Source organism: Rhododendron vialii, chromosome 12a (assembly GCF_030253575.1).
Source record: "Rhododendron vialii isolate Sample 1 chromosome 12a, ASM3025357v1".
NCBI lineage: Eukaryota > Viridiplantae > Streptophyta > Magnoliopsida > Ericales > Ericaceae > Rhododendron > Rhododendron vialii.
Window position 1 is genome coordinate 16,323,105 of NC_080568.1, and position 144,179 is coordinate 16,467,283.

The window sequence follows — 144,179 nt, forward strand, 5'->3', positions numbered from 1 at the left end:
GATCTTTTTTATTTTTTTGGTCTCATTTATTTTTTAACTCAAGTAATGCGTGTATTTTTATTTTTTAATTAATCTTTAATTTGAATAGTAGTTACAAAGATTAATAATTAGGATATGACGGCATCACAACGAAAAACACACATTTCAACTAAGTTGACATTCATGAATACCGACAATCATATGCCCACTAGGACCTAAATGAACCAAACAAGTTGGCAAGGAACCAACCGTAGTAGTTTGAATAAAGAATTATTTTTGTTGTGAATATTTGACAACAATACCATAAAATCCTAAGTCTTCCCCCGACTGCACTACATATCTGTCAGATAGATATGAAATTTCCCTCCACTATTTTCGGCCTAAAACAAGGAAACTACAATCTACACAAAGTTTTCAAGACTAATTTTAGGGAATTGATTTTGACATTCCAGTTTTAGCTACTTACATTTTATTACTTTCTATCTTGATTGGTTATGTAAGAAAACAAAACATTTCGGTCGGTTTTTGCCACTTTTTTAGCACCTAACCAAAGTCAACGGTTTGTGATTCAGCAATTTTGGAGCCCAAATCAAATACAGATTTGAAGTAATAGAGTAAGGGACAGAGAGACAAACCTAATATATGGAGTATCTTCTATCGTTCCAGCCTAACTAAAAACTTCAATGGTTCCGAATCTTGTTTTTGATAATAGTCTCATACCATCAAGTTCTTAAAAAATTTGAGATGCTCCAGGCTCAGTGGTTCGCCGGAGAGACAAATGGGTAGGTAAAGTATGGAGTTGCATTATCCAGATCTCCTGTTGGATATGGAACTAGCTCTTTTTTTCTCGCCTAGCTAGCTCTGTTAGACAGGGAAGTCGGGAATTGACATTAATGTCTGACCGGCTGGTGTTGATCGGCCGGGAGGCACTCCGATGGCTCCACTTACCACTGATGTGGCTCCACCTCTGGCACGTGTCACCATCGGGCCCGACGGCTGACACCATTCCCTACCCGTGAATTGTGACACCATGGACCAAGCGACCCACCCGCTTGTCCATTAGGGGCGTTGGCTATTGGGCTGCCAGGGCTTCACCAACATTGGGCCTATTGCCTATATACGAACGAGTAAATTCTGGGCCGGTCCTAATATTGGATTCCATAGCCCACCAAGTCCTATAGAGTAAAAGTGCAATACTCACTAAGTCTTGTGGATGTGATTTTATTTCTTTACCCCAGTTTTAAATAGCAACAAATGAAGACAACCAATCGTTTAGGGCAGCCCCCCCCTCTCTCTCTCTCTCTCTCTCCCCCCCCCCCCTAATTTGCCCCGCCACCGCCGGTTACTCCTCTGTCGGTCTCAGCCACTCCTCAGTCGGTCTTAGCTCCACCGCCAGCTACTCCTCTTCCGGCTGTTCCACCCTGGCCGCCTCCATAGACGTCGATGCCTCTGCCGCCACCTCCGTCCGCCGCCTCCATGGACGTTGACGTCTCCGCCGCCTCCGTCTAGAACTGCAATTGCCATTCTTATCGCGGTTCACAAATGAATGCCACATCTCATCATTTTAGGGTTTCAAATCTCCCAACCCATCCCTCCACCACCGCCTTCTTTCGATCAGGATCACTCCGTCCGGAGGCGGCGCGACGCCATCCTTCCACCTGCGTGTGACTGTCGGCCACTTGACGGCGACCGCCTTCTCCGTCTTCACCTTTTCACCTTTTCAGCTAACAGTGTTAATTGTAAATTTAACACTTTTAATTATAAATTTAGACAGAATTTAATACTGTTAATCGTGACGGTAATTAATATTATTAATTGTAAATTTTGATAGAATTTAACACTGTTAATTGTGGCAGTAATTAACACTGTTAATTGTAAATTTGGATAGAATTTAACACTGTTAATTATAAATTTAGACAGAATTTAACACTGTTAATCATGGCGGTGGTGGTGGTAGCGGTAGCGTGACGGTGGTGGTGGAGTGGTGGTATAGGAGGTTATATAGGCCAACTGTTAATTAACACTGTTAATTGTGGTGTAAATTTTTGTAAAAATTAACACTGTTAATTATGATGGTGGTGGTGGTGATTGTGGCGGCGGCGTGGTGGTGGTAGTGGTATAGGAGGTTGTATAGGTCGATTGTTAATTTAAACAAAAATTAACACTGTTAATTGTGGTGGCGGCAGCGGTAGCGACGTGGTGATAGTGGTGGTGATGTGGTGGTAGTGGTGGCATGGTGGTGGTGGTGGCGGCAACATGGTGGTGGTGGTGGCGGCAACATGGTGGCGGCGGTGGCAGTGGCGGCGGTGGGGTGGAGTGGTGGTGGTGGTGGCTGGATTGTCTCTCTCCAATCGCTTTTTTCTTACAAGGGGTATTTTTGTCAACAAAATAATGAAGAAGACTTACTGAGCTATAGGCTCTTTGTGTAGGACATAGTAGTCTATTCTTCACCAAGACAAGGCTGGTCAGAAAGTTCCCCTATACGAACTGGGAAAAATGACGGCCCAATACGTGTTTTGATAATTAATACCCGCCGAAGACATTTCTTAGCATGTCCAATGTCCTTGGCGGGTATTAATTATCAAAATACGTCATTGGCCGTTAATTTCCCTACGAACTGGGGGCATGACCCACCATTCGGCACACTACATATGCGCGTGTGCGCGGAAGGAGAGAGAGAGGGTTTTTTTTTTGTTTTTTTTGTGCGTGTGTGTTTATCGACCTTTTTTTATTTGGTTAGATGGACCACTATGATTCAAGACGGTGCATCCTAAAACTCCATCAATAGCTCGGCTAGGTCACATTCGGTTCCTACTGCTACGAAACCAAAACCAAAATCGAATCGATTGTAAATTTTTCTTGACGATTTAAAATAGAAACCAAATTGAACTGAACACAACCGTGACACTTAAAAAAACAACCGAACTTGTCAAAAATGACGGGTTCGGTCGCTCGTTTAAACCCATCTTCAACCCTTCTATTTGAAGATAAACGTGATTCAATTGTATATCGATCGAAATCCGATGAACATGATTTTTGAAATGGTTGAAGTACTTGTCGAGCTCTATGATATGAACGATTCCGATCATCGAGCGAGATCGAAAAGGGCACTGAAAATGCAAAACTGCAATAAAGCCGTCTCCATTTGTGTAATCACGTTTGCCCTTCTTCGAATCTAACATGTACCCAACCTAGTCTCAAACTCTCTCAGCTTTAGGCTCCTTACCTTATTAGGGCTCGATTAGATGCCGTATGTGTTTTGGGTGTATTATTTATAAATGGGTGATAAGATAGTAAGGGGTATTAGTTAAGAAGGGAGTGCCCACATTGATATGGTATTTATAGAGGGTGTATTACAAAGTAGACGGTTTGGATGATGTATTAGAGAAGGGGGATAAAATAATACTTGGTTCAGATAGAGGATAAATTGGGGTGTATAAAGAATGGTGTATGATGTAAAAAGCTATCAAATGACTCTTTTGCCTTTGCACAGTATTACAATAGATAATTCATTAGATTAAATATATTATTACAAAATTCAATAAAATTAAGTACTTTATCACAATTAAGCAATAATAATTTAGTTTACTAAAAATTTAATTATTTTAATAATTTAAAAAATAAATACATTTTGTGTTTTTAAATTGTTTTATTATCTATTTTATTTATTGAATATTTAGTTTTGTACACAACAAAATAGGAGTAAAAAAAGACAAATAAAAAAGGGTCAGATTTTAGTTTTGTACAAAAAAAAAAATACAAATTAAAATAGGACCAAACCTACCCACCCACCCCCGCCTCTCTCTCTCTCTCTCTCTCTGACTACAAAACCCACCCACTTTTCCCATGGATGACCGGCAAATTTCGAACGAGTAGATCCACACCGATGACGGGCAAATTTCGAACAGCAACGGTACTCTCTCTCTCTTTCTACTGTAAATGATAACTCTGGCCATAATTTTTTTCCTCTCTCCCTTTTTCCATTTTTTCCGTTCTGCGCATGTACGTAGAGGAGATGAAGAGGGGGGGGATTAGGGAGAGCAGAAATGGCAAGATTTCACCTATATTGCCCCGGATTAATTATGGCTACCTCCGGAAGTAGCCATAAATTAGTACCCTGTGGCCTGTGTTAACGAAGAAGGGGAGAAACGAATACATGAGCCCTTAATCTTGCCAAACGGTGGAGTAAGAAACCAATACATCCGGATTGCGAAATAGACTCGATGGATACAGCATCCAATTGGGCCCTTAGTGTACACAACCCAGCCTCCAATGATTAATACTCATATTTTCTTTTTGCTGACTCCATTTAAGTTGAATTTAATTTATTTATTTTTGTTGAACAGTGGATGCTCTATGCGTGGAAGATCGTATTGGTAGGCCCGAACAATGTCCTCCAGAGTTGGGACCCAACAGTGAAATCTCCATGCACCTGGTTTCACATCACTTGCAACAGTTTTAACAAATAACAGTGTTGTCAGAGTGTAAGTCTGTGCGTGCGCGCGTATGTATATATATATATGTATGAAAGGTCAGTATGGTAGTACCGTAAGGATCCCTTACTGAATAATTTTTGTGTACATACACAAAACTTCAAGTAAAGCGTGTAAGGCGTCCTTATCGAATTAAGTTAAGAATGTCAATTTCCTGACCAAATTGCGATGATCCGAACCGCTCAACATGTTCAGAACATGATTTTAAGCACATCCGCTAGAATTCAGCAAAAAAAAAAAGACCGGAAAGAGCTTGATCCGAGCAGTTTTTGTTTATATTTTATCGAACGGTTTAAATAAAAACTACTCAAATCAAGCACTTTCCGGTCATTTTTTTTGCTGAATTCTAGCGGATAATCTAAATTTGATCGAGCAGCTCGGATAATCTAAATTTGATCGAAAAATTGAAGAAAATGGAACGTTCGTATTTTATTTAAAATAAGGATGCTCTTACCTGAAGAAGTCTCTCTCTATATATTACTAATATATATCCTTAATTTCCTCTTATCTCAAAGCATTGACTTCTTCTAGTAATATTAAAGTCCCTACCTACCTCTCACATTTTTAGAACATGATGATCATTACTAATCTCTTTTTTATTTTTTCCATTGAAGGGACCTCGGAGATCTAGACAGTCTTCAATACTTGTAAGCTATCGATTTCTCTCAGTTCTGCTTTAGAGCATCCACATTTGTCTCGCTACTTGCCTGTCAACGATATAATAAAGAGCCAAATCGACAGAAATCACATGCATCAGCCTCACTACCGCGCTCTCTCTTTATTTTGTAATTGAAGTAGCTTTGCTACGGTGCATCTTCATTTCCCACGAGGCACTATTCATTCCTTTACTTAGGCCCCGTTCCGGAATTGAAAGCAAGTACTTATTTTTTAAGAAGGCAATTTCAAGCTCAAAAATAATGTGTTTATACAAATAATTTTTCTAGTAATATGGATCTTGTTTGATAGATCTTATCGAGATCTATTATACGGTGCAAAAAAAAATTAAAAAATAATTTTTTATTTACATTATTTTTGAGTTTAAAAATATGAAATAAGTACTTATTTTTTAAGAAGGTGTTTTGGAATGGAGCCTTATTATTTTACTATTTACTAATTTACACGTCCTTTGTTATTCTGTTATTCTTTTTTTTTATCGGCTGTTCTGTTATTCTTTTTTAGTAAATGGATGTCCGGGTTAGCTTATGCGCAACTCAAAAAAAATTCAGTTATTCCATTTTTTTATAATCGGATGTCCGGGTCAGCTTGCACGCACCTCGATTAATTCCAAGGTTCTGAAAGTAATAACCGGACATAACCCCAGTGGCCCCGTGAGTGTTGAACATGCGACCTCATTGGTCAAGCACTTATTACTTTCTCATATCCACTCTGCCAACTCCATGGTATTGTAAAAAAATTAAGTGTTTTAATTTTCAATTTGTTTGAACCGATGCAAAGATCTTATTTTTTTGATCATTTTATCTTAAAGGGTCATAATTTATTTTTGTCTCTAGGGCTCTCCTAATCAAGTATTTGCTCTAGAGAGTCCCAAATAAAAAGTAGATACTTAATTATGAGAGCCTTAGAGACTAAAATTAATTATGATCATTTAGAATAATATGATCAAAAAATAAGATTTTCGGCATCGGTTTAAACGGATTAAAAATTGGCTCTAGGGCTCTCATGTACCAGCCCTATGATAGCCATAAAACCAAATGAGGAGCAAATACGTACTTAATTATGAGAGAAATATGAGAATAAATAAAGAAAATACAAAAGTATGAATATTTAATTGAGTAGAGAGTAAGAGTAAATAGTTTAATGCAATAGACATTTTAAAAGTGAGTAGCTAAAGTAATAAAATGGACTTTTAAGGTGTAATTTGGTCCAAAATTTAAAGAGGCTGATGCGGATGCTCTTAGCCTTGAGGTCATCCAAAATCATTAGGTTGACTCATATCTCTTCTTATTCAAAAAGGATACGGATGCTCCCCAGGGACTGATTTAGGGACTGGGCATAATTTTCTCATTTGTGGGTCTTCTTTTCGGGCTCATTTTAATGATTGAAACCGTTTGCAATTTAGCTATTGTCGATACTATCAACAATGACACATTAATATTATGTTTGTCGGATACCTATTACTATTAATATTATGTTTGTCGGATACCCATTACTATTAGTACAAAACACATTAATCTTGAAAAAGAATTTGTGTTCTCGCCGAATCAAATCCATTTGCATCAAGATAAGTCTATAGCAATCATAGATATCCGATTAGAATCAATCTTGGCATGATTTTTGGTCTCAAGGAACTGATCTAAAGTAAGAATGAATTCTACTATCAAGATGGTCCTCCGAAGGGCCCATAAATGAGCAAAACTGGGTATACGCTGTGACCCTTACTGATTACTAGAGCTAGAAAAAGAAACCTCTCCCTAATTTCTTTTGACATATTTAATTTGTACTTTTAACAATATTGTGAATGATTATATATATCGAATGCATATATCAATTGCAGGGAAGTATATGGGAATAACCTAAGTGGATCGATTCCAAGGGAGTTGGGTAAACTATTCCACTTGATCAGCTTGGACCTCTATAATAATCAGCTTTCCGGCCATATCCCACCAACTCTTGGCAAGTTGAAATCCTTGAAATTCATGTATGCAGATCTTCCCCCTCTAGATCTCTCTGATCATCTTAATTTGAGTCATAATGGGCAAACATTTTTGTGCAGTAAATTTTGAAAAGAATTTTCTTTCTATCTGACTGGTTACATCCAGGAGATTGAACAGTAACAAGTTAACTGGCAAAATACCAATCCAGGTCATTCAACTCATTCAGTGGGGCAACTTACAGATTATGTGAGTTATTCCTCAATTTTGTTCTTTCCATTAGGGAATCTCGTACCACAAATTTGATTCAACCTATGCCTATCAATGGGTTGGATCCAATCTGGATCCGTCTAAATCAGACAACTCCAATTCGAAAACTAATCGGATCATATTTGGATATATCCGATCCAATCCGGTAATAACTGTAATTCGAAATTTTTTTTCCCGAAGAAAACAAAACATAACCCCCCGTGTATGTGTTGTTGAGATGTGTATCTGTGTGTTCTTTTTTTCAATTCTATTTGTGGTTTGTTTTTGTGATCAAAAACCAAATAATAAAAGGAAGCCAGCTTTTTGACTGAATCTCGAGAACAAGCTAAGATCCAGGCAATTATACATACACAAAAGCTTGCAACACTAAAGCCTCCAGTTTCTACGACGATGTCAGAGGAAAGGCTTGGCATTCACATACTTGCTAGAATTCGGGATTTAGCTGCTGTTATAGAATGCCGTGGGGGATGCTTGCTCAATGATTTTTTGCATGTATTTCTGTTATTGCATGTATTTTTTTCCTGTCTAAATTCAGTATAAGTAAAGGAAATTTGGATCGGGTTCGGATTTTTGCCTCGAAATATCGAATATACGATTTTTGGGATTTGAATTGGATCCAATCCGGTTCAATATATTGATAGACCTAATTTGACCCATGGAACTAGTACTCTTATAAATCTTTACCATATAACAGTGTTATGCCGATTTGTCCAAATTATGGTGCATTAACATGAGAAAGGATTTTTTGAACTAGCTCTTGTTTAGAATGTATCTAGTATAAGCAAAAGTCTAAACCACAATGATGTGTCAAGTTGTCGACTGATGAGTAAGGAAAAATCTGTCAAGGTCAGCACTTATACGATATACGGACCTGGGAGCTAGCGGCCAATTTCGCCCACAATTTCCAAGGAGACATAGCCCATGACAAGGTCAGGGGATGCTGGCTCCGCCTATAAGACGAAGCTGGCGTGAGGTCCAAGGACCAGCTTTGGCACTTGGTTAGAACGGGATAAATAGTATTCTTTGGATATTATTTATCCTAACCAAAGATGCCCGGATGGGATAAACTACAATTGAAACCCTATAGGATAAGGAATGCTATAAAATGAGATAAGCACTAGCCATCCCAGATGTACATGGACTCCTAGCTAAGGCAGGACTCCTCCTCACCCCAAGCGGGTGATCCGGAATACAGTCCTATAAGGACTCTACCTCCCAAACAAGATGCCTATAAATATGACGGTAGAACTCCGATAAAAGGTACGCAATCCTAAACAGAGAACAAAAATACTCTGAAGTATACTACTGACTTAGGCATCGGAGGGTGGTTGGCAAGCCACCACACCGGTGACATAAGCTCTCACGTTGTCTTTGCAGGAATAGGTCGGGGCCAGATCCAAAGCTGATTCATCAGCTGGCGCCATCTGTGGGAAACGACTTCTTCCTTACGGTGAATAGTTTTGTATGGTGGACACCCGATCAAGCAGAACAACAATGGCTTCAGACCCCCCACAAATGGGTGTCAACGACGCCACGAAGGCCGCAGATGCAGCCAAGACGGCTAAGGCTGCCGAAATAGCCAAGGCTACGAAGGCTGCTAAGGCCGCTGCCGCCAAAGCCGCTAAGACGACAGAGGCGGCCAGAGCTGCTGCAATGAACAAACCAGGAGGCGACCATATGACCCCAGAAGCATTCGTCCAAATGCAAGAGCAAATTAAAACGCTAACCCAAGGGCTACAAGCAGCGATGCAGGAGAACGCAGATCTGCGAAAGCAAATCTCAGAGCCAAGCATCTCAAACCAACGACACAGCGAAAGACCAGAAGAAGATGACAGGGATGATGCCGAATCCAGTGAAAAGGAAAGCCAGAACCGAAGGAAGCACGACAAACCACCTCTAGAAAAGCAACCCCACGAACAGGAAGCGTTGCTCAAGATGCAGGACCAGATCGATGGGTTGATGAAACACATCAAAGCACAAACTCCTGCCACGGTAGAGGAGATTGTGCAGAATACGGATTCACCTTTCACATCTGAGGTCATGGGGCTGCCACTCCCCAGGAAGTTCAAAATGCCTCAGCTAGAGACATTCAATGGTTCCACGGACCCATTGGATCATCTAGAAACATACAAATCCCTAATGCACCTACAAATAGTACCAGATGAGGTAATGTGTCGTGCATTATTCCCTGTCACCCTCAAAGGAAGTGCTTGGGCATGGTTTAACAAACTCCCCCCAGGAAGCATACGTAGTTTCAAAGAGCTTAGCACTAGCTTTGTGAGCTACTTTATTGCTGGCCAACGCTACAACAAACCACCAATGCACCTCTTGATAGTGAAACAGGGAAGGTGGGAGTCGCTAAGGGAGTATACTACCAGGTTTAACAAAGAGGTGGTTCAGATAGAGGAAGTTGACGACAGCGTGAGCATAACTGCGTATATAGCTGGACTGTATTCAAGACAGTTTTTATACCTTCTATCTCAAGAACCACCCAAGACCCTGGCAGAACTTATGCTTAGGGCACAGAAACACATGAATGCAGAGGAAGCCATCTACGCAAGGCGTTCCAGCGACAGTTTTGATCCCCATGCAGGGCCATCACAGGTTGGCGAATTTCCCCCATCTGATAGGAAAAGAAGAGAATCCACCCGCAAAACGGGAGGGGAACCAAAAAATAAGAAGGTGGACTCCAGATCCTCCCCAAAACGAGGAGGAGGACCGCCCCAAGGCAAATACAAGCAATTTACACCACTCATAGCCACGGCAGAACAAATCCTCAGCAACTTACAAAATAATCCGGACCTCAAATGGCCCGAAAAGCTAAGGACTGATCCTAACAAGAGAGCTAAAGAACAATATTGCAGGTTCCACAGAGACCATGGTCACAACATGGATGACTGCATTGACTTAAAACAGCAGATCGAGGAACTGATCCAAAGAGGCAGACTTCAACATTTCGTAACGAAGAAGTATCAAAAGATACCCATGAGGGATGATACAAGCAAGGAAAGAAAAGATGCCACGGCTCCCCGATCAGGCCTTATTAGAGAGATCAAAGTCATCCATGGAGGACTTGCCGGAGGTGGAGAGTCTAGCAATGCCAGGAAAGCTCACCTCAGGAAATTGAGAACAGAGGAATATTTGGAGGTCAACACTGTTAGCCGTCCAAGCAAGATCCAAAAGAAAGAAGAAATACCCATCCTTTTTTCAGAAGAAGACATTAAGGGAACTCAAGTTCCTCATGATGACCGCCTGGTTATAACCATCGTCGTGGCCAACTACCTCACAGGAAGAGTATTAATAGACAGTGGAAGCTCGACCGACATTCTCTACCTCCATGCATATGATCAACTAAACGTTGGATGAGAAAGACTAAGGCCTTTGATATCACCACTGGTTGGATTTGCAGGTACGCCCGTTTATCTAGTTGGTCAAATAGCCTTACCAGTCACAATGGGGGACGAAGGAAGTCAGATTACGCGAATGATAGATTTCATAGTAGTCGATTGCCCTTCAGCATATAACGCGATACTGGGAAGGACGACCCTAAATAAAATTGGGGCAATAATCTCCACGTATCATCTGATGATGCAATTCCCAACGCCGGAAGGAATTGATTGCATCAAGGGAGATCAGAAGGCAGCACGAGAAAGTTACGTCACCTCACTTAAGGGAGCAAACATCATGATGAGCATAGAAAGCCTCGACACGCGGGACGAAGAAAAACTCCAGCATGGAGAACCTGTGGAAGAGCTCCTAGAAGAACTTCTGGAGCCAGGTCTACAAGGGAGGACTGTGAGGATTGGATCGGGGTTGAGCACAGAGGCAAAGGCAGAACTGTTACAATTCCTAAGGGATAACAAAGACGTCTTTGCATGGGCCCACGAGGATAGCCCAGGAATTGACCCAAGGGTCATATCTCACAAATTGAATGTGGATCCCACAATGTGACCTGTTAGGCAAAAGAAAAGGACTTTTGCTCCAGATAGGAACGAAGCTGCAGCCAAGGAGGTAGATAAGTTGGTACAAGCAGGATCCATCCGCTAAGTTCTCTACCCTGATTGGTTAGCCAACGTGGTTATGGTGAAGAAAGCCAGCGGCAAATGGAGAATGTGTGTGGACTTCACCGACCTCAATAAAGCATGTCCAAAAGACAGCTTTCCAATGCCACGAATTGATTCCTTGGTCGACTCCATAGCTAGGCATGAGCTCCTGAGCTTCATGGATGCATTCTCAGGATATATCCAAATCCAAATGCATGAAGGCGACCAAGAGAAAACCTCATTCATAACTGACAGGGGATTATATTGCTACAAAGTAATGCCCTTCGGTCTTAAGAATGCTGGGGCAACACACCAAAGGCTGGTCAACAAAATGTTCAAGCAGCAAATAGGATGCAATGTAGAAGTATATGTGAATGACATGCTAGTCAAGAGTGCCAAGGCACGAGATCATGTGATTGACTTGAAAGAAATCTTCCAAGTCCTGAGGAAATACCAAATGAGGCTTAACTCAACGAAATGTGCCTTCGTGATCTCCTCAGGGAAATTCTTAGGCTTCATGGTTTCTCAAAGAGGCATTGAAGCAAACCCTGAAAAATCCAGGCTATCCTCACCATGCGCTCACCCCAGAACATAAAGGAAGTCCAGAAACTGACTTGACGTGTCGCAGCACTGAGCAGGTTCATCTCACGAGCAACTGATAAATGTCAAACGTTCTTCAAGGTTTTGAAAAAGGCCTTTGAATGGACTGCCACGGAGGAAGCAGCTTTCAACCAACTGAAGGGATATTTAACGTCCCCACCATTGCTGAGTAGAACCCAAGATGGAGAGGACCTATATTTATACCTTGCTGTCTCCCCTCACGTCGTCAGTGCAGTTTTGCTACGAGAAGAGTAGGGGACACAACTCCCAATATATTATACCAGTAGGGTGTTACGAGGAACAGAGCTGAGATATCCCAGGGCAGAGAAGATAGCCTTTGCTATGGTAATAGCAGCCAGAAGGCTACGACCATACTTCCAAGCTCACTCAATCAAAGTATTAACAGACCAACCACTTCGAAGGATCCTCCATTATCCAGAGACATCAGGACGATTAATTCAGTGGTCAATAGAGCTTGGCGAGTTTGATATAGAATACAAGCCCCGGATTGCTATCAAGGCACAAGTGCTCGCCAACTTCCTCGCAGAATACACGTATCTAGAACCGAAAGAACTCCCCAAGGAAGAAGTAAAACCTTGGGTCTTTCAGGTTGATGGATCAACAACTAAAGAAGCAAGTGGAGCTGGTCTAATCCTAACGTCCCCAAAAGGACAACGCCTGAGCTACGCGCTTAGGTTTGAGTTTCAAGCAACCAACAATGAAGCCGAATATGAAGCTTTCGTTGTAGGTTTGGAGCTGGCTAAGGCCGTAGATGCTAACCACGTGTTGGCCAAAAGTGATTCACAATTGGTCGTGGGATAAGTCCTAGGAGAATACGTTGTAAAGGAGGAGGTGATGCAAAAGTATTTAGATAAAGTGAAGTCCCAAATTGCAAGGTTTCAAAGCTTTAATATCGTCAGAATCCCAAGGGAGGAAAATACTGAAGCCGACTATCTATCAAAATTGGCCACGGCCAAAGAAGATGCCATTCCACGGAACGCACCAATACGATATTTGGAGATGCCAAGCATCTTTGCCCCAGGCATACGAGTCCAAGCTATCGACTACAGCAACTCCCGGATGAGTCGCATCGTTGAATACATAAGGAATGGGGCGCTACCAAACGATAAAATCCAGGCTAGGCAGCTTAGGATCAGAGCTGTGAAGTACTTGATGATGGGCGACGTATTATACAGAAGGAGCTTTTCACTTCCATGCCTTAGATGTCTTAACCACGACAGAATCTACACGAGCCATGGAGGAGGTCCACCAAGGGGGCCGCATGTTAGCGTACAAGCTCCTCAGGATGGGATACTACTGGCCCAGCATGCAAAAGGACTGCAAAGCAATGGTCCAAAGGTGTGAGAAGTGTCAACGGTTTGCCAACATCATGCACGGATCGCCCACAGTTTTAACCCCAATGAGGGGACCCTGGCCGTTTGCCCAATGGGGAATAGACCTGATCGGCCCACTTCCTATGGCAACAGGCCAAGTCCAGTATGCCATTATAGCTATATAGATTACTTCACAAAGTGGGTCGAGGCCAAGGCATTGGCCACAATCACAACGGAAGTAACAATCGACTTCTTATGGAAATTCATCATTAGTCATTTTGGTCTACCATGAGTGATAGTCAAAGATCGAGGAAAGCAATTTGAGAATGCTCAATTTAAAGATTATTGTGTTTCCAAGGGAATACATGTACACTATGCATCCAAGGCTCATCCAAAAGCCAACGGACAAGTAGAGGTCACGAACCGAACTATCAAGAAGGGAATCAAGAAAAGGCTGCGAGAGGCCAATGAAGTTTGGCCAGACGAGCTTTATAATGTGCTATGGGCATATCGTACAACGTAACATTCTCGTGTTGCCTTCTGATCTCCTTTGATGCAACCAATTCCTTCCGGCGTTGGGAATTTCATCATCAGATGATACGTGGAGATTATTGCCCCAATTTTATTTAGGGTTGTCCTCCCCAGTATCGCGTTATATGCCGAAGGGCAATCGATTACTATGAAATCTATCATTCGCGTAATCTGACTTCCTTCGTCCCCCATTGTGACTGGTAGGGCTATTTGATCAGCTGGATAGACGGGCGTACCTGCAAATCCAACCAGTGGTGATATCAAAGGCCTTAGTCTTTCTCGTCCAACTTTTAATTGATCATATGCATGGAGGTAGAGAATATAAGCCGAGCTTCCACTGTCTATTAATACTCTTCTTGTGAGGTAGTTGGCCACGACGATGGTTATAACTAGGGGGTCATCATGAGGAACTTGAGTTCCCTTGATGTCTTCTTATGAGAAAATGATGGGTATTTCCTCTTTCTTTGGGATTTTGCTTGGGCGGCTAACAGTGTTGACCTCCAAATATTCATCCGTTCTCAATTTCCTGAGGTGAGCTTTCCTGGCATTGCCAGATTCTCCACCTCCGGCAAGCCCTCCATGGATGACTTTGATCTTTCCAATAGGACCTGATCGGGGAGCCGTGGCATCTTTTCTTTCCTTGCTTGTATCATCCCTCATGGATATCTTCTGATACTTCTTCGTTACGAAACGTTGAAGTCTGCCTCTTTGGATCAATTCCTCGAATTGCTGTTTTAAGTCAATGCAGTCATCCGTGTAGTGACCATGGTCTGTGTGGAACCTGCAGTATTTGTCTTTAGCTCTCCTATTAGGTCAGTCCTTAGCTTTCTGGGCCATTTAAGGTCCGGATCATTTTGTAAGTTGCTGAGGATTTGTTTTGCCGTGGCTATGAGTGGTGTAAACTGCTTGTATTTGCCTTGGGGCGGTCCTCCTCGTTTTGGGGAGGATCTGGAGTCCATCTTCTTATTTTTTGGTTCCCCTCCCGTCTTGTAGGTGGATTCTCTTCTTTTCCTATCGGATGGGGGAAATTCGCCAACCTGTGATGGCCCTGCATGGGGATCAAAATTGTCACGGGAATGCCTTGCGTAGACGGCTTCCTCTGCATTTATGTGTTTCTATGCCCTAAGCATAAGTTCTGCGAGGGTCTTGGGTGGTTCTTGAGATAGAAGGTATAAAAACTGTCTTGAATACAGTCCAGCTATATACGCAGTTATGCTCACGCTGTCATTAGCTTTTGTAGGGAGGTATTCCCAAACAGATAAAATAATAACCAAGAACGTGATATGAGAGATCACGGGTTAAACATGATAAAACAAACCACCATGAGCGGTGGTCGGCGATACGGAGAAATGGCATGAGAGGTCATTGGCGTAAACTGACTGTTCGGCAGAAAGAAGACATACCGTTATATTGGTCCAAATAGTTAAATAAGGACCAAGTTACACATGAAGTAGCTGGTCCAGGCAGTCTGTTCGGCTACGAGATAGCCGAACAAGGAAAGAGCTCCAATCAAAGAGTGAGAGCAGAGGGAATACTCTAGAAGAATCCAGAGTAGTCATGTGCCATAAAGGAATGAGATCCCGAAGAAATAGGATCTAGAAAAGGTACCCAATGAGAATGGGATGTTCGGCCAGTAATGGAAAAGAATCCTAAAAGGGCTCTTTTCTAATAAATTGATAAGGGAAACGAGAATCCTTGATATCCTGGGTTTCCTATACGAGATGGGAAACCTAGTGCAACACGGATACTTGGGCAACAAGCATCCATGAATCTATAAATATGAGGTAAACCTAGAGAAAAAGGTATGCAATTTTTAGCATTCATACGACTCTCCTACTGATAATTAAGGTTTATTGATTAGTACGCGACACTAACTTTAGCATCGGAGGGCCTTTGCCACGAGAGGCAAAGGTGCACTCATCCCTTGTCTGTTTTACAGATTAGGGATTCGACGATGAATTAGGGTTCCGGTAAAAAGGCACGAATTAGCCGTTGCAATCCAAGGAGATCCGAAGCATCAATTGTTTTCATCCCCCTACAGCCTCCTCTATCTGAACCACCTATTTGTTAAACCTGGTAGTATACTCCTTTAACGACTCCCACCTTCCTCGCTTTACTGTCAAGAGGTGCGTTGTTGGTTTGCCGTAGCGTTGGTCAGCAATAAAGTAGCTCATAAAGCTAGTGCTAAGCTCTTTGAAACTATGTATGCTTCCTGGGGGGAGTTTGTTAAACCATGCCCAAGCACTTCCTTTTAGTGTAACAGGGAATGCATGACACATTACCTCATCTGGTACTGCTTGTAGGTGCATTAGGGATTTGTATGTTTCTAGATGATCCAATGGGTCTGTGGAACCATTGAATGTCTCCAGCTGAGGCATTTTGAACTTCCTGGGGAGTGGCAGCCCCATGACCTCAGATCGATGTGAAGGGTGAATCCGTATTCTGCACCAACTCTTCTACCGTGGCAGGAGTTTGTGCTTTGATGTGTTTCATTAACCCATCGATCTGGTCCTGCATCTTGAGCAACGCTTCCTGTTCGTGGGGTTGCTTCTCTAGGAGTGGTTTGCCGTGCTTCCTTCGGTTCTGGCTTTCCTTTTCGCTGGATTAGGCATCCTCCCTGTCATCCTCTTCTGGTCTTTCGCTGTGTCGTTGGTTTAAGATGTTTGCTCTGAGATTTGCTTTCGCAGATCTGCGTTCTTCTGCATCACTGCTTGTAGCCCTTGGGTTAGCATTTTTAATTTGCTCTTGCATTTGAGCGAATGCTTCTGGGGTCATTTGGTCGCCTCCTGGTTTGCTCATTGCAGCAGCTTTGGCTGCCTCTGCCGTCTTAGCGGCTTTGGCGGCGGCCTTGGCAGCCTTTGTAGCCTTGGCGATTTCGACGGCCTAGGCTGCATCTGCGGCCTTCGTGGCGTCGTCGACACCCATTTGTAGGGGGTCTGAAGCCATCGTTGTTCTGCTTGATCGGGTGTCTACCATACAAAACTATTCACTGTAAGGAAGAAGTCGTTTCCCACAGACGGCGCCAGCTGATGAATCAGCTTTGAATCTGGCCCCGACCTGTTCTTGCAAAGACAACGTGAGAGCTTGTGTCACCGGTGTGGTGGCTTGCCAACCACCCTCCGATGGCTAAGTTAGTAGTATACCTCAGAGTATTTTTGGTTCTCTGTTTAGGATTGCGTCCCTTTTATTGGAGTTCTACTGTCATATTTATAGGCATCTTGTTTGGGAGGTTCAGTCCTCGTAGGACTATATTCTGGGTCACCCACTTGGGGTGAGGAGGAGTTCTGCCTTAGCTAGGAGTCCATATACATCTAGGATGGTTAATGCTTATCTCGTCTATAGCATCCCTTATCCTGTAGGATTTTAGTTGTAGTTTATCCCGTTCGGGCATCTTTTGTTAGGATAAGTAATATCCAGAAAATATTACTTATGCCGTTCTAACTACAAGGCGGCCAAAGCTGGTCCTTGGACCTCATGCTAGCTCCGTCCTATAGGCGGAGCCGGTATCCCCTAACCTCGTCATAGGCTATCTCTCCTTGGGAATTATAGGCGAAGCTGGCCGCTATCTCCTAGGTTCGTATATCGTGTGGTGCTGACCTTGTCAGGTTTTTCCCTACTCATCACTCTCTTTGTTTTTTTTTTGTTTTTTTTCCTACTTCCTTGCATTGTACAAGTGGTGAAATGATGAGGAGGAAGTGAACTTTCCAATTGATATTCTCTTTCTATTCCCATTTGGTTGAAGTGGGGAGGTGGTGTTGAATTTGTTTTACATTTTTTTCCTCTTGATAAGTTGCTTGTCTAAAATAGTGTTTGATCTTTTCTCGTGTTTCGGCTAATTAAGGAAAGAGGACTACTACCGGTATATTACTGAGTTCAAGTTTGACCAGGAAAATAAAGAAGCAACTGAATAGTCATTGAAAGTCTACGAGGCATGTTTAAATTGTCTTTGGTTCACTGATCTTTCTATTGAATGTTCATATTGTTGGTTCTTTATTAGGCTGCCTTTGCTAATACAAATCTCCCTTCAACACACCCAATTCGTCTCTGCCTTGCTCTCAACTTTTTCGTCTTTCTACTATGAAATAATGAATTCTCTAGAAAGGTAATTCTTATTATATCTTCTGCACCTGGTGTCATTGCTTCAAGATTTTTATTTTTTCTGCAGTAACATCCTCATCCCATTCTTTTATTTGATGTTTTCTTATTGGTTGAATTTTTAGAGCATGCCATTTGGCTAAATGAGCTTTTGATGAAGCAATTGTGGAGTTGGATATGTTGAGTGAGGATTCGTATAAAGACAACACCCTGATTATACAGCTTTTGAGAGAGAATCTCACACTTTGGACCTCCGATTTGCCTGAAGATGGAGGTATGCTTTGGCTGGAAACAAAGTAGATTATCAATCTTTTCGAATGAGGGATTTCGAGCCATTGGATTTGGCTTTGGCCTCTGATATCATTAGCTTAGATCCAAAATCCATTTCTTGGACAAGTATGTACGACACAAAATGCTTGTTTTTATACATTTCACGGAAAATACTTAGATTACATATTTTAAAGTTCTAGCCATAGTTTCATCAACAAACTCCGATCAACAAATTTGTGAAAGATAAGACAGAATGTGATGTGCATATGAATGACTAATCACGAAAAATGTTATTCATAATGCTCTGAATACAAGCTTGGGGCTAGAATTTGGATTTCTTTTCTAGTGTTTTCAACCTTACACAGGCACGGAAAAGTTACTGTGAAGAACAAAAATACAATCTCAATTGCAAATAAATTGTGCAGGGGACGAGGACAACATTAAAGCTGAAGAACCAAAAGCAGCAGAGCCAGAGGTTAATGTCTCACTTGATTTTGTTACTATCGTCTTACACTTTAACGAAGTACCACATATCTAGCTTATATTGACATTGAAAGTCTAAATTTTTTAACTTTGTGCAGCATTGATGAGGTACCCAAGAGCAATAAAATGCAAGAATATGCAAAAGTCCACTTTTTCCTGCAATGGAATTCTTTGCCAAGTCTATTTTTGGAGGCCATTTATAGATAGAATATGATGAGAATTTTGTCGATCTTCCTATTTTTTGTTCCTAATCTGTTTTTCTATGTTGAACATTTGCTACCAATTCTATTGCTTCATGTTCTCCTGTAGAATTCTTATCACCATTCACCAATACATGGAGTATTTCCAATTCTGCTCTTGTATTTCTCTCTCTCTCTTTTTTTCTTTGGGTCATGCAACTGGCTCTTGGTTGAATGTTCTTTTTTCCTCTTCTCTATCTTGTCACACACTTTATAGCACTTCTTAGGATTTTGGTTTATAGCACAATAAATGAACGTCGAATTTACCAACTTTTACACAAATTTTCATGCGATCAATGAGATCGGTCGAGTGGTCTAAGTTGGAGATGGGATTACAAGTGCCACTTTATGTAAGCCCGGGCATCTAGAGAGAAGAGCCTTCCCCTACATGAGTGAGCAGGAATAATGATGAAGTCGGTGCTGCCCCATGCCAACATTTGACCGACCTGCCTATTCATGCATCGGTGGAGGGTATTTGAGTATGAAACTAGCACGCACGCTTGATCTTGGGATTCCTTGCAGTTGTATGAATTAGTTTCGTCCAATTTTAACATAATGTACCCACTTGAACAAACCTTAAGATATAGATCAAACTGATCCATAACAATAAGAGGGGATCCGTCCTCATGATCGGATAATTGTCGTGCCATGTCCTGCAACATGTGCTGATGCCATTTCTTGCCTTCAACATCGTGTAGACGAATATTTAATTCAGTTTTTTTAAAGGTGAAGAAAATTTCATTAATTTGATTCAAAAGGATTGACAGGAATCTAATAAAGATTCAGAAAAAAGATGACTAAAAAGATAGTTGAATTCAGTATTGATAACTAAAAAAAATTCTATGTATCAACTTGAGGAGATTGTCATGGTCTACATGATGTGTTTTGAATGCCTCATCCCAAGAAAATAAGACGAAAAGGGCTGGATTGTCGCGGTCTACTTTTATGTTTACTGCTACTGCTGGAAGGGTGCCCACTAGTTGGTGTTCAAATGTAATATGTGATGTTATCAATCATAACATTCTTTGCTGCTGTTTCGAGTGTTCTTCTGTTCTCTGTCGCACTTTTCTGGTGTTGTTTATATAGTGCGAATTGGGTGAAGATACTGTCATCTCATTCCTCTTTTCCTGCTGCTATAATTACTATGCTTTAAACTCTGTTCAATAATCCTATTTTCACGATGGTGATGTTGAGCTTATGTCGAATGATGCACTAAGGTGGAAATCTGGTGCTGTTGCTGAATGATGTTGTTGCTACACTGTTTTTTTTTTTTTGTCTCTCACATGCTTTGGGTGGTCTATTTTCAATGGGGTGATTTCATAATTATCAATTGGAGCTGTTTTGATATTCTAAGAAGCTGCTGGAATCTGTCCTTAAAGTGATAGACTGGACTTCTATTGCCTATTTATGCTGGATTTCTCTTCTTCTATTGGAATCTGAAGCTATGGGATGATTGTCTCTGCTTTTGATCAATTGGAATGCTTGGGAGTTTAAGGATTGTAACCTGTTGTTTGGGCCCTTTCAATCTTTCGTTTGATTGTAATTTTTCTTTATTCTCTTTTTCTTTCTATTTTCTCTTGGCCTCATACTTTACCTCAACCCTTGTGGTTTGTATTTGGCTTCTTTCTCGATGTACCCTTTGTCGAGTTTCTAATAAAATTTTGTTGCCAATAAAAGAAGAAGAAGGTGGTGTTGCATTGTACTTGGAAATGAACAGCCCCTAAGGTCCATTTTAAACACGAATGAAAGAACTAAGCAAATTCTCTCTCTCTCTCTCTCTCTCAAAGATCACTTTGATGCTCAATGCATGTATCTTCTGTAGGGGTTCGATTTGACGGGACCTTGACCTGAATTAGTATTCCTCCTCCGTTGCTCCGTTCCCCTGGCTCTGAACCTGCAACAAGTCACTAGGGCTGGAATAGCCCAGTGACCCTCCGACGATCAAGTTAGATCTCAGAGGAGGATATAGATCTAGGGTTAGGGATAGATGGCATACCTCTTTAGGTTAGAGTCCCTTTGTATTTATAGACCTAGGTTTGCTTGGCCTCCAAGCTAGTGCGTGAAGGATACGCTCAGGTAACCGCCTCGGATGACATCACAAATGACGCACCGGATAAGGCGGTTACGAAGCACATGGCCAAACTTGGCCTAGACGATCCTATCTGCCACGTATCGCTCCTGGTCCCCTTTTGTTATGTCACGCTCCTTCAAGAGACCCTAACGGAATGCTTGCTTCGGTAATAAACCGAAGCATTAACAGGAGACTTGATACCGAGCTCGAGGAAATAGAAGGATATACGCTGTGGCCCGCCTGTACAGTCCTATAGACCGTACCAATATGAGACTTCGATTAACGGTGGTCTGGCCAGGTTAACGAGGCCATAACCGAAGCCTCCACAATAGCCCCTCAAGCCCCTGGAGCCTTGCACCCGCGCTTCAGGGTCTTGACCTCATCACATGAAATATCAGGCCTTGATCTCCTTTTTTAGAGAACTACCGGGGAGTACGCTTGCCTCGGTACATTCCGTTCAACCTGTGCCAGCGACAAAAGCCACGTGTCAGCAGTTGCCGAGGTCTCAAAATAGAAAGGCTGTCTCGGCACGTGCCGTGTCAGTTGATTGGTACGAAACGTCGCTTCGGTGACACGTGTCATTATGCCTATGGTCTGAATATCCGGCGCCTGTCCTCGGTGCAGAGTCCCCTGATACTGGCCGTCCGATGATAACACGCGTCAAAGATCTGACGGCTCGTTGCATAACGCCTCATTTCCCGCGCAGCCCTCTATCTCTCCCATTATAAATAGAAATACAGAGGTGAGACGATTACTTTTCCTCCGCTTCTGAAGACGAACCGTCGCCGCCATCTGTTTCCAGCTTTCAATCGTGATTTCAAGCAGTTTAGCCACAGATTTCGTCACGAGATTGTGGTATGTTGATCCTTTCGACTGAAACTTCACATTTTGATCATTTTTTAGAAGTTTGTCACCATTTTAATCGTGCATTACCAACGGACTACTTCCTGACGCCTCTGGTTTGCGGCGGTGCAGGGAATCTCCGGCAATGTTCTTGCTTCGCCCGAAGTCCATATTCTTCCCAAGCCTTAAATTCTTCCCGAGGCCTATATTCAACCCGAGACTATAGGAATAGCTCCAAACCTTCTAAGGCCCTAACCGAGGAAGAAGGTCTTGGTGAGAGGCGAAGAGAACAGGCTCCGAGGAGAGATGACCATTTTTATCGATGATTTTCCTTGAGCACATAGCTAACGGGTTTTTACACATTCTTTTCCTTGCTAGGTAGGAGCGAATGGTCATCGAACTCTCCTCGGACAGTTCCAGTAGCTCGATTTCTTCCGCCAGTTTCGAGGACTTCTTTGAAGAGATCCGCTCCCGAGCCTTAAACCGAACTTCGATTGACCTTTTTAAACCCTTCGATCCTTCGAGAATCCCGCAGAGGATAACCACCTTCGACCTGAGTATGACAGAGGCCCCCAGCACTTCGGGCCATGGGCCAGGGCCATTCGCCGACGCCCCAGAAGAGGTTCGGGGACGGAGGAGGCCAATGAGGCCCTGTCCATACCGGAACCAGTATTTTGATGGCACTCCGGCCGCCTACGCGGAGTTCAAATGGGTATATAGCCTTCCTCCCGACGTTGAGGTTCGCCTTCTACCGAACATCGACCCCAGAGATCTCCCACACCGAGAAGGAGCGCTAATTTTTCCTTTGATGGTGATAACCGAGGGGGGAATTAGATTTCCCCTCCACCAGTTCGTCCGGCGAGTCCTCCGGACCCTCAACCTTATCTCCTCCCAGCTTACAGTAAATTCGTACCGAATCATAACCAACATCATAGAGCTTAGGAGGTAGTACAATTTGACCTTTGGGTTGGAAGAGCTTTTTGGGGTCTACCTATTAGGAGTCAACCGTGAGCATGAGAGGTACTACCTGTCCTGCCGAACAGGGTACGATACGTTCTTAATCGATCATTTACCCGACTCAGAGGAGTGGGCGAGTGTATACGTCTCGGTGACCGGGAACTTCATGTTCGGTCCCGGGAGAGAGTGGACACAACCACCACGGTTCGGTTCGAAAACGGATCCCCTGGTCGGTAAAATTTTATCTTTGACACATTTTTCATATATCTTGCAGTATTTTGCATGTATTGACTGGTGCTTCATTCATGCAGCTGAGGGCGTCGTGCAGGGGCTTCGGAAGAGAGCCGTTCGGGTGCAAATCACAGCTGCCTTCGCAATCCCAATAACAAGCCGCTATGCTCCTGATTTGCTCGGTTACGTTGCCTCTTATACCGACTTTTTGAAGAAGAAGCCGAGGCAACAAGGTGTTCCAAGGGCAGGCCGGGGACGAGGCCGAGGAGGGAGAGCCGAAAGAGGTGAAGGAAGAGCGGGAAGAGGGGAAAGGAGGGTAGGCGGAGAGCCCGAAGCTGAGGGAAGCACGGCTGCACCTCGTGGAGTCATTCGCGAGGAGATTGACCGAGAGACGCCAGAGAGAACAGGTTTGAGCACTGAAATGTCGGGCCGAGGGACTCGCGAGGTATTGGACTTAAGACGCCGAAGGCCGAGGGGGCGAGGCCACGGTTCCGCTGCCGGCATGCCCGGCGCTGGGACTTTGAGGGAGTCTTCCGCTTCCCCCCATGAGCCCCAGGAGAAAAGACCGCGGTTCGAGGACCGAGGGAATGGCCGAGGAGAAGGCCAGGAAACCATTGAGATCACCGAGGAGGAAGAGCAGGCCGGAGGGCCAGGGAATGCTGGGGAGGTGGGTGGCGAATGGGTCAACCCCAGGGAGCTTCCCTGGGCTCCGGAGTTTTGCCACTTTGCTGGTCGGCAGATACATCATGTCGACAGCGTTAAGAACCTCGGGGTTGCGTTCGGGATGCTGAGGGGAAGCGTACTCCCAAGGGACGCCCGGGCTGTCAGTGGTTTAACCGAAGATATAACCGCCGAGATAGCGCAGGCCCTCTTCACTGTAAGTTGCTATCATCTTAACCTCTTATACCTTGCTCCTTTCAATCTATTTATTTGAACTTGGTGAACACCTCGGTTTTTGTTCACAGGCTAGTTCTCGAGCACTGGTGGTAAATGATCGGCGCCAGGCGCAGGAGAAGAAGATTGAGGAGTTGAAAAAAGCCCTCGGGCAAAAGGAGGAGGACCTGAAGGTTGCTCGGGAGGCTTGTGACCTTTACCTTGCGAATTTCCAAAAATGTGACAAGGAGAGGTTACTTGCCGAAGCTCGGGCTGACAAAGCCGAAGAGGATGCCACTACTCTGTGTGCCACCCGAGCTTGCGAGGTTGAAGCCGCACGGAACAAAGGTTATGATGAGGGCTGGGACGCGGCCGGGGTGGAGTACAAAAAGCAGGTTCGGGAGATCAAGACTGAGCTATACAGGGATCGCTTTTTGGATGGGGTGCGCTTCGGCCATGAAACTCTGTTAAGCAAGCTCGATCTCCCCGCAGACTCGGAGTTTCGAGCAGTGCCCCAGGTGCCTCCCGAAGAGCTCATTTTGCCCGAGGAGGATGATGAGGTCGTGGAAAATGCTGAGCTCCAAACGCCCGAGGACAGGACCGGACCCGAGGCCACGGCTCCAACCGAAGGGTGACGGGGGGGGCATGGCCTTCACCATCCTCTATGCTTTCATATGTTGTTGCTTTGTTTTTTTTTTTTGTTTGGAAGAACAAAGAAATCTGTAGCTTCGTTTTCCTTTGTTTTCTGTTGTCGACAGCTCAAGACACTTGGAGTCTTGTCGTTCTGACGTTGTAATAGTTGAGAAGGATCGGCGCTGAACAGTTAGCCTAAGCCTGGTCCTTGGTAGGATTTTGACTTTCACTTTGCTTATGAATGGATGTTTTCTTTTCCTGAATGTTTGAAATGTTTGTATGATTGATTTGCTGCTTGGGTGATAATGCCCCTGCTTCGGTGAGATTTGAAGAGTTGTAAAACAAATTTAACCGAAACATTAACCGAAGCATTTTGCCAAGTAAACAAATTTAACCGAAACATTAGCCATATTCAGGGGAAGTGACTTGATCCGAAGCCCCTGCTTCAGGAGCTTGTGGTGCTACTTGGGGACGTAGGCCGAAGTCGCGAAGGGATATGGCCTCGGCCACAGGTCGGGACGCAGCGAGTCCGAGCAGTGAAAGACTTTTGGTGGGTCGGTATAAGGGGCTCGGTAGTAAGCCGAGTATCCTTAAAGCGAGTGACCAGAAGTCCAAACGACCGAAGAGGCCGGGGCGACTTAGTGGGAATTTTATCCGAAGGAATGACCTACGGTAGAACAATATCCCTGAAGTCGGTGTAAAACGGTCCGGGCAAGAACGGACCGAGTGTAAGAAATTGAAACAGCAAAGGGTACACGTAGTGCTTAAGAAGGGGAAAATTCTCATTTAACCGTGGAGTGCTGTCATTACATAAGCAAGTTGCCCCTGCTACTTAAAAGAAAACGCAACATAAAAGAGATGAACTGGACTTTGGTAACTGAGTACTATCCATAGAACTTCTTCAGGTTGTTTGCATTCCATGATTTAACAATGGGGGAACCATCCAGCTTCTCCAATTTGTAGTTTCCTGAGCCGAGGTGTTTGAGAACTCGGTAGGGGCCCTCCCAGTTGGGCATTAGCTTTCGCTTTTTGGACTTTTCCACCACTTTTTTCCAGACGAGATCGTTAGGTTTGAACGACCTAAGGCGAATGCTTCGGTTGTAGCCTTTTGCAACCTCCTGTTGGTAGGATGCGAGCTTGATCCTTGCGTTGTCACGTTCCTCTTTGGCTAAGTCGAGGTCCGAAGCAATGCTGTTGTTGTTGACCGACTCATCAAAGTTTTCTGTACGCATTGTTGGGAGTCCGACTTGGAGAAGGATGACCGCCTCCATTCCGAATGCCAAGGAGAAAGGAGTGCGACCAGTGGATCGCCGGGGCGTAGTACGGTAGCCCCAGAGTACCCTGGGTAGCTCTTCGGCCCACTTCCCTCGGCGTGACTCGAGTCGTCGCTTAAGTCCAGATGAAATTGCCTTGTTTGCAGCCTCGGCCTGTCCGTTACCCTGGGGGTAAGCTGGAGTGGATGTGTCCCATCTGATGCCGTACTCATCTAATAGGGCTCGGTATTTCTGTCCAATAAACTGCCTTCCGTTGTCTGTAATAATGGCGAAAGGAACACCGAAGCGTGAAATGATATTTCGCCAAATGAAACGAATGATGTCTGTTTCTTCAATAGTTACCAAAGGTTCGGCCTCGACCCATTTTGAGAAATAGTCTGTGGCTGTTAGGAGGAACTTAAATCCTCCTGGGGCAACGGGGAGCTTACCGACGATATCCATGCCCCATTGGGAGAAGGGCCAAGGGCTTGTGAGGGGACTAAGATCTCGAGCTGGCTGGTGGATGATCGGGGTGAACATTTGACAGTTCTTGCAGCGTTTGACAAACTCTTGAGAATCCTTCTTCATTGTCGGCCACCAATATCCTTGGGAAATGGCTCGGTGAGCGAGGGACCGATCGCCGGAATGGCAACCGTTGTCGCCGGAGTGGAGCTCTTCAATGATGCCCTGTACTTGGTGTGGGTGTGCAACCAGTAGATATGGACCGGTAAATGATCTTCGGTAGAGCTTCCCATTTGGATTGAGCCAGAAGAGAGCGGCCTTATTTCGGAGTCGGTGAGCTTCTTTTTTGTCGGTGGGAAGGGAGTCATCTCGCTGGTAAAGGACGATTTTATCCATCCAGCTCGGGCCAAGGTCTATGTTGAGTACCTCCATATCTAGCACTTTAAGTTCGAAACTGGGCTTGTCAATGGAATTGAAGGAGATGGAACGGTGTCCTGTAGACGAGCATGCCGAAGCGAGTCCTGTAAGGGCATCGGCGTGGGCGTTTTGTTCCCTGGAGATATGCTCGACTCTAATTGCTTTGAAATGTTTAATGAGCTGGACTGCGGCGCTGAGGTAGGTACGCATGCGGTCATCCCGAGCTTCATATTCCTCGGAGAATTGGTTAACCACCAATTGGGAATCGCTGTAAACCACGAGTTCTTCGATGCCAATGGCTTCGGCAGTCTTGAGTCCCGAGATTAGAGCTTCATATTCGGCCTCGTTGTTAGAGGCTGGGAAGTTGATTGGATAGTGAGCTTTCGTGCAAGACACCGGAGGGTGAGAGAAGAACGATGCCTGCACCTGCGCCTTGGCTGTTGGAGGCGCCATCGACGTACATTTTCCAAACATCTCCGTGAAAAAGCTGCCATGTTGTGCTAGGGTTGGCCTGGAGCAGTGCCACGGTGCTAGGGGTGGGAGCCGAAGCGAGTGTAGTGGGCGGTGTAAGCTCGGCGATGAAGTCGGCCAGCACCTGAGCTTTTATTGTTGTCCGAGGCTGAAAGTGGATTTCAAAATTGGCAAGCTCAACGGCCCACTGTGAGATTTGGTTGGAGAGATTTGCCTTCCGGAGGAGGGACTTGAGAGGATATTCGGTAAGGACGATGATGCAGTGTGACTGGAAGTAAGGAGCGAGCTTCCTGAAAGCTGAGATGAGGGCAAGAACGAGCTTTTCTAGCGGTAGATAACGTGTCTCGGCGGGAGTCATTGTTTTACTGGAGTAATAGATTGGCTGGTGTTCTCGATCCTCCTGGCGGACGAGGACCGAGCTTACAGCGTGTGGAGAGACAGCTAGGTAGAGGAAGAAGTCTTCCTGGTCCCGAGGGGTGACGAGGAGTGGAGCCCTAGAAATATACTCCTTTAGTCGTTGGAGGGCTCGGTCGCAGTCTTCTGTCCAATTGAAGCTCCGTTGGCTGCCTTTTAAAAGTGCGAAGAACGGCTGGCATTTATCCGAAGAACGGCTTATAAACCGATTCAGGGCTGCGGCCATACCGGTCAAACGCTGAACATCACGCTTGTTGTGGGGAGCTGAGAGTTGATTAATAGCATGAATCTGGGAAGGATCGGCCTCAATACCGCGTCGGGAGACGAGGTGGCCAAGAAATTTGCCGGAGCTGACACCGAAGACGCACTTCTCGGCATTGAGGCGGAGCTTGTGGTTCTTTAGTATCTCAAAGACTTCGGCGAGGTGAGTTAGATGATCGACGGCGTGCAAACTTTTGACCACCATGTCGTCGATGTAAGCCAGTATACTGTCGCCTAGCAACCGTTCGAACATCTTTGTTATCATTCGCTGAAAAATGGCCCCGGCATTTTTTAAACCGAAGGGCATAACAAGGTACCCGAAGATGCCATGGGGGGTGATGAAGGCCGTGTTCTCGACGTCGCCTTCGCTCATGGCAAACTGGTGGTAGCCTCGATAGGCATCCAATAAGCTAAGTCGCTCGTGTCCGGAGGTGGTGTCGACGAGCTGGTTGATACGAGGGAGAGGAAAGAAGTCCGTTGGGCAGGCGTCGTTGAGGTTTGAGTAATTGACGCATACTCGCCATTCGCCATTCTTTTTCTTGACTACGACGGTGTTGGCCAGCCACTTGGGATACTGGACTTCTCTGATTGCCCTTGCGTTTAGGAGTCGGTTGACCTCTTCAATAACGGCCTCGGAATGAACAGGAGAAGATCGTCGTGCCTTCTGTATGATCGGGCGTTTGGCTCGGTCTATGTTGAGCTCGTGGCAAATGAAGGAGGGATCGACCCCGGGCATCTCATATGGGGTCCAAGCGAACACTTCGATGTTCTTGTGAAGAAAAGCTACCGTGTCATTCCGATCAGTATCACTAAGTGAGGAACTGACAAGGAAGAAATGGGAACCGTCTTCGGTTATTGGGATGGTGGCCACGTCTTCTATGGTTTTGTCGTCGGGGGATCTACCGACGTCCTCCAAAACTGGGGCCTCGGGGACTTCAATGAGATTAACCCGGGAGGTCTGTTTATTACTTCGGACGGCGTTGATGTAGCATTTCTTGGCCGCAGCTTGATCTTCGTACAAGTTTTCCTGGTGCCCGTGAGTGCCAATGAAACGGACCACTTAGTGATAGGTGGAGGCAATCGCTTTAAGCCTATGCAACCAGGTGCGTCCGACAATTGCGTTGTAAGGGCCAGGGACGTCAACTACCACAAATTCCATTTCAAGAGTCACCGAACCGGCGCGGACAGGAAGAGTGATCATATCGATGGGCCAGACAGGAGCTCCGTTGAAGCCGATAAGAGGAACTTCGGAGGGACGGAGGTCGGTATCGGGAATCTTCAGATCCTTGAACAGAGAGTAGTACATGACTTCGGCCGAGCTGCCCTGGTCTACGAGGACGCGACGGACGTTGAAAGTTTCGATGCGTAGCGTGACCACGAGGGCGTCGTTGTGGGGAAGCTGGATGCGGTCGAGATCCTTCTCGGTAAATGTTATCGTCCATTTGGAACCGTCATCGGTTCTGGGGCGTTTTGGTTCGGGACTGACTAACATGACCTGCTTGGAGGAGGAGGCTTCGTTCAACTCGGCCCGGATGATGTGAGCGGCCTCAGGGTTTAGGGGACCGTGTATGACGTGGATCGTCTGGACTTCTTCCTCGGTGTTTGTTTCGGTCCATTGTGCCCGAGCCGTCGTCTTCTCGTGATCGATGAAGTTGCCGAGGTGGCCACCCGCAACAAGCTGTTCCAAGTAGGCCTTGAAGGGCTTGCATGCCGTGGTGAAGTGACCCTGCTCGTTGTGGTAACTGCATTGGACGATGGGATTCTTGATTTTTCCATTTTCGGTTCCTAGCTTTTGATTTGGGAAGGAGAAAAAAGGCTGATCCTTCACTTGATCAATGATCCTGTAGATAGGAATGGTGAAAACGGTTTTCTCGGCGTTGAAATCACTTGGCCTCGGTCCTCTTCTTTGCGACTGCTTGATGGTATTGACCTGTTTCTTTGGTGTTGGGACAGGTGCGGGGACCGGTGTGGATACCGAGGTGTTTAACGTCTTTGAACTCGTAGGCTTCCCGATGCCTCTCTCCGCCTTGGACTCGATGAGCTGACACCAACCCTCAATACGAATCATAAGGTCTTTCATAGAGTTTGGCTTATGTCGAACGAGGTCGTCATAGACTTGCTCGTCCTGGGAGGTGAGGCCGAGCTTGAATCCTCGGGCAGAGATGACGCCGTCGCAACCCTCTATCTCATTGAATAGTTCCCAGTAACGGCCGGCGTGCTGCCGAAGCATTTCGTCGTTCCTCTTGCGGAGGGCTAAGAGGGAATCGATCTCCTTCTCGTGCTTGTTGCTAGTTACGAATTGGGCCATGATAGGTGCGTAAATGTTCACATAAGCGCCCCTTAATTTATCCTCGCTAAGTCCATTTATATTATTACTCGGTGTTTAATGTTTGATTTTTGTGTTTTAGGTACTCGGAGGTTTTAACATTCTAATGGACCTTATGAATACTCCTACTGTGCACATAAATCCTGGAAGTGAATTGGATGCAGAAGAATACATATGAATCATTTGTACAGATTCATGTTTGGTGGGCCCAAATACTTCCTATTTTGATTTATAATTGGACCAAGTAAAATAAGGCTTGAGCCATTCTCTGCATTGGGCATGGCCCACCATATTTGGAGAAAATATTCTTGCTAGAGCTTGGGAGCCCACTGAGGAGGGAATTAAAAAGGGTCGGCTACATGGGTTATAAAAGGAGAGGCATAGAACAGAACAGAAGGCTGCGCAGATCTTTGCCGCACGATATCAGAGAATGGAAAGCCGAGACCGAGAGCTGTGCAGAACTGTTTCTTCGTCAATCAATCACGGTGGAAAACAGAAGCAATATCACGATGAGCTCCACCCCGATGTCCGGCTAAACTCTTTTCTAGGGTGTAGATGAAGCTCGAACTCTGAGTAACACTTTCTATGTCTTTATTTAAGTTTTATTATTCGGATCATGGTTGTATGAAAAAAGATTTATTTATAAGATTAATTCTTTCCATCAAATCTCGTGTATGAATTCCTAGGTTTTATGCACGTTCGTACAACGGTTTTAATTGTTTTGTGATAACTGATTAGATGGATTATACTATGTAAGACGAGTCGTGTCGATGAGACGATCCGTACTTGATTAGAGACGGTTCGTGCTAATAAGACGATTCGTGCTAGGCGGAGATAGTCCATACTGATTGGTGATTCATAAATTATCTTTAGAAGATATCGCTAGGGCTTGCAATCCTACGGTATCCGAATTGATTCGAATAGTTAACCTGTAATCGGAACATATTTATGTTACGAGGGGGAAGAGTGGATTCGAAACCCTAGAGCTTTTTCCCATCAACTCTTTTCTACACTTTAATTACTGTTTAATAATTTTAGGAAACTATCAATCAATCATATTTTTCTCGGATTAAGATAGAAATTAATTGGAAAAACTGTAACTCAGCCTTATAATCCCTGTGGAGCGATACTCGGAATATTTACCACTGTTCATTTGAGTAGTAGTAATTGTTTCGTTTTATTAATTATTTTTGATACGGAAAGGACACGATCAAATTTTGGCGCCGTTGCCGGGGATTACAAACACGGTTGCGTTGTTTTAGTTAATTTTTATTTTAATTCCTAGTTTAGTTATTTTTTTTATTTTATTATTATTCCTCATATTTGTTTAATTGCATTCTCTCTTTGTTAGTATTTTGTTGTGTCAAGCACAGGAATCGAGAAGTTGTAGCGCACAGGAACAAGAAGTAAGCTGCAACATTGCAGCTTGACAATAAATTCAATTGGCTTTTCCAAGCGCTGTGAGTTTTCTTATTGTTCTTGGTTTTAGTGTTTTGTTTGTTTTATTTATTTGTTTGTTTTTTATTTTTATTTGAGTTAGGGGCATTTTGCGTTATATGTTTGGTCGTCGATCATTGGACCCATTACTTGATAATTTTGACCCAGAGATCGAACGGACATTTAGAGCTAATCGAGCAGCCTCTCGTAACCCTTGGTCTTCACTCATTCCAATTGTTACAATGTTAGAAAGAATAGAGGCTGAGGTTCCACCTGCGATAGGGGAGTACTTTCTCCCATCCGCTTACACCTCACCATCATGCATAACATTGCCTACCACTGCCTCAACATAATTTGAAATCAAGTCCAGTTTGTTACAAACACTCCCATCATTCTATGGACTTGATAATGAGGACCCATATCGGCATTTAAGGGACTTTGAAGAGATTTGCTCCATTGTTAAAATTCAGCACTTCATTGATAATGCCCTTAGGTTGAAGTTATTCCCGTTCTCACTTAAAGATAAAGCCAACTACTGGCTTAATACTTTAACACCGAATAGCATCAACTCTTGGGATCAAATGAAAAATGAGTTTTTGAAAAAGTACTTTTCCATAGGCAAAACAAAAGAAATTCGCCAAGAACTCACTAGTTTCTATCAAAAAGAAGGCGAACAATTTCACCAAGCATGGGAGAGACTTAATGATATCATTAGGAGTTGTCCACACCACCAAGTTCCTAAATGGCAGTTAGTCCAATGTTTCTACGATGGACTATGCGAACAACACCGATATATGGTGGATGCCTCATGTGGAGGCACATTTATGCTTAAGAATGAGAATCAGGGGTGGGACTTGTTTGGGCAGTTAGCAGAGAATTCTCGACACCGAGCCTCATCATCCCGCACAAATAGGACAAATTCTACCTCTTTAAAACAGAGTGGCCTTCATGAGGTGGGCCGCTCTGATGATCTTTCCTATAAGGTAGATGCATTGACCCATAAGATTAACTCTCTCTTATCTTTGAGTCATGGTCCTTCACATTCTTCACCTCTTGCTGCTGTTGCGGAGGTCTGTCAGTTGTGCTCCAGTCCATGCCATCAAATAAATGAGTGCCACATGGCATCTCAATTTCCAGAATTTCTTCAAGAGCACGTGAACGCGGCCCAGGGGTTTGGTAGGCCAGCAAATGACCCCTATTCTCATACTTACAACCCCAGCTGGAAGAATCATCCAAACTTTGGATGGCGACAGCCAGACCAAGGGCAACCATTTGCCCAACCTATGAGGCCTTCATTTCCTAATACTTCCAACACACAGGCCTATTGTCCACCACATGCACCACACCAGTACCAACAACCTCCTGCTCCTCCTACGTCCTCTCAAAGGACACCAGCTTTTGAGGAGCAAATGTTGAAGGCCATGGCTGAAATGAGAGCCGATTGCCAACAAATGAAAGCTGACTCCCAATTGCTTTACTCCCATTCTCAATCCATTGCCAAGATGGAAACCCAAGTGGGTCAGCTAGCTAATGCTCTTAACCATCGGGATGAGGGTAGATTACCAAGTCAGCCAGTGGCCAACCCACGAGGGATGCACCATATTGACAATTCGCAAGGTCACGAACAAGCGAAATTAGTTGTCACCCTCAGAAATGGGAGAGACGTAGAGACTCGACCGGAGGAGGTCAAAGTGAAGGAGAAAGTGTCTCCACCTGTCGCTGAGAGGTCTAAGGTTGATAAGAGGTCTAAGGAGAAGGAGATCGATCCAGTGTCCACAATTGTTCCAGGGTTATCTGAGACCCCATCTTATATTCCTAAGGCACCTTTCCCGACTTGCCTTAATGCACAAAAAGGGGGCAAAACAAGAAGATATGATGGAGGTGTTCAAACAAGTCAAAATCAACCTCCCTCTCTTAGAGGCAATTAGTCAAGTTCCAGCTTATGCTAAATTTTTGAAAGACCTTTGTACCCAAAAGCGTAAGTCTAAGACACATGAGCCTAAGGAGGTGCGTCTCACTGAGCAGGTGAGCTCCATTCTTACACGTAACACACCCATTAAGCAAAAGGATCCTGGTGTTCCTATTATTTCATGTGTTATTGGAGATCATGTCATTGATAAAGCACTCCTCGATTTAGGGGCCAGTGTCAATTTGCTCCCATACTCGGTATATGAACAACTTGGGCTGGGAGAGTTGAAACCCACGTCGATTACGTTGCAATTAGCTGATAGATCCATTAAGGTGCCGTGTGGTGTGATCGAGGATGTCCTTGTCAAGGTAGATAAGTTTTACTTTGCTGTCGATTTTATAGTTCTTGACATGGAACCAGTCCATAATCCCAACAAACAGATTCCTCTCATCCTTGGTCGACCTTTCTTGGCTACAGCCAATGCATCTATTCACTGTAGGACTGGGGTGATGGATGTATCATTTGGAAATATGAGGGTGCAATTGAATGTTTTCGATGCCAATCTCTATCCTTGTAAAGAGAAAGACTGCTTCGCAGTCAGTGAGAGTGATTATATGGTTGATAAGGTGCCTCCAGACATTCGAGTTAAGGGTCCCATAGAAATGCCTCTTTTGCATGTAGCCTTGGATAGTGGTAACATTGAAATGAGTCATGGTTCTCTTAATTCGAAGAACCCCATAGATGAACCTCCATGGAGTGACCCATACATTGAGCCTTGGCCCATACTTCGTAGTCCTTCTGCTTCCCCTCTTATAGAGGGTGCACCGAGACAGGAGTGGAAACCACCACCATATACATGCTTGGGCCCGGATAATATTTTTTCTGGTGATTGATATTTAAAGGCTCTCATTTTGTCTGGCTGAAGACATTAAATTTAGCGCTTCTTGGGAGGCAACCCAAGTGTCATTCATTGTTTAGTGTCGTCTTTGAATTTTATTTATTTATCTTTTTCTAGATTTGTTAGTTTTTCTTTTTGAGTAATTTTTTTTTCCTTTTTATTTGTATTTGTGTGTGTGTGTGTGTGTGTGTGTTTCTTGGAGAATAACATTTTGCAGGTTGTTCAATTCAAGTTGGGGGGTTTCCCTCTCACTATAGTTTCCCTGTTTAGTTCCTCCTATTCGAGGTGATATCTTTCCTCTCTTTTCTGTTTTTGTCCTTTCTTTTCATTTTCATGTATTCAATGCGGACATTGAATAGTTCAAGTTGGGGAGAGGGATCACTTTATTCTTTTTGCATAGTCAGAGCTTAAAAAAATTTGAAAAGTAAAAAAATATAGTGAGATCTTTCTTGCATGGGACTTGGAATTTGCGAGGTATTTATTAGTTGCTTGAATTGAGGCATGTTGGCATTGTTTGGGTATTTTGTGGACTGTTAGTTTTTTATGCTAACTTGTTAATGCATGTAATTATGGCACTGGCACCTTTGCAATTAACATCTATTTGGGCTTAGTTTGCTTGTGAGTGTCGTTTGAGCGTTCTCAATGGCTAGATTAGTGGAGACTTTTGCCCAAGTGAGCTTTCGAGCCTTATCTTTTATTGGAGTGGTGTCACGTAACTTCTTAGTATGTCAACAGAAAGAATATACTTGTTGAAGGTCTCATTATTCTTGATTGCTAAGCATTGGAATTTATGGAAAATATCTCTTGGGTTTTGGCTTGCCACATGGATGTTATACACCTGGGAGAGGATTATAGGCATTTTCTTGATATTTGGGCCGGTTCATTCCTTTATTTTCATATTTATCCCTTGCAAGCCACTTTGAGCCTTTTATACTTAGCCTTTTTTTGGTTAGCTCCACCTTCCATATCGTGTTTGGAGAAAGGCAAGAATGTAAAGGTAAATTTTTTGGGTTGTTTGTGAATTTTTGTGCTTGAATTGGTGGTGTCCCTTAAAAAAAGAAGAAGAAATACTACAAAAGAGAAGCAGAAAGGGGCACCAATATATTTGAAAAGAGAGAAGAAAATGGGCGCACATTATTAAATTAGTCTTAAGTTGTTTGCCTATTCTCGGACACTTGATATTTTACCCTAACCTTGAAATATTTTTTCTTACCTAACATTACTACCGAAATTAAAGTCCTATTTGATCCTTGGGGTAATGGGAAGTGGATTGATGGATGTGAGAGTGAGTTCCAATGCTTGGTGTTCTGTCCATGAGACCGTGTGTCCACCATATTAAATGTTCTTTTCGTGTCATAGTATGCGAAGTGTTTTGCTTTCAATTATATAACTTCCAAACCGCACACTTGAGAGTTCATAATGCATCTTGTTTCGAGCGATTTTATTTGTGAGTGCATGACACTGTGAGAATTGAAGTCGAAGCTCGGTCCAGAGAGAACTTTGAGTGGCATGTCATTGGTGACTAAGTCCAAGTGTTCACACACGCTAATTTGGGGCCATGGTTTATATGCATGTCTTCATAGCATTTTGAACTGATGTTGCCTAATATACTTGTGCAATGACTTTGTGCCTTGGCTTGAGAGACTGATGAGTTACTTGCAGGTTGTGAGTCTCGTGTAAGGGGGATTCATGGTGTTTTGTGGGTGATCACTACTGAAAACCCTCACGAGACTTCACTCGTCCTACTGGGGCCGCCTGGGGGTTTAAAAGAACTATCAGTTTTAATTTATTTTCTTTAGTTATATTTTGTTTTCTTTGCTCGAGACTAGCAAAGTGTAAGTTGGGGGGTGTGATAGGCGCGTAAATGTTCACATAAGCGCCCCTTAATTTATCCTCGCTAAGTCCATTTATATTATTACTCGGTGCTTAATGTTTGATTTTTGTGTTTTAGGTACTCGGAGGTTTTAACATTCTAATGGACCTTATGAATACTCCTACTGTGCACATAAATCCTGGAAGTGAATTGGATGCAGAAGAATACATATGAATCATTTGTACAGATTCATGTTTGGTGGGCCCAAATACTTCCTATTTTGATTTATAATTGGACCAAGTAAAATAAGGCTTGAGCCATTCTCTGCATTGGGCATGGCCCACCATATTTGGAGAAAATATTCTTGCTAGAGCTTGAGAGCCCACTGAGGAGGGAATTAAAAAGGGTCGGCTACATGGGTTATAAAAGGAGAGGCATAGAACAGAACAGAAGGCTGCGCAGATCTTTGCCGCACGATATCAGAGAACGGAAAGCCGAGACCGAGAACTGTGCAGAACTGTTTCTTTGTCAATCAATCACGGTGGAAAACAGAAGCAATATCACGATGAGTTCCACCCCGATGTCCGGCTAAACTCTTTTCTAGGGTGTAGATGAAGCTCGAACTCTAAGTAACACTTTCTATGTCTTGATTTAAGTTTTATTATTCGGATCATGGTTGTATGAACAAAGATTTATTTATAAGATTAATTCTTTCCATCAAATCTCGTGTATGAATTCCTAGGTTTTATACACGTTCGTACAACGGTTTTAATTGTTTTGTGATAACTGATTAGATGGATTATACTATGTAAGACGAGTCGTGTTGATGAGACGATCTGTACTTGATTAGAGACGGTTCGTGCTAATAAGACGATTCGTGCTAGGCGGAGATAGTCCATACTGATTGGTGATTCATAAATTATCTTTAGAAGATATCGCTAGGGCTTGCAATCCTACGGTATCCGAATTGATTCGAATAGTTAACCTGTAATCGGAACATATTTATGTTACGAGGGGGAAGAGTGGATTCGAAACCCTAGAGCTTTTTCCCATCAACTCTTTTCTACACTTTAATTACTGTTTAATAATTTTAGAAAACTATCAATCAATCATATTTTTCTCGGATTAAGATAGAAATTAATTGGAAAAACTGTAACTCAGCCTTATAATCCCTGTGGAGCGATACTCGGAATATTTACCACTGTTCATTTGAGTAATAGTAATTGTTTCGTTTTATTAATTATTTTTGATACGGAAACGACACGATCAGGCCATGAAGGCATCACAGAGGGAATCGAACGAGGAAATTGACCGAGCCGGGAGTTGATTAAACCAAGTGAGGCCCAGGTTGCTGAGGCTTGCAGGAAACACTTTGCACAAGAAGGCATCGTCCGAGGGTTCGTTCTGAAGAAACAAAGACATGACAAGCTTGTACTGAACCAAATGAGTGTACACTTCGGTCTTGCCGTCGTATTTGGCAAATTTAGGTTGGGTGAATCCCTTGGGGGGGGGGGGGGGGGGGGGGTTAACTGAATCGATCTCTCTGTAAAGGGGGAGGTCGTGAGTCGTTTAAGTCGTGCGTCGCGATGAGGTCGGATCGAACGGTCGAGACCGTCTGGACGCTAGGTCGCTGTACGCTTTTTGGGGACAAGTTTGTCCAATAGTTCATATTCCTTTCTCTTTGGATCAATACTAACCAATTTCCTGGGAAAGCGCTCTTGGCGGTAGCTGTCCCGAGCGGAAGGCTCGAGGCGCTCAGTGATCGGGCTCCTGCTGCGTGCGCCGCTGAGGTTCGTGACGATGGGGCTTCTGGCTTCGGGGCCCCTCAGGCGCTCGCGGTATCCCCTGGTCTGGATCTCCACAAGGCCGTCATCTCCCCTGGCTGCCCTTGTGAGGCTAGGGGTAGATTCCCGGCCTGTCTTGCCCACTTGGACCGAGTGAGTTGAGGAGGCAGAGACGTTCCCTGCACCGAGCCTCTCGAAGGCCGATGGCCTCCTTCGAAGTTGCACGGGGGAGCGGGAGCGGTCCCTATGCGATGTGTCTTTTGGGGCTCGAGTGTCTGCTGCTCTTGGTGACTCGAGACGATCCTTGACTGAGGGGCGGGGTCTATGTTCTAGCAGGTGACCGACTTCGTGACTGCGAGGGGGGGTGTGACGGTCCTTCCTTCCGCCGCGACTCCCAGAGGAATGAGACGGGGAGACTTGGAGGAGGTGTTTGATCTCCGCCAACTCATCTCGGACTTGTCTGTCGCGCTCCATCACCGTCTTGAGATCGTCGATTTTCCGCTCAAGATGGCGGATGTAGGAGTGGAGCTCGGAGGATGGGCCTGCGTCTGGAACTGACGGTCCGGCGCCGATTCCGACGGATACATGGGTCTTTCCTAGGGCGGTTGCTCCGCCGGAAGCCAGGCTATGGTCCACGAGGGAACCGAGCCTGTGGGCGGTACCACCGTGATGCGCATCGTCGATCTCAACCATGTTTGATTCAGGAACGCTGAACGGAGCAGAAAGGGGAAAGTGGATGTTGAAAGAGTGGCTAGGTCCCCAGTAGAGTCGCCAATTGTAGGGGTTCGATTTGACGGGACCTCGACCTGAATTCGTATTCCTCCTCCGTTGCTCCGTTCCCCTGGCTCTGAACCTGCAACAAGTCACTAGGGCTGGAATAGCCCAGTGACCCTCCGACGATCAAGTTAGATCTCAGAGGAGGATATAGATCTAGGGTTAGGGATAGATGGCATACCTCTTTAGGTTAGAGTCCCTTTGTATTTATAGACCTAGGTTTGCTTGGTCTCCAAGCTAGCTCGTGAAGGATACGCTCAGGTAACCGCCTCGGATGACATCACAAATGACGCACCGGATAAGGCGGTTACGAAGCACATGGCCAAACTTGGCCTAGACGATCCTATCTGCCACGTATCGCTCCTGGTCTCCTCTTGTTATGTCATGCTCCTTCAAAAGACCCTAACGGAATGCTTGCTTTGGTAATAAACTGAAGCATTAATAGGAGACTTGATACCGAGCCCGAGGAAATAGAAGAATATACGCCGTGGCCCGCCTGTATAGTCCTATAGACCGTACCAATATGAGACTTCGGTTAACGGTGGTCTGGCCAGGTTTACGAGGCCATAACCGAAGCCTCCACATCTTCATTTCATAGATAGGTATGATCTTCATTTCATAGATAGGTATGATCTTCATTTCATACGTACGTTGGTATATATACGTAAACACATACGAACACATACTGAGAGCCCTTGCATTTTCCAATGTTCAAGGCAAGCAACTTCTGTATCTGAAACACACCATTCAACTCCCTAATCGTTGTATTGAAATGGTAAATCATGTACCAAATGCATTTCCTCTGATCCTCGTCATGCCCTTGCTCCTCAACGTCGTATAGTCATACACTGCGAAATCATCAAAAGAGACGGTAACTCACACTCCTCTGCCCATTTGAATTAGTTCTTCAACTTTTTTTTTAGTTGGAAATATTTGAGGAGGCCATGTAGCTTTCTTTAGTGTTTCATTTTCAGCATCAAAAAGTTTAGGAACACAACTTGCCGACATGACTTTGAACAAACTTGTATTGGGAGTTGCCTGATATATGTGTGGATCCACGTGCATCGAACGACTCTTGATGTAGTTTTGTCTAGAATTATGTTCCTAGCATTGCTCTTTTGGTTGAGTACAAACCACAGTTTGTTCTCTTATAGCATATTTACTTGAAATTTTTACCCAAATTTGCATACAAATTGAAAAAAAAAAAAAACTTTCTTTCGTGTGTACTTAAATGCATCCACAGTGAAATAAGTAAAAGTAAATAATCAAAACATGTCATGTTAAATAAAGCTTAAAAAGCAGTTCTTACAAGTAAATATTGATCCTTCTGAAGCGGCGATGTGGGCGACTCTGGGCGACTGCTGCTCTCTCATACGCTAACAGGCTTCCACCATGGTCGATGGTACTATTTCTATTGCTGATGGGTTGAGTTTCAAAGCCCTAGACTCCAATGAAATTAGGAGGAAACAACAGACCGCTGTTCGTTCAAAATCTCCCCAGTTACCAAATTCCCAAAACCCTAACAGCTCGATTCACCTTGGAATGGAGGGCTCGAGTTCTCAGATCCTCTCAACTCCATCAAAAAACCCTTCGAGTTCTCTTCAATCGGAGGCTGAAGCTCTCAATCTCAACACAATCAAGACCCAAAGCCCTTCACGGAAGCTACAGCAGGCTTTCTTCGAGGAAGGCTTGATATTGGAAGTCGAGGAGTGTGCGGCTCGTGTTCATAGTCACACCTACCAGTTCACTCGCCAGTCAACTGAGGTATGCAATACTAACCCCAAAATTCTGTACAATGCACGAGGGAATCCCTATGAGGAAGGGGATCCAAATATGGGGTATAGTCCTAGGTCTCTCCAACCCAGATATTCCCAATCTCATGTTAATGTAGTTAGTGACCCGAGTTCAACTCACCCAGTAGAGAGTGTTTCTGTTTGGGCTAACCCTGACAAAGGCTTTACCACATCTCCACCTAAGGAGCCTCTCGGGAAAACACATACTCAAATTCTTCCTAAGCAGACCAATTTGAAACCAAGTGGAGGTCAAAATCAACAGAAACCTAAGCCTAAAAACTGGGCATCACTACTACAGTCACAGAGTCCGTCAATGGACATGAAGCTTGACTATTTCCCAGACCTCCAGCGAGGAAAGGAAGCACAGGTAGAGATTGTCATTGAATTGACTGAAGTAGGAAAATGGAATAGATACCTAATTGGTCACTTCCTTAATGGGAAAATGGCTTACCCTCTCATTGTATCCACTGCCAGGAACCAATGGAAGGATCTGTTCTTGGCTGTTAAACCGGATGTATCAGGGTTCTACCTATTTGAGTTTAAGGATGAGCAAGCAAAAATGCAAATTCTTCAAGGTGGCCCTTACTTCTTTTCTCAAAAGTATCTTGTGCTTAAAGACTAGCATAGGATGATGAAGCTTGCTCAAGAGCAACCTACAAAAATACCAGCTTGGGTTAAGCTTCATGAGTTACTTTTCGAACTTTGGAATCAAGAGTGCTTAAGTAGGGTGGCTAGCACAATTGGGAGACCCTTGCATGTAGATCAAGCTACAGCTAAAACTGCAAGGCAGCCAGGTCTTCTTAACACGTAATCAACAAAAGCAAGAATATGCATTGAGATCAGTGCTAAGCAAGAACTACCTGATGAGGTCATAGTCACTGTGGAAGGAGAATCTGTGGCAGTAAATATAGAGTACCAAGTTCTACCTCCAATGTGAAGTAGCTGCAAAGTCTTTGGTCACTCAACAGTTAAATGTGTGAATTCAGCTTCCATTCCTTCACCTCCCCAGCAAAGGCAAGAGTGGGTTCAAGTGAAGAACGGAAAGCAAAAAGCTGTCCAAGATATCTCTAGGTCTGATCCTTGCGTATTCAGCCCAACCATCTCTGGAGCTCTTCCCAGTGTGCCAGTTGACACCACTAATCTCATTGAGCAGGAACAATGTGATTCTGAAGATGAGCTATTGGAGGTTTTAGAGATGGCAGTGAGCTCCATTACAGTTGTTGATGCACTGAAGGCAAAATCAACACTGGCGGATAGCAAAACACAACAAGTCAGTGGTTCAGATCCAGTCATTCCTCCTAAAGCTATGAAGTGGGCAAGCAATACCTTACCTGAGACTAAGCCACCTGATTTATCAAATGCAAAGTCCAAGGAGAAAGCTCATGATGTTAAGCAGCCCCTCTCCAAATCAGCTCAAAAGAAAATGAGGAAGCAAATAAAGGAACAAGCTCTTTGTTCCTTTACCGGTGGAGGACAGTAACTCCCTTGTATCCTTTTTGTTAAGGCAGTATTCAAATACTTCCATTTCCTGCCATTTAATTACCTAGTCTGCTTGAGCTTATTTTATGTCTATGCAACCTATTAAGTTGGGATTTTAGAACATCAGAGGTCTTAATGACCCTATCAAACAAAAAGAGGCAAAATGTTTTGTGAATCACAATAAACTCTCCCTTATAGGTTTGCTAGAACATAAAATAAAAGAGGACTCAGCCTCTAGAATAATAAATTATGTGTGTCCTCACTGGAATTTTGTGAACAATTACCCTCAAGTTCCCTATGGTAGAATCTTTCTGTGTTGGGATGCTTCTGTTGTTCAGGTTCAGGTCTTGGATCAATCTGACCAATTCATCCACCTTGAGGTGCATCAGAATTATGGAGGGGCCCCTTTTTTGGCAACTTTTGTTTATGGGGCTAGTAATTATTTAGCTAGACAAGCACTTTGGTCTAGTTTGCATAATCTTCAACCATTCTCTCCATGGTTTGTACTTGGGGATTTTAATGCTATTAGATATCCTAATGAGAAGTTTGGGGGCAACACTTCCTGGCCCCCCCATATGAATGAGTTCAACCATTGTCTGTATACCTTGGAACTTGATGACCTTAGGTATACGGGGTGTTTTTTCACCTGGGCCAATAAACAGGATCCCTCTCATTTTGTCACTACCAAGCTAGACAGGATTTTAGTTAATGAGCAGTGGATGACAACTTTTAGCTGTTCCTCTGCTCATTTTCTCACTCCTGGGGTTTCTGACCACTCCCCGGCCATGGTGAACATCAATCCTAGTCCTCAGAAATTTAAAAAACCTTTTAAGTTTTTTGATTTCTTAGGTGACCATCCTCAATTTTTGAATGTGGTGCAGAAGGTTTGGCAGGGTGTGGTCATTGGAAATCCCATGTTTTGTGTTTGTGAGAAGCTCAGGTTGTTGCAACCTGAGTTTAAGCAACTCAATGATAGAGAATTTAGTGATATCTCTAAGAGGGTGATTGATACTAGGCAACTTCTGGAGTCCCTTCAGAAGAGCTAGGTATCCATCCTTCAGATCCCTCTATTATAACTTAAGAGAGGGTAGTTCATAAAGATCTCCTCACCTTGTTAGGAGCAGAGGAAAGCCTGGCTAAGTAAAAGTCTAGAATTTAGTGGTTCAAATTAGGGGATCAATGCACTTCTTACTTCTTTAAATCTGTGAATAATATTCGTAATAGAAGTAAGATCTCCAGCTTGGTCTTGGAGGATGGGTCTCTCACCCACGACAGTAAGGATATAAAATCTAGCTTTGTAAAGTTCTACACTGATCTGCTAGGTACTGCTCACCCTTCCTCTTATCATGGGCTCTCTAGGATTCAACAAGTCGTTAGATTGTGACTAGCTGATAGTCAAATGATGACCATGATTGCTGATGTCACAGACTTTGAAATTAGAGACACCTTCTGGTCTCTCAATCCTTCCAAAGCTCCTGGTCCTGATGGCTATAATGCTGGTTTTTTTAGGAAAGCTTGGCCTATCATTGGTCATGAAGTCTCTATAGCTGTGAAATCATTCTTTAGGTCTGGTCAATTACTCAGGAAAGCTAATTCTACTATTGTTGCCCTTGTTCCTAAAGTCCCTAACCCCTTTAGGGTAGGTGACTATAGGCCTATCTCTTGTTGTAATACAGTCGACAAGTGTATCTCTAGGATTCTTGCTAGGAGAATACAGGTAGCCCTCCCTAATTTAATTGATCCTGTGCAATCAGGATTTGTTAAAGGGAGAAGAATTGCTGACAATATTTTTTTGACCCAGGAACTTATGAGAGGTTATCACAAATCATCTTCCTCTCCTAGGTGTGCCATGAAAGTGGATATCATGAAAGCCTATGATAATGTGAGATGGGAATTCCTTTGGGATGTCCTAGCTACCTTGAATTTCCATCCTACAATGATTAAATGGCTTCAGGCTTGCGTCTCCACTGCTAATTACTCGCTTAGTATTAATGGTAAAGTCACTTGGTACATCCTTGGGAAAAGAGGGCTAAGACAGGGGGACCCTCTATCCTCCTATCTATTCGTCATTGTGATGGAGGTGCTCACGTGGTTTCTGAAGGAAAAGTCCCTCTTACCTGATTTTCGTTTCCATTGGAGATGTGGTAATACCAAAATTATCAATCTCTGCTTTGCTGATGATTTGATGATCTTTTGCAAAGGGGACCTAACCTCAGTCAAGCACATTCATGATGCTCTCACAGAGTTCCAGGAGTTATTAGGATTTTCTCCTAGCCCGGGGAAGAGTAGCATCTATTTCTCTGGAGTCAATAACAGCTCTAGACTAGCCATTCTGAATGTCTTAGAGTTCAAAGAAGGCACATTACCTGTTAGGTACCTTGGTGTACCCCTCATATCCACTAAGCTCAGAGCCTCTGATTGCCAAGTGGATAGCATCATCACAAAAACCAAATGCTGGACTAACAGGGATTTAACTTATGCTGGTAGGGTCCAGTTGATCAAGAATGTCTTATTTTCCATGCAAACATATTGGTCCTCCCTGTTTATCATCTCTAAAAAGGTGGTTAAAGAGGTGGAGGATATCCTTAGGGCATTTCTTTGGTCAGGCCCAGATCTTAAGAGAACTGGTGCTAAGGTCTCATGGGAACATCTATGCTCTCCTAAACAGGAGGGGGGCCTTGGATTTAAGTCCATGCAAGTATGGAATAAGGCAGCCATTGCCAAGCATATTTGGTTTCTGATTTCTGGTGGGGAACAGTCCATGTGGTGCCGATGGGTTAAATCCTATTTAATAAAGAGGAGGAATTTTTGGACTTTGAAAATTCCAGGCGATTGCTCTTGGGTATGGAGGAAACTCTTGAATATTAGGCCTTTAGTGTAGCCCTTTGTTCTTAGTATTCTTGGTAGTGGCCATTCCACATCTCTGTGGTATGATAATTGGCATCCTCTTGGCCCTTTGATAGTCAAGGTCGGCCCCAGATTTGCAATTAACTCTGGCATCCCTAGAGATGCTTCAGTGTCCCATATCATCCACAATTCAAATTGGGCTTTTCCCATTACCTGATCTGTGGAGCTCAATGAGATCAGAAGAACATTGCCTCCTCTAATTCCATCCAGATTGAGTGAGCCTGACCGTATTAGATGGACCCTCAATGCTAATGGCCGGTTCACAATTGCCTCCCTTTGGAACAAATTGAGAACTCCATTTCCAAAGGTTGTGTGGTGTAAATTGGTGTGGTTTTCAGCCAACATCCCAAAATGTAGCTTTATCACTTGGCTAGCTATTCAGAATAGGTTATCCACTGCAGATAGGCTGACACTTTTTGGCCTTAATCACTCTCAACAGCGCAGCTTCTGCTCTGGGAGTGAAAACCATGACCATCTTTTCTTCAATTGTTCCTTCTCTCAATAGGTGTGGGACACTATCCTTTCCAAACTTCATGTTTCCTGGCCCTCTCGAGCTTGGGCTGATTGGGTCAGTTTTCTCTCAACATAAAAGGCAAGTCGATTAAAACAGTCATTACCAAATTGGTATTTACTGCCACTGTTTATCATGTGTGGATCGAGAGGAATATGAGGAAATTTCAAGGTCAATCTTGTTCTAGTGAGGTAGTTGTTCTCAAAATCTATTCCATGGTGAGAGCACGACTTCTATCCTTATCCAATCTGCAATCGTTTCAAGCAGATGGGATTGTGAATGAGTGGAACATTAATGGTTAATTATTCTGTTGGTGACTGGTTTTGGTAATTATCTCATGCATATCATTTGTTTGCTCTTTGTAAAGTTAGGCAAGATGCAACAGGATTCTTGGCTGCTAGTACCTCTATGTACAAGGAAGGAGGGCTGGACCCATGATGGCGGGTCTGACCTTTTGACTGCTATTACTTCTATTACTCCTTGATTAACTATCTTGGTACATTATAACTTTTGAGAGATCTCCTATATTGTGTGTTATCCTGGTGAGCTGAGTGCTAGATCCCCAACATTCCTTGTGAGAGGAGGTAATAATTAGTGGGGGAATTATGTGAGGATTAGAGGAGGGAGGATGTGGATACCCAACTTTTGGTATTCAGAAGAGAGTAGGAGAAGTGAGATTCCAAGGAAGTAGAAGTGTGAGCACCATACATACGAAGGGTTTCATTCACTGAATATTACAAATTGTGAGCACTATACACACTTTTCTAGTCAGTAGGCTCTTTAACTTGCTTCAGTTCTTAACCATTTGGGATGATACAAACCCAGGTTCTTCACTGTTGGTGGTCCATTTCGTTGCTGTCCAAAGACAGCTGTTACTTTGTAGCACAATCTAGTCTTGACTGCCTCGTATCTCCAAATCTTCATTCTTTTATTAGTTCAGTTGGTAGTCCACTCTGTTAACCAGATTTTGCTACTGCATCTGTTCGTTCAATTGCTGCAATTGCTGTCCAGCTTGCTGTATCTGCTGCTATGCTTACTCATAACAGATTGTGTTGCTTCATAGTCAGCAGGTTGTGCTGCTTGATAACCCTTGCAAATTGATTGTTTTGGACCTACCCTGGGGGGGTTGTCCCTAGGGATGTTTAAGCCTTTCTAGGGGGCATGTCCCTAGCCTTCTTTGGGTTTTTCGTATAATTGCAATTGTGTAGAGCTTTGTATAGTGTTGCAGTTGTGTAGTTGTGTCGGAGGTTGCTTTTGTTGTAGCTATATGGTTGTCTACTAATGGTGGACTTCCAGAGCTGCTGCCATTTGGGAGAAGCTCATAACACAAATGGCTACTGCTCAATTTTGATTACCGTCCAAATCTGCTACTGTCCAGATTTGCTCCTGTAGGTGCTGTTCAATTCCGAGTACTTGGTTCTGTTTAGCTTGCTTGCTCTGTACCTATCCATTATGAGCAAGTCCTGCTATTGCTTGTTAATGGGTACAGCCTCAATTTGAGAAGTGATCTGCTAGGTTGCTTGGTTGGGACATTTCTTTTGTTGGTATCATTAAGGTGTTGTTTTCCTTCCCTCTTACTAGATGGATTGGAAACAACGCATATCTTTTAGCCTTGTAGCCTTTTGGCATAAGTAATTTTCTTTACTCTTGTTTTGTTTTTCCTTTCTTTCCTCCTGGGGTATGCCCCTGTAGGCTGTATAATTGGTTAGCATCTTTTTCAATTTCAAGCTATTTTGCCCAGAAAAAAAAAATGTCACATCAGATTTTGATTATCTATTTAGAAGTTGCTAAAGTTAGCAATGTTAAGTTTCACATTGGTTATTTTTTGCTCATAATCAAAACCAATGGAACCATTGCTTCCTTTCCTGAGTTTTCTCCAAACTTCCCCCTTCATTTCATGTATATCTTTTAAAAAAGTAGTTTTTGAAAAAGTGGTTTATGTTAACAGTTTTTATAAAAAAATATTTGGTCTTGGAAAAAAACAGTTTATTAAACAGTTTTTGGAAGAAGAAAAAAGTTTAAGTTAAATACAGTTGAATAAAAAAATAGTTTATGGAAAAAAATTGTGTAAAAAAAAAAACAGTTTTGTTTAAATACAATTTTTTTTAAAAAAAAAGGAAGAAACAATTTTTAAAAAAAAAAAGGTTCATAAAAAGACAGTTTTTTTTTGGGAAATGATATTGGCACTTCAAAAATTGATGCAAGCACTTCAAAATTAGTTAACTTCAAAGCCACTTTCCTTTGTTTTTTAGAGTGCATGCATCAATTTTTAGAGTGCTAATATCATTTCCCTTTTTTTTTTTTTGAAAAAGTTTTTGAAAAAAATAGTATTTTAAAATTATTTTTTGAAAACATTGTTCAGAAAGGAAGAAGATTGTTGTGTAATGATAGGTGTACTTAATTGAGAAAATGTGGGGATCACTAAATTTGGTTATTGGCAAAAGGTTGCTAGTTTTGATTATTCAAAGGCTAAAATTTGATGAGTTGCTAAGAGGTTTGCTAAGTTTAGTTATTCTAATATGAGCGCTTTTTTGGTTTTGCTTATTCCACTATGGATGCTCTAATAGCATAGGTTTGAGGAGAAAGTTCATTAATGGTGTAGTTGTATATTTGTGTGAACTCAAGTTCTAACCATAACTTGGAGTAAAAGCATTCATTAATGCATGATTGTAAATTTGGTATGAACTTAGTATAAAGTTTGAGTGATCGAAAGCGTTTATCATCAATGGAATAGTTGTATATTTGGGAGAGAGGAAATAGTCCAGGACATGAAAGAGGTTTAGGTGGTTTTTACCAAGATTTAAGGTTTTGGTCAGAAAAGGGTATTGGCGCAGCCAGAGATGCTCGCTATTGACTATGACTGAGTCCACCTTTCGGGGTAAAACTAATTTTGACCATTTTTTTTTTAAGGTCTGGTCTTTTGTTGTAATATGTTAGTGCAACTTAAGGACTAGTCAAAGATTTGTTCTACATTTTGATATATTTATTTGTATTCTATAGCAGCATAATTGGTTTGATGGAAGCTCGTAATTGGTTATTTTGATTCAATTTGTTCTAATTCTTTGTACCGAATATTTTCAATATTTTCTGTGATTATCTACGACTTACCGTACAATATAACACCATATTTGCACCGATACTCAGTGGCGGACCCAGGATTTATCTCATATAGGGGCACATTATACTAAATAACCTTAAGCAAAAATTGAAATTAAGCACAAAGGTACAAACTATAGAAAATTGAATTGTAAATTTCATTCATTGGGTAAAAACCAAGTAATGAAGTCCTAATTTTTCCAAACGATCAAGATATATATTACGAACCTTAAAAGAAAAGAATAAAAAGTCCTAAATTATGTAGCTCAAAATTAAAAGTCATTTCAATAAAATGTTACTTTTGCCGTGTAGCCCCAAATTTAATTGATAATTGGTGAGAAAAACGGTCAGGTGACGGGCGACGACCACAGAGATGAGCGACCGACAATGACAAAGTAAAAAAAAGCATTGAGCGAGTTCTCCCCATCGAGTTTTCTGTGTGGATTTCTCGTTCTCCCACTCATTTTTTGCCAAAAAAAAAAAACCACTCATTTATACATAAAAAATAAACTATAAATTAAAAAAAGGGGTTGGGTGGGACACGTGACCCCATGTGCCCCTTACTCGGTCCGCCGCTGCCCATACCCACTTACACTTAAATTCCATAACAAGGGATAGTTCCTCAAGCATGTTCAGCTTACATTTTCTCTGTTCAGCTTACAATATAACACCATATATGCACCCACACTCACTTACACTTAAATGCCTGATGCATTTGGTTTGAGTCTTTTTCCATTCTCTCTCAATCTATTTTCATTTTCAAAAAAAAAAAAAATGTTGGTGATAAGAAAATAAAGAAGAAGAAATAAAATGTACGTTTATTGAATGTCATCCAATACAAGCATTAGTACTAAGGCCTTGTTCTTACCAGTGGCGTAGCCAGGAATTAACGATAGTGGAGGCACTTTTTAAACACACTTAAAAAAAAAAAATCATAATTAGCAACACCAAAATAATAAAAGAATGCTTGTGCTAAAAATAATTTTAAAAAAAAAGTTAACACATTTACTTAGGAGTGAAGTAATTTCGTAAACTATCAAAACAAATCAATTGTTTGAATTGTCTCAACGGACCAAGTCTAATAGCAGTTAGATACACAATAACTAAAATGTTAATATTCAGCAATCTTGATCCAATCAGAAAAAATGTGCTTTTCTTTTCAAATTTTATGCTTAAACCTATAATTTCGTCACGCGTTGTGAGTTCTATCGACAAAGACAAGATTACTTTCAAAATTGTGAATAATTAATGAAGCATAATCCATATAACCCATGGTTTAGCCACTTACAAATTTGGACATTATGTATTGAGGAGTTTCAAATGGTGAGTTGTGACTCTCTTTTTATTCATTAAACATCTCACTTCGCAAGTGTAGTGGAATTGTTGTAATATTGAAAACAAAAAGTTGAGAATGAAATATATACAAAATGTATTAAAGTGATTAAACAAAGAACAATTTAAGAAGCCAATTACAGGAAAAAATACAAAATCTGGAAAGAGAAAAAAAAAAAAGTATCCGGTGGGGGCGCGTGCCCCCTGCTTGTCCTCAAGTGGCTCCGCCACTGGTTCTTACTATATTTTGGTTTTGGTATTAATTTTTTTTTAATTTTACTCTTATTAGGTTCGCGGTAAGTTTTTCTATAGGTCATTTGTCTCGAGGAGGGGAGTTTAAAAAAAAATTTCACTAAAGATAAAAAATACCAAACAAATGTCTTTCTTATTGTTGACCTATATGATTTTTTTCTACTTCGATTTACGTTTTTTTTACTTTTCTAATTTATTCCCTCAAGACAAATGATTAATCACAAAAGTTACGACAATAGACTAAATAAAAAATTATTAAAATTAAATAATATCGAAAAAATACTAGAGCAAAAAATTAGAGAATATGCCTTTTTTTTTTTTAAATTTTTTACAATATTATAATATTTTGTCAAAGGGGTAAAATTGACAAAAAAATCAATGTAATTATGATGTTCCCATAAATTTTGAAAAAATCAATATAGGCGTAACAAATTGGGACAGAAAGAGTATTTTGCAAAGGCTAGACCAAAATTTGTTTTAAATAATGTGGTCTCCTCCTACCTGAGACAAACCAATAATTTACAAAGCATTAACACAAAACCATCAAATATGCCACAAACCAATAATAATTCACAAAATATTGACACAACCATTAAAAGAAAACAACTGTCGCATTTCAAAAAAAACAACCATTGTCGCCTTGTTAATGACGTAATCCAGCTAGTTGCACCGCCTTTAAAAAAACAGGCATCAGCCATCCAATCTCAGACCGCAGATTAATCCAAGCCGTCTATCGTCACTGTCTTAAACCTATAAATCGTGCCTCACGCATTTCGCTTCATTCCTCTTTCTCTCTCTCTCCAAACTGACTATGGCTCCTCCGGCCCAAACCCCCCTCCCCCCTCCCCCCTCCCCCCTCCAAACCCCAATAACCCCAGGCCAAACAATGCCACTCTATCAAAAACCCTAGACACCATCATTCCATGCTCAACCACATTCACCAATGGACAAGACCCTAAAACGATCTTAGATCCTCTTCCAGAAGATGGTAGGGTTTTGGTTATACGCAACTTTAATCGAAGAACAGACGTCAGGTCTCCTTCTCCAAATGACGCAGTGGTCTCATGAAGAAAGCCATCGAATTCTCTGTCCTCTGCGACGTCGATATCGGCCTCTTCATCTTCTCCGGCCGTGGCCGCTTGACGGCCCTTGTGCTGTTCCTGACTGACGGGACCTGGGTTCGAGCCATGGTACCCTCTCTCTCACTTTCTGTGTCAACATCTTGGATCATCTTCCAAAAGATGTTAGGGTTTTGGTTATATGCAACTTTTCTGGCCTTTCCTGAGTTGAAGCGAATCGAAGATATGTCAGGTCTCCTTCTCTAAATGACACAACGGTCTCATGAAGAAAGCCAGCGAACTCTCTGTCCTCTGTGACTTTGATATCGGCCTCTTCATCTTCTCAGGCCGCAGCTGCCTCCGCGAGTTCTGCAACAGTGATAGGTACCGATGATTTATTCCATCCAAATCCCACCAAATTCCCACCTTTTTTTCCACACGTTTTTCATCTCATGAAGAAAGAGATATTTCTTTCTCTTCTCTCCCTTTGTAGGTCTGAAAAGCGAGAAGTTTCTGTTGCGGGGCACCATCGCTTCACAACCCCAATAATCTCTAATATTATACTCCTAAAACTTTGCTCGCTGGGCAAGAAGCGTACCTGTATAATTGACGGCAGTTGTTCAAGTTGTTAGTGCAGTCATTATGGCGATAAGGAAAGCCGTTCTGGTCAGGCTTGCAACTTATATCTTCCATGTGACAAAACAAAAGTCAATAGTATGATTATCTTTTGGTTATTTGTCTCAAGATTTTTGTGAAGGAGAAGGTCCATAAAGGAAAAAAGGCTAACCGTGAGGTAAACCAATTTTTTCTGTTACAATCACTGTGATGTCTCCTTGTGTGCATGTTGGGCATTGTTACAACTTTTGTCTTCTAGGCAAGGGAATCACAGAAGAAAGCCTTTTCTCGAATATTGTTGCCTTTGTTTCCTCACTCATTTCAATATAGCTTTTTATGTGTACTTGAAGTAGATTTGATGAATATTTTCTCTCTTTAAATGAAAAATTACTACTTATGTTCAAATAGAATGATTGATAGTTTCCTCTTTACAAGTGTTACGATTCATAGATTGAGGGAGATAAATAGTGCTTATAGTGTCCTATCACAACCTTCTGGCTTTCTAAATGATTTTTCTCAATATATCTTCATGAAATTGTTGTAATTTTGTCCTTATTTGTTGGTTAACATGGTTTTTCATGCTTTTTCTTTTCTTTTCTTTTTTTAATGCAATTTGAGGAATCAAAAGAACAGGCTAGGTGAAAGATAAACATGTTGTGTCATTTTTAGGTCCTGACGAATGCTAAAGAACAGAAACACTGTTGAATCCTCTCCCAGTTCATCACTCCTTTTTGAAATATCCTAACTTCTTATTTTATGCAGTTAACTAGTTTTATTCTTTAACACTTGTTTCTCAAATGAAAGAAATGAATTGATCCTTTAAGACACTTTGTAATCTCTTAGATGTTGTGATGTGTTGCTCTATGAAGATTTTGAAGGTATCTTTCTATTCCTTTCGATAGTCAATTTGATGACGAATTCGCTATCCCTTGCGTTATCGGAATGGTCCTTGCATTTGTAACATTTTTACGAATCTCATGCAATGATTACATACTCCATGTTATTCTATGCTATATATATATATATATATATATATATATATATATATATATATATATATATTTTGGTCTATTTTGAACCTTGCTTCTTTTAGTTAATTGAAAGCCCATACACTGCTTTCATGTAATCTTGTTTTAGTTTTGGTTATTCTGTTTGTAGCTGAGAACAAAGTATATTATCGATTAGTCACTCAATAGTCCCCTTTAAAATGGAGAGTTTACATAGTCAAAGAATAGCCTCCAAGATCCTGGTTGTTATTGGTGGTGCTTGGGCATCTCAGCTCTTATAGCACGAATAGCGTGGCTGGTGAGGAAGAATGGGCAAGGAGGGTTTCCGGAAGAGCTTTACTCAGAGCTGCTCATGATTTCAAAACTATTTTCTCCTTTTCTTCGGTTACCTGATTCTGTTTTGGATACCTTACAAAGTGGACATTTGGAAGGTGAACGGAGACATTCTTAGGGACTGATACATTTGGTCTAAGGTTGCATAGTCTATTTCCTCTGGCGTAACCTTGCAAAGATTGACGCCAAGGCTGCCCAATTTCGGAGATCGGTTTCTACTTAGGCATTTGCAAAAATATTTGCGATTCTGTTTGATTAATCAATTCTTTTGCCAATTAAGGCGGGGGAACAGTTTAATGGGGATTAAAGCTGTAACATGTTTGCAGGATGTGATAGATATCATGGATGAGCAGTTAGTAAATAGGGTAAAGGCCAGGTTCAATTTAACAGAGCAAACCCGACGCACTGTATTGAATTGACTTGTACAAGAAGGAATCTACATGGACTGATCCAATCCACGCGGATCACTGCATGTGATTACAACCTGCGGCGTGAATACCACACAAGCGCGCGTGAGTTTGCTTTGCTCATAGCTTCTGTTTTTACCCTCTTCTGGGCTCTAGAAGGACCAGTGCACACCCAGGACAAACCAAGTAGTTGATAAGCAGTTCTAATATACAGTTAAAAGGCTGAAAAGCCCTATAAATTAACAAAATACCCCATAAACAGTGTGGGGATAAAATAACGGCCTAAGGCCAAATTACCTGTGCAAGGCCACTCATTGGTTCTGGCAGTCTGGCGCGCGATTGTCACGCCCTGGCGCGAGTGGGACTGAACTAGACTAGTGCTTGGTTTACACGTTTCTGGGTTCTGAGGTATGTTCAGAAAGGTCCCTGTGGTACTCCATAACAACAGAAATACATATCGAACAACAGCTAGCATTTCTAACAAAGGAAAGTAGTAAACTGGTTATTTTCATGCTTAACAGTGATCTAAATGTACAAGAAGACATAGAACAGTAGGAAACCAATCCCCACGCGGTCCAGCGCGTGCAGTAAAACGGAGTGTTGCGCGCGAAAGTGGGACTGTCGCGCGCTGGTCCTACCATGACGGTTTTTGAAACCTTGCCAGCTTTAGGGCCAGGACTGGTATTGATTACCAGCCTTGACCTTGCTAGACCCCTCAGGGATCAGAACAGAGAGCAGAACAAAGGTAAGCTATACCTTTGGTTTTTGGGTTTGAAATGTGCTTGAGCTTTAAGTGTGAGGTTGATTGGGGTGGAAGAACAAGCTATGTTCTTGAAGGAGTATGAGTGATAGAAGCAAGAAAACAAGGTTACTTGTGTTGCTTGGAATTAGGGTTAGGGCTTTGTATCACTTGGAACCTGATACTTGGTATTTTTTGGAACACTTGAACCCTTCAAATGGATGAACAAAGCGGGTATTTATAGGGAGAAAAGGAGGTAGATATGGGCTGCAAAGAGAGGGATTCAGCCAGTCCACAAGGTTGGCTGAGGTTGCATTGGTGGCCAAGTTTCCACCTCAAGAAAAGTTGGTGGGAACAGGCATTGTGCTCCGGCGCGCGATGGAGTCCGTCTGGCGCGCGAGAGTTGCGCCCTGGCGCGAGGGTCAACGGTCAAACTTTGACTGTTGACCACCATCTGGCAATCTGACCAGCGCGTGTTGGTGTCATTCTGTTGCGCGCGTGTACCACCTACTCACGCGTTGGCAACGGTCAAGCTTTAGCCATTGACCAACACCTGTCAAGTTGATTTGCACGCACGGGCTCTCAACCAATGCGTGCCAGTAGGGTTGTTGGCTTTTGAAGTGGCTCTGAATTGGTTAGGTTTGAAAGGGTGTCAAGCACTCAAAGCTCAAACACTCGACATTCCCGAGGTGTTCTTAATCCGTTTCATCATCGGGGAATCAAATACCGTAAGTAAACTAATCTGGAAGCCCAGATTGGGGTGTCTACTGTAGCCCCACTTTGACGGCACTTGAAGCACCATCGACTTGGTACGAGTAATTTCAAAGATTTTTAGACACCCCTCAAGGCAATCCAGAGCAAAGCATACTAGGAAAGTAGACTTGTAAACTTAAAGAACCTGATTGGTGGAATGGACATGCAGTCCATTTTCGGGGATGAAAGTAAAAGTTGACGAGTAAATCACCAGTTGTTGATCGAATTTGGACATGACAGGCTGTCGTTGCAGATTTGGATGGGGCAGACCGTCATTGCTGGGGATCAAGTTATCCTCGGCACAAAGCATTCCAACAAACACGGGTAGGTCATGTTAGGTAGGTTGAATTCCATCTGTTGGGAATCAGAGCCAATCTCCTTATTAAAGAGCATCTGAGGTAGAGCAGTAAGGCTACTGAAAGATGCGCGTGAAGATAGATTGAAGTAAAGGCAGTCGTTCGGGGTAGGCCGAGGCAGACTCTCCTGGGGAACAAATAGTTGCAGATGGGTGGACCATTGAACGATATGCTGATCGTCGTTGTGGACTGAATGGATGAAACCGACGATATGGCTGACCGTCGTTGATGATATGGCGGATCACTATACAAAATGATCAAGCCATTGAAAATTGGACAGGACCGGCTGTCGTTGATTTGAACAGGCGGATCATTATACAAAGTGATCGAGCCATTGAAAATTGGACAGGACCGGCTGTCGTTGATTTGGATGCATGGATCACTATACAAAGTGATCGAGCCATTGAAAATTGGGTAGGACCGGCTGTCGTTGATTTGGATGCGTGGATCACTATACAAAGTGATCGAGCCATTGAAAATTGGACATGACCGGCTATCGTTGATTGTAATCGGACCGATAGATCGTCGTTGATTTGAATTGGACGGATAGATCGTCGTTGATGATATGGCTGACCATCGTTGATGTAGACAGACGATATGGCTAACCGTCATTGATGATATGGCTGATCATCGTTGAATGACTGAGATGGACGATACGGCTGACCGTCGTTGAAGTGGACAGGACTGGCTGTCGTTGATTTGTTACGCAGAAGATTTTATCACATTCTGCTATGAGAACAATGCCACAAGAGGTTTTCAATCGCATCCGTCGACAAACAAATCATTCAAGGAGACTTCTTCGCATCTGTTGACCAACGATAACAAAATCGCAGGAGATTGCATCGCATCCTTCGGCAAACAAATTGAGAGTTAGGGAGATTTCCATTGCCTTCGCTAAACAAACAGAACAACATCGCAGGAGATAGCATCGCATCTTTTGGGAAACAAATCGTGGATTAGGGAGATTTCCATTGCCTCTGCTGATCTACGAAAACAATACCGCAGGAGATTGCATCGTATCCTTCGACAAACAAATCGAGGATTAGGGAGATTTCCATTGCCTCCACTAACAAATTGAAACAAAACTGCAGGAGATTCCATCGCATCCTTCGGTAAACAAAGACTTGATGGTAACCATTTGGGCATAACTCCCACAAACTGGCCACCTTCCTGTTTTCAACAGTTGATATAAACAACATGCAAAGATGTATGCTAACAAAATGCACAAACTGAAAATGTAGACCCTAACTAAAGGCGGCTCCTAAGAGGACAACAATGCTTAAGGACTATCACTGAGCCCCAGTACTTTACTGTCTTTTGCCTTAGAGATGCACACCCAGACAGATAGATGCTTGAGCGGAACGGCGTGCCCCAAATGATATTTAGTGGTGGCATTGGGCCTACGTGCCCTTTCTTCAATGCTTAGGCAGATGTGCTCCATAGATATGCTTTGCTTGGCATTGGGCTGACGTGCCCTTGCCTTTCACAAGTTTCCACAGCTTGTGGATTACAGAAGCTAGGGTAGCAATGTAAAAATTGCATTTTCCAGTTTATTGACATGTAAACCATTTGCTAATATCTAATTTGCATTGACAAGTGAACTGAGTCGATACACAGATATGCGCACATGCACAAACTCGCCTAGCTCGAACGAAAAGGAAGAAGAGCCTTCGGATGCGACACGGACTCTTAGACACATGAAAAATAAAGAAATTTTGGGCATTAACGTGCCAAAACTCAAAGCATCTCGATGTGACAATGGATTGAAAAGTTGAAAAAGTGTCACAAAACGGACACAAGAGGCAAAGGATATGACTCGTATAAGCCCGGACTGAAACCGACACCCCCGTGCAGTCACATTAGATCCACATGACCCGCATGGCATGACAAAACTTGGCAAAAGACCCTTAAATGACATTCAATGCAGTAGTTTACTGCTATTGATTGTTGCTCGAATTGAAGCAGCACGCGCAGGTTTGAGACCAACGCGCATCATATTGAACGAGCGCACGTAAGTATCGAACTAGCACGCGTGACTACAAAGCTGTTGCAGTTGCTTAAACTAGAATTCGCTAAACTTAGAATAAACTGTGAGCCGTTAGGCCTCGCAAGCATTTCGTTCTGTTTTTGTTGCTTAAAATCTTTTAAGACTTTTGCTGAGCTTTGAAATTGAAGTAGTAGTTTGAAATAAAATTGAAAGACAAAAGGTTTTCCCCCCTTTTGTATGGATGAAGCTTGTCTTCTTCTCGACCACGGCGATGCACCAAAGTCTTGGATCAAATTGATAGATTGCCACCGAGTCTTAAAGAGAGACTACCTACGTATCCCATTTTGGGAATCAGGTCAAAACGTAGTTCAGGCCAAGGTTCACTCGTGTGTTTTACCTATCCTTTTATGCTCTAACTTTTGCCTAGAACCGCGCATTCGGGTCTTCGGTCTAGCGAGCTTTTGAATATTGCCGATTACTTTTTCCTAGACCACCATCATAGGTTTCTGGTCTAGCAGGCTGCTCTAATTTTTGCTTAGAATTGCCCACCATTGGGGTTTTCAGCCCAACGAGCTTCTCTCAGGGAAAAGGCTTTTAAATTGATCCATGCTAACCAATGTATTGAGTTGTTGCTGTCAAGATCGATGATCTTTGGTTGCAGCCCCAGATAAAATGGCTTTTGATAGCACAGGGTCCAGAGTGCTATGGTTGACATGTCCTGCACTTGGCCACTTTTGAACTTTCTAACTTGTGCTTGGCGGAACGTTGTTCCTGCAAGCTTGAACATGGTATGAGGCACTGAACCTTCTGAGTTTTGCTTTACATGGTTTGGCACCCGATAACAAAGGGATTTGATGTTCCTTTATCTCGGGATCAACGCCGGGCGTGTCTTTGTGAGACCATGCTAAGATGTTGATAAACTCTTCGAGCCTGTCTGATCGGGCGCAATGCTTCTTTGGGGGACAACGTTGAACCAATTTGAACCATTCGAGGGGTCTACCTCATCTTTCAAGTTTATTAAAAATTACAATTTCAATTAATAGGCTGAGCATGCCTTTCATCTTCCCTTTCGGGGAGGGAACACATTTCCTTGGGGACATTTCCATTGAAATCTATCCCTTCGTCATCAGGGTCGACACAGTTTATGTAAAAGCCAGTGAAGTACTTAGAAGCAAGATAATGCATATCATAAGAAAGCCCCTCGGGGTTGCTAAGTACTGCAAAAGACTCAAATAGAAGCTACGACATGGAGGGCCAAGAGGCACAACCTCCAACTCAGAGCTAGACTTAAACGACTTGACAGACACTGTGTCAGACTCAGACTCAAAAGTGTCAATGCAAAATAGACGCGATTTGAAAATGCAACTTTTATAGTTACCCTTGGCTTCCTCATAGAGAGGTGGGATCTAGAGGACGTTAGGCCCAAGCAACAGCACTTCGGCTTCCTCAGCTTCTTCGACAAAACCTACTCGATGCTCTCTTGAACAATGGACCTTAGCCCGTCAGTCCGCTCCTTTGTAAGCTCTTCATTACTGTCAATCCAGGTGTCAGCAGTGAAGATCTCAATTGCCCAACTTACAGCCATCATGTTAATCTCTGGTTCGAACGGGATGGATATGATTGGTTTGAGTTGGCTTTCTAGGATGATATAGTGGCTAGGGTTGACTATGGTGGAGCTTGAGTGGAGATGATAGATATCTGACCAACCTCGTCAGAGTGGTGTTAAGGCAAGGAGTTGGAAATGACGTTGGGCTTTGGTGGAACCAGAACTGTGCCATTGTCAATGAGATCTTGAATCTCATGTCAAAGACGATAGCACGCGTTAGTGGGATGGCCAGGCATCTGGTGGAAAGCACAAAAGAGGTGAGGCTTGTAACCAGAAGGTAGGACTTTTGGCGGGGAGGTTGGGGTCAAAGGTTTGAGATGCCCGGATTTGACAAGTTTTTCCGTCACTATGGACAGAGGTGCCTCGAAGATAGAGAAACTCCGAGGTTGGGTTCGGGCCTGTTAGGTATTTTGTTGATGCTACCCTATTAAAATGGATTTCAATGGTATGCAAAATCTTTAATTTTATGTACTGGACTTGATTTAATATGCTTAGGTTTGCAATTTGTTTGACCGTGTTGTTGGACATAATTATTATGCTGGTGGACTTAATTTGATATTGTGCAGGTTGTAAAAGCATTGGGCCTAAGGCCTAATTATTTGAACAGGTTATATCCGGAGCAAACTGGTCCAAATAGGACTCGGTAGCCTTGGCGGAAGCTTGGGTGGAAGGCCTGTAGGAAGGCCTTTAGGCATGCCTAAAGGAAGCCTAGAGAAAGCTTTCTAAAAACAGAGTATTCTCTGTTTCATTATTCTGTTTCGTTTCCTTCTCTCTCTAGATTGTATCATGGGTTCACGCCATATTCTTTGGATTTTCTTCAAACATTTTATGCAAAATGTATTTTCTATCTTGTCTCCATATCTTGCCTCTTTCAATTTGAGAAAATGACAAGGCAACTTTCTCATTCTTAATTCACAAATCCGAAAAAAAGGAAAGGAAAAAAGAAAGGAGATATGAAGTAATTGCATATATTTGCTTTTGTCTTTGCCTGCTCTTTTAATTTAGTTGGATTCTTAGTTTTTCAAAGATTTGAAAAAGGTAGATTTGCATTTATGGCTGTACGTTGTGCTATATTGACTTTATGCACAGGAGCCGCCAAAGAGAAACAAAATTCAATGAGTTGAATGTTGGGCTACATCTGCAAGATCTTCTGGGATTCACTTGTTCACTATAAAGAGAAGCTCTCTCCAACTTTTAGTTACCAAGTCTTGCAAAGCATTCAAAGAGCATCTTGTTACAAGAATCTTAGTCTGGCTTTTTCTCACTATAGATTTTATTTGCCGGACTCCTCATAGAGAGAGAAAGCTTTCATTGTTGAATCTTGCTTTACTCTTAAGAGGTTGTGAGCCACACTTGTATTTCACCCTTACACTTATCTTACCTGGTGAGAGAGGGAACCATATCCACTGTGTATCAGTTAGGTTTGGAGTCTTGGTTTATTGGTGAGCTAACTGGTCTGCGTGTACCTGTAGTTTGAGAGTTTTGTAGTTCTAGTCTGCGTGTACTAGAAGTTGAGATTTGGGCTCTCTGAGTATTGTAAAAAAGGAGTTAGCTTCTGTGAAAACCAACATCGGTGTAAGTACTGAGCATAGTGGATACCAGTGAGTGTTCAAGAGAACCTCATTGAAGAGTGGACTAAGCGATTCGCTGAACCACTATAAAAATCTCATGTCTCTAATTCCTCTCTTTGATTTTTATTTTGTTGTGCTAACCAAATTGTTGAAGTTTTTCAAAAAGGGTTAAATACAAGGTTCCAACCTATTCACCCCCCCCCCCCCCTCCCTCTAGGTTGCAATATCAATTAGTATCAGAGCTTGGAGACTTTATTTAAAAGGTTTTACCACCTGAAGGAGATCCTATGGCAACCCATAACACAAGTCAGATGGAGGGAGCTGGAACTGGAAGACCACCACTATTCAACGGAACTCACTATAGCTACTAGAAAAACAGAATGAGGATTTTCATTGAGTCAATGGAGTTTGACCTATGGACTATCGTGGAGGAAGGGTACACAAAGCCAACCATCACCACAGAAGGTATTACTACTGAAAAACCTAAGTGTAAGTGGAGTACTGATGAGAAGAATAAGTACACTCTAAATTCTAGAGCTATGATTGCACTATTTTGTGGGCTTAGTCTGGAAGAATATAATAAAGTATCTGTTTGAAAGACTGCTAAAGAAATTTGGGATACTTTAGAGGTGACTAATGGAGGCACTAGTCAGGTAAAAAATTCTAAAATTAGTACACTTATGCACAAGTATGAGATGTTCAAAATGAAACCTGATGAAACTATATCTGAAATGTATACTCGTTTTACAAATATTGTGAATGGACTAACATCACTTGGTTGAGAAACTCCAACTGTGGAGATAGTGAGAAAGATTCTACAGGCACTACCATCAAAGAAGTGGAGGCCCAAAGTTACTGCAATCGAAGAGGCGAAAGATCTAAAGACTCTCTCGGCTGAGCAATTAATTGGATCGCTCATTACTCATGAAATGGTGCTAACATAGGAGGAAGATGAAAAGCCCAAAAAGGGAATTGCATTACAAGCTACAAGTAAGGATGAAGAATCCGAAGAAGACGAAGAAATGGCGCTCCTAACCAGGAGATTTAAAAAATTCATAAAAATAAAAGAAGTTAAGAGAACAGATCAAGGAGATAGAGAAAGAAAAAACAACAGAGAAAAGGAGAGAAGATGCTATAACTGTGATAAAATCGGACATATAGCTGCCAACTGCCGAGTGAAACAAAACAAAGGAAAGAAGGCTTTTGCCGCAACTTGGGATGATGAGGACGATGAGTTGGATATCTCTGACTCTGAGGTAAGCGAATTTGGATTTATTGCTTCTATTGATTCTATTGATAATGAGCAAGATGATTGTGAAGATGCTGATTTAATTGATGATGATATTTACTCGGCATTTGAAAGTTTATATAATGAATCAAAAAATATCAGTTTAAAAAAAAGTAGCCTCAAAAAGAAAATCGTTTCTCTGGAAGAAGAAAATAGCATTTTGATCAACAAAATATCTAGTCTTGAGAATGAGTTGAAACAAAAGAATATTGATTTGGAAAGATTAAATTTTAGTTCAAAAAATTTGAATACCCTTCTGGGAAATCAAAGGATGTTTGAAGATCGAAGCGGCATCGGATATAATATCTCTTGTGCCTAATCCAGTTAAGAAAAGACTATTTGATCATTTGGTTTGTAAAAAACCTTTAGTAATGTTATGTGCTATTTCTGTGCTGATAAAGATCACATTCAAATAAATTGTCCCAAAAGAAAAACTAATGTTCAAGGACCCAAGTTAAGATGGGTACCAAAAGGCAGATGCTATTTTGCAGGAACTATGGGATTGAAAGCAAAAGTACATGACTCCATGTGGTACCTAGACAGTGGATGCTCAAGACACATGACTGGAGAAAAGGATAGGTTCTCACTTTTATCCAAACATAATGGAGGCATGGTTACCTTTGGAGACAACAGTAAAGGTGAAATTGTTGGTAAAGGTAAATCTTAATAATTCTTGCATTGAAAATGTGTATCTAGTCGATGGCCTAAAACATAGTCTTCTTAGTATTAGCCAATTGTGCGACAAGGGAAATTGAGTCATTTTTTATTCCAATCATTGTGAAGTTCAAGACAAAGTCACTAATGAAATTGTTTTTATTGGAAAAAGAGCTAACAACACTTATGTTAACATGAGTGAGATTTCAAAAACTGGTGATAAATGTCTTGCGAGCTTTGAAAATGAAAGTTGGCTATGGCATAGAAGACTCGGACATGCTAACATGAAACTTTTGAAACAAATTTCTCAATATAGCTTGCGAAAGGCCTTCCAAAAATAAATTTCTCAGAAGACAAAATTTGTGAAGCATGTCAATTAGGGAAACAAATTAAACGGTCGTTTAAATCCGTCAATATTGTTTCTACTTCCAAGCCATTGGAACTAATACATATGGATCTGGTTAGGCCTACTCGTACTACTAGTATTGGTGGTAAAAAGTATTTTCTTACTGTGGTGGATGATTTTTCTAGATTTTCGTGGGTAAGTTTCCTTGCTCATAAAAATGAAGCTTTTGACCACTTTGTAAAGATTGTTACTAGAATCCAAAAAGAACAGGGGCATGAAGTTCTCAAAATCAGAAGCGATCATGGAAAAGAATTTGACTACTTTGAGTTTGAGACATATTGTGACAAAAATGGGATACAACATCAATTCTTAGCCCCAAGAACTCCACAACAAAATGGAGTAGCAGAAAGAAAGAATAGATCCTTAGAAGAAATGGCCAGAACAATGCTAAAGGAAAATAAACTACCATTCTACTTTTGGGCTGAAGCTGTCCATATGGCATGCAATATCGGTAATCGTATATTTTTAAGATCTATGCTTCATAAGACTGCATATGAACTTTGGTTTGGTAAGAAACCAAATGTTTCTTATTTTAAAGCTTTTGGATGCAAATGCTATATCTTGAATACTCATAAGGATTTGGGAAATTTGATTCTCGTTCTGACATTGGCATATTTATAGGGTATTCTTCATCTAGCAAAGCATATAGGGTCTTTAATAAAAGAACTTTAGTTGTTGAAGAATCTGCTAATGTGACGTTTGATGAAATTAGTAATAATGATCATATTGTGCATAATTTGGATGATAATGATGATGATTTATTTCCTATGATTTCACATGACAATGTTTGCATATTTGATAATGTTAAGACAGAAAAATCTCCTAGATTGCTTTTAAATCATCCTAGTGATCAAATTATTGGGGACCCTAATTCCGGTATTACTACTCGTTCACATGTTGGATTTAGTACAAAAAGGTCTCTTCCATTTGGCGGATATTTGACGAATTTTTTTTACAGCATTTGGAGTATCCTTTGAAGGTGAAACTGTATCTCGGTTGAAAAATCCTATTAACAAATCATCTATCTCTCAAATGCAACTGCCTGATACTGATAACCTACATGTTCCAATAAAGAATGCATCGGTTCAGGGGGAGAATGGACCTGTTTAGGGAGAAGTTGCTAATGCTCCAAGGGAGCAACACGAATGCTTTGGGTTTTCTCGGTTCAGTACCATGCGTGCTCATAGAGATAATGGATCATCTCACCTTTCTCTTCAAGATGTTTACCGTCGGCAAGGCGATTTGGTGCGACAGTTTAAGGAGTTTCGAAATAAGACTCGTCAACAATTTGCTCACATTAATGGGAGCTTGCAGAACCTCACAAACCTCTTCCTTGTGTATCTAACTCCTCGCCCACCTCAACCTTAGCCCTCACCAAATGATTGTTCTATTTTTTGATAATGTCCCAGGGGGAGAAGTCTGCACAATGATGTGGATAAAATGAACTAATGATCCACGTTTCTATTATGTTCTCATCTTCACGTTTAAAAACTTTTGATAAATCAGTAGGTTATTTCACTAGTCCTTACCTATCTAAGTTTTTTTTTAAAATCTCATTGAAATCATTTGTGCCTTATTGAGACATCATCAAAATGGGGGAGATTGTTAGGTATTTTGTTGATGCTACCCTATTAAAATGGATTTCAATGGTATGCAAAATCTTTAATTTTATGTACTGGACTTGATTTTGATATGCTCAGGTTTGCAATTTGTTGGGCCGTGTTGTTGGACATAATTTTTATGCTGTTGGACTTAATTTGATATTGTGCAGGTTGTAAGAGCATTGGGCCTAAGGCCTAATTATTTGAACAGGTTATATCTGGAGCAAACTGGTCCAAATAGGACTCAGTAGCCTTGGCGGAAGCTTGGGCAGAAGGCCTGTAGGAAAGCCTTTAGGCATGCCTAAAGGAAGCCTAGAGAAAGCTTTCCAAAAAATGAGTATTCTCTGTTTCATTATTCTGTTTCGTTTCCTTCTCTCTCTAGATTGTATCATGGGTCCATGCCATATTCTTGGGATTTTCTTCAAACATTTTATGCAAAATGTATTTTCTATCTTGTATCCATATCTTGCCTCTTTCAATTTGAGAAAATGACAAGGCAACTTTCTCATTCTTAATTCACAAATCCGGAAAAACGGAAAGGAAAAAAGAAAGGAGATATGAAGTAATTGCATATATTTGCTTTTGTCTTTGCCTGCTCTTTTAATTTAGTTGGATTCTTAGTTTTTCAAAGATTTGAAAAAGGTAGATTTGCATTTATGGCTGTACGTTGTGCTATATGATATCATTGGATTTTGTGTGCGCATATATTGACTTTATGCATAGGAGCTGCCAAAGAGAAACAAAATTCAATGAGTTGAACGTTGGGCTACATCTGCAAGATCTTCTGGGATTCATGTGTTCACTATAAAGAGAAGCACTCTCCAACTTTTAGTTACCAAGTCTTGCAAAGCATTTAAAGAGCATTTTGTTACAAGAATCTGAGTCTGGCTTTTTCTCACTATAGATTTTATTTGCCAGACTCCTCATAGAGAGAGAAAGCTTTCATTGTTGAATCTTGCTTTACTCTTAAGAGGTTGTGAGCCACATTTGTATTTCACCCTTACACTTATCCTACCTGGTGAGAGAGAGAACCGTATCCACTGTGTATCAGTTAGGTTTGAAGTCTTGGTTTATTGGTGAGCTAACTGGTCTGCGTGCACTAGTAGTTTGAGAGTTTTATGGTTCTGGTCTGTGTGTACTAGAAGTTGAGATTTGGGCTCTCTGTGTATTGTAAAAAAGGAGTTGGCTTATGTGAAAACCAACATCAGTGTAAGTACTGAGCATAGTGGATACCAGTGATCGTTCAAGAGAACCTCATTGAAGAGTGGACTAAGCAATTCGCTGAACCACTATAAAAATAACCTGTCTCTAACTCCTTTCTTTGATTTTTATTTTGTTGTGCTAACCAAATTGTTGAAGTTTTTCAAAAAGGGTTAAATATAGGGTTCTAACCTATTTACCCCCCCTAGGTTGCAATATCAGGGCCCGAAAGCTTTGGGCGTTTTTAACCTGATTGACATCGGCAACGCGATTGGAGTCAAAAGCCGGAGCATCGCTCCCACTTGTGGTTGCATTGGAGTAGTTGCTGTTACTAAACAACGCGCTACTATTTCCAGAGTAAGCCCTCGGCTTAGCTTTGTGTGAGGAGGACTCTCCCCAAGGCAAACTTTGTAGTGCATCCTTAATGGCTAAGCCAGACTCGAAGAAAGTCTCAAAGTTGGCAGATGCTTGAACCAACACGAGGTGCTTGGTATAGTTGAGCTGGAGATTACGGGAGATGATGCGAAGTTGATCCCTCTCGCTAGGGCGATCAGTCATTAATGCGGCTTTGGCTCTCCACCTCTTAACAAAATCCGCAAAGGACTCCTTTGCTTCCATCTTGGTGGACTCTAACTCACGGGTAGTCATCTTGAGATAGGAGTTGTAATTATACTGTGCAACGAAGGGAGCCCCAATGTCTTCCCAAGTTTTTCTTTTAGAGATGTCGAGCGACAGAAACCAATGGAAAGCAGGCCCGGAGAGAGTCTGTGGGAACAGTTGAGACATAGCCTCACTTTCCACACCCAGTAGTTTCATTGTAGCATGACGGCCAAATAGATGAGTTCTAGGATCACCGCTCCCGTCGAACTTAACCAAGTTGGACATCTTGAATTTGTCGGGAAGCCTAGCATTAGGGTACAGGCAGAGACGATCTAGGTCAATTCCTTCTGCGCTGATCTTCTCAGATTTTGAGACAGCTTCTTCCAGCTTAGCCATCTTGGCCGTGAGAGCAGCCATGTCAGGGTTTTGAATAGGCCTAACAGCAGCAAGGTTCGGGTTTGGAGCAAGCACACAAGCCTCTCTAGAGATGGGCTGAATAATGAAATGCCCTGCATGATTTGGATCCTCGACGAAGACAGGTTCCGCATGAACATCCTCATCGTCCTCGTCTTCCACTTCCAGCACTGGCGCTGGTGGAAGACGAGTGTTGATGAGATCATTCAGACGAGTGATGGAAGCATCAGTCAGAGTGGCCCTCTGCTGCATAGCAGTGATACTATTCTGGAGGTTCATGAGCATGGCTTCCAGAGTGAGTGGTTGCGGCTGATCTGCCATGACAGATTTTTCAGAGGAGCTTGATGAAGAAGCTGAAGATGGGGAAGCCGGCGGCGTGACTTTTTGCAAAATCGATGGCGAACCTGATTGTAGGGCGTCCAATAGTGAACTTGGAGAAGCCTTCATTGCAACTGACAGGGAATCTAGCCTGATAAGTCTTTGAACCGAATTCTGAAGACGTTCCCAAGTGGGTTTGGTTCTTCCTTTTGGTGGTTTCAAACTAGACAGTAAAGTAATTGAAAGCTCAGTGACGTTCCTCCAGCAGCAGTTAATTGCCAAAAGAAATGCAATGTACACGTCATCGTTGTCGGTGTCCTCCTAGACTCTATAACTAAAAATAAGTCTGTCTCATGACGTTCGGACACTACCATAATCCTCAGAAACTTTTCGAGGGTGTATCCTTATTTGAATCGACTAACACTAAGAGATGTCAAAATAGTCTAAGCCTTGGACTATTCCGTTCTCGCAGTTTCAACTTTGGAGTCAAAACAACTCGGTGTAGATAACGTGATACCGAAACCGGGGTGGTGTAGGTGACACAGCGCCATAGCCTAAATGGTGTACGTGGTGTTCATGATAACCAAGGTGGTATACGCATCATGGCATTCTCTCCGTTGTTCCTTGTTTTTTATTTGAAACCTCGATTGGGTATGTAGACAAGGACTTAGAAAGTCTGGATTTCCCAAAGTCTTGTTGATCTAAGGATTTTGAAAATTGATAACATGCATCATCAAGATGCATGACTCTTCATCGAGCCATGGCAGCATCCTAATAAGCACAAGACAGACTCGAAAGAGAGACAACCTAGAAGCCGTCCTAAACATGCGCCTATGCAAAACGATATGTATGTACAGTGCATGCGATAGGGAAAGCGGTTACACATGGACAGTATATAGGGGTTAGATGCAAGTAAATCTTACCCTGCAAGTACCTGTCTTAGTTTGAAGAGTTCTAATGCTTTGTATATGCAAAGGTTGGTTTTGGCTAGTAACGGGTTCCTCGGACTAAAGCCAAGATATACCTCCTGCTGCCCGCGTAACCGCAGAGCAAGAGTCAAACGGTAAAATGACTCATCATCGTCGAAGGTTGTTGGTCATTCGGGGTCCCCAGGCTCCGGTAAACCGTGCCGGATTGCCAATTTGATCCAACGAGGTTTATCCCACATCGATGCATATGAAGTGCTAAAGAATTTGATTAATGGAACAGAATCGTAAATTAGCAAATGCCTTTTCAAATTTGGCTCTCTTTATTAACCAATACTTAGAAGAAACTACACAAGAGAACAATCGGAAAAGCCCCAGTCAGGATGGCCGGATACGAGGTCCTGTTAAATCACCCATCCTTTCTTTAACAGCGTGAAGCTCACTATTTTGACAGACTTTTGTGGGATTGTTCTCAAGCGCATTAAAATCTAAGTATAGATCTATATTGATTCGATCCTCATCAGAGTCGCCACTGTGGGTAGCTTGCCCGGAAAAAGGCGGATCGACGAGCGCACTTTTTTTGGCAGACGAGCGCTCAATTCAGAGTCGCCACTTGGATTTGAAGGTCCGACACCCAAGGAACCGAACTTGAAACGCTTGTTGCGCTGTTTGATTTGAAAAAGGTGAAGACACTAGTCCGTCATAACCATATCTGGGTTCGGGAGCAAGGTTACGAGAGGGGAAAGTTTTTAAGGCACCCCTCTCGCCCAATCCGGAGATAGGTCTCTACTTAGGCATTTGCAAAAATATTTGTGATTCTATTTGATTAATCAATTCTTTAGCCAATTAGGGCGGGGGAACAGTTTAATGGGGATTAAAGTTATAATATGTTTGCAGGATGTGATAGATAGCATGGATGAGCAGTTAGTAAATAGGGTAGAGGCTAGGTTCAGTTTAACAGAGCAAACCCGACGCACTGTATTGAATTGACGTGTACAAGAAGGAATCTACATGCACTGATCCAATCCACGCTGATCACTGCATGTGATTACAACCTGCACGCGCGAATAACACACAAGCGCATAAGTTTGCTTTGCTCACAGCCTCTGTTTTTACCCTCTTCTGGGCTCTGGAAGGACCAGTGCACGCCCAGGACAAACCAAGCAGCTGATAAGTAGTTCTAAGCAGTTATAATATACAGTTAAAAGGCTGAAAAGCCCTATAATTTAACAAAAACCCCATAAACAGTGTGGGGACAAAATAACGGCCTAAGGCCAAGTTACCTGTGCAAGGCCATTCACTGGTCAGAGGCAGTCTGGTGCGCGATGGTTGCGCTCTGGCGTGCAATTGTCGCGCCCTAGCGCGAGCGAGACTGAACCAGACCAGTGCTTGGTTTACACATTTTTGGGTTCTGAGGTATGTTCAGAAAGGTCCCAGTGGTACTCCATAATAGCAGAAATACATATTGAACTACAGCTAGCATTTCTAACAAAGGAAAGCAGTAATGTAACATTCCTATTTTTTTAAAAAAAAAAAATTAAAAAAAAAAAAAATCGTAATGTTAAACTCAAATTCAATGATCTATTAAACTAAATTGATTAAACACATGAATATGTTCATACGGTTTATAATACAATTTACTATACATACATTCTTAATTATATTTATCCTTTCTATCTAATTTCTAACTAAAAATTATGTCCAAACGAACCTTCTAATTCCCTTCCACACTTAATCACCCACTCTGCCATTCATGCTAAAAATCAGGCTTCACTTCTTCACTTGCTCTGCCAATTTAATTTTTGTAACCTCCCACTTCCCGTTTACATCCTAAACCACGTTCATAACCCACCTCTCCACTTCCCCACTCATTCTCCCTATATACAACTCTAACCTCCGAAAATTTAACCACAGTTACTCCTTTCCATGTTGCTACTCAATCCAGAGAAAGAAAAAGAGAGAACTTGAGTTCTCATCCATGGAATTTTAAGAGAGAGAGAGAAAAACGGGTTCCTATATAACACTACTCCATACATCAAATTCGGGTTTCCAATCAACCACTACATCACCAAGCATTCACAGCCCACCTTCCATTCATTCCGAGGCAGCCCCGAAGTTCTCCAATTCCGTCATCTTCTCCAATCGCTAAAAATCAACCAAACCCATTAATCGCTTTTTCGGCCGGAGTCGAGGTAGATAATCACTTCTCTTCTCTCTCTCCTAAGTATATTTAATCCATGTATATTGATTTTAATGAGTTCTTATAAAGAAAATCGTACCCGCGCGTCGAAACCATGAAATATGAAAAATCCTCTGTTTTTCGGACGAGTAACTGTTCATAGACGTTAGAATTTCAAAATTTGATACTGTTATCACACTATAACCCCTAGACTTTGTACGCTTATGGATTTAACCCAAATGATTTACAAGTTAACCTCAAACAGGGTTTTCACCCCACTGTATATATTTGTCTTGTTATGGTAGAACAAGATTTGAATGATTGCAAGTGTTAAATACATGACAACATTTTTTTTAGTGTTTTGGAATGTATAGATGTTAGCTAAATGTTAATTAAGTTCCTAGAAAAAAAAATACTTATACACAGTACATTATTAAGTTAACTAGCCTAAGCAAGAATCAATATACTTTTGCTAAACAAGATAAAATTTTAATATAAGTTTAACTTGAGAATATAAGAATACATTGAATATTATTAAAGGAGAAAAACTCATTTAGATAGTGCAAGTCGTAGTAAAAATCTATAACAAGAACTAGTTGGTAAACTAGACTGGCATGATAAATTTACTGAAACCATAAAGATACATTGGTCTGACAAAAGTTATTAACTCTGTGAAGTCAGTAGGTTATTATCTAAAACCAAATGAAAAAAAGAAAGAAAAAGAAATGTACTTTCTGGAAACAAAATAAGGGAACACTTTTAACTGTGGGAATAATACTAATAATTAACATTAAGAATTAGGGTTGCCCCTTTAACATAATCACATCAACCTATGGACACGTAACATTTTGTAGACTACCGAATTACCTTGAGATTATAAAATTCCTAATTGAACCCTTACCGAAATAAAATTTGTTAACACCTGTTCAATAAGATTTACGCTAACTCAAAAGACATCGGCCCAATCCTAACATCTACGTGTTTATTTGCTCGCACTTATATATTGCTATACTTGTGTTCAAATTGAAATGTACGATGTTATTGGATGAGTCGTTTATGAAATTTTCATGTTGTACATGTTAGCGCGGACTTAGATTCACTGGGTGGTTACGAGTAGTGACTCACGTAGACAGTGTTAAGTAAATGAAAAATGGTAAAGTGTTAAGGTGTGAGATTGTGGATTGTGATTTGAGCCATGGCTATGACAAGGGTAACCAATGGGGCCCTGTGTTGAAATAGGTAACCAATGGGGCCCTGTATTGAGAGATGTTGTGACGGTAATGTATAATGCGTCATGGGAAAATTCACTTCTTTTGTTCAAGAGGGAATAAGTCCCATGAGACGGTTATAGTTAGTGGTAGGTGATGTCCGACCCTAATGTACGATGCGTCATGAGATGACTCGATCCTCCTGTTATGGTCTTAAGTGAGAACATGCTAGATATATAATTTAGGTGAACTCACCTAGGATCCTGATACAGGATAAGCAAGAGGAAGGGTGGACCCATGAGACGGTTGTAGTTAGTGGATGTGGGAGGAAAAGGATCTCGTGGAGAGAATCCTTAGATATCATGTAAGTTGATGGATAGTAAAGAAAAAGGATGATGTGCTATTATTCTGTACCTTCTGTATGTTGTCAATTTTTTTTTATCGTTGAACTGCTAACTGTAGAATAAGGGGTTAGTAGGGTTGGGATTATCTACTGAGTTTCAAAACTCATTATGGTGCCGTTGGGCTGGCGTTTTATGCCAGGTAATCAAGAGACCGAAGAGCAGAATCATCTTCAAGATGATCAGTATCAGGGTGAGGACCTCCCAGCTGAGGAATGGGAGTTTGTCGAGCCTTGGATACCCTACCCTTAGAAACTCTGTTAATTTAAAGTATTGTTATTTGAATTTCCAAAAGTGTTATCACATTTGTCAAACTCTGTTTTTATTTCATTGGGTTGTAAGACAGTTAAGTTGTTTTGAATTCGGTATTTGAGATTTTCGGTGCTAAACTCTGTTTAATAAAATTTTATTTCTTAAATCAATTTTATGGATTATTAAATCAATTAGAAATGATTTAATTAACGTGTCTGAAAATCGGGGCGTTACAAGTAAACTGGTTATTTTCATGCTTAACAGTGATCTAAATGTACAAGAAGACATAGAACAGTAGGAAACCAATCCCCACGCGGTCCAGTGCGTGCAGCAAAGGAATGTCGCGTGCGAGAGTGGCACCGTCGCGCGCCGGTCCAACTATGACGGTTTTTGAAACCTTGCTAGCTTTAGGGCCGGGACTGGTATTGATTACCAGCCTTGACCCTGCCAGCCCCCTTCAGGGATCAGAACAGAGAGCAGAACAAAGGTAAGCTATACCTTTGGTTTTTGGGTTTGAAATGTGCTTGAGCTTTGAATGTGAGGTTGATTGGGGTGGAAGAACAAACTATGTTCTTGAAGGAGTATGAGTGATAGAAGTAAGAAAACAAGGTTGCTTGTGTAGCTTGGAATTAGGGTTAGGGCTTTGTATCACTTGGAACTTGATACTTGGTATTTTTTGGAACACTTGAACCCTTCAAATGGATGAACAAAGGGGGTATTTATAGGGAGAGAGGTAGGTAGATATGGGCTGCAAAGAGAGGGATTCAGCTAGTCCACGAGGCAGGCCAAGGTTGCATTGGTGGCCAAGTTTCCACCTCAAGAAAAGTTGGTGGGAACAGGCATTGCGCTCCGGCGCGCGATGGAGTCTGTCTGGCACACGCGGGAGTCAGTTTGGCGCGCGAGGGTTGCGCCCTGGTGAGTGGGTCAATGGTCAAACTTTGACTGTTGACCACCACCTGGCAGTTTGACCAGCGCGCACTGGTGTCATTCTGTCGCGCGCGTGTACCACTTACCCACGCATTGGTCAACGGTCAAGCTTTGACCATTGACCAACACCTGTCAAGTTGATCTGCGCGCACGGGCTCTCAACCAACGCGTGCCAGTAGGGTTTTTGTCTTTTGAAGTGGCTCTGATTTGGTTAGGTTCAAAAGGGTGTCAAACACTCAAAGCTCAAACACTCGATATTCCCGAGGTGTTCTTGATTCGTTTCATCATCGGGGAATCAAATACCATAAGTAAACTAATCTGAAAGCCCAGATTGGGGTGTCTACAGAGGTCGACATGAACAAGCTGTGCTTATTGCCGAACGTAAAACTCTCGGAAAAATTCAAAGGCGTGGACTTTGTGAAGTTTGATGGCACTGGTGATCTAAAGGCACCTTCAGGGGTATGTTAGGTCTCTCACCATGTGAGGAATTGAAAAGGAAGCCATGGCACAATTATTCCCCGAGTCTCTGTCCGGTCCCGCCTTACAATGGTTCCTTACTCTTGAACCATCCAAGAAAAGGACTTGGGAAGATATCGGGACAGCCTTTGTAGCCTAATATGATTTCAATGTCGATCTGAAAATGACCACCAGGGAACTAGAAAGAACCAAGATGGGTGAGCAAGAAAGCTTCGCTGATTTTGTAAAGCGTTCGAGAGCCAATGCCACTCAAATGCAAAATAAGCCAGACCTTAAGGAGCAAATATGAATCATAACGAAGAACTTGCCAAGCTCCTTTGCCCCATTCATGGTTCTTTCCCAAGCCGCCTTGAATTTTGAAACTTTCTATGACTCTGGATTGGCTGTAGAGGAAGCTTTACGAGACGACACCTTGGAGAAATAGAAAACAGGGTCAAAATCCAAAAGAGCATATTCTGGCAACAACAACGTTCTTTTCGGAAATACCAATCAGGCCGGAACCTCATCCGCCAAACCCGCAGAAGTTAACCAAATTTTTGAAAAGCCAAAATCCTAAAACCGAGCCTTCTCACAATTCAGCACCCCTAGATCTGCATTACTTAAGAAGCTCACAGAAATTGGGGTATTGAAATGTCTCTCGCCACCACAAACCATTCCACCAAACCTAAACCAAAGTGTTTACTGTGAATTCCACCAGATGCCTGGCCATACCACCGACAACTGCATTCGTCTTTGCCATGAGATCCAAAATCTCATCGATAATAAGGTTATTAATACCCCTCCTCCAGACAAACCAAATACCATCTCAAACCCTTTACCACAACATAACACCCCTTTTCATGTCAATCAAATCACCTTAGCCCTAGATCAAACCACCCAAGATTTTAATCCAACCCTCTTCATTACCCCTGATACCGAACCTAAGTCGATTGTGAAAATTCCCGAGGAAACCGCTCTTTGCTTTCTATGGGAATGGGAAAATACGTGGGGAGACCTCATTTCAGATTGGGAAGAGTTCGAAGCAGCCAACTTTCAGAGGGATACTGAACCACCATTCGAGCCTCGATGGGAAGTTGATTGGCAGAATATTCATGCAGACCCTCTCGATGGACTTTTCTCTATATATGATGTTCGAAGGCCAGAACGAGAACTATCAGATCCCTCACGACGTTCCTGAGTGGGAATGGGACCCAACCCTGAATGAGTATGAAATTTTAGCTAGGGATGACCCGCTGGATATGTTTTCTCTACCTGCAATGTTTGTTGAAGAATACCAACCCGAGATGACAGCCTATGGTTGGCAAGAATTTGTTCCAGACTTCTACCATCTCAATAATTTTGATGACGACATCGGCCATACCCCATGGCATTTGAATCTAGGGCTCCCAGAGCCAGAGGAAGAAGTGGCTAGTAGTGAGTTTAACCCCATGGATTACATTGTGGAGGAAGCAAAATCAGAACCATCGGTCACCTTCCCGAAGGATGTTGATGTTGCCATGATGAACTTATGGGAAGACGAACCAGGAGCCAAAGCAAGACCATGGACCAACTCCGATGATGTCAACATAAAAGTAAGAAATAAGAAATGGACTGTGAATAAGGCAGTAATGGAAGCTGAGCAATGGAAACAAGAGGACCTTTGGGAAGATCTGGTTATCACTGATCTAGCGTCCAACCTCTAGGATACCACCATTGGAACCAAGCGCAAAGCTCCCATCGACTTATGGAGTGAAAAATCAAAATACTACCAGATTGACCACCTGACCAAGAGTGGCCGTATCTATCAACCTCCCAATCTCCAAATCGGAGAATCCTCTAACTCCGCAGCTCCACTAGCCAAAGAGCCCTCAAACCCTCTCATTACCCCAACCAAAAACATTTTCCAACCTTTTACTCCACCATCCAAAGAGCCTTCCCGTCCCAAGAAAAACCCTGAGGGGATGGTCAAGCAACAGCTCGAATAGACTCAAGCTAAAATGTCTGTTTGGGATGTACTTGTTCATTCCACTCGCCATCGAGAAGGGCTCATCCAAGCCCTCTCCCATCTGAAAGTGCCCTCCGGTATAACCCCAAATAAATTCGTGGCGCTCATCAAGACCATACCCATCAAGCTTGCCATAACCTTCACCGATCAAGATCTGCCCGCTGAAGGAACAGACCACAACAAGCCACTCCATGTCACTCTGAAATGTCATGGTAAATGGGTCCCGGTAATCCTAATCGACAATGGGTCAGCCATCAATGTTTGTCCACTCCGTGTTGCTTACTCTTGGGGTACAAAAATAAGGATTTCTTTCCCTCAGAAGTCAAAGTCCAAACATATGACAACACTCGTCGCGATGTGGTTGGAACCCTCATGCTCCCTATGACCTTTGGAACTTATCAAACTGAGGTGGAATTTCATGCGGTGAGCATCCCCGCTTCTTTCAACTTGTTGCTAGGAAGGCCCTGGCTGCATCTACCAGACATCATGGCTGTACCCTCCACCCTTCATTAGAAGATCCGTTTGGGACTTGAGACAAGAATGCTCACTATTCACAGAGACTTTGGGATCCGCGCACCTACTGAAGATAATGCCCCACTTTTGGAAATCCAGCATGGGGGCTCTGGGAGGCTTTTCATTGGATACCTCCAATGTTGTCTTTTCAGTCAGGATTCATGATGATTTTGTCATTAGCAATGTCACCATAAAGATAATGAAAAATGTGTCCTACATGCCAGGTCTAGGATTGGGAAAGAGCCTGCAAGGACCTGCAAAGTTTGAGGCCCGCGGAACTCTGATGCGCACTACTGGCCTTGGCTATTTCACCTCAAGCGGTAGTAAGGTGAAAAAGGGGGATAGACTAGAAGAGTACTTTATTAAGGAGAAAGCAAAGTAGGTCTGCCAGAACCGTTTTGGGATAAGGAAACTATTACTTTACTGCCAGGGTTCGAGATATTCACCAACGATGTTTGGCTAGAAAGTGAAGAAGAATTCGAGGTTGCCAAGGAGCAGGAAAAATCAACTGATTGGATTGAGGTCTTTAACATGGGGAGTCTAGCGGTCCTGTTCAAGGAAGAGAACCAATGGGTACAGTCATGGAATCTGAAGTATTGATGCTGGGACAGAAGGTCCTCAAAGACCCAACTTTGCTCATCATGGATGCCGCTGGAGATTACAAAAATTGGACTTTCATACTAAGTTCAACGTGCTAGGGGTCTGATTTTGAGTCTGAGTCTGAACCTGAGTCTTCTGAGTCTGTTGAGTCTGAGTTGGTGCCTCTCGGCCCCACTCCTCATGGTCTGTACTTTGAATTTGAGTCTACCCGTGTGTATGGTGCCACCGAGGCCTTTGCTAATGATGAAATAACTGAATCTGATTCCGCTTACCTCCTAGATTTTGAAATAAATTGTGTCGACCCTGATGATGAAGGGATTGATTTCGATGGGAACATCCCTAAAGAAATCCGATCCCTAGTCGAAAGGGAAGATGAAAGGCATGCTCGGCCTGTAAAAGAAGAAGTTGTTTTAATAAATTTGAGAGATGAAGAAAATCCCCGGATGATTCAAATCGGTTCCGCGCTATCCGCTGAAGAGCGTCAAGCTCTCATAAGATTGCTGAAAGAATTAGAGGATGTTTTTACATGGTCACATGCTAACATGCCAAGAATCGATCCCAAAATCATAAAACACCGGATTCCTCTTTATTCCGATGCAAAACCTATAAAACAGAAATTGAGACGCATGAGATCTGATTGGGTGCTTAAGGTTAAAGAAGAAGTCACTAAGTAGATCAACGCAGGATTTCTAATGGTGACTGAATACCCCCAATGGATTGCAAACATCGTTCTCGTTCCTAAAAAGGATGGTAGGATTAGGGTCAGCGTTGATTTCAGGGATCTCAACAAAGCAAGTCTGAAAGATGACTTCCTGCTACCGCATATTGATGTCTTGGTTGACAATACCGCTGGGCATGCTTTGCTTTCTTTCATGGATGGCTTTTCAGGTTATAACCAAATCCTAATGGCCCTAGAGGATCGGGAGAAAACCACGTTTGTCACTGAATGGGGAACCTATTGCTGTCGGGTGATGCCTTTTGGGATAAAGAATGCAGGATCTACTTATCAGTGGGCCTCTACGACCTTGTTGCACGACATGATCCACAAGGAAGTAGAGGTTTACGTTGATGACATGATCGTTAAGGCCAAGGAGCGAGAAGGGCACTTACCTATACTTAGGAAGTTCTTTGAGAGGATCAGAAAGTACAGGATGCGCCTTAACCCGGCCAAATGCGCATTCGGAGTCACAGTCGGAAAAATGCTCAAATTCATGATTACCACCCGAGGTATTGAGGTCGATCCATCCAAAATCAATGCTATTCTAGAAATGGAGCCGCCACGGTCTGAAAAGGATGTATGGAGCTTCCTCGGCAAGATGCAGTTTATTAGTCGGTTCATTGCCAAACTAACTTTGACTTGCTAACAAATCTTTCGCCTGCTCAAGAAAGGTGTGCCATTCGAATGTGATGAAGAGTGCCAGAAAGCTTTTGAGACGATTCGAACTTATCTGCAAAATCCACCAGTATTAACGCCCCCTGTAGCAGGAAAACCTTTGATCCTATACTTGTCGGTCACTCCATCTTATATGGGGTGTATGCTGGCACAAGAAGGAGACGATGGGGTTGAAAGGGCTGTTTACCAACTAAGCAAAAAAATGGTCGGAGGTGAAGAGCGTTATACCCCACTAGAGAAGGCATGTTGGGCACTCGTTTGGGCTTCCAAGAAGTTGAGGCATTATATGCTAGCCTATCCAATAAGGCTAATTTCTCGAATGGATCCCCTTAAGTACATGTTCGAGAAACTGGCCGTTATTGAAAGGATGGCATGATGGCTACTGATGTTATCAGAATTTGAATTAAAGTACGTTACCAGGAAGTCCGTAAAAGGAAGAGCTATTGCTGACTTCTTAGCCAACTGCCCAGTTGAAAGAGGTGAAGATGCTGAGTTTAAGTTTCCTGACGAAGACATAATGACTCTAGCTGAAGATGTTTGGAAGTTGTACTTCGATGGAGCTGCTAATCAGAAAGGGTTTGGAATTGGCATGTTGCTAATAGGACCCGATGGGTCTCACATTCCGCTCGCGTTCAAGCTAAATTTGAGGTCACTAATAATCAAGCAGAGTACGAGGCTTGCATTGTAGGTATGGAAGCAGCAATTGAAATTGGTACAGAGAAATTGGAAGTAGTAGGGGATTCCAACCTGGTAGTGTCACAGGCCAATGGTGATTGGAAAGTCAAAGAAGAAAAGCTAAAATCGTACCATTAAGATCTTGAGGATCTTATCCCTCACTTCAACAAGGTAACTTTTACTCATGTACCAAGGCTCAAGAATCAATTTGCGGACGACTTAGCAACACTGGCATCCATGGTTGAAATTCCTATTGGTGTGAAGCTAAGGCCAATTGTGATCGAACAAAGGGACACATCGGTATACCAGCATGTCATGGTTGTTAACGAGCCTGAAGATGGTCACCCTTGGTATTATGACATTTGGAGATTCGTGGAAAGAGAAGAGTACCCCATTGAAGCTAGCAAGAAAGACAAAATCGCTCTCCAGAGAATGGCAGCTTAGTACATCATTTACGGAGGAAATCTATACCAGCGGTCGCATTGCGGCATGCATAAGTTATGCATCCATGGTGCAGAGACAAAAAAGAGTAATGGAAGAGATCCATGAAAGTGTGTGTGGTCTTCACATGTACGGCATGATACTCGCCAAGAAGATCCTCCAGCAAGGATATTTCTGGTCCACCATGGAAACAGAATGTGTGAAATACGTACGACGATGCCACAAATGACAGATTCATGCCAACCTCACGCATGTCCCACCATCCGAACTGCATCAAATGACCTCGCCATGGCCTTTCTTAGTATGGGGAATCGACGTCATAGGAAAGATTGTGCTAGCGGCATCTAACGGTCACAAGTTTATTTTGGTGGCCATTGATTACTTCACAAAATGGGTAGAACCTGCTTCTTATGCCACTTTAATCGCAGTACAAGTTGCTCACTTCATCAAGCAAAATGTCATCTACCGGTATGGAGTCCCTCAAGCGTTCGTGTCCGACAATGGGGATCATTTCAAGGGACGAGCCAGGGAAGTCCTGGACGAGTTCCAGATCCAAGTACACAAGTCGACAACCTACCGGCCACAAACCAACGGAGCCGTGGAAGCAGCTAACAAAATAATCAAAACCATTCTGGAAAAGACCATTCAATCCACAAGAGATTGGCATGAGCAGTTGCCGCTAGCTTTATGGGGGTATCGCATGTCCATACGTACACCAACAAGGGCAACCTTTTACTCTTTGGTCTATGGTATGGAGGCTGTACTTCCCATTGAGTTGGAAGTTCCATCTCTTCGAACTATGATCGAGTGTGAGGTTCAGGAGGCAGATTGGTTAAGCAATCGATTTGAAGAGCTCATGTTGTTCGACGAACGCCGGTTGAGGGCTCGTTTATCATATTCAAGGGTATCAGAGGAGAATTGCGTGCGCGTTCAATAAAAAGGTGAAGTCTAGGGACTTGTCAGAAGGCAATATGGTTTTAAAAGAAATTCGGGCACCAGTTTACGATCCACGTGGAAAGTTCCGACCAAAGTGGTCCGGGCCGTACATCATCAAAACCATCCTGTCCAGAGGAGCTACATAGCTCATTGACTTAGACGGGAACAAATTTTCAACTCTAGTCAACTTGGATTGGAACGAATTTTCAACTCTAGTAAACCTGGATCAGCTTAAGCGCTACTATCCCTAAGAGAAGCTCGCTGAGCTGAAAATCGCAAGGGCGGGTAGTCCCAGGCAAAAATTAGAGCGAAAGCCTGCTAAGTTGAAAACCCGGAAGGGCATCCTAGGCAAAAATTAAGGTGTATAATTGATGAGCTCGCTAGGCTGAAAACCCGAAAGGGCAGTACTAGGCAAAATTTAGAGCGCAAAAGGAGAGTGTCAAAACCAAAGCGAACCCTATCCTGAACTATGTTATGACCTGATTCCTTTGCTATAAGGATACGTAGGCAGCCTTGCTCTGAGGCCCGGTCATGATCAGTCAAAATAAAAATCCAGGTTATAAGAATTCAAAGCATTGAATCAAAGAGGGGGAAACCCTCCGCGACTCATTTTATTATGATAACTGCTTCTAATACATAAGGCTGAGCATGACTTTCAAAAACAAAAGTGCAACATGATGAAAACAGGTCCACAATTTATTCCATGGTCAGGGTAGTAGGATTGAGTCAGTTTCCTTGAGCCCCAGCCCTCGTAGCAATATCCCTCATGAGCCACTTCCGGTAGCTCCTGCGAACCATCATGATGGGTAAGGATGCGCATCAGTCACCTCGCGAGTCCCCCAGAATTGCTGATAGTTGCCAAGAACGGAATGACGAAAGAGGGGCAAAATGACATCTACCACAACCTCTGCAGGGGCCTTTTGTCTAAGGCCAAGTTGACGCTGAATCTGGTAGGGAATATAGAAAGTGAAAGCCTCCAAGCCAGCAAGAACGACCCACTGGAGCCCCATGAAGTGCACTGTCGTAGGGGGAAGGTCTAGCCACAGACACTTCCAAGAAATAGTCTCAGCTCATAGATGCCTGAAGAAGTTGACCCACTCAGAAACTCGTCTGTCCGCAAACTTAAAACATCGCAAGGACAACAACCTAGTCTCGTACGCCCAATTACTAGGATGGATGGTCAGCACATCCACCTTATCATAAAGCCAAATCTATAAAAGAGAGAAAAACAAGTAAGAAATCATAGGATATGGGGTCACCTCTGACCCTCAGCCCGATGATCGCTGCAAAGTCCAAAGGCGTCACCGTCATCTCACCGAAAGAGAAATGGAACGAGTTTGTCGTGTTCAACCACCTCTCGACAAGGGCCCTCACCACCTGGCGATCGTTGATCGCCCTCGTCAGTATTCTCACAAACTCCTTAAAGCCTGCCTCCTTCACCATCTCCCTCGAGGCCTCTGGGAGCCTTTCCCTAAACTTCGGCATGTCGGCCTCACCGCCATAGCATGAGATTCCCACCACCTATTGCAATAAATGTCAAGATTCAATAAGCAGGCATATTGTTCAAAGCAAGGAGTGGAAAAGTATTGTACATTGTATTGAAATGCAAGTATAAAGATATACCTTGGCTCGTCGCAAAGACAAGTGCCGTTGAGGATCTCACAGAACCAAGGACTCGTTGTAAACAGCCCTCTCAAGCTGGTAGGCATCCAAAAGTGAAGGCACCACTACGTATCGGAAAGGCACGTAGGTCGCCTCATCGTAAGCACTCAGGCTTCCAAGAGCCATCACCTCCTCAACATGAGCCTTTCGGCTTTCGAGAGCAGCCGTCGCCTCATCCACCACGGTCCTCCGTGGAACCAACACCCCTTCCTCATCCGCCCATGCCTCCTCCTCAACCTGCGGCTCCCTAATAGCCGCAGTCTCGAGCTTGGCCCAGAGCTCCCTTTCCCGAGCCTCAAGCAAGGCCGCTGCCAGTCCAGGCACCCCCCGTAAGGTCTCTACTAAGTCCTCTAAGGATGTCATCTCCAAGTAATCGCCCACACCAATGTGCCGCGATGACCCTGGACCTACACCACTGCCTACAAACATCGCCGGTGCCTTCTGCTCTTCTACTGGCTCTTCCTCGACAATGGGGGCCTTTCCCAAATTAACCCGAGACACCCACACGGGAAAGGCCTCTGTCTCCTCTGCTGCCCCCTCTAAACTACCACCACCACGGGCCTCCGTGACCCTCTCCTCTGAACCACCCGCACCCTCCATTCGGCCCATGGCCTTGTTCTCACCCCTTGGCTCCATTGCACCCGAGCCCTCCGTGCCTTGACCATCGCCGGCTACCCCTTCACTATCGTCGCCATCACTACCCACCCCGGTGGCCGAGGTCGTGGCCCCCTCGGCCGTGTCAGTCGAAACTGGGACCCCCGCGGTCTTTGGAATATCCTAGACCACCATATCACCCTGCGGAGGAACCAGGGGTGGTGTAACCTCAACCCTTGGTGGTTGATCACCACCGGGTACCTCGCTAGGCTCCATGATCACAATGAGAGAGACAAGAGAGAGCAGAGATAGACGAGAGAGATGAGAGAGACAAGAGAGAGACGAGAGAGAGCAGAGAGACGAGAGAGAAGGTGCGAGAGACAGATTTTGAATGGTGGGGCGTACTGTGTATGCCTCATCGTATATACCCCTCTAATCGGTTCGTCTGGAACTGAATTTAGACCGGGTTCAAAACTCATACCGCCGCGTGGCATTTAATGATGCACGCATGGCATATCAACCTGACATGCATAATTTTTGGGTCCTGAACCTTGTTTAAAAAATGATTGGATTCCCAGCATCACTACGCCAAATTATGCTTTTTTCGGCATTCCATAAACGTCAGTAAAGATGAAATTAATGCCGGTAATAGTATTCCCGGCATTTGTTGACAAAAATAAAAAATGCCGCTCAAACAAGTGTGGGTAATACATAAACGGCTTTTGTACAAATGCCGGAAATAAAGCTGGCATTTGTTGTTGGGTTTCCAGGGATTTCTAAAGCGCCGGCAAAAAAATAGCCGAATATACTATTATTATCGACGGTTGATGCAAATGCCGGAAAAGGTAGTATTACCGGCATTTTATAAGAGTCGTGGTTCTTATTAACTTTTACCGGCATTTTTCAAATACCATTTTTATGTCTAAACCATCGCTAAACCTTCTTTTTTTTTTTAATTTTTCATTTTTTAAAACATGTTTTCTTCATTAACAAATTATCCAAACCTGGTACCATTTTTGACAACAAACTATATTTTCTCCTTGCAAAAGTTCAACTAGCAAATCCAAAATGCAAGTTACATATATAAGTAAATTGGACATTGTAAAAGACAATTCTCAAAGCAACAAAATAACAATGCGGGGCATAGAATGCCAATGTGAAAATCAAACCCAAAGCGTCAAAATACAAGTTCCAATTGCATGTGTATCTCCAAATACAAAAGATCCTACTAACCAAAGCAACACAAAAACCCAAAACATGCTTTTGGTTGCGAATCTCCAAAACAAAAAGACCAAAAACAGTTGTCATAATCAGGAAGATTTCCCATCATTCCTATTGCATGTCCGTGTCTATCTACGTCCTATCAACCTACAAATACAAGAAACAATTACAAGTTTATAAACAAGCATGCATGTGCGTGTGTATATAGTCCATAACATCCTATATAATCAGTAAGTTTTAAGATACATGACACATGCATCAAACATATCACACTTCTAGGAATAGGCTGTGCCTAAAAACACGGTACAACATAATAGCAAGTTTTCAACTATCCAAAATTACTATTCAACAATGTCAAAGCCACCACATGAATAATAACCATAAACTTTCCATGATGAAAACAACCTTCAGTAATCAAACACCATTCCTAAGATGGATCTATAATAACATAAACCTAGTATAATAGCATTTCATGGTTTGAACACTAATTCCAATACTTATACACCAACTTCAGCATCCTAGCTATTACTTTCGGTCATTTTTTTAAGGCTACTTTTAAACAAAAGCATCAACTTTAAAAATTAGTCCCAGCTATTATTCCACGGATTTCACTTATCTCTAGAAAAACTTGCAGAGTGTAACGGTGCATGAAGAGCAGAAAGACCAATGAATGTAATCAAAATATTTAGTCAACCAGGCAGTGAGCTTAACGGTGCATGAAGAGTAGAAAGACCATTCTAGTTGCCTGAACACATTCACTCAGTCTATCTAGCCTAGCTAATTCTATGAAAGCCCAATCCAATCATCTTGAATCACTGATATCAAGCAAAGCATTAAGAAAAAGTATTCACGTTCAAGTTCCAGAACATCCAAATGCATGAACTGGTACAAGTAATACATGTTTCAGTTTCTAATGGTCCAAATGAAATCATGACCAAGAGGAAACTCAATTAGTTTGAGCAAATCATGGCCAAAAGGTTCTTCATCCCATCAGTTTGAGCAAATTAAAATTTCAAATACATTTATTAGGCTTCCACAAAGAAGGTCACATTTTGCGACTAGCTTCTGCTTTTGCAGTATGATAGGTTCTAGTTTACCTTTTGCAGAGCTAGGTGTGCTGCTTCTCTCTTCCTTTTGGCTTCAGCTTTGGCTTCCACTTCTGCTTTCCTTCGAGCTTCTTCCACCGCGTTGGCTTCTGCTAGTCATCAAGCTTTATCTAAACACCATATACCAAAAGCATTACGTGAATGCGGCCCAAAAAAAGAGAGGATGACAATAAATAAATTTGCATAACTAGATACATATAACTAATTGAAATAGATCATAAATTCCATAAAAGCAAGTCATATAATTTGAGATGGGTAAGTACCATTTACTCATTCCCATCATATTAACCAGAAAGACTTGAGTGTCAACCAGTTAAAAAGAACTACAAGGTCATGGAAAGCACAATCAAATTAAAAGAAATCAATACTTACCTCGATATGGACCCTAAGCAGCTCTAAAGCAGGGTTGGACCACAAACTACTTATGTTGTCCAACACATCAAGATGGTCTGTATGCTCTAACAGCTAATCTTGGTCTTGGAAATAGGTTTCGTACTGAACCGGCAAGCTCATAATCAAATACCCAACAAAACAAGGAGAACACTACAACAAAAAAGGTCTAAGACGACGAAAAAAATTCGTCTGCAATTACATGCTTTTCGTCGTCGAAGTGATTGTTGACGAAAAAAAATTCTCGCCCCATTCCTTGATCTATGTTTCACGCGAAAGACTCCTTACGACGAAAAACAATTTTTCCTCGTCAATGGCTCCCCAAGGCTGACGAATTAATTCCTCGCCAATGGATTCCCATGGCAGACGAATTACTTCCTCGCTATTTTATTCCCATTGCCGATGAATTAATTCCTCGCCATCAATTCTCTTACTGACGAAATAATTCCGCGCAAAGTAATTTATGCTTTTTTTGGAAAATCCAACAGCGAGGAAAGTATTCCTCATCCGATCAACAAAATTTTACACAAATGAAAAAAAAAAATGATTCAACATAAGAATCTTTAGAAATAGGACTAATAACCTTCATATTACCATTAACAGCTTAACAAAAGTTTCAAGGTGTCCATTCACGGTCCAAAAACAACTGAGTTAACTAAATATTGAGAATAAAATAAGTGATGCACTAATTGAGTAGTGGTCGAAGACACGAAACAAAAAGGAAAGTTGTTGGACGGCGCATCATAACAAAAAGAAGTATCAACACAAAAAGATCTTGGCCTTCTCATATATTCCACCAACCTTGTGCATATCCAATCTGCAAATGCGAAACAAAAGAAAATCATTACCATGTTTGGATATTAACTTGCCAGTGTACATATAACTGGAGCCTAAAGCCAGTTAAAAGTGAAACTTATGAGCAAAACCTAACACATATGTAGTAGATTCAATGCATTCTCATTAATGATTCAACCAAAAGCCGCTCTAACATTATATATACTAGTCAAAAATAATTTCATCATATCCAAAACATAAGGTGCACATACAAGTTAACACCCAAGAAAAAAAACCTATGTCACCATTAGATAGACTTTCTCATTTGTGAGAGCACCCAACATGAAAGTCCTAAATTTTAAGCGTTTACTGTTATACTTTAGACAAATATGGCCAACAATAAATGAAAACTCCGAACACTACGTACAAAACATGAGAACAAGGTTGAATTCTAGAGGAAAGGCTAGAACTTCAATCACCCCTAGGAAATTACAGAGCACCCTGAAACTTGTCAAAGGCAAGAAAATCACACTAAATCCAACAATGTATCTAATGAAACTATGAAAGTCATCTGATCACATATGGCTTTTACGTTCATCAAGCACATATTGTTTTTCATGGTTACTGACTTACTGTTACTTTCACTTGCACATTCTAATATTCATAACTTAGACAGATGCAGAACAACCAATATAGAGCTTCTCTTTAACTTTTTGGCTCTCTATGAATTACCAGAAATTTGGGATCACTCCATTTCTTATCAATTAGACTGATCCACTGCTCGAGACTGACGCCAGATGGTGGGTGGCTTCTGGCATACTCTACCCCTTTAGTAGTCTTAAGATTCTTGTACTTTCTGTACAACGTATGGCTGTAATGGCTCAGTCTACGCCCAAATCGTCTTGCCACTGCCTTATCAACATCTATGGGATCTCTCTCCAAGTTAAATCGATCCTAGCAAAGCCAAAAGCAAAGGTATTGATTAATATGAATTGCGATTTAAGTAAATAAGCAAATATTGTAATTACCTTAATGCGTTGAAGCATATGTGCCTTCACACTTTCATCTGCTGCTTTCCATCTACGGATAGTGAGATCTTCCAAATTTGTCCAAACCTCTACACCAATCTTTGTTGCAAGTTTACAAGCATACTTTCCAACAGGTGCACGAAAACACTATGGGATAGAAACAAGAAGCTTTCCTTCTTTGTCAAATATTTGTTGAACCATCAAGCCTCGTGTCGGGCCACGGATAGGTCTCTCAGCAACTATTGTTATAATGAAGCTATGTTAATATAGTAAGTGCCAAGCTTGAGCAAAAAAATAAAGTAAGCGCCAAAAGTAGTGCTTAAATATATTGTCAAAAGAAAAAAGTAAATAACTTTTAAAGCTTACCAATAGGTGCTACAAAAGGGACTGCCTCAATCTCTTGCTCAGCATCAAGAGGTTGTGGGGGTTAGGTAGTCGATCGCATCTCCCTCTCAGTGATACGGCTCATGTCATGTTGGTTTCTGGTAGGGGCTCGCTGAAGATGCGATGTTCCACGTTGCATTTCAGGTGCCTCTTGCGTCCTTATAACCTAAAATACCAAGAGACAATGAAAAATGATGGAGAATGAGTAGAAGAAGAAACTTTGATGATAAAGAAAAGTATAAGTGGAAATTGTTAAAGCATGAGTATGTCCATTGACTTGATAAGGCATGATAACACATCTTGTCAAGTAATAAATGAAGTGGATTTCATAATTAATAGATTATGTGTAGCCACATAGTACCTCTTGCTCAAAAGAGTCATCAGAGTCATAATCACTGTCATCCTCATTACCAGGTAAACTGTAGTCATCATTCGGCGCAGCCCTGATTCGTTTGCCATTCCCCTTCACAGGTACGTATTGAACGAAACCGCTTAAAGAAGCTGGTATATGCTTTAACCCCAAAGCTTTCATCCTAGTTTCATTTGCCTTGACTTTCTTTTTTCTTTTCTTCTCGTAATCAGTTTGCTTCTGTTTTGTGAGGTCGCCTGGTTTCACCCATTGTTTACCGCTTTTGGATGTGTTATGTATTATAAACAATAAAATGACAGATCATAAGGTAGAGAAAGACAATGATCCCAACAAGACACGAACTAATCTCTTATTTAGATTAACAAAAAAGTGCATAGCGTAAAGATTTGCATAAATAGATTCATGAGTTCCACAAGATTACTAACTTCCAACAGGAAGACAAAAAGAACATTCATTCACATATTGACATCAATAACTTCATGAGTTCAAAACAATTACTAATCACCAACAAGAGGACACGAACGTTCATCCACATATAAAGCATAGCCAATAAGTTACATATCATAATCCATATCATCCTCAAATATTTCTTGCGCTTCATCAGCTTTTGCCTCTATGTTGCCTTCCAATATTCCCTCTGATGGCACTAGCCCGAAATTACCTTGGCATCAACATCATCCCTATGACATTGGATATCGCTTTGAATGTCAATCGGCACAGCTGATCTCATGTTCTCTTATTGGAACGCATCACCAGATTCTGGAGCATGAAATGTTTCACCACTACCCACCTCGAGTACATCAAACACACCCCTATGTTGGACCCATTCTATGACTTGCCAAGGTTCACCCCATTTTGTATCTTTCAGTTCATATTGTTCTATTTCTGCCGGTGTTGTTTGTATTACACCATTCACATTGAAACAATATCACATTGTTCTGACACATATAATTGAGTTCCCAATCTTTGCTCAAGTGACCATAAAAGTTATTGAATCTGGACTAGTACAATGGAAATATAAGGTTCGAAAATTTGTATTTGAAACTAGTAACATGCATTCGAGTATAATCATGGTAGACAAAGTTAAATATCACAAAAGGAGACATATATACATATATAGGTAGAATAAGACACCAAAACTCCACATGAAATCAATACTTCAAAAATGAATAAGCCATCAGGAAACAACACGATGAGATATCAATTATTTTGTCTAATAGAACAAATACCAGAAGTAATTAACATTCATTAAACAAACTACAATATTTTCATTTTTACTCCCACACTTCACTTATTGATCTTTTGAAGTCAACTTCTATTTAAGAACCAAAAACACATAATATACATAACAACATAGGGATTGATTCCTATGAGCACAAGTCATAACCAAATTCCCATGTCAAATGAGAAATATAAGCATAAACCCACACCCTACAACATATTATTGAGGGTCCCATGGGCATCTTCCCCTCACACACAACGTAAGTCACATAATGCACGGGACCATGTGGGAATGCGATTGCGATTGTGAAAGCATCTTTGAAAAACTTTTTAAACTACTAAAAAACCTGAGAGTGAGAATTAAGTGTGCGAGCAAAGAGCGAGGATTAATTGTGCAGTTGTGGCACGAGAATTTAGAGTGCGAGCGTAAAAACCTATTGGGGTAGGCAAGGCATATACTAATGGGCCACATGCAAAGTCTTTCTAAAATGGGATCTGTCAATCAAAGGGTCACAGAGTTGAATAGATTGTGTTGGAGGTGTAATGGACTAGGGGCTTAACTGCCTTAACTTTTACAAGCTTTCAACTTGTAAGTCACTGGAACCTAGAAAACCACTTACAAAAATAAATCGAATCGAATATTCCAATAAGCAACCCACATAATAAATACTCAACCGCGAGATCCGTCGATTACCGGAAAGAACACCCTGCTCCAACCCTTCACGGATGGTCCCTTTATCTTTCTATTCGACATACCCTAGCCTCCTATCTGAAAAGGTCGATCGAGTGGCAAGCTAAGCAACTGAACCTGGCTCCATCAAATCTATTCCCTGGGCTATCCCAACTAACTAATCGATCCAGACCCGAGCCATCAAGTCTTTACGTAGATTGGAGAAGAATCTCCATCTTTTTTTTTTCCTTGAAATAAACATAGAGCATGCCCTATAGGGAAAGTGAATCAGATAAAATCCACCTTTAACAGGTCAGATATAACAAAAATGAAAGTCATTTTTCATCTCTGTTCCCCTTGGGGTTTAAAGAGAGAAAGGTATCCTTCTATGCAATGATCCCAGGGCATCTTTCATCTTCGGCTAGAAAGAAAAAATGAGATAAACAAAATCACAGTGAATAAATTCTAAACAAGAGAAAATCGATTAACCAAAAAACACAAGAACCCGTCGATTACGAAAGAATGAATCGGAAAGAACAAGAGAAGAGGGATCCATAGTAGGAGATGGAGTTATTCGATCGGACACAAGAAGTCGCTCTCTGTTTCTTTAATATCTCCAGATTCTTGTTCAGATCGCCCAACCTTGTTTGAGCTTCTTCAATTTGGTTATGTCGGTGGTGAATAGATGAGCGTACAGATTAATACCCTTTTTTTGTTTTTAAAAAACCCTAATTTAACCAACGACGAATTTTTTCCTCACCATATTTTCAGTGCCCGCCGGTTCACACCTCTGGGCCCGCCAAAAGATTTGGAGGGGAATTTTTTTTTTTGAGGGGAATTGTTTGCGAGGAAAAGATGGAGTTGTCAGCTGTGTGACTGTGTCTCTCGTAGTTTGCCGATGAAAAAACTAATTTCGTCAAGTAAGTGCCCCAAATAATGACAAAATATATTTCCTCGCCTAACATACAGCCCACTTTTACCATTAACGACAAATTTTAAACTTCCTCGCAAATTGTATGCAATTAGCGATGAAATATATTTTCATCGCTAGATTTCGTCGTAATAGACCAACTTTGTTATAGTGGAAAATTGGGAAACTAACCTGAAAAAGTTCAGCGCGGCCATGATATGCCAAGGTATCTCTCACAACGCCAGGATTGAAAGCAAGGTAAGGTTGGCCTAAAGCTCGTAACTTGTAATGGAAAAGTTAATTTCAAATCAATCATCCAACTGAAAGAAAAATGTTACAACAAAAAGAAATAGCAGTTCAAGAAAGAGCAAAAAATTCATTTCACGAGAGAAAGCTAAATCCAGCCAACAGATAAAGAATCATATCCCAATTGATGCAATACATCATGAATAGGACTACCTATTCTAAGTGCGCAATTAATGGTGTCCCCGAGTGGCCCGGAATTTAGGTTCAAACTTGAATGCCTCAATGCAAGTCATAATCTAAATCAACTAAACACGACTTCCATCCGAGAGTTCCATACCAAATTATGGAACGATTAAACCTCTTGAACTCCAGCGGAAAAAAAAAAGGACAGTGGCCTCTTACTACGATTAAAACTTTCGAGCTCAATAATGCATGAAATATCAGTCATACACACAGGCCAAAGCAGATTCCATAATCAAATTTTTAACCATTGTCAAGCATTCTTAACTGGATTTTTTTCATCTCACACTAGCAAGACCAAAGGTAGGACAACTGAAGTGGGACAGTCAGCATGTTCATGTCGCTATTCTAACCATAGAACATTTGTTGATCTTCCACACAAGTCTTTCAACCACTTGGTTCATATTTTTGAACTTAAGATGCAAATCTATCCTCCCACATAGATATTAGATAGATTTGTACAAAAGATGCTGGAAAAACTTAAGGCCCAAGTATTTAGAGGGAAAAGCTGAAATGACTGAATGATGTTAGTTTCCCATACAAAGAAAGAATACTTCATGTTTCTCTGTTGCCCACAAAAAACCAAGCAACAAAATTTTCTTACCTTTCCACCATTAGGTGTCCCAATGCCAAAATTCTTGGGCGGAAACGAAGTGCATGAAATGCTACCCGACATCTGAGGCTCTGATACTCAGCTAAGTGAGAGGGAAGGATGGGCTAGAAAGAAAATGTAACAACTTCGATTTTTCATTCAATAAAAATCTCGTTGTTATTCGAAATTTCTTAATTTCTCTTGATTGCTCGATGGTTTTCTTATTGATTTCTAGTAGTTTGTATTCAAGTAATTGAACGCCTTATCACCGTATTCCTTGACTAGAAACCCTAATTGCCATGCCTAGTCAATTTTCAACCAAATAGTTGGTATAACGAAACTAGTTAACCATTTAGTTACCTTTCAACCATTAACCATTGGACAGTAATTGTTAGGGTAATCTTTACCCATTGGACAATAGCTTTTCCATTATTATATCTTGTTAAGTACATGTATATATACACATGTGTATTTGCCACATGCAAAAGGACATGTAGTCTTTTCTAAGAGCTTAATTTATTATATAAGTACCTTGTCCTTTATTATCCCTTGGTTATTAACCATTAGGGGATTTATTACCCATTGGTCAATAGGTTAGTCTTGCCAACTAAGTACTAGGCCTATTAAACTAATCCTTTATTAAGATTCTCGAGAGTACAAAGTACACTATTATATTAATTAAGTACTAGTACCTTTTGTATTAGTATAATTGGAGAATCTTGACTTTCCCACCCTAGAATCTTAGTGCTTATGTACTTGCTTAATTATTATTATTATTAGTCTTCCTTAGTACATATATATACATATATATGTGGGTGAGAGAGAGAGAGAGGGAGAGAGGAGAGAGAGGCCGAGAGAGAGAGGAGAGAGGCCGAGAGAGAGAGGGAGGAAGAGGGAGAGAGAGAGAGGGAAGGGAGAAGGTAAAAGAAGGAGGATGAGACTTGTACCTTGATATTCTTTCATCCTTTCAACTTTTGAGATGAATATCTTCCAAATCTATCACCTTTTGTCCTTGAATTGTTATTTAAATACGAAATCTTGTACAACTCTATCTCCATATCTTCCATAGTTCCATCCAAGGTACTAAACTAGCCATGCAAGCCTAAAACTAGGTGGTTAGTGTGCAAGCAAGCCTTAACTTCACCCATCAACCTATCAATCAACCATGACAAGTGAAAGAAAAGTGAGATATAGAGAGAAAGAGAGAGAGATTCGGCTAGAAAGAGAGAGAGAGGGGAGTCTTGGCCTATAAATAGAAGCCATTCCAAGCTTCAAACTCACACCTTCAAGCCTTGCTCTTCCTTCTCTCTAGAAATTCTAAGTGTTCTTAGTTCTAAAGTTCTTGTTTTCTTGTGTTTCTTGAGAGTTCTTGAGAGAAACCACCACTAGATCTCTAAAAGTAGCTTAATTTAGTTAGCAAGTTGTTTGTAGGAAGAGAAAAGTCCATCTCTCTTCCTTTCGAAGCAATCCGGAGCCGTTACACTGCCGAATCGCAAAACCGACGACCAAAACCTACCTAATCTACCGCCAAGAAGTAAGGTAGGATTTCCCGACCCTTAATCCGATATACTTATATATCCTACCTTTTGTTTAAAAGCCTATACTTGCTAGTTTATAGGATAATGCTTTAAAGATGAGTTTACTTCTCGTTAATAAGTTTGGATCGCAAGATAAGTTTAAATTTTGATAACATGAGTTTTATGCATGAATTGTTTGCACTACTTGTTTTCTAGTAACATGAGCATGTTAGGGGATATAGAATTGGATGATCTTGCTTGTTGGTTTCAAGATTTCGTTACATGATTTATGTTTACGTATGCGATAAGTTCTACTGCGGAGTCAATGCATGAGAACAAGACACAAGAACCGAGAAAGTAGAAACATGGCACCTAGGGTGTGGTTAATGAAAGGGAATGTATTTCGAGGAAACAAATATTTTTGAAACTACATTATGACCGGTTTTGGTGCATAATGCGAGTTGTGTGTGTGTGTGCCAATGGGAACCCGGCACGGCGGAACCATTATGAGGATACTCGGGAGACCGGCGCGGCAGAACCGAGGTTGGGTGTGTGGCTTTGGTTATCCGCGGTACGGAGCCAATGAAATTGTGTGCCAATGGGAAGCCGGTGCGGCGGAACCATTGTGAGGATACTCGGGAACCCGGAACGGCGGAACCGAGGTTGGGTGAGTTAAACAAATGATTTTTGAAATGTTGATTAAAGTGGAAAATGATAACACAGTCTACGATGAGTCGCGTAGGAGAAACTCTGAAATATTGGACACAACGATAATAAAGGAGTTATTGTTCTACGAATTGTTAAGTTTAAAGGGTCAGTGGGATGAGATGTTCTATTGAGCTTGTGGCTCACGGTGTTGCCTTTTTGGTGACCCTGACATATTATATCGGTGGCAACGTTGGTATAATATGTCAGATTTCATAAATGAGCAGGGTGAGCTTTACATCTTGGAGGCCTTCGGAGCCGAAGAGCTAGCTGTGATGGAAGAACAAGCGGAGCAGTAGTTAGGAACCTTAGTTCCCTTCCGTTTGTAATAAAAGTACTTTTAAGCTTTGTTGTAATAAAGAGCCCGACTCAGTTTATTTTTCAATAAAATTTCTTATTTAACGTACCCAAAATTCGGGGCGTTACAGAAAACACAAACAAGTTAGAGGGATCATTATGTTAGTTAATGAACATATCATAATAATAGCCATCGCAAAGGATAAGAATGAAAAGTACAACATTCAGGTAAAAGTTAAGATGATATTAAAGACTTCTCAAAAAGTCCAAATCAGCTAAAAGACAGAATATATGACGAGATTAAAGATGAAAATGAAATCTATCAGGACAACGAGTATCATGAAAACTATGAAAACAGTAATAAAGAACAGGAATAAGTGTGTTACCTGTCTCCCTTCGATGTTCACATTTAAAGCCTCAGTAAACCCTGTTATTGCACTGCAGCATACTAGATCAGCACTTGAATACTTGGCTAGAAGCAAATGAACTAGCGAAGAGACGGAAGACAAAACCAGTCCTCCAAGTGCAACCTATTTTTTTTTGGATTTGACCAACATCTTGATTTACACCAAGGCATTCTAGAAAGCTAAATGCACAGTTTCCCCAGCATTAGAGCCCATGCATGCAACATAAAGCTGAAAACACGATATAAATGAGTTGATATTCCAATCAATATCACCTAATATGAATGTGGCCTCTATTAAAGCAACACTCACACGCTGATAGAATTCGACATATGTATTACAAAAGTTCATCTTAGAAAGCAAATGATGAGAAAGAGACCAGTCTTGTCTTTGAAGACAACACCAAATATACTGATTGCCCGTGGATTGGGCATAAAACAAACTAAACCAGTAAAACAAACAAACTTATCTGAAAAACATTAACTGTACAGATTGATACTTAACAAAAAAATTGTACGATTGACTACCAAATATCAGCTACATTCTACAAGGCTAAAAGCCAAGTAATATATGATTAAAAAGTAGATACAATCAAGAAGGGTGAATTGGAATGACCATTTTCATATGAACGATTTTGAAACCCCTCATGGTGAGGATTGTAGTCATAAACGATCATTTATATAGAATGTTATGTCAGTTTTAGCTTGCAAAAGATTGAGATGGGGTGGATGGAGCATAGAAATATCACATAGAATGTTATTAGTTTCCACATACTCCATATCAAAGATTAACCACAAAGCATCATCGAAGAGAGTACTATTATAGCCATAACACCTAAATCTTCAAATTTATCCACCATGTTTCCCAACCACAAGTTCCAGAAAACCACACATCCTATATATATCTAACAGAACCTTACCTCTCGAGAATAGCATAACTTTAGAATGTAATAGAGAGTCAGTTTTAAGTTGGTGAGCAAGAATATCATCATTTAACCAAACGAAATCAATTTCTCAACTAAATATAAAGAAATATGGCCTAAAAGTATAACCAGTTAAACTTTTTTCTAGTAAGATACAACTGAGTTAAGAATTTACCGGTTTGAATTTCAGAGTAGGTACGCAGAAATCAGTAGATCTGCTGTTAGCCAAATGGAATCAGTTGATCAGCATTAACCTAAGGATTCAGTCTATCAGCGTTAAGGAAACTCAATCCCTAATAAATCAGTTGATCTAGATACAAAATCTTACCAGAACAAAAGCCCTAACAAAATCAGTCGACCAAGCTACAAAACCTTTTTCTTTGGCTGAGCATGAGACCAAGTCAAGTCGATTGAAGCAATCCATTTCACAACTAAGCACACATACACAAGTGTACATACACACACATACATACGCATATGGAAAGAAAGACTCTTTAACTAAGAATTTAAAAAAAAAAAGAAACTTATTGAACAGAAAGGAAAATTTTTCGCAAGTTATGAGGTTCGATTCTTCGTGTGGGAGCTAGGGTTCATCACACAAGAAGAGTGGTTCAACGAGATTGAGTGCTATTGATTAAACTATTGGAATCGGAAAAATGTAGATTCGTTTACTAACCACTGAGGTAGAACATTTGCGAAGTCGATTGTTGCCATCTTCGAGATCCACGAGAAAGAGGAGCTCTGTGAAACACACAGAGAGAGAGAGAGAGAGAGAGAGAGAGAGAGAGAGAGAGAGGCTCACACTGATTTCGTTTGGACCCCTAATGGAGAGGCATACTAGATACTAGAAGTGATTGGGAGATTTCTAGCGGGAGATCGCAAGTGCTTGGGGAATTCCCAGCGGGAGATGTGATTTAAGTGTGTTTTGGACCCAAAAAGACTGGGTTTTCCCGAAACTATGTCGTTTTGCTTTGTTGTATTTGCAACTATAACCGGCTTTTGCAATAATGCCGTTTTTAGTACTTTTTACCGGCATTTTAGACAATAATGCCGTTTTTAAGTACTTTTTACCGACATTTTATAACTAATGCCGTTTAAAGATAATATTTTCCGGCATGATTATTAATGCCAGGAATAACTAGTATTAGTGGCACTTTATTACATGCCGGTAATAAAAATGCCGCTAAAGCCACATTTTCTTGTAGTGTTGCATTCAGCTTTGGGCCCTGTGCCTATTCAATGGTCCGTCTTTCAAGAAGCAAACTAGATTTGGTATGCCGTGCGCTATTCGATAGTCCCGCACGGCAGAATTTCTGTTTCGACAGTTCAAATTCAGAACGATTTCTTAAACATTCGAGAATCATGGCGATTGGTTTGTTCGCGTTCTGTGCAAGAACAGTAAAAGAAATTAGATGGACACGGACGAAAAAGGGGACTTTCATTTCATTCATAAACCAGGGTAACCCCTGGGATTTTTCATTACATTAAAAAAAAAAAAAGAAGAAAAAAAAGAAAAGCAAAAACAAAGAAAATCCTACTGCCCCTCCTTTTCTTCTTCTTCATCCTCCACCTCAGTCGCTCCCTCCGCCGAATGCGTCATTCGCTCCATCCGAACAGTTGTCGGACCCGTTCGGATTCCCCTCGGAATCCTTCGCGGTATCGTCAGACCCGCACTCCGGTGCATACTCAGGATCATGCTTGTCATCTAGTTGGTCGAAGGCGAAGTCCTGAAGATTGGAGACCGCACGACAAAGGGCGCGAATCGTGGAGATGAGCCTCGCAATCTGTCCGTTGAGTTGCTCGATTTCCTTTTGATAAAAGCCCATTTCAGCCTTAAGGGAAACCACTCGCGCCACCAAGTTGTCGTTCGCCATTCCTAAACTGAGTAAAACCTGTTCTTGAAAAAAAGTATAAGAGATATGAACAGATTGGAGAATTTTGATTGTGGTGCATGGGATGAGGCACCACCATCCTTATAAAGAGGCCCTGGCCGTTGAAAGGGCACACCTATATTAATGGGCATATCCTTAAACCAGCCAACTGTTCTCGAAAATCGAAGAGTTGCATGGGGAGTTGAAACACCGTGTTGTACGCTGCTAAACCGCATGGCGTTATGGTGCCACAGGATTAAATTATTTTTCTTGGAAAATGATCAACCCACCCAGTCACTAATATCCCCCTTGGGAATCAAATATTTTAGCCGTCTTGCAGAAGAATCTCTTAGAATGTTGTGCCTCGGTCAAAGGATTAATTTTCGTCCTCCGGGACTCGTCAAATTTTTCGTCCTCTGGGACTCGTCAAATTTCGCCTCTCGAGGGCTCGTCTCAAATTTCACTTCGAATTTTAGTCCCCTGAGGACTCGTTTTAGTCCCCTGAGGACTCGTTTTAGTCCCTTGAGGACTCATCACAATTTTAGTCCCCTGAGGACTCGTCTCAATCCCTTGAGGACTCGTTTCGCATTTCGCCTTTCGAGGGCTCGCCATAAAATTCGCATTTTGAGGGCTCGCCTCAAATTTTAGTCCCCTGAGTACTCATCTCAATTTTAGTCCCCTGAGGACTCGTCTTAGTTTTAGTCCCTGAGGACTCGTCTCAGTTTTAGTCCCCCGAGGACTCGTCTCAATCCAATAAAGACTCGTTTTGCATTTTGCCTTTCGAGGGCTCGCCACAAAATTCACATTTCGAGGGCTCGCCTCAAATTTTAGTCCCTTGAGGACTCGTCACAATTTTAATCCCCTGAGCACTCATTTTGGTCCCCTGAGGACTTGTCTTAATTTTAGTCCCCTGAGGTCTCATCTCAATTTTAGTCCCCCAAGGACTCGTTTTAGTCCCCTGAGGACTCGCCTCAATTTTAGTCCCCCGAGGACTCGTTTCAATCCCCTGAGGACTTGTTTTGCATTTTAGTCCCTTGAGGACTCGTTTCACGAATTTTTGCAACATACAGCACTACAGGCACTCAATCTTCTGAAGTTTATTGCATGATTTCACAAATTGTCCTCTGGGACTCATTTCGCTTGCATTGTCCCGATTGAACTACGTTGGTCTGATCCCTACACACAGGGTACATAGGCAGCTCCGCGAGCGCGACCACTATCGTCATTTGCTTGCATTTTGGTTTTCATGTGTTTTGTCTCCGTTTAAAGGCCTTAGAGCAACGGATTGGGATGCCTATTCTTTAACCGTCACTCGTACCAACCAATGGTTTTCGAGTTCTGTAACAACTCCGATTTTTCGTTCAATAAAAATCTCGTTGTTATTTGAAATTTCTTAATTTCTCTTAATTGCTCGTTAATTTTCTATTTGATTCCTTGTGGTTTGTATTTAAGCAGTCGAACGCCTTATTATCGTAATCCTCGTCTAGTAACCCTAATTTCACTTTAGCCCTCAAGAATCGTTTCTTGACTTTCAAGCCCTACTTAGCAAGCCTAGTTAGCTTCTAACCGGCTTGATGGAGTAACCAAACTAGAAAGTCACTTAGTTACTTTTCCCTAACCATAGATGGACCATTTTGCCATCTTGAACCTTTTGAACCCTAGACTAGAAACGGTTTAATTGTTTTCTTTTATTATTTTAACTTTATTCTTTATCCTTTGGACGATAAGTGTTAGGGGAACTATTATCCATTGGATAATAGAAACCCAATTCTTTATATTAAAAAGATTTTGAAAGATTTAAACAAAGTACTATGATAGACATTTATAATTATTTTGAAAAGTACTTTTTGATTATTTTACTAATAAAAATACCCTAGTAACTATGGACCATTGGACAATAACCGTTAGGGTAATCTCTACCCATTGGACAAAAGCCTTTTATTTATTTTATTTGGTAAGTACATATATATATATATAAACACATGTGTAATAAAAAGGACATGTAGTCATTTTCAAAGAAACTTAGTTTAGTATTTAAAGTACTCGTACCTTATTATCCTTTGATTAATAACCGTTAGGGGTTTTATTATCCATTGGGTAATGGGTTCATCTTCCAACTAAGTACTTAACCCATTAAATAATATTTTGTTAAGATTCCCGGGAGTACAAAAGTACATTTTTATATTAATTAAAGTACTTGTACCTTTTAATTGTCTATTGGGAGAATCTTGACCCTTTTAGCCCTAGTGTATATTAGTACATATGTATATATGTATATAAGTACTTGGATGATGTAAATTGCCTTAGTACACTTGTACCCATTGTTAGTTTATTAAGGAGAATCTTGACCCTTAAAGGCTAGTTTGATCTTGTGTACAAAAGTACCCATTATTTTATTTTATTTTTGTCTTGCATTAGTAGTACATATATATATATATATCTAGTACATGAGAGAGAGAGAGAGAGAGAGAGAGAGAGAGAGAGAGAGGAGAGAGGCCGAGAGAGAGGGAGAGGGAGAGAGAGAGAAGGAAAGAGGAGGGAAGAAGAAGAAAGATTTGATGTGTACCTTGACATTAGTCTTCCAAAGTACTTCCAATCTTTGGTGATTTCTTTTCCTAGCCAAATCTTAACTCCATTGTCCTCCATTGTACAACTTTCAATTTGTTTAACCAAGAATCTTGTACCCATGTCTCCTCCTTTCCAACATATCTTCCAAAGATCAAATCCAAGGACCAAAGTAGCCATGCAAGCCTACCAAAGTTAGCTTCCAACCTTTCAATCAACCTTGACATATGAAAGGAAGTGAGACTTAGAGAGAGAGAGAGGGGGGCCGGCCAAGAGAGGGAGAGAGGGAGAGCTTGGCCTATAAATAGAAGCCATTCCATGCTTTGAACTCACACCTTCAACCATTGCTCCAACTTCTCTCTAGAAATTCCAAAAGTTCTTGCTTTCAAAGTTCTAGTTTTCTTATGTTCTTGAGTGTTCTTGAGAGAAACCACTACACCACCTTCCAAAACCACCTTTAGATCTTTTAAAGTAGCTTGTTAAGTTAGAAAGTTGTTTCTAGGAAAAGAAAGTACAACTCTTTTCCTTTCGAAGCAAACCGACGCCATTACGCCGCCGAAATCCACAACCGACAACCGAATTTTCATAACCGACTACTACCGCCAAGAAGCACGGTAGAAATTCCTTATCCCTACTCCTAAGTATAATGTAGGATCCCCTTATCTTCCATCCCAAGTAGTTATCCATATCTTCCACCCTAAGTATAAAGTAGTTTTGTATCATAACTCTAAAATAAGTTCATTTGAAAGTAACTTTGATCATTAAGTTTAAACTAAATAAGGTTATCTTTGTTTAAGAATGTATGAGATGCATGATGTTGTTATTATGATTCAAGCATGTTATGTGGTCAAGAGTTGGATAATATTGATGTATTCATTTTGGGAATTTATAAATGCTCATTTATGTGGAAAGTCCTACACCACGGAGTCTATGCATGTAACGTGACACGAAAACCAAGAGAATAGAGACATGGCACCTAGGGTGTGTTAACGAAGATAAAAAAATGTGTATCCGAGGGAGGAAATATTTTGAAACTACATAATGACCGGTTTTGGGTGCATTATGTGAGTTGTGTGTGTGTATGCCAATGGGAACCCGGCGTGGCGGAACCATTGTGAGGATACTCGGGAGACCGGCGCGGCGGAACCGAGGTTGGGTGTGTGCTTGGTTATCCGCGGTACGGAGCCAATGCGGTTGTGTGCCAATGGGAACCCGGCGCAGCGGAACCATTGTGAGGATACTCGGGAAACTGGCGCGGCGGAACCGAGGTTGGGTGAGTTAAAAAAGAGTTTTTGGGTAAAAAGGAAAGTGAAGTAAAAACATGGTCTACGATAAGTCTAAGTAACGAACACAATGTTAGTCAAGTAAGGATTGTGGATTTGAATACTTGTTTGGACTATATGCGTGATCTAAAGTAGAATTGTTGTTATGATCTTTCATCCATAAGTTAAGGGTTAGAGGGTTTGGATAGTTCTATTGAGCTTTATGGCTCACGGTGTTGCCTTTTTGGTGACCTGGCCTATTATATTGGTAGCGACACCGGTATAATATGTCAGACTTCATAGACGAACAGGGTGAACTTTACACCTTGGAAGCCTTCGGAGCCGAGGAGCTAGCTGTGATGGAAGAACAAGCGGAGCTGTAGTTAGGAACCTTAGTTTCCTTCCGTTTGTAATAAAAGTACTCCTTTTTATGTTTTTGTTGTAATAAAAGAGCCGGACTCAGTTTTTATTTCAATAAAATGTTTTATTTAACGTACCCAAAATTCGGGGCGTTATAAGTTCCGTTAATGAGGGACTACTTTAGACACCCCAATCCAGACCTCGGAGGTTCTTTGAACATCCCGATGATGAAATAAAGGAAACTATACCTTTGAGAGCTTGAATAAAAGACTTTCTTAATCCAAAAACCCAAATAAGCCCAATAAACCCTGGACTGAACCCAAAATACCGCTTGGAACATTTATACGCCGCACGGTGTAATAAAGCTCATTACGCTGCACACAGTCATGAGGTTAACCACACGACATTTTGTGGAAAAGTTCTGACGGGCTCAGTGAGCTGTCAGCCACGTCTGTATTGAGCCACAGCTGCAAAATGGCTTAGCTGAAAAGGCACTTCTAGCCCACCCAGAAAATACCTCCCTCATTTGAATTTAAAATACATGGTCTTTTGCCTATAAATACACATCTCCACTAAAGAGAAAGGGGTCCTTCCCCCTCTCCCTAAATTTTCTTTCTCTCTCATTACTCACCCACTCATTCTTTCCATTCCCAAGCCTTAAGAATGTTGCTCTAAAGATATTCTCTAGGTACTTTCTCTCACTAAATGTTCCATTTTTCTCCTCGCCATCAAAGTTAGTCTTTTACTCACTTTGAGATCTCATCTACCAAAACACCCAACAATCCCTCACACCCACACTCATTTCCTCTCATCCAATCTTGTCCATATTCATCCATCATCATCTGCTCTCATTCAAGCTCAAGATCAAAGTTAAAAATCAAGTTTCTTTGGGCTAGGTTCAATCTTGACCCTGAGGGAACTTTTCTGCAGTTAACCCCCCCCCCCCCCCCCCCCCCCCCCCCCCCCGTGGTTAAATACTGACTAAAAAAAACATTTTCGAAAACAAAAGCAGTCACTGTGCATGATATACCATGCCATGCGGCGTTTTGATGCGTCACACAACATAGAATATTCAAACGCACGGTCTTTTATTAATCTTTGTTTATTTGGTTAGACTGTCTCGATCATGAATGTTCTTCATCAGGCTTGCTTGTATTGTTGAAATATTGTCATCAGTATCTTCAGAACAAGACCATATCTACAAGCCATGTTTTATTTCTTAAGTAAGGCCTTTTCGCTTTCTCAAATGATCAAATACATCAAAACTTGTTTCTCGTTCATGGCTTGAAGAAAAGGGTGTCATTCTGAAGTAAGACGGTAGCTGGGTAATTTTTTTTTAGATATCTTTAAAAGTTATGCCTGGGATATCTAGAACACCGAGCGCTGTTACGGGTACTGATGAATAGTCTGATAACAAAATAGGTGGGCCGCACGGCGTATCACAAGACCGTGCGCGGTATTATGATAAGCCGAGTGATAATGGTTCTGACCTGGATAGTCTGCTGTTTAGTTACTTCATTTCACAATATCACCACGTGCACGCCAACGTGATATATTTTTCCATGTCCCTTCCCCTTTTACTTGTTCATTAAAGAGTTCCATTTTCCAAAAAGATTTATGAAATTTTCCCCTTTCTAAAATGTTTAGTAGAGACCAGTTTTTTTACCGGGTGAACAGGGTGCTTTTCAACAAAACCTTCCTTGTTCATAATGTGGCTCCCGAACCCAAAGTCTCGACATTTTCGTTAGACCAAAAGCCTTTTTCAAACTAATTCTTGATTTCTCGGATCATCCATCTCAAAAATCTGGGTGGCGACTCTTCGAGCTTGCACCGGTCGGGGAACCCACAATAGACAACTGTAGCCACTTAATTTGAAAACAATGATTCTTTTAAACACTTGACTAACATATTTGTATGATTAAGAATTTTCAGGGTTTGATTTTGGGATTTGTTATTCAGCATTATTTATTACAAATAAGGGCTTTTTTTTTGGTCTCTGTGCCTTGTTGTCTACAATCTGATTTAAGTCTGCAATATTGATCCTGTACGAGTCAATTGTTTGTGACATGCTTGATTGCTAGTAGTGTAACACATGTGCATGGGATTGTCTCACCTGCAATCATCTACAAGATAGAAAACATTTTGGGAAGTTTCTCTTTATCATGTGTTAAGACGGCAGGCAAAAAAATTCGAAGTTCAAAATTGGCATCCATGCTTGCATTTCTTTTCGTTTTGTGCAAAAACTGTTTTCGATAACATCTTTATGTGGTTCTGGAAAATGAGATTTCTGTTGTGTATGGCAGGAAAGCCATTATAGTGGTAAGGAAAAACACTCTTACCTTCATGTAAGATATTTATTCCTACGACTTATTGGATAGAAGAAGGGGCTTGAATGAGACATAAGAGCCTATCAAGTTGGCCAAGGACCGCCTGTGATCCGAGATAGGGATCTGTAGATTATGATCAATTTAGGCCCCATTTCAAAGGTGCAGGCAAGTCATTCTTGGCCACTAAGCTAGACTCTTCTCTTCATGTTAGACCCTCTCTCCTGTTTATGAAACTACTCATACCGTACACCCTTGCCAATCCCAGTTTTGAAGTCACCATATTTATAGCAAGAAAATGAGATCAGATGCTGATTGCCATATCTTTTTATGCTGCTCTCACTATCTTTTCTTTTGCTCTTCCATCCCTTGTCTGCACCGTCCAATGTCGACATGCAAGAATATGTTCGTTCTTTTCAATTTACTGATGCTATGGAGTGTGGAACCTGGTAGTAGTCTACCCCACATGGATTCAACTTTTTGTGCCTATCCCCAAGGTAAATTAGCCTAGGGGTGCTTTTGGTATTTTCATAGTAATATCTCCGGGTATATATTTTGCTTTCCAAGATGTGGTGAAGGAAGAATTGTCAATATTGTGAGGAACTTCAGTTTTCTAGGTACTAGGGGAGCGGGTATTTGAACCAATAAGATCCTATTAGATGTCTTTGAAAGCATGTGTTGGGTACTTGTGATGCTCATAGTGTGGTTTTTTGTGGTGAAGGAAGAATGGACTTGACATATTTATGTTTATGTTTAAAGTGGAATGTGCTTAATTGGATTGCCCCTAATGGTAGGACTGCAGAAATTCAGGTATGACCATACTGGGACATTTCCATGAATCCGAGCTTCTGTGCCATATTTTGCTTATAAATTTTGTTAAGCAAAAAGGGATTGCATTCTATGACCGTACTGCATCATGCTGCACATTTTGTGTTGCAACTTGCACCTTTGCAGTCGACTGCTTTATTGTTTCGAACTACAAACTTCAGCCCGTGAGATCATGGAATTAGTAATCTTCCTTTTTTTTTGGTTTATGGCCATGCTTGTAGGCCTGTATAACACTTGTGTAGCATTTGGTGTTGTTATAAAGTAACTTATTAGATGAATAAAGCATTTGCAGTTTTCCTGCATGTTGAACAGAATGAAATAGAGAATGGTGTTATTCCAAGTTATGGTTTTACATTTTGCTTCATGCTTATTATGGTAATGCATGAACAAATCTATAGTTTACTCATTTGCAGCTATTTTTAACCTTTCTGATGGATACTTGGCTGTTGTAGGCAATTGAAGCTTCAAAAAAGCCTCGACGCCTTAAGACGAATTGGGATCATGTTTTAGAAGAGAAGGTTTGGTTGTCGAAGGTAGTGGATTAGATGTATGAAGATGTTTTCTACTTTTTGCTTTCCAAAAATGCCCCTAGCACTTCGGTAAAGATGTTATGCAATGTGTTTATTCCAATGGCATCAGTCTGCCGTTAACCTTCTCGTCCGTTTAGTACAGTTGCTTCCTTACGTATGGACACATTCTTACCTATAAATTAATAGGCTTTTCCTTCCCTTTTCATTCACGTTTTTTGCTCCCAACCGAATGCCACATTTCGGATTCTTGACAGTCCCCTTCGAACAACTCAAACGACGTATCTTTTCTCCATCTCTCAAATGCTCTAACCGTTGTCAACTACGAACACCCCGACTTCCTCTGACTCTCCCTCCATCTACTTCTCTGACCTTCATTTCGATTCCGTCTTCCCCTGAGTCTGCCTCCACATCCCCCTCTGACCTTCAGTCCGTTTGTGGACTATTATTCAGACTCTATCCTCGCGACCTGCAATGAAGTCAAGTCCGATGCCTGTTACAGCCATCTTGATGTCTAGCCTTCCATCCATTTCTGATTGATACATGAGACCTCTTTGGACTGCCCAGTTTTCCGCTTCCAACAATATTTGCATAGTCAGTTTAATTTTTCCCACCCTCTATTCCCCCATCTTCATCGACTGTAAACATTTACATCAACTATAGATATCTCTGCTTTCAACATCAAATTGATATTCTGTAAAAAAAACTGAATTGTTGATGTCATGCACACCAATTGTTTGATGGAATTACTCAACATTCCTGGGTGTTGGAATAAGGCTTTCTTTTCCCTTGGTGCAAAGTGACCACAAATTAGACAGTTTTAGTTACTTGTGGTCTTTGAGTTTTGGGTTAGTGACGAGCAAGCTAGACTCAGTTGCCCCAAATTCATAACAAGTATGGGTATTCATGATTTTTTTGGGCTGAGTACCAAGTATTCATATTAGTTTTACCTTATAATTGATTGAACATACCATGTTTTCCCCCACCATTCCTGTCTTAAGAGTGGATTTTTGTTTCATGATAAGTGAGTAGCCAATGTTGGGTAACGCAAGCCGCTATTTAAATAATCTTCTCCTTTTACTAGAAAATAGGGTACACCAACTATTTGATCAATGTCACCTACACCAAGAGAACCCCCGTTCTCAAATGTTTAACTTGACTCAATCCCTAAAAACATTGCTATGGTCCTGATAAAGTATATACACTGAGGGGAATCTAATGCACAACATATTCTCCGTCATAAAATCAGCATCTTTTCAATAGATCAAATAAATAGTAAAAAAGCACATGGGAACTTGTAGTAAATTCGGAGTGATGGTGAACATATTAATTGTGTTCTTTCCTTAATAAAAGGGGAAAAATTCAAAAAAACCGCTAAACTTACACCCTAATGTCCCATAGGCCTCCAAACTTAACATTTTTTCAATTAAACCTCCAAAGTTTACAAAAACTTTACAATTAAGCTTTTGCCGTTAAGTTACAAACGGGAAGTGCTAATCTGTCCATCCCCTTTCATTTTGGAGGGAAATTCCTACACGTGAGTGGCACGAGTGTGAAAAAAGGGGCGTGTTATGACTACGAAAGAGAGATTACATTGAAGAAATTAGAAACAGAGAGGAGAGACTACTGAATCTTATTTCCCAAAAGTAGAGTAGAAAAACAATACAAAAGAATCCACACAAAATACATTGGGCCTCAGCCGTATATAGCACAACTCGGTACCCTCGCTAACCGCCTCACAACTTTCTCGCTCCTAACAACAAAACAGAATATTAGGTAATTGCACTAAGCTCCCAATTACCAGAATTATTTACAATTTAGCCTTGAAATCATAACATTTCCTTCTCCTTAGAATCAGCCTTGACCTCAAGGCTGGAAGTTTGGAAACTTCTTGGTAATGGTATCATAATCTTCCCAAGTAGCATCCTCTGGAAAAGATCTAGACCACTGAATTAGCCATTGAACGACAGCCTTGTTCTGCCTCTTGATCATTCTTCTATTAAGTAGAGCTACGGGTTCCATTTGTAAGTTGCCATCAAGTGAGACTGGAGGAAGAGTGTATTGTGCAGTCACATTTTGGCCTAACTTCCTTTTGAGTAAAGAAACATGGAACACTGGATGGATTTTGGCATCATCAGGAAGTTGTAACTTGTAAGCCACAGTCCCAATGTTTTGAGTGATTTGAAAAGGCCCATAGAACTTAGGAGCCAACTTCATATTTCTGTGTAAAGTTTTCAGACACCAAGTGGGTACAAACACTAAGTAGGTTAGGATCAAAGAGAATACAAGACACAGGATATATTAGGAAGACACTGGCTTTCATTAACTTGAAGTTTACAGAGGTGAAGCTCTCCTTTTATAGACGGAGTAAGGAGGCTTACCCAGAGTTTACATAATTGGTGCCCGTCCATTTTTCTACTGCATAGTATATCATCTAAGACTTTTGTTACAGGGTATTTACTACTCTAAGACTTTCCTTCCCAGTGACTTTACTTTACAGACATAACATTTATTGTTTACAGACTTTACTTTTTACAGACTTTACTTTCACCCTCTCCGGAAAGAGGATAATACTACCACACTTTATATTACAGTAAACACCAATAATATGAGACAGCAACAAACAGTAAACACCAATAATTTGCACCCTTGTCACTCTAGATCATCTGAACTACTTTCTTCATCTCTGTCAGTCAAGTAATACTGTTCCAAAAGATAGCGGATATTTTGGCGCCATTCTTCCGGATAAGTATCATTGAATTTCCAGTTTGCAGAATCATAATGGAGGAGAGATGAGGGAATGTCTGCAGGTGTCAATCCATTGAGTGAACACATTGTTTGAGTCATGACTAGATAATTTCCGCTGTGGATCTCAATGCTCGGGGACTCTTGATATGCTGAAAGGAATATAGTGTGATACTCCTTTCTCCAAGTAATAGAACCATCAGGATTAGGAAGGCATCTGTTGTTGCGAGTTGTCCAAAAAGCAAATTGGAGGTCTTCGTCTGGACCTGTGGTGACTTGTCTGATCTTCTGTTGCCAGTAGGGTATGTTGCCAAAGAGCAGAAGAAATTTCAAAAAGAAATCTTCTGGAGGTTGAACTTGATTGAACGCCACATGAGCCAGATAAACCAAGACTGCTGATTTATTAAAATGGACACTTATAGTATACACATCGACTAAATACTATAAGAGGAGATAGGCTTCTTTTTTGAAATAAAAGACATTATGGTAAGACACTTCAAACTGGGTGAGAAAAGGATAGACAGGGTGAAAAGGTAGACCTTTTATGGGACCTTCATCAAGACCATACTTGAAAATACAGAGATGTTGAAGGTTTTGACACATTTGGACACATCTAGAAAGAAGGGTTAACTCTAAAAGATGACACTGAAGGTGGACAGGGAGATTGACTGGGTGGAAACAGGAAATCATGGGAAAACAACCAGGAACAAAGAAATGTGGTTTTGTTTTTGAAAACTGGTTGATTTCTTTTTTGAGCCTTGATAAAAAATCAGGGAGGACATTTGTTTTTCCTTTTATGTGAACAGCATCAAAGCTCCAATTTGAAAACCAATTTGCCCATCTGAGTAACTGTGCCTTTGGAAGGTGCTTCTGTTTGAACTTGAGCATACTAGGGAAACTCATCATATCAGTCTCAATCAGGAAATGATGACCGATTAGATGAAATTCAAACTTCTCAATGCTCCTTTTGATTGCCAGAATTTCTTTGTAAGTAGAGTGGTAATGAAGTTCTGCTGGAGAGAATGCACCACTCTTGTATCCACAAATTCTGCGCTTTTGATCTGTATTTTCTTCCAAAAGAATTGCTCCCCAATATAGATCAGAGGCATCTGTCTGAAGGACTTTCTTTCCATCTGAAGGTATGGTTAATGGAGGAAGAGTTTTGGTTAGGGCTTTGAGGTCTTTTACAGCTTTGGTACAAAGGGTTGACCAAGGAGGAGGGGTTTTCTTTAGTAGAGCTGAGAGAGGAGTTCGGTATTGGGCCAGGTTAGGAATAAAATCAGCCATATAGTTAACAATTCCAAGGAACTGTTGGACTTGTTTGACTGTGAGATTTTCATCTGAAAAATGGTCAAGTTGGGAGGCTATATAAGGCTGGAGGGTATATTGACCTTTAGAGATATGCATCCCTAAAAAATCAATTTCTGGTTGGGCAAGAAACATCTTTTTCTCTGAAAGCATGATACCATGGGTTTGGACTAGGGAATGGAAAATTTGTAGTAGGACAACATGAGACTCAATATCTGCGGAAAAGAGTAGGATATCATCTATATAGACAAGGGCTGAGGATAGAATAGGATCAAATACCCGAATCATGGCCTTTTGAAATAAGGATGGAGTTGTTTTCAATCCAAAAGGCATGACTGACCACTGGAAGTGGTGATCTGGAATGCAAAAACCAGTTTTAGGGCGATCATCTGGATGGATGCCCAGCTGCCAAAAACCTGCTTTTAGGTCAAACTTTGAGAAAATTTGAGCTTTAGGCAAGTTTGCAAAAAGAACACTTCTTCGAGGAAGAGGGAATTTGTTATCCTGCAAAAAATGATTAAGAGGCTGATAGTTGATAACCAGGTGAAGCTTTCCTCTTATCTGCTCTGTTCTTTTGTTGACATAAAATGCTTCACATGCCCACTGAGAGGTTGTGGGCTCAATCAAACCTTCTGATTGAAGTTGCTGGAGTTCTTGAAGAGCAAGCTGGTAGTGATCTGGGTTCATTCCATGATGGGTAGCTTTGGTGGGGTTGATGTCTTTATTTTTCTTAAAGAAAAGAGAAATAAAGAAATCTGGATTTTTCCAAAGTGGATTGGAGCATTTAGTGAGGAACTGGGAATGGGATTCAGCACAGGAAGTTTGGATTATGACTTCTTTGATGGTGGAGAAATTTTCTAGAGAAAAGAGATTTGGTTGGGTGGTCCAAGGTAACAAGTAGTTTTTGTATTTCAAACCTTTTTTGAGCTAGAAACTTTGCTGAGATTTTGGAGAATATCAAAGCCTAACAATAAATCTTTTCCTGGGAGATCAGAACCATAGACTTGGTGTTTTATGGTGTATCCTGGGAAAAGTTGGATGATAATAGGCTTGCTGATCAGGGTGATAACAAAAGTTTCTCCATTAGCTGCTGTAAAGGGCCTAAAACAAGACTGCCAGTAAGACCTGGGAAGGATTGCTGGGTTGAGAATGGAGGCTGCTGCACCAGTATCAAAGAAAGCGATGACTGTATGGGTTTCTCATATTTTCCAAGCAAGATTTTGACCTTGGCCAAAGGTTGAGCCAGCATGATGTTGGAAAACCCAATTGTTTGGACTTCATAGGGGAATGAGTCAGGATCATCAGAAGAGTCACCTGATTCTGATGGATCATCTGAATCATCAAAAGTGAATGCAAAGACTGCTTCATCTGTTGCTTCATCGTCGATGGAAAACAGAGATTCGACATCAGCATCTGCAAGATCATCATCAATGAGAGCCAAAGAGTTCACCATTTTGTCTCTTGCTGCTTTATTTGGACATTGTTTTGCATAGTGCCCCTTCTTTCCGCATATGTAGCAGCGATCAGACTTTCGCTGCCCTCTGAACTTTTTCTTCTTGAAAAATTTCCATTTTCTCCGGCGTGAGAACTTGCCAGATTTTGGAAACTTTGAAAACTTGCCAGGAGATTGAAACTTCCATTTCTGAAAGTGTTTGGACTTCCGGTATGAAGGACGGCAAGGGCACTTCTTGTCTTTGCATTTTATAGATAGGTCTGGTCGGTCACATGCTTTGCCAAGAAGTTTTCCCTGTTCTTCAAGAGTTCTGAGGAATTTCTGGTGATTGCACAATTTTTCCAAGGCAATCAAAGAATGCTGGTAAATACCACCAAGAGATGTTGCATTCAGCGTCAATCCTTTTGTCTGAAGTAATCTTGTTGTCTCATTTCCCAATGGTTCAGGAAGGGAATTGAGAAAGGCTTGCTTGAGATTGACATCATCCATGCCGTTGAGAAGATAAAATCTCTGAGACATACGGTCATAATGAATCTCGAGATCTTTCCTTTTGAATGAATAGCACTTCATGCTGAGATATTTCTCTCGAACAAACTCTTTTGTATTGTTGTGATCACCAAGAAACTCAATATGCAGGATTGAGATAAATTGATCAAAGGTTGGCAATTGTTTAAGTTGTAGCTGTCGGTACTCACCCAGAGCTAAGTACCATTGACGGAGACGGCCAAGAAATTTTGCTGTACACTTAGTAATGACATCACTGAGTGTAGCATTAGGAGAGAGCATAGCAGCAGTGCACCAAGCATGAATCTCATAAAGTTTATCCAACCATTTTGATGGGGGAATGTTATCAAAGGAGAAACCTTGGGTATGGATATTGGAATGTGAGAAGGAATCAAAGGTTGGGATTTCTAGAGGTGGAGGTGTATCAAACTCAGGACCTTCTTCAATGATAGGATCATCAACATGTTCTTCTGGGTTTTCAGGGTTCATCATTAAAACATGAGGAATTGGCATAGAATCTGTGGATCCAGTATCTGAATCAAACTCAATGGTTGGTTCAGGAGATGGTGTTTCAGGTATAGTGGCTAAGGTATGTAGGAGAGTGGAGATTGGATTTTTAGCAGGGCTTGATGTTGGTTGGACCATTAACTGGGGTGACTTTGAGTTTGGGTCAGATGGTTTGGAGGGAGTAGAGGTAGTTGGAGTAGATGTCGATGTAGATGGTGGAGAAGAAATTGTTGGAGACGGAATTGTTGGAGGCTGGATAGGTTTTATCTGGGGCTTTGGGAAAGGAAGTTTTGGTTAAGATGGTCTTTTTGGTGGAGGAAGAAAAGCTGATGAGCTCCCAAAGATATTGGACTCACCAAATCCTGAAGTAGGATTTATAGGTAAGGGTTGAGACATTTGAGGATACCCAAATAAACTTTCTTGAGAGTAAGAAGGGAACATGTCAAATGGGCTTTTTTGCTGAGAATACTGCTGAGCTTGAAGTGAGTGAAGCTGGTTTTTGAGGTGCTTCATTTCAGCATCCTTTTGAGAAAAAGCTGCTGAAAATGCTTGGTTGGCATATGCCATCTGGAGAAGTTCCTAGTGAACATTTTGAATTTTCTGCTGCAGATCTCTGATAAGAAGTTCCAAGGTGGACAACTTCTTATGAACAACATTCTCCAAATTTTGTTGGGAGTTAGCAATTCTCTGAAGAATTTTGTTCTGAGCCAGAGAAGTTGCTGACTGCCAATTTGTTGCTGCTTCTACTGCTGAAACGGCTTTGGTACTACCATCAGGGAGAATGGTAGTAGAATCTGGAATTTTATGCCGATGAGTCGTCCTTTCTTGGGAATTATGAAATTCCAAAGGAGGAAAATCTGCTTCAGTCCAGGAAGGGTATTAGGTGAACATAAAACATCCACTCGGTTGATTCGATGAACCATCATCAGATGGAGGTTGAGGATGAGGTGGAGATTTACAAGGAGTGGGAGGTGACGAAGGACATATGGGACATGGTTCTTCAAAGTCCTCATCATCCTCTAGGAGACTATCTTCTAGACAATCATCACAGTTACAGGCATCAAAATAATAATGACTTGTTTCTGGATTTTTGAAATAGAAGACTGGAAGGCCACTGGGATCAAAGTATTTAATCGGAGGGCCAGGTCTAGAACCATCCACAAACATGTTAATTCTTGAGGGAAAAATAACAGGATGGGTTGAAGATGAGGCAGAGGTTTCTTTTGGAAAAGTGATTTCCACAGTACCATCAGGTTTGGTGATGAAAGTTGGGTTGGATGTTTGGACAGGTATGGGCTTGTTTTGATTTTTCTCATAAGCTGTAACCCAAGATTCTGGGAGAAGCTTGAGAAGTTCAGGACGGGAAATCTGTCGAGGTACATGGACACAAGAAGCTTGGTGAGGTGCGTTTATAGTGAGGAAAAGGGCTTCATCTGTAGAGGATGGTAAGGACATGTCAAAAGCATGGTTTTGGAGACGGTAGGCCATTTGGTAGTGAAGGGTTGCTGCATATGTGGTGGAGATTTGGGAGGCACCACCAATTTGAACTTGGACCTTCAAGGCGGATAGCAGATGAGGATCTGCTAATGGCATGTTGAAATTGGGGTAGAAGGTAAAAATCACAGTTCCAGCATTTAGAGTGATTTGGACTGTAGCGATGCATGCGTGCTGATACTGTAAAAACTTGGTATCGACCAGAGCAAGTCTGGAAGTAACAGGTAAACCTTTTCTACCATGGAAAATGATAGCCAAACGGATTGCTCCAAAGTGAAGATGGGTAAATCCTTGTTGTTACCAAAGGCGAGGCAAATCAACCGGGATTTTCAAAGGTAAAAGTTGTTCAGCTTCTGTAGCTGCTATGAAGCATTGATCAAATTTAGAGACTTGAACATACTCTTTTACGGAGGTTGGGCGTTTTGTGGAGAAAAGTTGGGTGACGGTCTTTTTTATAGAAGTTTGTGGTCTGACAAAAGCATTATAGGGGTTTAGGAACGGGAGATCAGTAAGAAGAACCTTACTATCATCAGGAAGGTATTCAAACTCATACAAATATTCAAGATTAGAAGAAGAAGATGAAGAATTTCTACTGGTGGAGAAACATGAAGGGACTAAGGATGACGTAGCAGAGGAGTGGGTTGTAAACAGGTGATTCATTTTTAGTAGAAATCTGGGTTCTCCTTTTCCTTAGTACAGCAAACCTTTTTTCTTTTTCAACGTAAAAGACTTCAACCAATTTTTGATTAATAAAATTTTGTATACCAGGGTAGATAAACCGAGACACACTGCTCAATAGCCAAAAGTCTCAAGGTACTTTAACCCACTGATACAAAATTCTTTTAACCAAAATAGTTGATGAAGTTTCTGATGTGGAGGATCCTTAAAAGGCAACCACAGAGCATACACTTAAAGTTTTTCTTTTAGAAAAGATTTGAAGTAGTTTTGGAAAGGAAGTTCCCAGAAGAGGGTTTAAGCTAGAATGGAACACATGGCTCTGATACCAAGTTTTCAGACACCAAGTGGGTATAAACACTAAGTAGGTTAGGATCAAAGAGAATACAAGACACGTGATATATTAGGAAGACACTGGCTTTCATTAACTTGAAGTTTACAGAGGTGAAGCTCTCCTTTTATAGACGGAGTAAGGAGGCTTACCCAGAATTTACATAATTGGTGCCCATCCATTTTTCTACTGCATAGTATATCATCTAAGACTTTTGTTACAGGGTATTTACTACTCTAAGACTTTCCTTCCCAGTGACTTTACTTTACAGACATAAGATTTATTGTTTACAGACTTTACTTTTTACAGACTTTACTTTAAGGCTAAAGTAGTCTGCCTATAAGGCTGCAGTCTCAAATAAACCCAATCATGCAATGCAAACTCCCTTTCTGATCTATTTTTATCAACATAGAACTTCATTCTCCCCTGAGCTATCTGCAAATTCTCCTTAAGCATTCTAGAAATGGCACCTCTTTCCCTTGCCCAATTGTCCACTTCAGCCACAGGAGAAGAACCTGGTATATATAAGGCCTGATTTGGTGGTGATTGCCCATAAACAGCATAATATGGGGTGGTTTTAATGGCTGAATGGTATGTGGTATTGTACCACCATTCAGCTAGTGGTAACCACTTTGACCAGTTCTTAGGACAACCCCTGACATACACCTTAGATAATTTTCCAAACACTTGTTCAAGATTTCAGTTTGGCCATCAGATTGTGGATGGTAGGATGTGCTCAAATTCAGTTGACAGCCTTGAAGCTTGAAAAATTCCTGCCAGAATCTACTAGTGAACACAGCATCTTTGTCAGACACAATAGAATTTGGCATTCCATGGAGCTTGTAAACATAATCCAAGAATTGTTGAGCAACATCCTTAGCTGTATAAGGATGAGATAAGGCCATGAAATGCCCATATTTGCTTAACCTATCCACTACCACCAAAATAACAGACTTACCATGGGATGCAGGAAGCCCTTCTATAAAATCCATTGATATATCAGACCATATCTTCTCAGGAATTTGGAGAGGTTGCAGCAAACCTGGATACTTAACAGCTTCACTCTTGAATCTTTGACAAATATCACATTGGCCAATGAATTGTTGTACATCATTTTTAAGATTTTTCCAATACAAAGTCTTCTTAATCCTTCTAGTGGTTTTATCAATACCAGAATGACCTCCAACTGAAGAATTATGATAGGCAGTAACGATTTTCTGCTTGAGAACTGAACAATCACCCACTACCACTTTACCTTTGTATGTTAACAATTGATCGTGCCACACATAATGCTTGTGAGAGGCAGGGTCACTGATGAGGTCTTGGATAAGTGCTTGAATAGCTGGATCATTAAGCCAACCCAACTTAACTTCTGCCAACCAATTATAATTGAGTACTGAAAGTGCTTGTAAGGTAGCATCACCACTGTTATCCTTGCCTTTTCTGGATAAAGCATCAGCTGCCAAATTTTCCTTTCCCACCTTGTAGACAATCTCATAATCAAACCCTAGTAGCTTGGTGATCCATTTCTGTTGAAAAGGGGTAGCAACCCTTTGTTCCAATAAGTGTTTCAGGCTTTGTTGATCAGTTCTGATAATAAAATGCCTCCCCAATAAGTAATGCCTCCACTTAAGAACAACCAACACTACTGCCATCAATTCTTTTTCATAAGTAGACAATACCTGATCCCTCAAGGAAAGAACTTTACTCCAAAATGCAATGGGATGGCCTTCTTGCATCAATACTGCCCCCAACCCCTTACCTGAAGCATCAGATTCAATGACAAATTCCTTAGTATAATCTGGCAGTGCTAAAACTGGAGTAGTAACCATAGCAGTTTTCAGTTGTTCGAAGGCTTGAGTAGTAGCCTCAGTCCAATGGAAAGAATCCTTCCTCAGTAGTTGGGTAAGCGGCTCACTGATCTTGCCATAATTCCTGACAAATCTTCTATAATACCCAGTTAAACCCAATAATCCCCAAAGCTGTTTCAAATCAGTAGGAACTGGCCAGTAGGAACTGGCCAATGAGTCATGGCCTCAATCTTGGTTGACTCAGCTGAAACCCCTTCATTAGAAATCATATGTCCCATATATTCCACCCTTTGTTTGCCAAAAACACACTTAGTCATTTTAGCATACAACTGGTTAGCCTTCAAAATCTGCAAGGTGGTGTTCAAATGTTGTAGATGCTCAAGCCAGGTCTTGCTATACACCAATATATCATCAAAGAATACCAAAATAAACTTTCTCAAATGATTCCTGAATATTTCATTCATAAGACTCAGAAAAGTTGATGGTGCATTAGTTAAACCAAAGGGCATTACTAAGAATTCATAATGCCCTGCATGTGTTCAAAAAGCAGTCTTGGGAATATCAGGGGAATGAACTCTTATTTGGTGATAGCCGGATCTAAGGTCCAGTTTAGAAAAGAATGTGGCCCCATTGAGTTCATCTAATAGCTCATCTATAACAGGAATAGGAAATTTATCCTTAATTGTGACCTTATTTAGAGCTCGATAATCCACACACATCCTCCAACCAGTATCTTTCTTTCTTACTAACAGCACTGGAGAAGAAAATGGACTAACACTATTTCTAATCACACCAGATTTCAGTAATTCAGCCACAATCTTCTCAATTTCATTTTTCTGAAAATAAGGATACCTATAGGGCCTGGTGCTAGTTGGCTTAACATCTGGTTTGAGTGGAATATGATGATCATGAGGTCTCATGGGAGGTAATCCAGTTGGTTCCTGAAAGATGTCGTCATAGCTGTTGAGCATCTTCTTCATTGCAAGATCCTGTTGTTGCACATCGGTATCTCCAACATGCAAGGAAAAAATTTGAGCTGCAAGCACTCCTGAAACACTTTTCTTAAGAATTTTGTTCATCTTTCTACTACCAACCAAAAAATTTTCCTCCTCCTTGCCTCCTCTGAGCACGTGTTTTTTCCCATTGAGATGAAATTCCATGCAAAGATTCTGAAAATCCCATGTAATAGGTCCTAAAGTAGATAGCCATTGTATACCAAGCACCATGTCACATCCCTGCAGTGGTAACAACCTCATGTCTGCCTTGAAATCAGTCCCTTGCATCTGCCATTCAAAGTTCTTACACACAGCCTTGCTGTGCATCCTTGTACCATCAGCTACCATAACTGGTAGAGCTTCATTCTCATCTACCAAACAACCTGTTCTCTTAACTATTTAAGGGCTAAGGAAGTTATGTGTACTTTCTGAATCTATGAGAATCATCATTAATCGTTTCTTCACATTACCTCTAACTCTCATGGTCCTGAAAGATACAGATCTAGTAATGGCATTCAAAGAAATTTGGAGTTCTTCTTCTTCTTTTTCATGTTCCGCATCACTCTCTTCTTCTCCTTCCTGGTCTGACTTTAGATCATCCCCATCCCCTTCCAAGGCAAATAATTGCTTTTTCTTACATTCATTGTTGAGATGTGAAGACAATTTTAGAGTCGCAGTAAAAATGACCCGGAAGGTTTTGGGTCCCGCCCAACGCAGGTTTTAACGTTTTTTAGGGTTTTCTAGTATTAGCTTGTTTGCACATATAAAAGCAAAGCTAGGGCTGCCTCTTTTTTGTAACTCTGACATATTTTCATCATAGTGAAACACCCCAGCACCCCGTGGACGTACGATTAAGCAATCAGCTTAAGTCGGAACCACGTAATCTCTGTGTCTTGTTCTTTTCTTACTTTATATTGTTTTCTGTTCTTGATTTGTTCTTCGATTGTGTGCGTTTGCTTGTGGGTTTGGACGTTCGAATCCCCAACAACTGGTATCAGAGCTCCGGGTTAGGAGGTCAAGGGTTTACACAATGGCTGAAGAAAAATACAAGATCGAGAAGTTCAATGGTACAAACTATGCTTTCTGGAAGATGCAGATGGAGGATATTTTGTATCAGAAGGATCTATATCATCCGATCAGTGGCACAAAACCAGAAAGCATAAAGCAAGCAGATTGGGATATTTTGGATCGCAAAGCTTTGGGGACTGTGCGATTGAGCCTCGCGCCGTCGGTTGCGTCGAATATTGCCAAAGAAAAGACTACAGCAGATTTGTTCAAAGCCCTAGAAAAGATGTACGAGAAACCTTCTGCGGTGAACAAGGTATATCTTATGAAAAAATTGTTTAACCTAAAGATGCCTGAAAACTCTATTGTTGCTGAACATCTGAATGAATTTAATACGGTCACGAATCAGTTAGAATCCGTGGGTATTAATTTTGATGATGAGATTAGAGCTCTTGTTCTACTATCGAGTTTGCCAGAAAGTTGGAATGGACTTGTCGTGGCAGTGAGTAATTCCTCCGGGTCTGCAACAATTAAATTGGAGGATGTTACTGGATTGATATTAGGAGAAGAGGCTAGGAGGAGAGCATCAGGTGAGGATGTTGCTTCGGGTTCAGCACTTAGTATAGAGGACAGAGGCAGGTCTGCAAATAGGGGAGGCAACAAGGGCAAGGGAAGAGGGAGTTCCAAGAACAGGGGCAGGAGTAAATCTCGTACTAGAGAAGTGAAACCTGAAGGTTGTTGGAACTGTGGTCAGTTGGGGCATTGGAAGCGAGACTGTAAGGCACCACCGAAAAAGCAGCAGAACGGGAATAATCAGGGGGGTAAGAACACTGTAAATGTTTCTGAGGAATCGGATAATGAAGCCTTGATTTGTTCGCTGGATTCTCGCGATGAGTCTTGGATTGTAGACTCGGGAGCCTCATTCCATGCTACTTCACGCATGGATGTGCTACAGAATTATGTGCAGGGAAACTTTGGAAAAGTTTATCTGGGTGATGATGAATCTTGCAACATAATTGGGAAAGGGGATGTGTATATGACTCAGACAGACGGGACAGTACTGAAATTGAAGGATGTTAGACATGTGCCTAGTCTAACAAGGAATCTTATTTCGGTGGGTCAGTTGTCAGAGGGTGGAGTGGTCACATCGTTTACATCAGACGCTTGGAAGATGAGCAAAGGGGCACTGGTTGTGGCTCGCGGTAAAAAGGAAGGAACCTTATATGTATCTTCGGGTACTTACTGTAGCATCGCAGTGGCAGCATCAGTGGTTAATTGTACTACGTGGCATCGTAGGCTGGGTCACATGAGCGAAAAGGGGATGAAAGTAATGTTGTCAAAAGGGAAATTGCCGGGTTGTAAGTCGCTGGACTTGGACTTCTGTGAGGATTGCATCTTCGGGAAACAGAGGAAAGTTAGCTTTACAAAGGTGGCAAAAACTCTAAAATTAGAGAAGTTGGAGTTGGTTCATACAGACGTGTGGGGACCATCTCAGGTATCTTCTCTTGGTGGCTCATGTTATTTTGTTACTTTCATTGATGATGCTACTAGAAAATTATGGGTTTATTTTCTCAAGCATAAATCTGATGTGTTTGGTGTTTTCAAGAATTGGAAAGCATTAGTTGAGAATGAAACAGGAAAGAAATTGAAGTGTCTGAAATCTGATAATGGCGGCGAGTATTGTGATGGTGAGTTTGAGGCTTACTGTGCTGCAAATGGGATTCGAAGGTTGAAAACGATCCCAAAGAAGCCAAGGCAGAATGGAGTTGCTGAGCGCATGAATAGGACGATCCTAGAGCGCGCAAGGAGCATGAGGTTACATGCTGGGTTACCTAAGCAATTCTGGGCTGACGCAGTAAATACAGCGGCGTATTTGATCAACAGGGGACCTTCAGTTCCTTTGAACAATGGATTGCCGGAGGAGACTTGGTCAGGTAAAGAGGTAAATTTATCTCATTTACGAGTATTTGGTTGCATGGCCTATATGCATATTGAATCGAGTGATAGGGGTAAACTTGATGCTAAGTCTCGAAAGTGCGTGTTCATAGGCTATGGTACTGATAGCTATGGGTATAGGCTATATGATTTTGAAAATCGGAAAACATGCAGGAGTATGGATGTGGTATTTAATGAGTCTGTTTTGTATAGAAATAGACAGAATCAACCCGATGAGGCTAAAGAAAATTCAGACTTTGTAGAGTTTGAGGGGATCCCTGACAGTAATGTCTTACAGTCTCAGGATATTAATATACAACCTACTCCACAGGCAGATCCACAGACTCCTCCACTCAGGAGGTCTACACGTACCGTTAAACCACCAATGCGTTATTCTCCTGCTTTACACTATTTGTTGTTAACTGATAGTGGTGAACCAGAATGTTTTAAGGAAGCATTGCAGGTGGAGACCAGGGGAGAGTGGGAGCGAGCAATGGATGATGAGATGGATTCTCTCTCATCAAACCAGACTTGGGACTTGGTTCAGTTGCCCAAGGGGAAGAGAGCTTTGCACAACAAATGGGTATACAGGCTTAAGGAAGAATCTGATGGGAGCAAACGGTACAAGGCGAGGTTGGTAGTAAAGGGTTTTGAGCAGAAACCAGGTATTGACTACACCGAAATCTTTTCTCCTGTGGTAAAGATTTGTACTATCAGATGTGTCCTTAATATTGTGGCTGTTGAGAATTTGCACTTAGAGCAGTTAGATGTTAAAACTGCTTTCCTTCATGGGGATTTGGAGGAGGATATTTATATGCATCAGCCAGAGGGTTTTGTTGTCAATGGGAAAGAGGATCAGGTATGTAAGCTTCGAAGGAGTCTGTATGGGTTGAAGCAGGCGCCTAGGCAGTGGTATAAAAGGTTTGATACCTTTATGACAAATACGGGGTTCAGTAGATGTCATGGGGATCACTGTTGTTATTTTAAGAAGCTTGGTAAATCGTATCTCATACTTTTGTTGTATGTAGATGATATGCTTGTTGCAGGTTCAAGCATGGATGAGATTGCTAATCTCAAGGCACAGCTGTCCAGGGAGTTTGCAATGAAGGATTTGGGTTCTGCAAAGAAAATCCTTGGGATGCGAATCAGTAGGGACAGGGTGAACCGAAAGTTGAAGTTGTCACAGGAGGAATATGTTGAAAAGGTGCTCAAAAGGTTCAACATGGAAGGTGCTAAGCCCGTTAGCACACCGTTGGCAAGTCACTTCAAGCTTTCAAGGGAAAAAGGGGCAGTAACTGATGAAGAAAAGAACTACATGGCCAAAGTTCCATATGCCTCGGCGGTAGGCAGCTTGATGTATGCTATGGTTAGCACAAGGCCAGACATTGCTCAAGCAGTGGGAGTTGTCAGCAGGTTTATGGCAAATCCAGGCAAGGAGCATTGGGAGGCAGTCAAGTGGATTTTGCGGTATCTGAGAGGTACTTCTGATTTGGCTTTGTGTTTTGGAGGTTCTGATATTTGTTTGCAAGGATATGTGGATTCGGATTTAGCAGGGGACATTGACAACAGGAAGAGCACTACTGGGTATGTTTTTACACTGGGGAGTGCAGCAGTTGATTGGGTCTCGCGGCTACAGAAAATAGTGACTATTTCCACAACAGAGGCGGAGTATGTTGCAGCCACGGAGGCATGCAAGGAGATGGTATGGCTAAGGAGCTTCATGAAAGAGTTGGGTAAGGAACATGACAATTGCAAATTGTTTAGCGATAGTCAGAGTGCAATACATCTGGCAAAGAACGCAGCTTTTCATTCGAGGACCAAGCATATTGACATAAAGTATCACTTTATTCGCTCTTTATTGGAGGATGGGCAGTTCACTTTGGAGAAGATTCACACAAGGGATAATCCGGCAGACATGTTTACGAAGGTGGTTACTGTGGAGAAGCTGAAGTCTTGTTCAGCTTCTGTGGGTCTCCAAGCTTGAGTGGGAGGCTGGGTGCTGGTGGTGTTAATGATAGTTGATGATTGGCTGGATGTCTAATCATGTCTTCAAGTGGGAGATTGTTGAGATGTGAAGACAATTTTAGAGTCGCAGTAAAAATGACCCGGAAGGTTTTGGGTCCCGCCCAACGCAGGTTTTAACGTTTTTTAGGGTTTTCTAGTATTAGCTTGTTTGCACATATAAAAGCAAAGCTAGGGCTGCCTCTTTTTTGTAACTCTGACATATTTTCATCATAGTGAAACACCCCAGCACCCCGTGGACGTACGATTAAGCAATCAGCTTAAGTCGGAACCACGTAATCTCTGTGTCTTGTTCTTTTCTTACTTTATATTGTTTTCTGTTCTTGATTTGTTCTTCGATTGTGTGCGTTTGCTTGTGGGTTTGGACGTTCGAATCCCCAACATTCATGTCCCTTCGACCATTTTTCATTACACTTGAAACACAAACCTTTAGCCCTTTTTTCATCAAAAGTCTTATTTTCTCTTCTGTGGGAACCATTGTAAGTAGTACCCCAATGACTACCAACCGTTGATTGCGTAACAGCATAATTAGGTTTTGTAGGAGCAGATCTGGTCTTTTTAGTAATAGCCTCAATACTATTTTCTTGCAACTTAGCCAACCCAATGGCTTGAGTGATAGTAGTAGGCCTGAACATTTGTACCCCAGCCTTAACCTCCTCTTTAAGTCCACTAATGAAACAGCTAATGAAGAAGGATTCAGGCAAATTGGTAGTACAATTGGCCAATTCTTCGAACTGTTCTTGATAAACCCGAACTGTGGTGGTATGCCTCAACTTAGTAAGGTCACCCATAGCATCTTCATATGTGTTTGGCCCAAATCTTGACACTACTCCGTCTTTAAACAAAACCCAGGTCATTTAGCCATGGCATTTTTCAAACCACTGGTACCAATTTAGGGCTTTGCCCTCCAAATGTAGGGTAGCCAATTTCACCTTATTGTGGTTCTCTATCATATTGTAATCAAAGAATCGTTCACATTTATACACCCAACCAGATGGATCTTCACCACTAAACTTAGGAAAATCAATTCGAGCGAATCTGGTATTGAATTGCAGAAGAACATCGTGATTAGGGTTTCGTACCTGAGAAATTACTTCCATTTCCGGAGGAGAACGTAACACCTTCTGTGAAATCTGATCATATTTCAGGCTCATTCCAGTGATTAACTCCTTAATCTCGACCAAGTCACGCAAAGAAGTCTTGATTTCTTGGATTTCAACAGCTTGTTTATCAGAGTTTTCCTTCAAGAAGCGAACTGCTTCTTCAGTCTTCTTGATTTCTTGCAATCTAGTTCCGTCTGCCATTGATGGATAACCTCACAAGCCGAGAAAGGCCTGCTCTGATACCAATGTTATGACTACGAAAGAGAGATTACACCGAAGAAATTAGAAACAGAGAGGAGAGACTGCTGAATCTTATTTTCCAAAAGCAGAGTAGAAAAACAATACAAAAGAATCCACACAAAATACATTGGGCCTCAGCCGTATATAGCACAACTCGGTACCCTCGCTGACCGCCTCACAACTTTCTCGCTCCTAACAACAAAACAGAATATTAGCTAATTGCACTAAGCTCCCAATTACAAGAATTATTTACAATTTAGCCTTGAAATCATAACAGGGCGTATAAACTCCTTGCTCTCACTCATCTCTCTCTCCCAACTAAAGAAAAAATAAGGAAAATAGGGTTTCTGAAATCCGAATGCTTCCACTGTCTTAAACTCATCAATCTGTACCTAAGGTTTCTGAAATCCCTTAAAAAATGGTTTAGATGATGCGAGAATATGGGAGTCAGCCTCCTAAACAAGGTATTACCTTTTTCATTTACCTTTTAAATATCTATGATTAAGGTTTCGAAATTTTAGATTTTTTATTCTCATTATTTAATGTATAATAGTTGTTTATTGGGGTTTTGTTTGCTCGATTGTTGGTTTTTCAATTTTATATGTGTATTTGTTTGGCAAGCCAAATCTTTTGCGATTTATTTTGCTTATTGCTTGAACGATGTGCAGATTCTGAACATTTCACTCTTAGAATGCATCATGGAGGTGTGTTCAAGGGAATTCGAACACGGGTTTCTATGGGGGTACTGTGACATGAGAATATGCTGTAAAATGGGGAAAGAAAATCAAATTTCTTAAGAGTGACAGGAGGCAGGTAGGGGCTAAGTGCAAGGATGGTTGCTCTTGGGACATTTATTGTGCATATGTCCCAAACGATTTAGTTTACAGGGTCAAGACATTCGAAGATGTGCATAACTGTGTCAGGAGCTTCAATGTGAAATGGGTGAAGACAAAATGGATTGTGAGTCACTATTCTGAGAGGATTAGGAAAAATCCCACATGGCCCATTCCTTCCCTTATAGCTACAATTGAGTCAGAGAAGACTTTGAATGTGCATCCTCAAAAGGCTTATAGAGCTTGGAGGATTTCAGTGGAAATGTTAGAGGGCAATTCAGCACAACAATTTTCTTTGTTGAATTCCTATGCAGTAGAGATTTTGAAAACTAATGTTGGGACAACTGTTAAGCTGAAGGTGAAACCAGTGCCTGGGTCTGAATCTGAGGTTAAGTTTAAAAGGTTTTACATTTGTTGGGGAGCTCTTAAGAAAGGGTTTATGGAAGGGTGTAGACCAGTGATAGGGTTGGATGGTTGCCACCTTAAGGGACCTCATGGAGGTATATTGTTAACTGCTGTTGGCATTGATGTAAACAACTGCATTTATCCACTTACATAAGCAGTTGTGGAGAAAGAAAAGAAGAAGACATGGTTGTGGTTCCTTGAGTTGCTTGGTGAGGATTTGAAGATGGAGAATTCATTCAGGTTCACATTCATGAGTGATAAACAGAAGGGTTTGATAGACTCAGTGAGTACATTGTTTCCTAATGCATCCCATAGATTCTGTGTGAGACACATGTACAACAATTTTAAGGGGGAATTCAAAGGGTTGGTCATGAAAGAAATTCTATGGAAGGCTGCAAGGGCAACCACAGTGCCTCACTTTATCAAAGCAATGGAGGAAATGAAAGCAGTAGACCCTAGGGCTTGTAATTGGCTGTGTGAAAGACCACATGTTCACTGGAGTAGGTCACATTTTGACACATTCCTAAAGTGTGATATTCTACTAAACAACCTATGTGAGAGCTACAACTCTGCCATCCTACGAGCTAGAGAGCAGCCAATTATTAGCATGTTGGAAAGGATGAGATTGATCCTTATGGAAACAATACATAAGAGGAGGGATGCAATGATGAGGAGTAAGCATCCCATTTGTCCCAAGATAGTGAAGAGAATTGAGAAAACGAAGGATGAATTGCATAATTGGATCCCTAGATGGTTTAGGAGTGACCACTATGAGGTTTGTGGACCCAATGGAATGCAGTACAAGGTTGATCTAGTAAACAAGTCCTGTGGTTGTAGGAAATGGGATATTTCTAGAGTCCCTTGTGTGCATGCTTCAATCAAGTTCGTAAGTCAAGATCCATTTAACTATGTGCATGAATGCTATAAAGTGGACACTTACCTGAAGTGTTATGGAAATTTGTTGAGCCCTATGAATGGAAGAGATCTATGGCCTGAAACTGATAATCCATTCATGTTACCACTTGATGTGAAAAAGAGAAGTGGCAGACCCAAAAAAGCTAGGAGGAGGGAGCCTGATGAACCACAAGATCCAACCAAATTAAGTAATAGAAGGGTTAAGATGAGGTGCAGTGCATGTGGGACAATGGGCCACAACAAAAGAGGGTGCAAGCAAGGTGCATCTACCAGTGCAACCCCAATTCCAAATCCTGCATCTACCAGCGCAACTCCAACTCATGCATCTACTACCCCAACCCCAACTCCAACTCCTGCATCCAAAAGAGTATTTTTTTTTTTACAACTGTATTTGTGCATAACTTCAATTTTATTCGTTAATAACTGTATTTGGAACAATGCAGGTCAAGAACAATGCAACAACCAACAATGCAGGTCAGGAACAATGCAACAACCAATACCAATGCAACCCCAAGCCCAGGAACAATGCAACAACCAATACCAATGCAACCCCAAGCCCAAGCCCTGCACCAATGGTTATCTAATTTTTCTTACAACTTAATTTATTTTCTAACTGCAAATTCAAAATTTATTTTCCAACTTTATTTTATCACTGGGAGTTGTTTATAACTGTAGGTGAGAATGAATGCAAGTGCAGCAAACAATAGAAACGCAACCACAACTCCATACATTGCACCAATGAAGAGGAATGCAAGTGCAGCAACCAATAGCAAAGCAACCCCAACCCCAAACACTGCACCTAGAAGGGCTAAGCTACCAATGGTAATGTGTTATTGCCCCTACTTTTATTTTAATTGTAGGTGAGGAAGAATGGAATTGAAGTTTATAACATTACTTAGTTTTAATTGCAGGTGAGGAAGAATGCAACTCTAACTCCTCATGTGGAATCCCAGCAATCAAAGGCAACATCTTCCTTGACCATCAATAGCTCTATCTCCAACAAAGGAAACTGTGAGAGGAAAGTTGGCTCTGTCACCAACACTAGGGCACTTAGCAATCACAAAATGTAATTAGTTTGGCAGTACCACAAACTATGTTTGCTTTTTGGACTTAATGATTAATATGTTAGATTTTAATTATTGCCTGCAAAGACTTTGAATATGGTTCCATGATGGTTTTTGTAAGTTGGATTCAGGCAGGCATATGGTTATGGTATAGGCATGGATATGATCTTTGAATATGGATCCATGATGGTTTTTGTAAGTTGGATCCATGATGTTAAATCCTTTTTTTTTTTTGTAAAGAATGGTAAAATGCAGTTAACTGGCTTTGTTTTTGCCCAGTAATGAAGTTTGTTGTTTCATGGTTTGTTTCCATGAATGTTTAAATGCATTAAGCCTTAGTGAAATGGTTTGTGAACTCTGTTTTTTTTCCTGTTTCTGTTTGTAAGATATGGATTGTGGTTCTGTTTGTGTCCAGTAATGGCAATGTGCTTACATGGTGTTTGCCTAATTTGTGTTAAGGAAGGAGAGCCCTTTATAAAGGAATAGAGAGGAGAGAGAAAGTGTAGGGAAAATGCGGTAGTTTTTCCCTCTAACTGGTGTAACCACTAGATAGAGAGAAAAGTAAAGGAATTTCCCTCCAAAACGGAAGGGTGATGGACGAATCAGCACTTTCCGTTAACTTCCCGTTTGTAACTTAACGGCAAAGGCTTAATTATAAAGTTTTTGTAAACTTTGGAGGTTTAATTGAAAAAACGTTAAGTTTGGAAGCCTATGGGACATTGGGGTGTAAGTTCAGCGGTTTTTTTGAATTTTTCCCTAATAAAAGAGATATCAATCTGATGTTGGTATTTACCGCCATTCGAAAGTGGAGATGCATTTTGCGAATGCTCATATGTCCATTTGGAGTATGGAAATAAGGAAGGACTATCTTCTTAATTAGGGAAACAAATAAGACCTCACACTTTCCCCTGAATTTTAACACATTAAAATGCATGTCTTTGACTATATTTAGTATTACCTAAGTAGAGCCACATGCTCTATTCTCAAATGACTGTTATGTTTATGTCGCATATACCTAGATCAAATAGATAGTAAAAGCACACATGGGAACTTGTAGTAAATTTGGAGTGATGGTGATCATTATTAATTGTGTTCTTTCCTTAACAAAAGAGATAATCAATCTGATGTTGATGTTTACCGCCATTAGAAAGTGGAGATGCATTTTGCGAATGTTCATGTCCATTTGGAGTATGGAAATAAGGAAGGACTATCTTCTTAATTACGGAAACAAATAAGACCTCATCACACTTTACCCTGAATTTTTAACACGTTAAAATGCATGTCTATGACTCTATATTTAGTATTACCTAAGTAGAGCTGCATGCTCTATTCTCAAATGACTGTTACATTTATGTCACATATACCTATATACGATCTTGCGCCTCATGCTTGGCAATTGTCTATGCCTATCTTAGTTTTATAGGACAGGATGATATCTATTGTTGTTCCCCTTCATTTTCATGCTTTCCCGGAACAAATGAACTTAGCAGAGACTATGCTGATTAGTTGGTGTCCTATCGCACTATGTTGATTCTATGGGCCAAGCTTCTAACTTAGATGTGAGCAAGTAAAGCCAATTATAATTGTATTGCTTCCATCAACGTCTTTCCATAATCTGATTCCTTCATTTCACTTTGTTGAATTTGTTTAGACTAGCTTTCAAACCGGGCATTGGGAATTTATTCTTCGTTCAAGGGGCCCAAAAATGGGATCCAAAGAAGGTAAGACTTTGGCAAGACGACTAAAACTCTTGCTAGAAGCCCGGAAACCCGTGATATTCACTTTTGATATTTAATGATCTACAACTTGTGAATTCAATTAATGCTCCTACATTGCCCTCCAGGGTACTCTTAAGACGTTCCTTTAAGTTATTAAACCTGTTGAATGCCATTGTTGTACACTATGCGCCAAAGTTGTTCAACAAAATGCCTGATCTTTTTTAGTAAATTTTTTCCCATTGGTAGGAAGTCTTAGATCACCGATAGGCATATCAAGATACTCATCAATCAGTTAAATGGAGGATTATAGCTTTGCGGATATGTCTAGATCGAATATTGGGAATCGGCAGGGAGTGAAATTTCAAAGAGGAGAGAATCAGATATATATCGTTGGAGGATCTATCCAAGATGCGTGAAAATGACCGACAATTTCATCAGCTAACATCTCTTCCTAATTTATCGTTCACCGCACCAGAATTCAGGCCATCGTTTGATCCCTATCTATCTATCTGAGATACCAAACAATGTCTCTGTGTGCTATGTTTTTTTTTATTGGTTTAGTGCTTTCTGGGGTAACCAATTTGATATATTCATGTTATATCTCAGAGTCTTTAATTGATGTTAGAAATGGATTTATTTCTCTCTGTTTTGGTACCTTTCTCAGGTTTGCTTAGATTTTTCTCAAAAAAAAAACCCCTTCCCCCCCCCCCCAGATTATTCCATGTGAACGGGCACCAGTAACATCACTCATGTTTGGCTTAACTCCAAGTGTGTCTATTACTGAGTTGGCTCATTGGCATTAATCACCAATTATATCATTTTCCAAGTTCTAGATATAATTCAATAATTGGAAAAAGTTCTTATCTTTTCTTATCCTACTTATACAGCTATGCTTCAATTTTGATTTTATGCTGAATCCTTTAGCTTGTATAGTGTTTGTATATTAATATATATGTTCTTTTTTCTGAAAATATTAAGTTTTTCCTTTCTACTATAATTCGTTGGGATAGAGCATTATAGACTTGGAATTGATCAATGCATGCATAAATTTAAATGCTAAACACGATGAAAGGGTTTTTAAGCCAGTGGTACTCATTTTGCTTTACATCATGTATGCCTTCCACGTGCATCACATGTTTTGTGGTGTGGTTAGTATTGCAACTAAATAAGCGTTGGCGTGTACTTTTCGTTCTTTTGCTGATGATGAGTGATCCAGAGCAAAGCAAATCCCTCAAGTCACTCAAGTGCAATTCCCATTTGTGTTGTAATTTGGGAATTTTTGAATTTTTAGTACAAGCTTGTTTTTGTGTAAACAACACAGAATTTACTTATAGTCTACAATGCCTCGTGCAACGCACGTGCTCACCACTAGTATGTATAAATGGGTAACTAGCATGTTTTAATTTTTTCTCTTGCCCATTATACGCTATACAGAACACACATTCAAACTAAATACAACATAAGTCATCATCCCGTTCACTGAATTATGAGGTAAAGGTTGGTTAAAATTGTCAACTTTTGAGAAAATGGAAATTGGCTCAGGCAAAAAAGGTTGCTATGCAAGGGCATGTTGGACCCGGCTACAAAGGGAGAAAAGAAAGTGAAGGATTGTCTTCCCCTTCTAACAAATGAAAACACTTCATACTATATTGGTGGAACAAGAATAGCAAATTGTTCACATAAGGATTGTACCTTCTTACATTGTTCCTTCAACGAATTGTCAGCTTAGCTGCAACCTTTGGAGCTATTTCATCACTTGTGAGGAAAGAGACTAAAACATTGTACACTTGATGACTGTGAACTCTGATTTCCTTGTATAAATGACTGTAAACTTAAATTTTGGTTTCTTACGCACTACTTCATATAAATTACATGCATATGTACCCGAGCAAAATCGTACGCTTCCAAACTAACGTGCATGTTCTTTGTGTGTAGCACGTCTGCTATCTTTTGAACTCCATCTCTTACTACAAAGATGGCAATGAAAAGGTATTTCCAATATCTATGAATCATGGGTCATATTATTACTAACAAAATGTTTGTGTTATTGCACCAATATTACCTGAGAAATATTCACCGGACCACAAAAAAACAACAGTACTGATCATGTTATTTGTGCGTAGCACGAAGGTAATCATCGAGTGTGTGTGTATATTGCTTCTATTTTGTTTTCCTTGTGGTTGTTTTATGATTATTTATGTGTTTTTGAAGGCTGACACTTCTCAGTTTTGTCCAATTTCAGTTGAATGGTATGAATCAAACCCTTCCTTGTGTGTTCTTAATATTATTTCTATTCTTCCTCAATTGTTTAGAAGTCTATTTAACGCACATGGCCGGTGTTACTAATATGTATAGACTTTTTTTTTGGGTAAATTAGCTTGAAATTAAAAGAGATTAACCGAATGTACAGCCTACAAGGGGCATATCTCAGGAGGAAAAGAAAAGGAAAAAAAAAAGAAGATTGAAAAAAGTGCGTTAATCCATGCAAAACCCACATGGAGAGCAGTGTAGATTAAGAAAATAACAAATGTGCTATGTGTGTTGAGATCATACCCCTGTTGCACTATCCATCTAAGTGGAAGGATACTACAACATGATATGATATGAAGTGATACGAGTAGAATATCATGAAAGCTAAATACTACCTGGCACATCCCACCAGGCTAGGAAATAAAATATATAGTCACGGTCAGAAATGACCAAATGATAACCATCACTGAGAACTAGCAGCAGCATCGTAAAAAGGCTTCAAGGGAAGGTTGAACAGCTACTACAAAGGAACAAGACACCAAGAACCAAGAACCAAACCAGGGATGACAGCATCCGACAGGGGACCCCACCCTGCACAGTGCACACCATGCCCAATCCATCCGGCCTAATACTCCCTCATCCAAGCTCAAAGGCTTGCCAGAAAACAACCCGGCCTCAGCCAACCACCAAACACCATAGTCTCCAGAGATGGGATATGCAAACCACGAAACTAATGCTCCAATCGAACCCAGAGTGATAAGCATAGCACCCACTTCTAAAAGAACAGCTACTATAGAGGGACTAGGCACCGAGAAGAGGCTCGAACTGGAGATGTCGGCATCCGACAAGGCTACCCTCCCAAGTACACTGCACGCCACACCCATTCCATCCAGACTACTACTCCCTCAAGCTAATCCCCTAGGCTAGCTATAATCTAAAAGAGGGACGAAAAGAGGAGCCACAAAAGAGGCCACTCGAACCGCAGGTGAAACCAAGCTGCCCTTTTCGATCAATGCACTACCACAATCTAGTCAATGACAGCCCGAGAGGCTACCCCTTTCAATCAGTGCATGACCACCAATCTAGTCAAAGATAGCCTCGATCACACCACACTATGCTAAAGAACTAGGCCAGTGAATCAAAGAATCATGGAATTTAATAGAGCTCCACAACAAATTGCACAGCATGTGAGCCCCAAATTGGGCAATATGTGCCCAGTAACTAAACCGGGCGAGTGTCACTGTATCGAACTACACTACATTTGATGATGCAGTTTGCAGCACCTGATTTGAAACTCCAAATACTAACAGTACGCTGGCCCATAAGTCCAGCAACAATCAACATTTGGTAGTAAATATTCAACTAAATCATAAGCCAGTACTAGCATAGGTTATTATCCAACCTCTTGTGTAACAAAATTTATTAAGCAGTAGTAGCGAGAACCCTTTATACTTCAGATTTCATTGCTTTGCCTCACGGTTGCTCTACAATTAACTGAGAACTAGCAGCTATAAAGCATGGGTACTTCGAAAATGTCGCCGTACTCGTACCCGTACCCGTACCGGGTACTGGTACGGCGTGGGTACGGCACGGGTACGGCAAGGGTACGTTTTAGCCCAAAATGAAATGTTTTCAAAATTTTTGGGATTTTTTTGTAAATAATTATAAAATGTGAGCTTATTGTGTAATTTATTTGTCATTTATAAACACTCCTCTCTCTTTGTCCATCTCTTTCTTCGTCTCTCTCTGTATATTTTTTTTATCAATCTATCAATCGAAATAGTCTCTCTCCTTGTATATATGTACAAATGTATGCATGTGTAATGTATATGTATATATGTATCTGAAATTCTGAATACTAATAGATATGCAGTAGATATGCATATTTGTACTGATTTTGCTTTTTGTTAGTAAAATGGGTTTATATTTCATTTTATGCAATAAAAAATAGAAAAACATTATATATATATATATATATATATATGCCGTACCCCCGCCGTACCCGTATCCTACTTTTTTGGGGTTTTGCCGTTTCCTGTACCCGTACCCGTACCGCGTACCCGTACCCGTGCTCCATAGACTAGCAGAGATGAAGCACACCATTAGCTCGACCATTACCTCACCTACGCAGGACAAAGCTGTCCCGCATCAGTAACGCCATAACCGAGACCTGGATTCACCGCTCTGTGTCTTAACTGTTGAGTACAATTTCATTTTTGTACCCGAAAAGGTTGGATATCACTCCCACTTCATGATGCAATGAAGACAGATAGATTGGATCCGGTTAACAATGGAAAATAAGGAGATCCCCTTTCCGGTTAATTCCATGATGTGTTCATTTGAAACAATAATAATCTGCTGCAGATCAAGGATGGCTCAGAACCTTACCTAACTCCACCAGATGAGAGAGATGAAGCGGACTGACCCTTTCTGGCCAGCAGCAAATGAAGAACTGAACCCACCGGCGGCTTGTTATCTCTGGTGGGAGTTGGCAGATCCGACAAGGAAATCGAAGGCCGGATGTCCAGATGTGAATACCCCAGGAGGAATTGGATGCTTAGTTCCTGGACGAGTATTTCTGTATCTGAATACTCCGCCCCTCCGCCTCTGTGAGGTTGAATCGCGAATGTGAGCTCCAGGTGGAAGAAATCGGATGCTCCAGCGTTGATTTCCTCTCACCTGTAGTGGAAATCAGTCCTCTGATTGGGAATTAACTGATGGGTTGCAAAACCCAGTTCTTAATCAGTTGTTGGTTGTGCTATTTTTGGGAAGTGGTAAACCTGATATTAGGAATAAGTAGTAATACTCTTGAAATTGATATCATGGCTAGTGTACGTAGTTTGCTCTACGAATCCATCGGAGAACATGGAAATCATTTGGAAGCAATACGTTGGTTGCCTGTTTGCTGAAGAATTATCTACCGTTCGCTTTTAAAGGATTTCTTTTAAGTGGAAGCTCGCAGCTTAAGACCTTACCATATACGGAGTAGTTTATTTTTCTAGCCATATAACGTCTTTGCTTGTACGTCAATGTGTTCATTTTTGGTGATGCTACACTTAAGTAGTAATTGTATTGTTCATCTTTATCTATCCTTTTTACTTTGGTTTAAAGCTCAAACTGAAAGATAGATGTTTCCCTTTCGATGATATTTCTAAGATTTGCTAACAGGGCTACTATTTTTGGTATCTGTCTTTTTTCCTTCTTCAAAGTTTGATATTGTGATTTGTCTATATATAACCGTTGTCTCAATTCATTCTGTTCTTCTAATCAAAACACTAAATTTCTGGTGAATAATGTCATGGTGCTTTCAGATTGTGGGCCTTTGAAGCCTATCAAAGCATCCGTAGGTAATTTCCAACCTATATACAAAGAACCAGTTTTGGGTTCCCAATTTTGGCTCGATTTTTCAAATTGTACCCCCTGATTGGGGGGCATGCAGTGTTGGCGGGGGTCAGTATAATTGTAATTTCGGCCACTCTTCTTCTCTTGAACCGAAGATAGCCCCGTAACCAGCTTTTAATTCCACGCTTCTTTTCCTATGAAGCTGCGCATGCGTCGACAAAAACGCTTGAGCCTCCTCTCCCTCTCCCACTCTCTTGCTCTCTCCTAAGCAAAACCCTCGCCGACGAAATCCGGTGGTCCGGAACCAAGGGGTAGATCGTGCGGCTTTGGTCGCAAGATTTCAGGCCAAAAAATTGTCATGAGAGGTTAATGTAGGGGTTCGATTTAGGAGGAGGGACCTTGGCCTGAACTAGTACTTCTCTTCCGCTGCTCTGTTCCTCCGCCGCTGAACCTGCAACAAGTCACTAAGGCTGGAATAGCCTAATGACCCTCCGACGATCAAGTTAAATGTAAGGAGAGTTGCTTTTAGGTCTAGGGTTAGGAAAGATGGCATACCTCTCAAAGATGAATATCCCTTTGTATTTATAGACCTAGGTTAACTTGGGCTCCAAGCCAGTGCGTGGAGGTCACGCTTAGGTAACCGCCCTTGGTGACATCATAGATGACGCCACGGGATAAGACGGTTACGAAGCACATGGGCAGATGATCCTTTTCGCCACGTATCGCTCATGGTCCCCTCCTGCTATGCTGCATTCTGCCAAAAGTCCCAAGCGGAATGTACACCTCGGTAACTAGCCGAAGTGTAAACAGGAGACTTGACTCCGAGCGAGTAAATAGAAAGATATACACAGGCCCATGTCAATATGAGGCCTCGGTTGATGGTGGTCCGGTTATATTACCGAGACGATTACCGAAGCCTCCACAATAGCCCCTCAAGTCCCTGGAGCGTTGCACCTCTGCTTCAGGGTCTTGATCCTATCGTATGAGACATCAGGCCTTGATCTTTCTTTTTAGAGAATAACCGAAGGGTGAAGTTGCTTCGGTAGATTTCGTTCAACCCGCGCCAGAGAAGAGCCACGTGTCAACTGTTGCCGAGATCTCAGAATCAAAAAGCTGCCTCGGCACGTGCCATGCCAGTTGATTGGTACGAAACGTCGCTTCGGTGACACGCGTCAACATGCCTAAGGTCCGAATATCCGGCGCCTGTCCTCGGTGCAGAGTCCTTGATACTAGCCGTTCGATGACAACACATGTCGATGATCTAACGGCTCAATGCACGACGCTTCGTTTCCCGCGCAGCTTTCCATCTCTATCAATATAAATAGGAGAGACAGAGGTGAGATCGTCACCCTTTCTTCTGCTTCTGAAGTCGAACCGCCGCCGCCGTATACTTCCAGCTTTCAGTCGAGATTTCGATCGTTTTGGTTGGGAGATCTTGCACAAACTTGAGGTATGTCGACCTTCTTGCTTTATTCTTCACGTTTTGACCATTGTTTTGAGTTTTTCGCCGTTTTCTTGCACTTGTTACGGCTGAGCAACCGCTCGCCACCGTCTGGTTCAAGGCGGCGCTGGGCTTCTCCAGCGTTGTAAACGCTATTACCGAGGTCTAAACTCATCCCGAGACCTAGATTCATCCCGAGGCCAAAACTCATCCCGAGACCTAGACTCACCCTGATCCCAAGGGAAAGGACTTCTGTTTTTAGAAATTCTTCCGAGAGGGAAACGCCTTTATAGGAAACGATTGTCCGAGGACTCCGGGGAGCGATGACCATTCCGCACTGAGCGCTAGACATTGATTTTTTCCCTGAGCACATAGCTAACGGGTTTTTGTATTCCTTTCCTTGGTTAGGCAGAAGCGAATGGTCATCGAGCTCTCTTCGGACAGTTCCGGTAGTTCAGGTTCTTCTCCTGTTGAAATTCCCGAGGACATTCGCCAGACACTTCGGGAGAGGGCATTCTTCCGGACTCCAATCGACTGCGTTGAACCATTTGAACCCTCGAGAGCTCCTCGTGAGGTGACGACGTTTGACTCCCAAGATATGGAAGCCCCAAGTACCTCGAACCAAGGTCCGGGTCCATTCGCCGATGCCCCCGAGGAGGTACGGGGACGCAGGAGGGCGATGAGGCCATGCCCATACCGAAATCAATACTTTGACGGCTCCTCGGCTTCTTATGCCGAATTTAAGAGGGTATACAGCGTTCCTCATGACGTTGACATTCGGATCTTACCGAACAGCGACCCCAAGGACCTTCCACACTGGGAGGGAGCACTCATATTCCCCTTGATGGCTATCACAGAGGGGGGCGTTAGATTCCCCCTTCATCAGTTTGTCCGAAGGGTTCTCCGAGCTCTCTCCCTCACGTCTTCTCAGCTGACGGTGAACTCCTACCGGATCATCACGAGCATTATAGAGCTGAGGAGACAATATAACCTGACGTTCGGACTCGAGGAGCTTTTCGGTGTATACCTCGTTGGAGTTAACCGGGAGAGCGACCGTCACTACCTCTCATGTAGGACGGGATACGACACCTTCCTTATCGACCATCTTCCTGACTCGGAAGAGTGGGCGAGTATTTATGTGTCGGTCACCGGGAATTTTATGTTTGGACCCGGGGAGAGCGCGGACACAGCCACCACAGTTCAGTTCGAAACCGGGGCTCCTGGTCGGTAGAAACATCTTCTTAGCTTTATGTTTGCACATTTTTCTTTCCTCATTGTATACTGATTCTTCCATTCTCTATCTTTCAGCCGAGGGCATCGTTGCAGAGCTTCGGGCAAGAGCTAACCGAGCGCAAATAACAGCGGCCTACGCAATCCCTATCACGAGTCGGTATGCACCCGATCTGCTCGGATACAAACCGACTTACACCGGTTATTTGAAAAAGAAACCGAGGCAGCAAGGAGTTTCTCGAGGGGGACGAGGACGTGGCCGAGGAAGAAACCAAGGAAGAGGAGAAGGCAGGAGAGGAGGAGCCGGGGCGACAGAAGACGAAGTTGGTGAGTCTGTTCCCCGAGGCGTGATCCGGGAAGAAATCGACCGGGAGACCCCAGAAAGGACGGGACTTAGTGGAGAGATGACCGGTCGTGGAAGGGAAGTGCTCAACCTTCGGCGCCAAAGGCCACGAGGGCGGGGTGCTGGCGTCAGGGTTGGCTCGCCGGGGACCGGAACCTCGAGGGTGATCCCTGTTTCTCCTCAGGAGCCGCCGGAGAAGAGGGCTCGCACCGAGGAAGAAGGCTTCGGACAAGGGAGGGGCGGGGAGCCGATCTTGATAGATGAAACAGGGGCCCGAGGAGATGAGGGGGATGTGGAGAGCCGGGGGGGAACCGAGACGAGGACTCGCGTTCCGGCGAGGGAGGTCCCCTGGGCCCGCGAGGTTCGTCACTACTCGGGGCGCCTGATTCATCATGCTGATAGCGCGTCTTCTAACATTGGGACGGCGTTTGGGCTGCTTCGGTCGTGTATTCTTCCGAAGGATGCCCGAGCTGTTGAGGGGTGCACCGTGGATCTGACAGGAGAGATAGCGCAGGCACTTCTGAAAGTAAGTTACTTCTGAAAGTTTCTTTTCTTACTCCTTCGATCGTTTTATTGGAATTTTGATCAATTTTAATTGTGTTGGTAGGCCGGCGCTCGGGTGCTCGCTGTGAACGAACAGTGCCAGGCACGGGAGCAGGAGATGGAGCTGCTGAGGAAGACACTTGCTCAGAGAGAGGACGACCTGAAAGTGGCGAGGGAGACTTGTGACCTCTACCTAGCCGACTTTCAGCGGTGCGACCGGGAGCGGGTTCTTGCCGAAGCGAAAGCCAAAAAAGCTGAGGAGGATGCTGACACATTGAGGGCTGCTGGGGCTCGGGAGGTCGAGTTTGCAAGGAACAAAGGCTACGATGAGGGCTGGGATGCTGCCGGAGTAGAATATAAGAAGCAGGTCCGGGAGATAGAAGCCGAGCTCTTCAGGGATCGGTTCTTGGACGGACTTCGGTACGGCCACGAGGCCTTGATAAGCAAGCTTACTCTGCCAGAGGGTTCGGAGCTTCGAACCGTGCCTGAGCCCCCTCCTGAAGAGCTCGTGCTACCGGAGGAGGAAAACGAGCAGGTGCCGATCCAGGAGCCCCAAGCGACCGAGGAGCCAGCTGACCTTAGTGCCCCTGTTCCCTGATGAAGCGTAGGAACTTTATATTTTGTAACTGAAAAAGTACTTTAATTTTTGCTTGAATGGTCGGTTTACTGGACGGCTCCGGACATTTGGAGTTTGCCGTTCCAGGAATTGTAATTGTTTGATACTTGAAGCAGTACCCCTTTTGTTTATTGTTCGTGAATGAATGCTCTTCTTTTCTTGAATGTTTTTATCTTTGAAATGCTTGTTTGATTGGTTTGCTCCTTAGGTTATGATGCCCCTGCTTCGGTGGGACTTAAAAAGTTTGTAGAAACAAGTTTAACCGAAGCGTTAACCGAATCGTTTTGCCAAGCATAAAAAAGATGTTCAATCAAGAAAAAGTGACTCGTTCCGAAGCCCCAGCTTAGTAGGACCGAATCAGAACCATTCATTGTAATGAACTTTTGACATTGCACGCCCCTGCTGATTAATAGAAATGAGCTTATCGAGCAGGCGCGGGATTGTATTACTGCTAGGGACGTAGGCCGGCGTAATGAAGTGGTATGGCTTCTGCCATAGGTTCGTGACGCGGCGAGTCCGAACAGTGAGAAATTGCTGATGGGTCGGTGTAAGGGGCTCGGAGAAAAAGGCCGAGTATCCTTACAGCGAGTGACCAGAATTTTAGACGACCGAAGAGGCCCGGGCGACTTGGTGGGGATTTTTCTCCGAGGGTATCACCTATGGGAGAATAATATCCCTGAAGTCGGTATAAAATGGTCCGGGCAAGAATAGGCCAAGTATAAGTAATTTAAACAATCAGTGTACGAATAGTGCCAAAGAGCATTCTCATTAAAACTCGGGGTATTGTCAATACATAAGCAGATTGCTTTCAAAACTTTCTTAAAAGAAAATGCAACGTAATAAGGACAAAACGGGCTTCGGTGGCCGAGCACTATCCGTAGAACTTCTTCAGATTGTTGGCGTTCCATGACTTAGCAATGGGGGAACCATCCAGTTTCTCCAATTTGTAATTACCCGAACCGAGGTGCTTGAGAACTCGGTAAGGACCCTCCCAATTGGGCATTAACTTTCGCTTTTTGGACTTCTCCACCACCTTTTTCCAAACGAGATCGTCAGGCTTAAACGACCGGAGGCGCACGCTTCGGTTGTAACCCTTTGCAACCTCCTGTTGGTATGAAGCGAGCTTTATCCTTGCGTTGTCCCGTTCTTCTTCGGCTAAATCTAGGTCCGAAGCAATGGTGGTGTTGTTGACCGACTCATCAAAATTTTCTGTTCTCATTGTTGGGAGTCCGACTTGGAGTGGGATGACCGCCTCCATTCCGAATGCCAAGGAAAAAGGTGTGCGACCGGTTGATCGCCGAGGCGTCGTACGATAGCCCCAGAGTACCCTGGGCAGCTCTTCGGCCCACTTTCCTCGCCGTGACTCGAGTCGTCGCTTTAGCCCGGATGAAATTGCTTTGTTTGCCGCCTCAGCCTGTCCGTTGCCCTGGGGGTAAGCCGGAGTGGACGTGTCCCATTTGATACCGTATTCGTCAAGCAGAGCCCGGTACTTCTGTCCTGTAAACTGCCCTCCATTGTCAGTAATTATGGCGAACGGCACACCGAAGCGTGAGATGATGTTGCGCCACACAAAGCGGATGACGTCTGTTTCTTCGATGGTTACCAGGGGCTCGGCCTCGACCCATTTCGAGAAATAATCTGTTGCGGTTAAAAGGAACTTGAATCCACCCGGAGCGACTGGGAGCTTTCCAACGATATCCATGCCCCATTGGGAGAAGGGCCAGGGGCTGGTGAGAGGGCTCAGGTCCCGGGCCGGTTGATGGATAATGGGAGCGAACATCTGGCACTTTTTGCAACGCTTGACGAACTCTTCAGCGTCCTTCTTCATTGTCGGCCACCAATATCCCTGAGTGAGGGCTCGGTGGGCGAGCGATCGTCCACCGGAGTGACAACCGCTGTCACCGGCGTGAAGCTCTTCGATAATGCCCGGAACTTGATGTGGGTGTGCAACCAATAAGTACGGCCCGGTAAACGATCTTCGGTAAAGCTTGCCGTTGGGATTGAGCCAGAAGAGGGCAGCTTTGTTGCGGAGTCGGTGGGCGTCCTTTTTGTCGGTGGGAAGGGAGTCTTCCCTTAGGTAAAGGACGATTTCATCCATCCAGCTCGGACCGAGCTCTATGTTGAGTACTTCCTTCTGTAGGTCTTCGAGTTCAAAACTGGGCTTGTCAATAGAATTGAAGGAAATGGATCGGTGCCCAGTGCATGAGAATGCCGAAGCGAGACCTGCCAGGGCGTCGGCGTGGGCGTTCTGTTCCCTTGAAATATGCTCGACTCTGATTGCTTTAAAGCGTTGAATGAGCTGGACAGCGGCGCTTAGGTAGGTACGCATGCGGTCATCCCGAGCTTCGTATTCTTCAGAGAGTTGGTTAACCACCAACTGGGAGTCGCTGTAAACGACGAGCTCTTCGATGCCAATGGCTTCGGCAGTCTTGAGTCCGGAGATTAACGCCTCATATTCGGCCTCGTTGTTAGAGGCTGGGAAATTGATGGAGAAGGAGCTTTCGTGCAAGACACCGGAGGGTGAGAGAAGAACCACGCCCGCACCTGCGCCTCGGCTGTTGGATGCGCCATCGACGTACATTTTCCATACATCTCCGTGAAAGAGCTGCCAAGCTGTGCTAGGGTTGGCCTGGAGTACTGCTTCGGTGCTCGGTGGGGGTGCCGAAGCAGATACGTTGGGCGGTGTAAGCTCTGCGATGAAGTCAGCCAGAACCTGAGCCTTTATTGCTGTCCGAGGCTGAAAGTGGATTTCGAAATTGGCAATCTCAACGGCCCATTGTGAAATTCGGTTGGAGAGATCGGCCTTTCGGAGAAGAGATTTGAGGGGGAACTCGGTCAGGATGATGATGCGATGAGACTGGAAATACGGGGCAAGCTTTCGGGAGGCTGAGATTAGGGCGAGCACGAGCTTCTCCAGGGGGAGGTAGCGCGTCTCGGCGGGAGTCATGGTTTTGCTGGAGTAGTAGATTGGCTGGTGCTCCCGACCCTCCTGTCGGACAAGCACCGAGCTGACGGCGTGCGGGGAGACAGCTAGATAGAGGAACAGGTCTTCCTGGTCCCTTGGAGTGACGAGGAGTGGAGCCGTGGAAAGATACTCCTTTAGTCGCTGGAGGGCTCGGTCACATTCTTCTGTCCAGTTGAAGCTTCGTCGGCTGCCCTTTAGTAGAGCGAAAAATGGCTGACATTTGTCCGAGGAGCGACTTATAAACCGATTCAGAGCAGTAGCCATCCCGGTTAGACGCTGAACATCGCGCTTGTTGTGGGGAGCCGAGAGCTGATCAATTGCTTGAATTTGGGAAGGATCGGCCTCAATACCGCGTCGGGAGACAAGATGGCCGAGAAATTTGCCGGAGCTGACGCCGAAGACACATTTCTCGGCATTGAGGCGGAGTTTGTGGCGCTTTAGTATCTCGAAGACTTCGGCAAGGTGGGTTAGATGATCACCGGCACGAAGACTTTTAACCACCATGTCGTCAATGTATGCCAGCATAGTGTCGCCCAGTAATTGCTCGAACATCTTGGTTATCATTCGCTGGAAGGTTGCTCCGGCATTTTTCAAACCGAAGGGCATTACGAGGTAACCGAAGATCCCGTGGGGGGTAATGAAGGCGGTGTTCTCGATATCGCCTTCGCTCATGGCGATCTGGTGGTAGCCCCGGTACGCATCCAAAAAGCTGAGTCGCTCGTGGCCAGAGGTGGCGTCGACAAGCTGGTCGATTCGGGGAAGAGGAAAGAAGTCCTTCGGGCAAGCATCGTTAAGGTTGGAGTAGTCGACGCAGACACGCCATTTGCCATTTTTCTTCTTGACTACGACGGTGTTAGCCAACCACTTGGGGTACTGGACCTCTCTGATTGCCCCAGCGTTTAGGAGTCGGTTGACTTCTTCAATGACGGCCTCGGAGTGAATGGGAGAGGACCGTCGTGCCTTCTGTACGACCGGTCGCTTGGCTTTGTCGATGTTGAGCTCGTGGCAGATAAAAGAGGGGTCGAGCCCCGGCATCTCGTAGGGAGTCCAGGCGAACACTTCAATGTTTCGGTTGAGAAAAGCTACCGTCTCGTTCCGATCAGTGTCACTAAGTGAGGAACTGACAAGGAAGAAGCGGGAGCCGTCCTCGGTGATTGGGATTGTGGCCACATCTTCGACGGTTTTGTCGTCGGGGGATTTGCCGACGTCCTCCAAAACTGGGGCTTCTGGTGCTTCAATGAGATTCACCCGGGGGGTCTGCTTGGTGCTTCGGACAGCGTTGACGTAGCACTGCTTGGCCGCGGTCTGGTCTCCGTACAGGTCTTCCTGGTGCCCGTTAGTGCCGATGAAACGTACCACTTGGTGATAAGTGGAAGCAATCGCTTTAAGCCTATGCAGCCAGGTTCGACCGACAATGGCGTTGTAAGGGCCAGGGACGTCGACCACCACAAAGTCTATTTCAAGCGTTACCGAGCCGGCACGGACAGGAAGAGTGATCATACCGATGGGCCAGACAGGAGCTCCGTTGAAGCCGATAAGGGGAACTTCGGAAGGACGGAGGTCGGTCTCGGGAATCTTCAGATCCTTGAAAAGGGAGTAGTACATGACTTCGGCCGAGCTGCCCTGGTCTACGAGGACGCGACGGACATTGAAATTTCCGATGCGTAGCGTGACCACGAGGGCGTCGTTGTGGGGAAGTTGGACACGGTCGAGATCCTTCTCGGTAAACGTTATCGTCCATTTGGAGCCGTCGTCGGTTCTTGGGCGCTTTGGTTCGGGGCCAACTATCATGACCTGCTTGGAGGAGGAGGCTTCATTCAATTCTGCCCGGATGACTCGAGCGGCTTCGGGGTTCAAGGGACCATGTATGACGTTGATTGTCTGTACCTCTTCCTCGGTATGTGATTCGGTCCTCTGTGTCCGAGCCGTCGTCTTCTCGTGATCGATGAAGTTTCCGAGGTGGCCACCAGCAACAAGCTGTTCCAAGTAGGCCTTGAAGGGCTTGCATGCTGTGGTGAAGTGACCTTGCTCGCTATGGTAGCTGCATCGAACGATGGGATTCTTGATTTTCCCATTTTCGGTTCCGAGCTTTTGATTGGGGAAGGAGAAAAAAGGCTGATCTTTCACTTGATCAATGATCCGGTAGATGGGAATGGTGAAGACGGTCTTTTCGGCGTTGAAGTCGCTTGGCTTCGGCCCCCTCCTCGGCGACTGCTTGATCGTGTTGACCTGTTTCTTCGAGGTTGAGACAGGTGCGGGGGCCGGTATGGATACCGAAGTGTTCAACGCTTTTGAACTTGTAGGCTTCCCGATGCCTCTCTCTGCCTTGGACTCGATGAGCTGACACCAGTTCTCGATTCGAGTCATAAGGTCCTTCATAGAGTTCGGCTTATGGCGAGCGAGGTCGTCGTAGACTTGCTCGTCCTGGGATGTGAGACCGAGCTTGAATCCTCGGGCAGAGATGACACCGTCGCAACCTTCTATCTCATTGAACAACTCCCAATAACGGCCGGCGTACTGCCGAAGCGTTTCGTCGTTCCTCTTACGGAGGGCTAAGAGGGAGTCGATCTCCTTCTCGTGCTTGTTGCTCGTTACGAACCGTGCCATGAAGGCGTCACAGAGGGAATCGAACGAGGAGATTGACCGAGCCGGGAGTTGATTGAACCAGGTGAGGCCCAGGTTGCCGAGGCTTGCTGGAAACACTTTGCACAGGAAAGCATCATCCGAGGGTTCATTCCGAAGAAATAGAGACATGACGGTTTTATACTGGACCAGATGAGTGTACGCCTCGGTCTTGCCGTCATATTTTGCGAACTTGGGTTGGGAGAATCCTTTGGGTGGGGTAACCGAGTCGATCTCTCTTGTGAATGGAGAGGTCGAGAGTCGTGCAAGTCGCGCATCGCGATGAGGTCGGATCGAACGGTCGGGGCCGTCTGGACGCTCAGTCGCTGTACGCTTCTTGGGGACGAGTTTGTCCAATCGTTCGTGCTCCTTTCTCTTTGGATCGATACTAACCGTTTTTCTGGGAAAACGCTCCTGGCGATGATGTCGGTAGCTATCCCGAGCGGAAGCCTCGAGGCGCTCGGTGACCGGGCTCCTGCTGTTTGCGCCGCCGGGGTGCGAGACGATGGGACTTCTGGCTCGGGGGCCCTTCAGGCGCTCCCGGTATCCTCTAGTCTGGATCTCGACAAGGCTGTCATCTCCCCTGGATGCCCTTGTGAGGCTAGGGGTAGATTCCCGGCATGTCCTGCCCACAAGGACGGAGTGGGTGGAGGAGGCAGAGACGCTCCCACCACCGAGCCTGTCAAAGGCCGATGGCCTCCTTCGAAGTTGCGCAGGAGAGCGAGAACGGTCCCTGCGCGATGTTTCTTTTGGGGCTCGTGTGTCCACCGGTCTTGGTGACTCAAGACGATCCTTGACTGAAG

The 144,179-nt window shown here is 42.3% G+C and overlaps 4 protein-coding genes, 2 long non-coding RNA genes and 1 other non-coding gene across 9 annotated transcripts; 5 read left to right on the top strand and 2 right to left on the bottom strand.

The window, feature by feature from the left end:
• Positions 1 to 2,258: 2,258 nt before the first annotated feature.
• On the top strand, positions 2,259 to 7,548 carry LOC131309502 (leucine-rich repeat protein 1-like). Its single transcript, XM_058336124.1, has 5 exons — positions 2,259 to 2,318; positions 4,326 to 4,414; positions 5,087 to 5,119; positions 6,988 to 7,131; positions 7,253 to 7,548. Exons 1-5 carry the CDS (start codon positions 2,259 to 2,261, stop codon positions 7,335 to 7,337), a joined length of 411 nt encoding a protein of 136 aa, XP_058192107.1. The 3' UTR covers positions 7,338 to 7,548.
• Positions 7,549 to 8,848: 1,300 nt separating this feature from the next.
• On the top strand, positions 8,849 to 10,720 carry LOC131309503 (uncharacterized). Its single transcript, XM_058336125.1, has one exon. It carries the CDS (start codon positions 8,849 to 8,851, stop codon positions 10,718 to 10,720), a length of 1,872 nt encoding a protein of 623 aa, XP_058192108.1.
• A 7,140-nt stretch (positions 10,721 to 17,860) lies between these two features.
• On the top strand, positions 17,861 to 19,256 carry LOC131311529 (uncharacterized). Its single transcript, XR_009195501.1, has 4 exons — positions 17,861 to 17,964; positions 18,083 to 18,231; positions 18,653 to 18,702; positions 18,809 to 19,256. It is a non-coding gene; the product is annotated as an uncharacterized LOC131311529 (long non-coding RNA).
• A 12,973-nt stretch (positions 19,257 to 32,229) lies between these two features.
• On the bottom strand, positions 32,230 to 32,334 carry LOC131312241 (small nucleolar RNA R71). Its single transcript, XR_009195808.1, has one exon. It is a non-coding gene; the product is annotated as a small nucleolar RNA R71 (small nucleolar RNA).
• Positions 32,335 to 32,392: 58 nt separating this feature from the next.
• On the top strand, positions 32,393 to 34,400 carry LOC131309504 (uncharacterized). Its single transcript, XM_058336126.1, has 2 exons — positions 32,393 to 33,479; positions 33,559 to 34,400. Exons 1-2 carry the CDS (start codon positions 32,393 to 32,395, stop codon positions 34,398 to 34,400), a joined length of 1,929 nt encoding a protein of 642 aa, XP_058192109.1.
• Positions 34,401 to 41,200: 6,800 nt separating this feature from the next.
• Positions 41,201 to 45,155, top strand: LOC131309505 (uncharacterized). Its single transcript, XM_058336127.1, has 6 exons — positions 41,201 to 41,363; positions 41,556 to 42,045; positions 42,353 to 43,063; positions 43,273 to 43,370; positions 43,476 to 44,890; positions 45,012 to 45,155. The coding sequence occupies exons 1-6, from the start codon at positions 41,201 to 41,203 to the stop codon at positions 45,153 to 45,155; spliced, it is 3,021 nt and encodes a 1,006-aa protein (XP_058192110.1).
• A 38,092-nt stretch (positions 45,156 to 83,247) lies between these two features.
• On the bottom strand, positions 83,248 to 96,425 carry LOC131310721 (uncharacterized). 3 transcript variants are annotated; one of them, XR_009195290.1, is made up of 6 exons: positions 95,400 to 96,425; positions 94,285 to 94,533; positions 91,379 to 91,504; positions 90,494 to 90,570; positions 84,546 to 84,658; positions 83,248 to 83,595 (listed from the first exon to the last, which is right to left on the bottom strand). It is a non-coding gene; the product is annotated as an uncharacterized LOC131310721 (long non-coding RNA). The 3 variants fall into 3 exon arrangements; XR_009195288.1 differs by having other exon boundaries at positions 84,546 to 84,664; XR_009195289.1 differs by lacking the exons at positions 90,494 to 90,570; positions 91,379 to 91,504; positions 94,285 to 94,533 and having other exon boundaries at positions 84,546 to 84,664.
• Positions 96,426 to 144,179: the final 47,754 nt, after the last annotated feature.

Bases quoted from the DNA above. Each gene is read 5' to 3' on its own strand.
- LOC131309502 (XM_058336124.1), top strand. From the start codon at position 2,259: ATGGTGGCGGCGGTGGCAGTGGCGGCGGTGGGGTGGAGTGGTGGTGGT. The intron at 2,319-4,325 runs GTCTCTCTCCAA...TTTGTTGAACAG, and splicing joins GTGGTGGTGGTGGCTGGATT to TGGATGCTCTATGCGTGGAA. The intron at 4,415-5,086 runs GTTTCACATCAC...TTTCCATTGAAG, and splicing joins GTGAAATCTCCATGCACCTG to GGACCTCGGAGATCTAGACA.
- LOC131309503 (XM_058336125.1), top strand. From the start codon at position 8,849: ATGGCTTCAGACCCCCCACAAATGGGTGTCAACGACGCCACGAAGGCC.
- LOC131309504 (XM_058336126.1), top strand. From the start codon at position 32,393: ATGGTGGATGCCTCATGTGGAGGCACATTTATGCTTAAGAATGAGAAT. The intron at 33,480-33,558 runs GTGTTCAAACAA...AATTTTTGAAAG, and splicing joins AACAAGAAGATATGATGGAG to ACCTTTGTACCCAAAAGCGT.
- LOC131309505 (XM_058336127.1), top strand. From the start codon at position 41,201: ATGAAGCTTGCTCAAGAGCAACCTACAAAAATACCAGCTTGGGTTAAG. The intron at 42,046-42,352 runs GTAACTCCCTTG...TCCCTATGGTAG, and splicing joins TCCTTTACCGGTGGAGGACA to AATCTTTCTGTGTTGGGATG. The intron at 44,891-45,011 runs GTATGGAGGAAA...GCCCTTTGATAG, and splicing joins TTCCAGGCGATTGCTCTTGG to TCAAGGTCGGCCCCAGATTT.